Raw genomic sequence first — 144,179 nt, forward strand, 5'->3', positions numbered from 1 at the left:
CTTCAGTGGCCTGGATTTACGGGTTCGGGTCCTAGGCATGGACCTACATCACTTGATGGCCATGCAATGGCAGCGACTCACATATAAAACAGAGGAAGACTGGCACAGATGTTAGCTCAGGGCTAATCTTCCTCAGCAAAAAAAAAAAAAAAAAAAAAAAAAAACCAACACAAAAAGAAATCCTCTTGATGAAGCAGTAAAAATTAATTTATTAAACCTCAATTCTTGAATATATTAATATTAATTCATATTTGAAAAACATACTAATATTAATAAAAAGGCATTAATAAAAATCAATTATATAAACTTATAAATAAATCCTTTTTAAAACAAAATTAATATGTCTACTGTACCTGTAAATAGAAGATACCGTGTGTGTGTTTTCCTGAACATCTCTGCATACTCAGTTATGACACACTGGTAGCTTGAAATCAGTCATGCTAGGTGTGCCCATACCACAGAAATCAGTAAGTGGTACATATCCAAAATTTCACCCCTGGAGAAACATTTCCCCTGGTTGTTAAACATTTACCAGCACATTACTGGATATAATCCACCTAAAAAAAAGTTCTTTGGGATTTATGATGCTTAATTTTACGTGTCAACTTGACTAGGCTAAGGGATGCCCAGATAGCTGGTAAAACACTTTTTCTGGGTGTGTCTGTGAGACTGTTTCTGGAAGAGATTAGCATTGAATCAACAGACTGAATAAGGAATACCCACCCTCACCAATGTGGGCGGGCATCACCCAATCTCTTGAGGGTCCTAATAGAACAAGAAAGTTGAAGGAATGGTGAATTCTTGCTGTCTCTTCTTGAGCTAGAATGTCTGCCCTCAGACATAGGAGCTCCCAGTTCTCAGGCCTTCAAATGGGACTGGATTATACCACTGGCTTTCCTGGTTCTCTAGTTTGCCAAAGGCAGATTGTGGGACTTCTCATCCTTCATAAGTGCGTGAGCCAATTCCTATACTAAATATCTTCTGTCTCTCTATATACATCCTATCAGTTCTGTTTTTCTGGAGAACCTTATATAGAGTCTTCATTAATATTTAAGTATATAAAGTGGTCTTGAAACCCAAAAGTTTAAGAACTACTGATCTAGGATGATTATTTCAGCACTAGTCTTTAACAGTTGGTCCCTTACCTAATCTATCTGAGAATGTAAGGATATGCTATTCATTGACCCTTCATCAAATCATCCCACCTTGACTCCTTCCAGGAACATAATGATATTACTACTATCACCACTAAATAATAACATTTATTGTGTGATATGTGCCCATCTCTGCTAAGTATTTTATGGTCATTATCTAATTTAATCATTACAACAACCCTACAAGATAGGAACATTTATTATTTCAATTTTATAGACGTGAAAACTGAAGCTGAGAGACACTTTCAAACTTGCCCAAGTTTAACTCTAAAATGAACCACTTACTCATTCATTTCAGTTAATCATTCACTGACTCACTCTTTTGGTACTCGGGATTTATGTAGGTATTTAATTAGTTGCATGAAAATGGTCCATCAGCTTCATGGGAGCCCTCTTGAGGGCTGGGATGATGCCCTACATTTGTTTAGTCCCTCCATTACGCATTATGCACTTTGAGGTATGCAATTAACTGTTAAATGACTGAGTTCTCAGTATTTGAACAAGTGTCTATTATGTCAGAGAGGTTAAGCTCTAAGATACAGCTATTCATTCAATGGATACGTATAAGCATTATAACATAAAAGATGCTGTGCCAGATGCAGAAGATAGATGGTGTCTGCAGATGGAGTTTACATTCCAGCGGAAGAAAAAAATATTAAACAAGTAAATGATTTTTTTTTTGAGGAAGATTAGCCCTGAGCTAACATCTGCTGCCAATCCTCCTCTTTTTGCTGAGGAAGACTGACCCTAAGCTAACATCCGTGCCCATCTTCCTCTATTTTATATGTGGGATGCCTGCCACACCATGGCTTGAGAAGCCATACCATGTCCGCACCCGGGATCCAATCTGGCGAACCAAGGGCTGCCAAAGTGGAATGTGTGAACTTAACCGCTGCACCATCAGGCTGGCCCCTAAACAAGTAAATGATTTAAAGTCTGGTGACTGTTATTTTGCAAGGAGTGATACATACATGAGAATCACTAACTTAGTCTGGGAGATGGACAGAAGCCCCTCCAGGAAGTGAAGTGAAGAATGAACTGACCAGGTGAAGGAGCAGAAGTGTTCCAGTCAGAGGGAATGAAAAAAAATACTATGTCTATTCAACCAATTTATTATGAAGAGGCACTGAGTGACTATTTGTTGAGTGTGGATTTGTCTAGCACACATGGAAAAGTGGGCTTGCCCTGACGTTAAGAGATCCAAGCAATTTTTAGCACTCTGGATTTTCACGTAATACACTCACAAGAATAAATAATAAGCAGAATAAAAATATTAATAAAAACAAATAAAATAATAAATATGGAATGAATAAACTGGCTTCATAGGATGCCCATAAGACATAGAGAAGACAAGAGAGTTGAGGCAAGGTCTTGGATGGCTGGCTCTTGAATGTGCAACCCTCAGCACTACACGGGCATAAAGAAGTCACACATTTTCATGGAAAAGAGACTTCCAGAGATCAGAGACTCAACACCTATGTCCTTACAGGAGTCCAATAAGGTGTCTTATTACCAGATCTATAAATTATGCAGCCAAGTCCTTCATTCATTAATCAGTCTGTATTTCTTGTGCCTGTTAGCCTAATTAAAATGTAAAGCAAGTGAATGAGAAGGTTGTTAATCTTGAGGGTGGAGAGGGATTAGGCAGGAGACAGAGGCTAAGGCTGCATTTCCTTCAGGGGTCAGAAGGGAGGCTAACTCCTGGTTATACAAAACCTATTAATAACTTGGTTTTGACTCTAGGTTGAATACACCTTCCTAAACAGCATGCTTAGCACTCTAAAGCAGTAAATGGAGAAAATCTCTTAATTGTTAAAGAAATCTCCTGATAAAGATCACAGGAAGTTTACTGAGTAGGACACACCTAGAACAAATTAGAGACAATTAGGAAGTCCATAGACTTGCCCACATTATGTGCTCTATATGCAAATCTCCAAATTTATTACTTATATCAGCAATGGTGGGGTGACTTGGTTAATTCTGGTGATGCTCTTTGCTAGGAATATCGGTGAGGGTAGGCTCAGTGATGCAGTCCTTGAAAGCACCTATGAAGAATATCAGAGATGTCAGTTTGATACATACTTTGAGTTCTAGTGGCCTCTTTGTGCTAGTATATTAAGTCATTAAATATAGCTGCATCCTGAGGAAATTTTATAGTACTTGGGAGTTCTCCAAAAGAGTGACCTGCCACATCGCCTAAGATTCATGATAAGAATACCCTTCAAACTGATGGGCTGGAGGAGCTCCCATCACAAATCTTGCTTAGAGGCCTAGGATTTATTCTTAGAGCCTAGATCAAAAATAAGCCACTCCAGTGCCTGGCACATGGTCTGTGCTTAGAAAGTATTTGTTAAATGAACGTTGAATAAGAGCTTTATGGTTACACATCCTAGGAATTTTCTTCTCTTTGGTTTCAGATTCCTCATTCCTTTGGCTCTAGGTGCCTCAGGGTGAGAAAGTCACTAATGCACCCACTTGTCTGAGCCATTCCCCACCCTTTGCCTACCATGGCTTCCAAGGTTGTCTGCCTGGCTCTACATGCTCCATGAAGTACCCAGAGCCCGCTGATGCTGTGGGGAAGACTCTTGAAGTTAAAAGAGGCCTCAGTCAATTCTCCTGGAGCCTAGCCTATTCCAGGCCTTCGAGTCAAACAGCTCTAGCATCTCTAGCTCCTGCAGGCACTGTGGGAGTCTTAACAGTGATCTCTTCTTTGGCTGTCAGAGGAGCAGCTCCCAGACAACCCCATCACCCCCAGGCTAGAATGCCTGGTCTGTTTCTTTAGCTCTCCTGCTCGCCCATGTGCCACAGTCCCTACTTTGCCCTGTCCACCTTTGGGAAAACTGCTACTGCTTGAAGACGCTCAGCAAGAGCTGAAAGACAAGCTTGGGGCCTTAACATCAAAGTAGGAGCAGAAACCGGCAAGCTTCTGCATCCCTCAGGCATCTCTGATGCCTCTGAGAAGGCTGGAACCAGGACACCTACCCATTCCACACTTACAGCCCTCCCAAGACCAACCTGCCACCCCTAATCCCCATCTCAAAGCTCATCCAGCAGGAGGCAAGGAGGCATCATAGACAGACTAGGTTCCCAAACCTCAGTCTCTTCCCTCCTCAAAGACAGACTATATACAGGGACCTGTGGAGACCAGGAACCTGGAGTTGGGCAACAAAATACACATCAAGGGCTGCGGTACATTCTAAATTTTAAGGAGTACAAAAGGATGAAACCTTTTACCACACCTAGTCTCAGTTTTCCTAAAGCCAGCCCAGTCTCTCCATGGGTCTGTGCCTACTCAGGAGTATCAACATTCCCAGGAGGAAAGTCAGGAGAACAAAAGTCCCAATCATTGTGGAAAGCCTCCTCTGGCATCTGTTTCTAGCAGTCAATTGGTATGAAGGATGAATACCAACTGTGATATGGAGACAAATGGTCCGAAATCTACCCCATGCCATATTGGCCCCCTTGGAACACCAGAACAGGGTTCAAACAATTCACAGAACAGCAGTCTCTCTGTCCTCAGCATAGGTGGGACCCCAGTTCCCATCTGCTACAGCTGCATCCTGCAGGCAGGCTCTAGTCAAGAAATGGGCACCAAAGTATAGACAGGTATCCACGCTTCCAGAGGAGATATCCATGACTTACTGCCTATGAGGGTTGGGGAGTTCAGAAAAATGATCTTTTCTCAGGCTTTGAGTATGGGGTGTTTGATACTCTGGATTCTTCTGGGACTTTTGCTGATAAAGGGGAATATAACCGATAAGGACCCAGAGCTCTGCGGGGCAAGTATACACAGATAGTTTCATACAAAATCCAAATCTCATAATTTAGACTTTTCTTCACCCCTAGGGAATCCTGACTAATGAGTGTTTTATTTAACGAGAACTATATTTAAAATATAACTCAGACCCGCTATGTGAGAGGTCTGCACATCATCAGGGAGCAATTTCAGCTGTCGATGCAGTGGGCTGGGTGCCTCAGCCCTAAACAGGTGCAGTTGATATTCAGCAACATTCCCTTGCCCCCGACCTCAATTAGAAGCTCATGGGAGAGTCTGCAGACTACGTTCCAAGCCCTGGCTCATGTCTCATGTTGGGCTCTGTAAGGGCTGCCCTGTACATTCCAAGTTTTTAAGTTCAAGAGCATGAAACAAGTCATCAGGCCTGGTCTCAGTTTTTCTAAAATGCTGTCCCCTGAGTGCACTATACCCCTTCTTGGCTTATTTTTCTCCTAAGCATTTCACCATCTGCCAAATTATAATTTTCATTTATCTTTATTTTCTCTCTCCTTACTAAATTATTACCTCCAAAATGGCAGGAGTTTTTGTCTCTTTTGATCTCAGCTCTATCGCCAGATCCAAAAGCAGTGTACACTAACCACAGGGGACTGCAATTTTAGACGGGTAGCCTGCAAAAGCCTTACTGAGTGGATGTTTGAACCTCAAAGGGGTGTGTGAGCATTAGGGAGAGGATGCATATAGTGGGCTAGCTGAATACCTGGCACACAATAAGACTCAATAAATTCAAACTAATACTCTTCTTGTCAAGAGTGCCTGAAATCACGGGAGCTTTTGTCCCTTCCCTTAGGGGCTTCCGGAGATAATGCATGATTTCGGCGACTGTTACTGGAGTTCCTCACTGACTCCCATTTCAGGACTGGAGCCCTCAAATTTCACCGTCTGCTTAAGGCCCAGCTCAAGCACCACTACTTCTTGAGACACATTTTCCTAGTATTTACTATTATCTCTCGCTCGTGTCCTTAGAGACATCTCTGACCCACTTTCATATAGACGCCGGGTTCTAGCCTGAGTTCCATCACTAGGTCGCTATTTGTCTTTGGGGGAGTCACTTTAATCCGGTTCTCATTTTTCATCCCTAAAAGGTCATATGAGACGACCTACTTCCCGGCTCTGATATTTAATAACTCTAAGAGCAAAACCCACATCCCCACGCCCTTCTCACAGCTCATTCAACAATCCTAAGGGTAGCTGGTGCCCGCTGTACCGGGTCTCCCCGAAAACCGAAGCCCTAGCCTAGGGCAGTCACCGCCTACGTGGCGGAGGAACCGGAGGAAGCTAGCCGACCTACCACCCTCTGCAAACACCTGACCTTTGCCAGAATGCCCGCCCTCCCGGCATTTCCGGCTCTCCCCCAGATTTTCTTCCGGAACGCTCGCTCGCGTCTGACCCCGCCCCTCCACCACTCTCTAGAGCCCATTGGCTGTGTCTTTGAGGAAGCGGAGCATTTCCCGACGTTGATTGGTTTCTGTCATTATTGATGGGGTAGTTACAAACAAGGCGTGCCTGGTCTCCCTGGTAACGCTCTGCCGACAGCCCTGATTGGTCCTTGTCCTAATTCCATCTCCGTCCCAACTGCGAGTGGTTGAGTTCCTTGGCCGGGTTCGGCGGCGGTAGGTGTCGCGTTTGGGATTCCCGAGCTGACGTGGCTTAAATTTGGGAGGCGGGGCAGCTAAAGCCCCCGGTGGCAGCCTCTTCCAGGTGAGTGGGGGGACGCTCCCCAACTCCTTCCCTTCTAGAGTCACCCTCACCACAGGGGCCGCGGGGGCACACTGGGGTCCTCTCCCTGCCCCGCCTCTCCCTGATTCAGTCCGGGATCCGGCCCTTCATCCGCTTCACTTTACCTACCAGGGCTAGTTCTAGTCGCCCACACTCTAGCTCGCCCCGCCAAGAGGGCCTCGGGGTCGCCCTGCGCGGCCTTGGGGACATATGTGCTGTCGGCCCCCACCCAGGACGTTTCTTCTCCGGAAGCGACGGAGAAAGGCGCTCGGGTCAGTCCTGTCCGCGGGGCCCTGCTCCCCGAGCGGCCTGCTTGTGCCGGCCTGGGTTCGCAGCAGCTGACGTAGGAGAGAACCTGCTGGGCCCGTGCGCTCAGGCCCGGAACAAACTTCGTGTCCGGAAGGGGAGGCGGGACCCAAACAAATCAAAGGTCGTGAGGGCGGAGATCACAGAAACGCTGGGGCTGTTAACGCCAACGAGGGCCTGTCGAACAATCCTGCTAATGAGTTTCTGGAGCGATTCGGAGACAAGGATGATCCTTGCGATCCTACCAACACAAAAATCCCAGGAATAAGGTGGGCAGGCTGTTAGAGGAAAGGGAGCCCTGAAGAAAGTTCTGGAGGAAAAAGAAGTTGATTTGGTGGTGTGCAGGATGTTTATTCCGCATAACGGGAGTGGTGTGTAGGAGTGTGAAGGGAAGGTTCAGCCCCTTGACGAACGAGGAATATATTTGTCTGACTTATTTAAAGAGCTCCAGCTGGTCTGTGGGGAGAGGACGACTTACGAGTGAGACAGAGATATTTAAGATCGCTGGGTAGATAAATACTACTTTTGAAGATAGTTGGAAACTTTATGAGCTTTTAAAGAATCTTACCCTTCTGTGCAAGATGGCAGTAAATTCTCTGCAAAAAGGCAAGAGGCCTTTCCAGAAGCATGAAGTAATTAAATTTGGATGATCAGAATGATTACGAATGGTCAAAATCAGGAAATGTTCTTCTGGAAAGTGACAGGATTTGGTCATGGAATTAGATGTCCAGTTGAAAGTTGAAGAGAACTAAAAAATTGCAAGACATTGTCAATTGACTGTTTCACAGCTTTTACTTCATCTCTCGGTCATGGACTGACCGTTTAATGCCTTCCTCTTCACTGCGTTAAATTTGACTACATTAGTAGCTTCCAAATATTTTTAATTGCATACCCTATGACTAAAACAGTTTTGAGCAAACATCCTCCAAATATTGTATATTTAATTATGGATAATATATGATAGCCCTGTAAATATATTACTTATATTATAAAATATTCAAAAACATTTAAAAAGATGAAAGAAGAAATTCTTGCCCATTCCCTGGGACCCTCTCAACCCAATTTGGAGATCACATAAAGCTGTTTCCTTATTTTTCAAGAAGTCTGTTTGCATCTCTGAGCACTTCCAGACTGGGGGGAACTTCCATTCTTTTTTTTTTTCTCTGAGGCCTGGGATCCAGCCTCTCCTAAAAGTAATCATCTTTAAGGGAAAATTCCTTTTTCCTTTGCTTGATTCTTAAAAGCCTCCTCTCTTTTTAACCCTTTGTGTTAATGGATTAATTAAAGGGATATAGGTTTTACTCTTGTTTATAAAAAGTAAGTCATAAACTTATGTAGGTTCACTACTATTAGGAATAAATTATTTGAGACATATCTCACCACTGGTCATTACATACTAGTCTATTGTTAGGAACCACTATATAAGAGGATGTTAGGTTCTGTAATACTCTATTTTTAATTAAGCTATTTTAAAATCAGCAATATGTGCTTTTGGCAAAATTCAATACGAAAGGATTTAATATTAAAAAAAAATCTTTTTCTCCTCTGTCTGCTGACCCTTTTCCCCATTCCCCGCTTCCCAAGAATAGGCACTGTGAATAGTTTGTTTATTCTTAAGAAACTTTCTGATCATATTCAAGCACATATATATTTATCCCCCTCATTTTCTCTCTCACACAAGTGGAATCATAATACGCATACTATTTTATACCTTTCTTTTGCCACTCAATACTATATATTAGGTATTTTTCTATACCCATAAGTATAAAACTACCTCATTCTTTTAAAAGTCTATACAGCATTCCCTTGTAGAAATATAAAAATGTATTTAGCCTGTCCTCTATTGATGGAGGTTTTGGTTGTTTTCAGTCATTAACCATCACAAATACTGCTGTAGTGAACGTCCATGTTTGTATATCCTTGTGCCCTTAAGTGAGCCCATCTGTAGTATAAACAATATGGAATTCTTTGGGGTCATACTACTCTGAATCATTTCATTTTGGTCTGTGTATTGGTCAAAAATAGTGCTTATAAAACTGTAAGTAAATATAAAGGATATGTGTGCCTTCATGCCTCCAGCCCTATTTTCAGCCCCAGTGAAGAATGTTGGGTGATGAGGTTACTCAGAAAATAGATTATCTTCTCTATCTCGACCAGCCAGGAAGCTTTGTTGAGCTCTGTGACTGGCAAATTACTTAATCACCCTATGCCTTGGTTTACTCTCCCTAAAACTGGGGATATTGTAGGCACCTCCTCCTTGGGGTTGTTTTAATAATAAAGTGAGTAAAATAATAAGTAAGTTATTATATGTTAAGTAATTGGAGCAGTACTTAGTGCATAGTACTGTGTATATAAATTATAGCTATCATTTACTTCTAAATTTGTTATTGAAAATAGTGGAGTTTTGTGTCATGAAAAGGAGTTTTAATTTTCTAATGGTAAAATTATAATATTGCATTTGCTTTTCCCAGCTATATAGCACTATTTCCTGTCCCCTCCTCAAACTAGTTGAGAATCACTTTGAGAATTAAGGAAAACTGCTGAGGCTTACCTAAATATGAATTAAATAAGTTTGAGGAATGACCTAGAGGTCTAACCATTTTCTGTGTTGTTGTTTCTGTGGGAAAATGTGATTTAAATTCCAAAGCAAATGGTGCACAGGCATGTGCACACAGGCATGCGCTCACTGTCTTCAGTTATTTCATTTTCCCATGCATTTTGTACTAGCTTCTCTGTAGTTGGGGACTAGCCTTATATTTCTTTTTATATTTTGATGGCTCCCAGTGTAATACTCTACATCAAGTAGGTATTTAGAAAATAATTATTGATAATGGTGGAGACTTTGAGAAAGTAAGCCTTATTGAATTCTGTGTGCCACCGCAACATACAAGTGTCGAGATCCTGTGGCAGAGTTTGTGGAGGGTGTGGCCGGCATTGACTTTGAGAGACTGATTTATTTGCCTACGTGTTTTATTGAAGCCTGGCCTTGGCATGAAGCTCCTTATTCTTTTTCCAAGTTGCTACTCATGATTCTCGTGCTACATAAAACAATAGCAAGAGCATTGCTTGTCCAGCAGTCACATATATTCCTTACATGAATTTATTACTATCAACATGAATTTTTCCCCTATACTGATTTTTATACATGCATTTGTCCATTTTTGTCTTACAGTGAACCTGAAGGGGAGATCCATCTTTCTTCATTTAGGTTAAGCATGGCTACTTAGTGGCTCTCTTGCCCTCAAATTCCCAACCTTTGAGCTACCTAAAGCACTTAACTGTGCCTGAGAAGCCTTTCCCATTTACATTTCCTTATTATTCCTGTCATGTCAACAGCTGTAGAAATCACTCTTGAGTCATGGAGTCATAATAACACTGGGCATTAGACTGCTCCTTGTCAGTCTTCTCCATTTTAAGATGAGGAAACTGTAAAGTGACTTACCCAGTATAATATAACCTCTTTGTGTTGGAACTCGGACTGAAAGCTCAGTTGCTGGCTCCCAATGTGGTGCCCTTTCCACTGTGCCATATGCTTTCTCACGTACCTCTCAGAGTGTTGAGTCAGTATATGAGATGCTCCTTTCACTTTGGCCTAGAATGGTACATCCCTGATACTGGTCTTTCCTTTCTTCAAATGTACATATTTTTAAATGGTTATGTGAGAAAAGTAACCCATTTTCCATTCAAAGAGCTTTTTAATCTTATTCAATAATGCTAATTTAGCTGAGGGACTTTGAAATGTCTTAACTTCTCTGACTGTCAGTTTTCCTCATCTATAAAATAGGGATGATGATAATACCTACCTTGCAGTTTTCGTAAGAATTAGAGAGAAATGTATATAAAGTGTCTGATACATATTGCTCAGTAATTGTTACCATTAATATTATCATTATCCTGTGTTCATCTGTATGTGTCCTTCACGTGCAATAATTTTCACTAGGATGCTGATGGAGACACACCCTTGTAGGGAGGGTGAATCAGAATCTCATGTGTGGTAGTGGTAGATTGAGGGGGAGTTTCAGTTTCAAAAAAAACATTCAGGATTTTCATTTTATATTTGGAAAATGAAAAAAATCATATTTTCACAGTAGAAATTACATATCCATCCCAATCTTCTCGGCTAATGGTGATATGCAAAAGATTTGATCTAGGGCATACCACCTTGGGTGTGTATGTGTGTGCCCATATTTGCTCACACACTGTAGTTTTACTTTTCTCTAAAGGGTGTATGGTTTAAAAATGGTTGAGAAACGTTATCACTGTGTCTAAATCTCAGTACTTTTCTGTTTAGCCCTAAAAGTAGTAGCAGTAGGATCCAAGCTACGTAGGGCAGAATGTGTGGGTGCAAAGAGCAGGGCTATGATAGAGGTGGGTTGGGTGTTGCTGGGGGAGTCTGAACTGAAAGTGAGGTATGTATAGATCAGGGTGTGTGACAAAGCTAGGAGTTAAGTGGAGAAACTCCCCTATGGACAGCTCTAGCTGTTAATTGATCTTTTAAAAACCTTTTTATTATAAAATAAAACTCAGGTTCAAAAAGACACACCAAAAAAATGTATACTTTAATGAATTATTATAAGGTAAGCATTCTTGTCAACCACCAGGTATATTGTCAGGACTGGCAGTATAACTTTGCTAGTTGTCAAGAAAACCCTCCCTGTGCCCCATCCCAATTATGGCCCTCTCTTTCCTTCCAAAGTAATCACTTCCTTGTGGTTTCTTTATGGTTTTGTCACTTAAATGTGAATCTTGTCTCCCTCCTTTTTTTAAAGAATAACTTCATATGTCTCTTACGTATTTTTCATAGTTTCTGTTGAAGAAATTAGGCCTTTTGACCTGTGGAGTTTCCCACACTCTGAGAATTGCATTTTCATGGGGCTGTTCAACATACTCCTCTGTCCTCTTCATTTATTGCAAATTAACAGCTGGATCCAGAGGCTTCACAGGACTCAGGTTCGATCCCTTTGGCAAGGCTATAGGTGGTGGTATATTCTTTCATCAGGAGGTTCATTATGTCTGGTTTTTGCTCTTCTTTGTTATCAGCTGTTGATGCTCAATGTCTCGATCCATGAATTCATTGAGACTTGTGAAATATTAGACTAGATATTCCAGTTCTACCATTTTGTTTTCCTTTAATAGCTGGAATAATTTTATAAGGAGATGTGTTCCCTCATCTACTATTTGCTTCCCAAATGGTAAAGTTCAAATAGAAAAGACAAGATAAATCCTTGTACTTACTGGTTTTCAACATAATTAGTTCAGATGGGGACCGGTTTATTATTATTACGAACTTGTGGATTTAAATATTTTTGGTGAGTTTCAGTTTGTCGCAATTCATATTCTTATTAGAAACTCATAATTGTTCCTTTGGCCTGTGGGAACCTCTTTAGTTTGGCTCCTGGGCCCTTTTGACATGACTCTAGTAGTCTTTGAAAGCTTCCTTGCTATTTTGTATGACAAGATGTTTCAGGCTCATTTTGTACATTTCCTACTTCAGGACTGAAATCAGCCATTTCTCTAAGAGGCCTTCCTGTTTAAGAAAAAAATATATATATATTTTTTAAAGATTTTATTCTTTTCCTTTTTCTCCCCAAAGCCCTCCAGTACATAGTTGTATATTCTTCGTTGTGGGTCCTTCTAGTTGTGGCATGTGGGACGCTGCCTCAGCGTGGTTTGATGAGCAGTGCCATGTCCGCACCCAGGATTCGAACCAATGAAACACTGGGCCGCCTGCAGCGGAGTGCGCGAACTTAACCACTCGGCCACGGGGCCAGCCCCAAGAAAAATATTTTTAAGTGGGAAAGGGTATTTAAAGATTCCAGTCTAGGCAATAGAAATGCTCATTGCTTTACAGTTTGTCATTGTTTTTAAGCCTTTTCAGTGGACAGAGATAGGAAAATATATATACTAAGGTAAGATAGTTTGTAGGTGCATGCTGATACTTTCAATTCAAATTCAAGATCAGTTTTTACTTTGGGGGTTCTTAATTTCTTCTGTATTATGTCTGTATTCTTTTTTCCTACTGAAAATATGGTAGAATTACTATGCCCATAATTACTCACTTACTTTAATTCCATGTGGCACATACAGTAGTCAAGGAATAATAATACTGATACAACCACCATCAGTTTTGGTTATTGAAAACAATTTTGAAAGGTTTCTTTTGCATATGGTATTCACATTCTCCCCCATCTTTTTTTCATGGCAGTCCCATGTATTGTCAGAGCATATAAACATTAAATATTATGCTATCTCCATTCCAGGCTTACTTTTACGAGTGACCATATATTGAATGCTCACCACCAGTCCTTGTGATGATGTTTCTTTAGTCATTTTGGTTGTCTCAAGCTTTCCCTCTAATGATTGCCTTAGGAAAGGCTCATAGGAAAATTTTTCATGAATTTTCTTGCATGTTCGTAACATACTGTCTGTGCTCTTTATATCTGAAGGTCATTTTTGCTGAAAATAAAATCCTTGGCTCGCATTTTCTTTCCTTGAATATCACAAATCTATAACTCCATTTTTTTCCTGGCAAAGGCATTGCCGTTGAAAAGTCGGATGATAGTCTTATTTTCTTTATCTTACAAGTTGCATGATCTTTTGGCCTAAATATCAAAAGATTATTTTATTTTTAATTTTTTTAGTTTTGGTTTTTTTTCTCATTGAGGTCATAATAGTTTATAACATTGTGAAATTTCACTTGTACATTATTATTTGTCAGTCACCATATAAATGTGCCCCTTTATCTCTTGTGTCTATCCCTCCAACCTGCATCCCCTCTGGTAACCACTAAACTATTCTGTTTGTCCGTGTGTTAGTTTATCTTCCACATGTGAGTGAAATCATATGGTGTTTGTCTCTCTCTATCTGGCTTATTTTCCTCAACATAATACCCTCAAGGTCCATCCATGTTGTTGCAAATGGGACGATTTTGTGTGTTTTTTTTTTTTAATGGCAGAGTAGTAGTCCATTGTATATATGTATTACATCTTCTTTATCCAGTCGTCAGTCAGTGGACAGTTGGGTTGCTTCCACTTCTTGGCTATAGTGAATAATGCTGCAGTGAACATAGGGGTGCATAAATCTCTTTGAATTCTTGATTTCAAGTTCTTTGGATAAATACCCAGTAGCGGGATAACTGGTTTGTATGGTGTTTCTAGTTTTTATTTTTATTTTTTTGATGGAGATTAGCCCTGAGCTAACATCTGCCACCAATTCTCCACTTTTTTTGCTGAGGAAGACTGGCCCTGAGTTAACATCCGTGCCCATCTTCCTCTACTTTATATTTGGCATGCCTGCCACAGCATGACTTGACAAGCAGTGTGTAGGTCCGCACCTGGGATCCGAACCGGTGAACCCCAGGCCGCCACAGAGGAACCTGTGAACTCAACCACTGTGCCACTGGGCTGGCCCCTCTATAATTTTTTGAGAAGTCTGCATACTGTTTTCCATAGTGGCTGCACCAGTTTGTGTTCCCACTAGCAGTGTATGAGGGTTCCCTTTTCTCCACATCCTCTCTAACACTTGTTAGTTTTTTGTCTTGGAGATTATAGCCATTCTAAAGGGTGTAAGGTGATATCTTAGTGTAGTTTTGATTTGCATGTCTCTGATGATTACTGATGGTGAACATCTTTTCATGTGCCTATTGGCCATCTGTCTGTCTTCTTTGGAAAAATGTTCATATCCTCTGCCCATTTTTTGATCAGGTTGTTTGTTTTTTTGTTGTTGAGTTGTGTGAATTCTTTATATATTTTGGAGATTAACCCCTTATCGGATATATGATTTGCAAATATTTTCTCCCCGTTGGTGGGTTGTCTTTTCATTTTGTTCATGATTTCCTTTGCCTTGTAGAAGCTCTTTAGTCTGAGAAAGTCTCACTTATTTTTTCTTTTGTTTCCCTTGTCCCAGTAGACAGGGTATTTGAAAGGATCCTTCTAAGACCGATGTCAAAGGAGTGTACTGCCTATATTTTCTTCTAGGAGTTTTATGGTTTCAGGTCTTACCTTCAACTCTTTGATCCATTTTGAGTTAATTTTTGTGTATGGCAGAAGATATTGGTCTACTTTCATTCTTTTGCATGTGGCTGTCCAGTTTTCTCAACACCATTTATTTAAGAGACTTTCCTGTCTCCATTGTATATTCTTAGCTCTTTTATGAAGATTAGCTGTCCGTAGATGTGTGGTTTTATTTTGGGCTTTCAGTCCTGTTCCATTGATCTGTGTGTCTGTTTTTGTACCAGTACCATGCTATTTTGATTACTATAGCTTTGTAATATATTTTGAAGTCAGGGATTGTGATGCCTCCAGCTTTGTTCTTTTTTCTCAGGATTGCTTTAGCTATTTGGGGTCTTTTGTTGCCAAATCTGAATTTCAGGTTTCTTTGTTCTATTTCCATGAAGAATGTCATTGGGATTCTGATTGGGATTGCATTGATTCTGTAGATTGCTTTAGGTAGGAGGGACATTTTAACTATGTTTATTCTTCTAATTCATGTGCATGGAATATCGTTCCATTTCTTTATGTCATCATCGATTTCTTTCAGTAATATCATAGAGTTTTCATTGTATAGGTTTTTTTATCTCTTTGGTTAAATTAATTTCTAGATATTCTTTTTGTTGGATTGTAAATGGGATTGTATTCTTGAGTTCTCTTTCTGTTAGTTCGTTATTAAAGTATAGGAATGCAACTGATTTTTGGAAGTTGATTTTGTACTCTGCAGCTTTGCTGTAGTTCTTGATTATTTCTAATAGTTTTCAGATGGATTCTTTAGGGTTTTCTATACATAAAGTTATGTCATTGGCAAACAGCAAGAGTTTCACTTCTTCATTGCCTATTTGAATTCCTTTTATTTCTTTTTCTTGCCTAATTGCTCTGGCCAAAACCTCCGGTACTATGTTCAATAAGAGTTGTAAGAGTGGGCACTTTTGTCTTCTTTCAAAGGATTATTTTTAAGTCTATTAATTTTATCAGAATGTTTTGTTAGTCATTCTGGGTTGATATTCTTAGGTACATGGTGGTCTCTTTCAGTATGTAACTTCAGATCTTTTAAAATTTCAGGTAAGTGTTCTGGATTTTGGTTTTTCGTTCTGTACCTTTGCTTTGGTTTTTTTCTTCAGGGAATCCTATTATCTGCATTGCTTATCTTCATTATTTATAACTTTCTCTTGATTCTTTTTTATTGCTTATTTCTTTAAAATTTTTTTAAATGAACAAATTATTGGGCATAGTTTTAGATTTACTGTAGAAATTTGCAAAGATAGTTCAGAGTTCAGTGTACTGCTCACCCATTATTCCCTAATGTTAACATGTTACATTAGCAAAGTGCATTTGTCAAAACTAAGAAACTTAACATTAATTCATTACTATTAACTAAACTCCATACATTATTCAGATTTCACTAATTTCTCTGTTAATGTCTTTTTTCTGTTGCAGGGTCAAATTGTAGGACATCACATTGCATTTAGTTCATTTCTTTTTCTTTCTTTTTAAAATTGAGATAATTGTAAAGTCACATGCAGTTGTAGTAAATAATACAGAGAGATTCCTTGTATAGTTTGTTCAGTTTCCTTCAATGATAACATTTTACAAAATTATTGTATAATATCACAACCAGGATACTGCTATTAATATATTCCCCAGTTTTATTTGTATACGTGTGTGTGTGTGTATGTGTGTGTGTGTTAAGTTTTATCACCTATGTAGACTCCTGTATCCACCATTACAGTTAAGATATTACACAGATCTGACACCACAAGGATCCTTTGTGTTGCCTTTTTATAACTACAACTACCTCCTCCCCTCTCATTTCCAACCCCTCCCTGAGTGCTGGCAACCACTAATCTGTCCTGAGTCATTTAAAAAATGTTATATAAGTATGGAATTAAATAGTATGTAGCCTTTTGGAATTGGGTTGTTTTTCATTTACAATTTCCTGGAGATTCATCTAAACTGTTGAATGTATCAGTGGTTGGTTTGTTTTCATTGCTGTGTAATATTCCATGGTATGTATGTATCATAGTTTGTTTAACCATTTACTTGTTGACAGACATGCTTGCTGATTCCAGTTTTGGGCTCTTACAACCAAAGCTGCTATGAACATTCATGTACAGGTTTTTGTGTGAATTTAAGTTTTCATTTCTCTGAGAGAAATGCCTAGGAGTAAAATTATTGGGTCATAAAGTAGCTACATGTTTAGTTTATAGTTAATTTCTTTTTGATTCTTAAAATTATGCTTCATTTCAACTTTCTTTTTTTCTTAAGGTGTTATTTGTTGTAATTATTCATTTTCCTGTTCCTTGATTTCCAAAATGGTTTTTAAAATTTTCTATTATTTCTTGTGTTTCTTCTTCATTTCTGGGTTTTTCTGTTTTGAAGGAGGGGGTAATTGATAAATGTATTTGTTTTAAGTCATTTGAAGAAAACATCTTATATATATGTGTTCAGCAAAGTTTGCATCATAGAAAATGGTGAGAATGTCAAAGTTTGATTTTCCTTTTGTGAAGGTAAGTATGATGTATACCGTTTGTGCTCTGCTGTGCTACAGGTGCTGCACACACAGTTAGCAGTTAAGACCTGGCCTTTAATTTTGTCAAGGAGGTGTTAATATTGAAAGTAGACATTAGGGTTTTTTATAGCTTTTTTGAGGTATAATTGACAAATTAAAAAACGTATGTATTAAAGATACACAACACAATGTTTTGATACATATACATTGTTAAATTATTACCACAATCAAGCTAATTAATCTGTCCATCACCTCAAATAGTTACTTTTTTTGTATGATGAGAACATTTAGGATCTACTCTCTTAGCAAATTTCAAGTATGCAATGCAATATTACTAACTGTAGTTACCATGCTGTACGTTAGATTCCAAGAACTTATTCATCCTGTGTAACTGAAACTTTGTACCTTTTGACCAACATCTCCCCATTTCCCCTACCCACTAGGCTCTGTTAACCACTATCCTACTCTCAGCTTCTATGAGTTTAACTTTTTTAGATTTCATATATAGGTGAGATCATGCAGTATTTGTCTTTCTGTACCTGGCTTATTTCACTTAGCAAAATGTCCTCCAGATTCATCCATGTTGTCACAAATGACAGGATTTCCTTATTTTTTAGGGGTGAATAATATTCATTGTGTGTATATACTACATTTTCTTTATCTCTTGGTCTGTTGATGGACACTTAGGTTGATTCTGTATTTTAGCTGTTATGAATAATGCTGCAGTGAACATGGGGGTGCAGATCTCTCTTCAAGATACTGATTTCATTTCTTTTGAATATATACCCAGAAGTGGGATTGGTGATCATATGGTAGTTCTATTTTCAATTTTTTGAGGAACCTCCATACTGTTTTCCATATTGGCTGTGCCAGTTTGCATTCCCACTAACAAGGTACAAGGGTTCCTTTTTCTCTGCATCCTTACCAACACTTGTTATCTTTTATCTTTTTGATAATAGCCATTCTGACAGGTGTGAGGTGATATGTGATTTTGATTTGCATTCCCCTGATGATTAGTGATGTTGAGCATTTTTCATATACCTGCTGGCCATTTGTATGTCTTCTTTTGAGAAATGTCTTTCTAAATCCTTTGTCCATTTTAAAATTAAGTTATTTGTTTTCTTGCTATTGAGTTGTTTGAGTTCCTTGTGTGTTTTGGATATTAATCCTTATCACATGTATGGTTTACAAATATTTTCACCCATTCTGTAGGTTTTCTCTTCATTCTGTTGTTTCCTTTGCTGTACAGAAGCTTTTTAGTTTGATACAATCTCATTTGTCTAATTTTGCTTTTGTTGTCTGTGCCTTTGGGGTCATATCCAAGGAATCATTGCCCAGACCAATGTCAAGAAGCTTTTTCCCGTGTTTTCTTCTAATAGTTTTACAGTTTCAGACTTACATTTGAGTCTTTAATCCAGTTTGAGTTGATTTTTGTGTATGGTGTGAAATAGGGGTCCAATTTAATTCTTCTTCATGTGGATATCCAGTTTTCCCAAAACCATTTATTTAAGAAACTTTTCTCCGTGTGTATTCTTGGCCCCTTTTTGGGGCAGGCCCAGTGGCCTAGTGGTTAAGTTCACTGTGCTCCACCTCAGCAGCCTGGGTTCACAGGTTTGGTCTTGGGCGAGGACCTACACCACTCATCAGCCATGCTGTGGCGGCAACCCACATACAAAATAGAGGAAGATTGGCCACAGATGTTAGTTCAGGGAGAATCTTCCTCAGCAAAAAAAGAAAAAAAGAAGAAGATCAATTGACAGTAAAGGTGTGGATTTATTTCTGAGCTCTTTATTTTGTTCTGTTGGTCTGTGTATCTGTTTTTATGCCAATATCATGTTGTTTTGATTACTATACCTTTGCAGTATATTTTGAAATCAAGTAATGTGATGCTTCCAGCTTTATTCTTACTCAAGACTGCTTTGGCTATTCAGGGTCTTTTGTGGTTCCATACAATTTTAGGATCGTTTTTTCCATTTTTGTGAAAATAGGCGTTGGAATTTTGATAGGGATTGCATTGAGTCTGTAGATTGCTTCGAGTGGTATGCACATTTTAAAAATATTAATTCTTTCTATGAACATGGGGTATTTTATTTGTGTCTTTTTCAGTTTCTTTCCTTGGTGTTTATAGTTTCCAGTGTACAGATCTTTCACCTCCTAAATACTTTATGTTTTCCATGCTATTATAAATGGGATTGTTCTCTTAATTTTTTTGGATTGTTCATTGTTAGTGTGTGTAAGTATATTGATTTTTTTGTCCTGCAACTTTACTGAATTTGTTTATTAGTTCTAACAGTTTTTTGGTGGAATCTTTAGAGTTTTCTATGTGTGAAATCATGTCATCTGCAAACAGACACAATGTTACTACTTCTTTTCTGATTTGGATGTCTTTTATTTCTTTTTCCTACCTAGTTGCCCTGGCTAGGATTTCCAGTACTATGTTGAATAGAAGTAGCCAGAGTGGACATCCATGTCTTGTTTCTGATCTCAGAGGAAAAGCTTTCAGCTTTTCACTATTGAGTATGATGTTAGCTGTGGGCTTATCATGTATGGCCTTTATTATGTTGACGTACATCCCTTCTGTACCTAATTTGTTGAGAGTTTTTATCATGAAAGGATGGTGGGTTTGGTCAAATGCTTTTTATGCATCTATTGAGATGATTTTATAATACTTATCCTTCATTCTTTTAATGTGGTATATCATGTGGGTTGATTTGTGGATGCTGAACCATCCTTGCATCCCAGGAATAAATCCTACTTGCTCATGGTGTTTGACCTTTTAATGTGATGTTGAAATCAGTTTGTTGGTATTTTTTGAGGATTTTTGCATCTGTGTTCGTCAGGGATATTGGCCTGTAATTTTCTTTTCTTGTGGTGTCCTTGGCTGGATTTGGTATCAAGGTAATGCTGGCCTTGTAAAGTGAATCTGAAAGTATTCCTTCCTCAATTTTTTGGAAGAGTTTGAGAAGGATTGGCATTAGTTCCTTAAGTATTTGGTAGAATTCACCCGTGAAGTCTTCAAGTCCTGGGCAGTTTTTTGTTGAGAGGTTTTTAATTATTGATCCAATCTCCTAACTTGTTATTGGTCTGTTCAGATTTTCTGTTTCTTCATGATTGAGTCTTGGTAAGTTGTATCTTTCTAGGAATTTATCCTTTTCTTCCAGGTTACCCAATTTGTTGGCATGTAATTGTTCACAGTGGTATCTTAAGAATCTTTGTATTTCTTTGGTATCAGTTGTAATGTCTCCTTCATTTCTGATTTTATTTGAGTCTTCTCACTTTTGTTCTTTGTTAGTCTAGTTAAAGGTTTGTCAATATTATCTTTTTAAAAAAACCAACTCAGTTTTATTCAGCTTTCTATTGTTTTTCTAGTCTCTTTTATTTCTGCTCTGATCTTTATTGTTTCCTGCCTTCTGCTTTTGGCTTAGTTTGTTGTTCCTAGTCTTTGAGGTGTAAAGTTGGGATATTTGAGATCTTTCTTTTTTATTGTAGGCATTTATTGCTGTAAACTTCTGTCTTAGAACTGCTTTTGCTGTATACTGTAAGTTTTGGTATATTGTGCTTCCATTTTCATTTATTTCAAGATGTTTTTTGATTTCCTTTTTGATTTCTTTTTGACTCATTGGTGTTCAGGAGTATGTCAATTTCTACATATTTGTGAATTTTTCAGTTTTTCTCCTGTTATTGATTTCTAATTTCATACCATTATGGTCAGGAATGATACTTAATATGATTTCTGTCTTCTTAAATATGTTAAGGCCCAACATATGAACTATCCTGGAGAATGTTCCATATGTGCTTGAAAAGAATGTGTGTTCTGCTGCTGTTGGATGGAATGTTCTGTATATATCTGTAAGATCCTTTTCATCTAATGTGTAATTGAAGTCCAATGTTTTCTTATTGCTTTTCTGTCTGGATGATCTATCCATTGTTGAAAGTGGGGTATTGAAGTTCCCTACTATTAGTGTATTGCTATCTTTTCTCCCTTCAGTTATGTTAAAATTTGCTTAATATATTTAGGTGCTCTGATGTTGGGTGCATATATATTTATATGTGTTATATCCTCTTGATGAATTGACTCCTCTATCATTATATAATGACCTTTTCTGTCTTGTGATGGTTTTTGACTTAAATTCTATATTTTATCTAAGTATAGTTACCCCTGCTTTCTTTTGGTTACCATTTTCATGGAATATCTTTTTCCATCCCTTCACTTTCAGCCCATGTGTATCCTTGGAGCAAAAGTGAGTCTCTTTTAGGCAGCATATAGTTGGTTCTTGTTTTTTTGAGCCACTCTGACTGGAGAATTTAATCTATTTAGGTTTAAAGTCATTATTGAAAGGTAAGGACTTACTATTGCCATTTTGTTAACAGTTGCCTGACTATTTCGTAGTTCCTTTGTTCCTTTTTTCTTCTCTTGCTATCTTCTTGGGTTTTTCAATTTCTGATGCATATTTTTTATGGCTTAGATCATTTTTCCATGCCTTTCTCTCCTTTTAGTAGATTTAGTAGGTTATAGTTCTGAATTGTTTTTGATCATGACTCTTTGACATGCTTCCCTTTCTTATGAAACAGTATGGATATTATTCTTTTATTTCTCCTTATAATAACTTTGTATGAAAATTGACTGTGCTACTTTTCAGTTGCTTGTTTTTATGTTTATTGTTGCTAAACTTTTAGAAGGATATTTATTTTGGATAGCTTTTCTAACTTCACAGCACTCCTTATGTTGTTTTCCAATATTGTTCAGATATATGGCAGCTGGATTTCTGAGATTTTTCTGACTCTTTTTCCTGTCACCCTCACTCAGTCTTTATCTGGACTTTCTTTGGTCTCTTCATTCTTTCCTGATGAATTTGAATTCTTTTCTCAGTGAATTTTCCTCTGGGGACGCCATGTTCTGAAAGACAGGCCTGACTCTTCAGTTTTGAGAGTTCATGTGGCTTGAGCCTTTCAGACCTTGTAGGATCCTTGCACTTATGTGCTGTTGGAGTGGGGATACATCCTCCCTTTCAGCTTCTGCTGTCTAATTGCTCAGCACATCTTCCAGTACGTACCCACTGGCCTTTTGCAGTTCTCTTGGTATCACGTCTGTTGCACTCTTACAGCTGCTGTAGGGGAGGCAAAATTTTACCTCTACCCTCTTAGGGTTTTCTGCTGGGCCTAAGAATTAAATCGATATAAGACAGATTAACAGGAGAAAAGCATACAAATTTATTTAATATGAGTTTTATGTGATGTGGTGGCCCTCATAAGGAAATGAAGACCCAAAGAAGCAGTTAGAATCTGACATTTATATATTGAGTTGAACAAAGGGTAGTAAATTGTGAAAATGAGACAAGGCAAAAGGGGCTGGTTAATCATGGAGAAGTGACTAGGAAGATAAGTGTTAGCTTATAAGATTTGTTTATGCAAATTTCTCTTGGCCTCAACTCCTCATCCCTGGTGATAAGAATTTTACTTTTTTCCTGGTATAGGGAAGACGTCTTCCTTATGGGGATTTTATTTTTTGCTTTCAGGAAGAAAAAGGGGAGGTCAGAGCATTCTTCTACCTGCTGTTTTTCAAGTGCCTTTAGCTCAAAATAATCCTTATGCCAAAATGGCATATTATAGGGTGGCACATTCTGCCACCTTTCACTTCCCTCTTCTTCCTCCTGCATGGACAACAATGACACACAGATCTTATGGCTGTTGGTAGTTTGTCTAATCCATGTTTATTTTGGAGTTTGTGGGAAACTTTGTCACATAGTTTTTTTGGTAAGGCTGTCCATGGGTTTTTGATTTTATTACCTAGTTGCTTTGTCTGTTTTTATGTAGGAACTCAAGAAGATCCCAAATCTATGCTGTCTGCTACTACCATCTTCTCAGAGTCCCATTGTTTGATTTTTTTTTTTTTTGGCTTGTTCCCAGCAGGGTCTGAAAAATCTGAAGATAAGTGATTCTGTTTGATAAATTAGGTTCTATTATGACTTTCTTTGATTAGTGCAAGTCTATATGCTTAATAAAGACTCTTTAGTTATAGTGGTCATTTCCTTCATTAATAAGGTTACTATAGAAAATTGAATCTCTAGAGTTGAAAAGAAAGTTTAAGATCTGCTGGTGAGTTGTGGTTTCTTTTTTAGACTCACTGTAGTTATAAGTCTCAGAGCTTGAATGAGTGGTTATATAGGGTCCTATGTACTTATATATGACCCTATGTTGCCCTTCCAGTGGTTATATATATATAGTTATATGTGGTCCTATGCTGCACTCCTAGGAGTGGTTCTCTCTTTCCTTTCCTCTTTCACGTGTTTTCCAAAACCTGTATGCTACTAAGGTTACCAGGACAACCCGTTTAGAAACAAAGGTCTTCACAGTTCTTTCTTAGTTAAAGACCGTGGCTACCCTAAGCACTGTTACTACTCTGACTAGAAGAAAACTAGCAGAGACTAGTTTTATTCACATGCTTATTTTGTACAACAGCTTTTGTATTTCTCCCTCCCCAGGGTTTTAAAAGTCAGATAACATTTTATCACTAAACATAAAATTCAGTGTAATCACTTATATTAGTGCTATGCACAGTCCAGTGTTATTTTGATTTTTCCTATGAAAACATTAATAGTCTTACCTTTAGGGAGTTTATGGACTGCCAATTGACACTGATCTGAATATGTAAATAAATGAGTAAGTGGTGTGTGTGTGTATATCAGCATATTCAGGTTGTCTGTTTCTTCTTGAGTGAGTTTTCTTCTTTTCTGGTACATGCATTTAATGCTATACATTTTGAACAAGGGTTATATTTAAATTTAGTGAACCCACACATGAAAGAATGGGGTTTATGGGGCACAGAAAAAGAAAAATTTTACCGAATCATGGTGTTTGACAAAGTAACAGTCTGGCAGGGGAAGGAATAGTTAAGAAGTTCATGTTTGTAAGTGAAATCATGATGAAAGAAAAGGCATTAAAGATATCCCGTAAGGTGCTTTTTTTTCCTGCTAAACAGTTATGCATTTGTATTTCATTTAGTGATGGCAATTAAAATCTCTGTGCAGTCTCCGCTGAAAAGAATAGTGTATGACTACACTGTGTGTACTCAAATGCCTTTTTAAAGACATCATCATGTACAATCTGTGTGAAATATATATCACCAGCACAGTTTTCTTATTTCACCTATAGTTGTTATAGTTACCAATGTAGGAGAAGCCTATATCCATTTTACTGATTCTTATGTTTTCTTTTCCTGTAGAAATGCTGAGCCGATTGTCAGGATTAGCAAATGTTGTTTTGCATGAATTATCGGGAGATGACACTGATCAGAATATGAGGGCTTCCTTAGACCCTGTGAGTAGCTCTGTTCTGAATTAAATTGGTGAGACATCCGTTCTATGTTCTTCTGAGGAAAGGAATTTAAGATAGAAGGGGCTGAGCAGCCTCCCTTGTGCTAGGTGGAAGAGAGGATTAAGAAAAATATTGTGACTATAAATGGTCTTTCTCCTGCAAGTTTGTAGCCTAAAAGCCACAGTGATGGGAGTCAAGTCCTAGATGAGATTCTAAAGATCTTTCTTATTTATTCCCCTGAGCCTTGTTTAGTACTAGATTGCTTTAACTCCTCCTCGGGTATATATCCCTGTTCCATAGGAAAGGTTTCTTAAATGAGGGTATGAGTTGGGCAAAAGATAGATGACGTGGGAATGAAAGAACTCCTGTTTGGAAGCTAATACCTTTTCCTTGGCGCATTGGCAACCTTTTGTCCAAATATTAGGAACTACCCCAAGCATCTGACATGGAGTTTAATGATAGAACACAAGAGGATGTTCTGGAGCGCCTGGCTTATGCAGAGCAGTTGGTGGTGGAGCTAAAAGAAGTCATTAGACAGAAGGATATTCAGCTGCAGCAGAAGGATGACGTTCTACAGGTACCGTTGTTTTGTTCTTTCTGGCCGAGCGTTTGATAAAAGACAGAATACTGGCTTAGATTATTAGAGACTCTGATTCTTACTTCCCCAGTACTATAAGATGATGCCTACTGAGAATAGCTTTTGTTTGTGCTAGATTAGTGGTGAATAAATATTTATGCATTTACTGTCATTGTTCTCTGACAGGAAGAAAGAAAAGCTGCTGATAACAAAATAAAAAAACTAAAACTTCATGCTAAGGCCAAATTAACTTCTTTGAATAAACACCTAGAAGAAATGAAGGCACAAGGAGGGGCTGCTCTGCCTGCGGAACCTCAGTCAGAGGAGCAGCTCTCTAAGGTATGGCGGCTGAGGATAACGCGTGTTTTCTGAGTGGGAAAAGCCTCCTAAGATAGCACATCTTCACTACTCACAAACCTTTATGATGCCGAAGTAGTGTGGCACTAAAGTAAAGGCTGTTTTTTCTTGATGAGCTTGCAGTCTAGTCTGGCTCCAGGCCACGCACAGACTAAAAGGCTAACAGGAAACACGGGAATGAAATGCCAGTTGTGAGCCTAAACTTCTAGAGAATTAAAAAGGCTAATAGGAAGAAGTAAATAACTGAAGTGAGGCGTTTAGATAGGAGAGGCACATACCTTTTGGGGGGTTTCCATCATTGGTTAGAAGATTAAACTAGATGGTCTGGAAGGTTTCTGCCAGCCCTGAAATACTTTAATTCAGTGACACGATACAGAATATTCTGTGTCCTCATGTGGCCACATAGTAGTGGATTAAAGTTTGCTGCGTTGTGGGCTAACTCAGCTAGATTGCCTTGGGCTCCCTGTAAGGGGTGCATTCCAGGTTTATGACTGCCACCAACAAAACAGTTTAAGGTTGGGGATAGAGAGAGGAGTAAGGAAAGTGGTGCCTTTTGAGGAAGAAAGCATTGTCCCAGTACTCATTTTTATTACCTGTGCTCAACGGTTATACCCAAATATTCACATTCAGCCAGTCATTTAGAGAACAAGCAACTGTAGTTTTGTGGAGGGTTTGGTATGAATAGATGGAGGCTGACATATCACATGTACACACTACAGTTGGGCTAGACTTCACTCTGCATAAGAAACCTTTTTTTCCTTAATTTCACCCTGTTTTACCCTTTGACCCACTAGTATTGTTATTCTCAACATTTTTAGTTCTTGGGAAATGAGGTTTTAATTAATTCTCTAGGCACAACCCTTGGGGTCACTAGTTAGCTCTGTGGTACCTTGGTTAGTCTTTCCTTTCTGGGTCTAATGCTCAGAGACATTACTTTTCCTGCATTGATAGTCTTATTTAACTTCTCAAAGCTTATTTTAGACACTTCTCTTATTTTTCTCAAATAATTTCTTCATCTTGATTCATCTTTTCTTACTTTTTGGCTTTCCCTCTAATAATTCCTTCCTCCCCTGGCTGTTGTCACACCAACCTGTCTCTCCCCATGTTGCTTTGTTTCTTCTAACTTTCCCTCTGCTATGTTGTTAGACTTTTAAATTATCTATTTTATACTCTTTTTTTTCCTCTTTTTTTTTTGGTGAGGAAGATTGGTCCTGAGCTAACATCAGTTGCCAATCTTTCTTTTTTTACTTGAGGAATGTTGTCACTGAGGTAACATCTGTGCCAATCTTCCTCTACTTTGTATGTGGGACACTGCCACAGCATGGCTTAATGAGCAGTGTCTTGGTCTGCGCCTGGGATCTGAACCTGTGAACCCCAGGCCACTGAAGCAGAGCACATGGGCTTAACCTCTATGCCACTGGTCTGGCCCCTCTGCCTTTTTTTAAAGCCTCTGAGACCTTAAACAAATACAATCTTGCTGCTTCATTTCCTTCCTCTGTTAAATAAAAGGGTTGGATTAAATGATTTGGAAGTTCCAGTGATCAGTCACAGCAGCCCTTTAACCGTTGTCTACTTATTACAGAGCTAGGTATTCTGTAGGAAGTATTGTTGAAGAACTGGTGGCAATCCTCAGACACTTGACCGACTATTATGTGGAAAAAAGTATAAAATTATTTTGTGTCATTCCAACAAGCAGACCAGGTTTGTTTGGGGGTGGTGAATTCAGTAGGGAGGCGGAATCTGGTTCAGTCTAAGGAAGAGCTTTTGGGGAAAGAAATACACTGTTGAAAGATTTGGATTTCCCCTCACTGGCTCTTTTATGATGTTTTGCCCCTCGCTGACAGTGGCTGTGGTTTCCTGAATTCCGTCCTCTGGTTCTTCAAGGCAGTGAGACTATGAGTTTTCTATTAAGTTTTAGTCCTGCGTGGTGCTGACTGGTTTTGCCCTGAGACTAAAAACCATAAAAATGGGAAACTCGGTACCATATCTTCTAAGTGAACTCCCCTCTGTTATCCTCCTGCTTTTGGTTGCTCTCTAGCATTTTCAGATAGCTGTTTTTCTGTTTTGTCCAGAGCTTATAGGTATTATCGGAGGAGGGATAGATCTAATAGGAGCTACTAGGCCGTATTGAAACTGGAAAACTCTAAGATTCTTTCCTTGTTGTTAGGTCAGGTGTTATTTCTTGCTCCCATCAGTTTGGTAAAACTATAATCAAATAGTTGAATAGGGCAAATTAGAGCAAAAGGTCAAATATATATTAATTGTAATTCTTTTGAATAAATGACTTTATCTCTTGTATTTTCAGCATGGCAAGAGTTCTACAGAGGAAGAGATGGAAGTAGAAAAGATAAAACATAAACTCCAGGAGAAGGAGGAACTAATTAGCAGTTTGCAAGCCCAGCTTACTCAGGCACAGGCAGAGCAAGCTGCACAGGTAGGGGGGTGTGAGTCACCTCATAATCATTAAGAAAATCGCTAAAGCCCAGTGGATTATTACATGACAAATATATTATTCTAGATGCCCAACGGGTATTTATCTCTGTTATCTATCAGTTTCCTTCCTTCCTTCCTCCCTTTCTTCCTTCCTAAGTCTAGTAATTTTACTAGACTATGTGTTGATATTTGTCATTCTTGGTTGATAGTTTTAGACACCTAGTATGCTCTTACAATATATGGTTTCACGTATTTTTATTTCAGAAGAATTTCCTTGAATTAGATAGCTTGCAGTATTTGGTCTGTTTTCTTTGTTAGGGACTTCTGTTATCTGTATGTTCCATCTTTGATTGTCTCAGTATTTGTCACTTTCTCTCAATTCCTTATCTCTTTCTTCATTTTTTAAAAGGTTCCTCTTTTTTTCTTATTTCACTTAAGGCCTTTTTTGTGTTTATTTACTTTTGTGTTCATTCTTGTTTTATCTTCTTTTCTATTTTTTTTTTTAAAGATTGGCACCTGAGCTAACAACTGTTGCCAATCTTCTTTTTTTTTTTCTGTTTTTTCTCCCCAAATTTCCAAAGTACATAGTTGTATATTTTAGTTGTGGGTCCTTCTAGTTGTGGTATGTGGGACACCGCCTCAATGTGGCCTAATGAGCAGTACCATGTCTGCGCCCAGGATCCAAACCGGCGAAACCCTGGGCCACCGAAGCAGAGCTCGCAAACTTAACCACTTGGCCACGGGGCCAGCCCCTATCTTCTTTTTTAAAATGATATTTTCCTTTCTATCAAATTCTTCCTGAGTTCTGTCACCTAATTTCTAAGTTTTTCTAATTCTGTTTTATGTTGTACTTTCATGTGTTATATAATTTTCTTAATTTTTTTAGCACCTTTTGAAATAGATTGCAATTTTGATTTGATTTTTGAGCATGCCACTGATATGCTTTTGTCACCTGTAAGTATATTATTCTGCTTATTAGGTTTTTTTTAATCATAGCTTATGGGCTTTGACCTTGATTCTTTTCTGTTCCTTATTTTTGTGTTAAATTAACTTTCCTGAACTTTTAGAAGGAGGCTTGGTTCAGGAAAACTTTTTTTTACTTAACATACCTCTGTCTTCTGTTGTTTTTTGTGTTGTGTTCAAGGATGTGGCAGCTAGATTCTGAGGTTTCCTGGTTTTCTTCCCCTTGCCCTTCACTTTGATCTATACCAACATTGTCCAATAGTAATATAAAGGGAGCCATGTGTATAATTTTAAATTTTTTTAGCGGCTACATTATAAAAGACAAAGAAGAAATGAGTGAAATTAATTTTTACAGTGTATTTCATTTAGCTCAGTATATTCAAAATATTATATTTTCAAGATTAATATAAATTTTTTTTCCTCCACCCCACAATTAAATCTTTAGGGAGTAGGTAAAGGGTAGGGAGGGCCAGAGAGATTCAAGGAAACCTGGAGCAGGTGGGCATCCTTGTTCCTTAGGGCATAGCCTAGGGAAACTGCAACCCCTTTATTCAGTATGCAAAGCAGCCAGCTGTGGTTGATTTGAAATGTCTGAAGATATGGTCTAGGCAAATGAGCCTGTGCTAGCACCTCTGGTTCCCATGGCATGTGTGTGTCATCAAGGGAGTCTAGAATTTCCTGTAGCACTGTAGGGCACGCACAATGCTAAGAGGACTGGAAGAAGCATGTGGTCGGGACAAGGAGGCTGCAGGATATGGGGACTATGTGACTGGAGTCTAGAGTAGGGCCTACCCATTTCAGCAGTGGGTACAAGTTGGAAGCAGGTAGGATGAGCCTCACTTCAGCAGCATGCCCAGCCAGTTGGGACAAGCTAGACCAGAGCATGTCAATGCCGAAACATCTCTACCTCAAATCTGCAAGAACTTAGAAAGTCCCTAGGGAGGAGGTCATCAGAAGGAGGGAGAAAAGATGTAGTTTACTGAGAGTAAATCCTGAAACAACTGAGATAATACCTGAAAAGCATTGGCTAAAACCGGAAGAGACTTAAGTTATGTTCATTGATGAGTTGAGGATAGTTGTTTTCTGTTGAGTGGGATCAAAAGCAAGATGAGGTTCCTTGTAGAAAATAATTACCTTTTCTTGCACATTTGAATTGTGGCATGTGTCATCAACCCTACTATATTTTTAATAATTCTTTCAGTCATTCAACAACTAGTTATTGGTCATCTACTATATGCAAGTTATTCTGCTTATAACACTTGCTGTTGTTTTCAAAACCCTATTTGAAACAACTCCCTGTGACTATATACTCTCTTGGAGACTTGTAGGCCTCTTCAAGCCCAGCTTCTGGAAACCCAACCCTGCCTTTCCTTACAGCAGAGGATCCTTACCCTTCATAATCCCCCTTTTAATATTATTTTCCTGTGGATTTCAATGATTTTTCAAGCAACTGACTTAAACAAAAGGTGTGGTAGGCCTATATATGTAGATGCGTACGATGTAAGTTTGAAACTTTTATTAAGTCAAATATACACGGATTCCGCTTACATCAGCTCTGTGGTGACCCCACCTGCTTTCCCAGATGTTAAGGCTAAAGCCTGGCTGGAGAGTTTTTGTAATGTAACTCAAAGCTGGAAAAGGAAAAGAAAAAAAATTTTGTGTGTTATTTTACACTTTTTTCTGCACTAAGTCTAAAATTTGGTATATATTTTACATTGGGTCTCAATTTGGATGCTGCATGTTATTAGGAAATAATTCATCAGCGTTTATATTTCATAAAATTTCCAGTTGAGAAAATATATTCATTTACTCAAGTTGTCCCAAACATACCTAAAAGCTTTCCAGCAACTGAACTGAGTGCCGAAACATCATTTTACTTTAATATTTACATCCACATTAAGAAACTGGTTCATTATTTTTAGAATTAATTTGACTTTGAAAAGCTTATCAACTACAAAGCTACGTCTGTGAGAAATGAAAGCATATGTCCATACAAAGACTCATATATGAATGTTTATAGCAGCTTTACTTGTAATAACCAAAAACTGGAAACAACTCACTTGTCTGTCAAAGGCAAATATTTAAACAAACTGTAGTATATCCACATAATCGAATACTACTTAGAAAGAAAATGGAATGAAGTGTGCATCAGTACTATGCCTTCATTTTCCACTTAAAAATGTGTCTATACTTGTTTTTGAACTAGAAAAATAATTCAGTTATAATTAAAATAATAATAAGCATTTTATGTCAATTTAATTACTAGTTACGATTTACAAAGGTATGAACCGTTACTCATGCCGTCTACATAGAGCATTCAAATAAACACGTTACAATGTTACATAGATATGTAGAAAAAATATCATTCAAACTGAATCAATCCATTGACACCAACTATAGATAGGAGATATGTTTATTATAACACTAGGAACAACATGCACACTTGGTACTTGCAAGACAATTCAACAGTATCTTATGTGAATGCCACAAAGTGAATGTAGTCATACCAAAACATAGTTGTATTTAATGGAAGAACAATATATATCTTCAGTTTTTAAATTTAAATTAATTAAAATTAAATAATAATTAAATTTCTTATTCATATTAGGCACATTTCAAGCCCTCTATAGCCGCATGTGGCTAGTTGATAATGAGTTATATAGCACGTGTATAGACCTTCTTTTTCTTCTGTTTCATTTATCCCTATTCTGCTTAATTTTTGTTTCATTCCTAGATGTTTCTTTTTACTGCAGGTCCATATCTTGGAAGGAACCCCTGATAAGTCAGTTTTGAGAGTCCAGAGGGGCTAGATTGTTCTAGCCTTTTAGTCCTTCTTACTGTGGACCCCTTACATATACCCAGTATTGGAGAATGGGAAAGTCTTGCCAATTTAAGTTACTGTTCTAAGACTGGGCAACTGCATTTTCCAATAAGTACTTATTGGCTATTTGGGAATCTTCCTCTTCACAAGGCCAGCCGCTGTTGCTCTGTTGCTCCTTGTTTCCTCTCCCACAGACTCTGATCCCATGTAGGTCTCATACCTTTTGGTGGCTTGTCCTACCTGCTTGTATTTTGGAGTTTGTGGGACTACTTTTCTAATTTTATTGTAAATATCATCCATGAGTTTTTGGTTTTACTTCTAATTGTACTGTCTCTTTATATGTGAGGATTCAGAGAAATTGAAAAACTGCTGCTATTGCTTCTATCTCTTCTGACAAATAGATTTTCATGATTACTTTTTAATTGCAGTACATGCAATTCCCTTTTGTTTTAAGTGGAAATTAGAAGCATATTGTCAGATATTTAGGGCAAATGAGAAAGGGAGGTCAAAGAATTAAAAGTGCCAATTCTTTTGCTTAAATATTTTTTTTCCTTCTGTGTCTTCAGTTTGATAAGAGTTCGAAAGAAATGGAAGAATTTTTAATGATGAAGCAACAGCTCCAAGAGAAAGAGGAACTCATTAGCACTTTACAAGCCCAGCTCAGCCAGACGCAAGCAGAGCAAGCTGCTCAGGTAGGATGGAAGGTACCTCATAATCAGAATAAAGAATCGTGAAAGTCTAATGGGTTATTACATGATAAGTCAATTCAGTCACTTTTTAAAACCTGAGTAGATGAAAGTATAATAGCTAGAGTATTACATTAGAAATTAGATGGATGTGGTAGTAGAAGAAATTAGAAGAAGTGGTATTTACCTAGATGAATTTGTGGTAGCTTAATTGATGGCTGTTTCTTAGTTCTGCAGGCCCAGAAACTTGGTTTTAATAGCACACAAAGTTTCAGCCTCTTAGCATTGGGCTCATGCTAAGTTCAAAAGAGACTGATAGATAAACCAAAAGAAATACAAATGATTAGATCCATTCTTTCCCTATAGTAAAGTCTTACTGGGAAGTTAAATTATAATCAGAAGATTGCTTACTAAGTATGTAATGAGAAGGTGGTGTAATTATATGATTCGATGTTAAATGGCACCAGTATGTAACATTCTTCTTCATGTTCATTTCTGCTACCAGGACCAGACTTATTTGGACTGGCATCCTCAACTCTTTCTATCTGACTATTTTTCTAAATTTCCAGTTTGACCACCTACTCCCATATTTTTCCTTTGGGAATGCTTTTGACTCATGAAACGTTTTTTGTTTTTTTGTCTGAAGTGCCTTTGCACAATAGCTAATCTTATCCATCGGGTATTTGGTTTTTACTTTATTGATAACTTGTAGTATTAGTGGTGCCTTCTGTCTGTGGATGGCTTACTGCTGTCTATACAGTTAAAATTATGTATCCGGAAATCTTTAATTTTACCTATTAGCTTTTATCGTGTCCTTTTATGTACAAGCATTATTATACAATGTAGGATGGAGAAATACAAAATATGATTTTTACCTGCAAGTGGCTTAAAACATGGAAAGCCAAGATATATAAATGTATTAGATCTATCATAATGCAAGCTATTCAGAATAAGTGCATCGCAAACAGCAACTCAAACTGAGTGTATTTGGAGAGGTGAAAGAGGTTACTATGAGTGTGACAACAAGGAGGATATATGGAAAAGTTAGGATTTAGGCAAAACTGTGATGGATAGATGGTATTCCAGACAAGGTAGGGGAAGATATTCTATCTGTGGGGAATGGTGTGAGCAGACTCAGAGAGGAAAAAGAATATGGTACATATATGAGAAAAGATGTGTAGATGTGCTTGGCCAATGAAGGCCTCTAATGCCTATACATTTGAAACACAGGATTCCAAACTCATAGTGATGTCAGAATTCCAATAATAAAAAAATTATGGAGATTGTTTTGTCCTACATAGGATAGCCAAGGTCAGTTCACAGTGTCAGAAATTGAGAAATCAGCAATAGTTAAGGACCAGTGCAAAATGGGCAAGCTAAGAGCTGACTGGCATGCCCAACCACAGATCTTAAGGAAATGAATAAGCACACACACACACAACCTAAAAACAAAACAAAAATATTGGGACTGAGCAGCTCACAATCAGTCAGTAGATTTCCATTTCATTCTGTTAAGAGCCAGTTATAATGAAGGTGGTCTAGCAGCCCGTAAGTAACGGCAGCTGAAAATAGCTGTCTGGAGAGCTGGTGTGGATTTGGGAATATGCCAAGTTCTTTGGTAGAAGCAATTCTTTGAAAATAAGACTAGAAAGAAAGATTTATGTTTCCTGTTGTAGAAAATCTTGAATAGAAGATCTATTAGTTTGAAGTTTGACTTAGAGGGCATGAGAATTTCCTTAAAAGTTTTTGAGCATGAGTGTGATATTGAAAGAAGTGTCTAGGACTTAGAAATATAACTTCACTTTGTATGTTTAATATTCTCATCTCCTTAGAACTTATAAAATATACCTCTTGTATATTTAAACATTTCTGGTGACCATGCAAATATAATTTTTAATCAAAATTTATATTTAGGCTGACTTCTGAACTTGATAATAGGCTTTCTCTCACATTTGGAAGCTACTGTCAGGCCTGACTGTATCTTTCTTCCAACATTCTCATCCTTGACATTCAAAATCTGATTTAAAAACCTGTCGTCTATCAATTCTCAGTGTATCTTTGGAGAATAGTCTGTGAGTTTTGTTTGTGCAATATTCGGGGAGTGTAACTTGTATAGTTTCTCTGGTGTGTGTCTTTAGTTGAGTTCCATGCAGCAGGTGGTCCGAGAGAAAGATGCCCGCTTTGAAACACAGGTTCGTCTTCATGAAGATGAGCTTCTTCAGTTAGTAACCCAGGCAGATGTGGAAACAGAGATGCAACAGGTGTGTTGCTAAAACTTAGTAGAATGATTGTCATTTTGGTTAATGTTTAATTAAATGATCACAGCCACTTTTCTCCTTTTACCCACTGCTTTCCACTTGGTCCTAGTGTGCTCCTTAATTGGCTTCTTTTTGGTGTTTTTGTCTTCTGTTGCATATTAATTATTTACTTTTTCTTATCCTTACCTTGCCTCTTACCCTTCTAACCAGGTTGTCGGTACTCAAAAGCTGAGTTTAATTGGCAAATGTATGTGGTAGTCAGAAATTGGTTTTTCTTCAGTTTGCTGATCGTAGATGCATTAAAAATGTGATCCAAAGCTTCAAATCAATGAAGCCAGTTTTAAACTTTCAGAAAATTAAAGATGAAGGGAGTGATTTTGAAGCCATAAAGTCTTTTATTAAATCAATAGTTCTTTTTAAAAAAATGCATTGAGTATATTTTGAAAAGTGGCTTCATTGTTTTCGAGTTTGTCATCTACTAACTCAAAGGTATTTGTTTCTATTTAGTGTGTAGTGCAGTGTGGTACCCAAAGGCACTCCAGTGGTATTTCCTGGTTGATCCATTTAATTGTTTTTGAGTGAAAACTTCTTTCAAGTTCTAAGCAATCCTTCAGAATACACCACTAAATAAGGTTTCAGAATACAACACTTTTTTTAAGTAGAATGTTAACCTATACATGTATCATTGATTTATTCATTCAACAAATGTTTATTGAGTGCATGTCTTGTGCATGACACTAGAAGAGAAATGGTTCTTGCCTGCAGAGAATGTTCTCCTTGATGAGTGAGACATACATGTACCTATGTTATTTAGGTACAGGATATTGATTATATAATTTTAAAAGTGGGTATGTGTCATTTTCTTTAATTTGAAAAGGCTCCCTAATTCAGGGACTTGCTTGTTTCTCAGTTTGGTTGTTGTCAGTGCTCTGGAGAAGACATTTTTGGAGACTCTTTGTTGCTGCTGGATGGGGAGCATGGCATGCTTGGTGTTTCCCTCTTTAATCTGTCATCCTCAACATCCAAAAATCTTAAGTACACAAATCTACGTGACATTTTGAAAGGTAAGCAGATAATGGTCCTCATTTGTTAGCACATTGTGTCTCAAACATTTTCTTTTCAGAAATTGAGGGTGCTGCAGAGGAAGCTTGAAGAGCATGAAGAAGCCTTGCTGGGTCGTGCTCAGGTCGTGGACTTGCTGCAACAGGAGCTGACTGCTGCTGAACAGAGAAACCAGGTACTGCCTTATGATCTTTACTGCTTGCCTTGGGAGTATTCATTTCCGCTTAGTTGGCCAGGCAGTGGGTATAAAATCCTATTATAAACCTTCAGAGAATTGCTGCCATTTATTCATCCTTTCAGCAGATTTGCTGTCTTAAGTAGTGGTCGTACAATGATGAGCAAAACAGATACAGTCCTTCCCTCATGAAGCTTACATGTCCCGTCTTTCATTGTTGCTCTCTCCCTTTGTGGTTCTAGGTCTAGGGTCCTAGTTTCTCTAGAATGTCATATTTTCCTCTGGTGAGTTTCTTTTCTGTCAGTTTACCCCTTCTCTGTCTTGAATGGTTCTTGTTCTTTATGTTCTGTCCCTTCTTTGCTTGTTGTTGTTGGTTGACTTTCTGTTGGATTGAAATAATCCTACCATGCTGTATTCCCTTGAGTCTAAAGGTAATCCAGGACACTGATGTTCTAAAATCTTGTACTGAAATATCTCATTCCTGACTGTAACCCATCCTGTCATTGCCTTTCTCAGACTGTCCTGACCGTCAATCTCATTATGATCCCTTGATCTTTTCACTTTGTTCCTCTAGTATGTTAGTTTTTTCTTGGCCTCTCTCCTTTCCCTGTGTGGTGTGGAACTGTGTTTGACCATTTGGGCTACTCTTTTACCACACCTTGGATTCCCTGTGTCTCTGTCCTATCACATCCAAGTAGCCAAATCCTAATGTGGAATTGGTGTCCACATTCTCTGCTCGTTCATCTGGTTGCAGTGTGCTGCTGGAGAAAGTCACATCCTTTCTTTTTAATTTTCAACTCTCCATGAGAAGGACTTTCTTTCTTGCATAGAAACGTGTTCCCATATCTCCCATCCTAACAAAACCCATACCCTGACCCTGAGGGCCATCTCTGGCTGTCATCAGATAGGTTCAAATCCCAGTTGTTCCACTTAATGGATAGTTACTATATAGATAGTCACATTTATGTGTCTTTTGGCAAATTTTCCTTCTTCTCTGTGCCTGTTGATACCTTATAAGCGTCTCTCTCATGGCCTCTGTCATTTTGTATTATAATTATCTGTTTAAGTGTGACTCTCCCACTGAACTCCTGAGTTCCTTGAGGGTAGGGGCTGGATTCATTCATTCATTCATTTGTTCATTTAGTATTTTTTGAGTACCATATCCTCAATATGCTATATATTGTGCTAAGTGCTGGAGGACAATGTAATGAAACAGACACAGTCCCTTCCCTTAGTGAACATATTATGTAATGGGAGAGACAGAAATTAAAAGATGACACAAATAAATATATATATGAATACAAACTGTCAAATGTATCAAGAAGCAAAAACAGAGTGTCTTATGCAATTGTAGGTTTGGTCCTGAGTGTCTAGCCCCATGCTTCACCCAGAAGAGGCACTTCACTATGCTTAGTGAAATGAAGGAATGAATTTATGGCTCATGAGGCTTTTGTCTTTTTTTCTTAGATTCTCTCTCAGCAGTTACAGCAGATAGAAGCTGAGCATAATATTTTAAGGAACACTGTGGAAACAGAAAGACAAGAGTCTAAGATTCTGATGGAAAAGATGGAACTTGAAGTGGCAGAGAGGAAATTATCCTTCCATAACCTGCAGGAAGAAATGCATCATGTACTGGAACAGCTTGAGCAAGCAGGCCAAGCCCAGGCTGAGCTACAGTCCCGGTACAGTGCTTTGGAGCAGAAGCACAAAGCAGAAATGGAAGAGAAGACCTCCCACATTTTGAGTCTTCAAAAGACTGAGCAAGAGCTGCACTCTGTCTGTGATGCCCTAAAGGATGAAAATTCAAAGCTTCTCCAAGATAAGAGTGAACAAGCAATTCGTTCAGCCGAGGCCATTCAACAGCTGGAAGGTCAGTATTGGAATGCATTTGAAGCCCACTTGTATAGCACCTGAGTGGCTCCTACTTCAAAATTTCAGGGATCTGTTAATGACATCATTAGTTCAAATCAATTGAATCAATAGAAAGATTAAGAAAGTCATCTCTTCTGAACTCTGTTGTATTTCTCCTTTCTCTGACTGAAGTTATAATATGGCTTAATATTATAATTGTCATTACAGTGCCAGAAACTATTGATAGTGGTGTGTCAAATATTTAAAAGAATGCTATGTGAAACATGACTCTGGTCTGAAGGGTTCAGTGACTGAAATGAGTAGGACTCGAATTAATTTGTGCAAAACTCAGGCCAGATTTAGGTGCATAGGTAGGGAGACTGCATTGCATGGAGTCATCCTTACTTCTAAAGGTGGATCTGAATGCTTTTCTCATAATTGAAAAAAAGCAAAAACTTCTTTTTAAAGAAAACTTTTATCCTTTAAGAATTCAAGAAAACTTATTTTTTTAAATGTTTTATTATTAAAGTAATATATGCCTCTAATTTAGTTTAGTTCTAATAGATTGGCATTTATCTAAAGGAAAGATTTTAGAATTAAGTTGAAGGTCTGTACTGAAGAACTGAACATTAACCAGAAAGCCTTGAGGGGCATTACAAAGGAACAGTGTGTTACATGAGCACGCTGTCCTCTCAGCTGGACCATGTTCATGTTTAAAACTGTGCTGTAGAATCTGGGTGGGATAACTTTTGAGTGAAGAGTGAAAAAAATAAAAAGTGCTAAAGGCATTTTCAAGGGGGGAAGGAAAAATGACTTTTTAAAAAGTGCCGGGTCCTGTTTTATCTTACCTTTGAAGGAAGTGCCTTACTGAGATCCCATTTGGTCCTTCAGAGCATGTAAACAGTTAAAAAAAAAAAATGTTGTCATTGGCATCATAATTTTGATTCAGATAACTGAACTAGAGTAAACAGCATACGCTGTATTCCTAGAAGATTGTAAGTCACTAAGTTTCAGACTTGAGGCAGAAGTCATTTATGTTTACTTATTTTGTTTTCCTTAGATCAACTCCAGCAAAAATCCAAAGAAATTAGCCAATTTCTAAATAAACCAACCTTGCAAAAACATGAAACAGCATCTCAAACTTCTTTTCCAGATGTTTATAATGAGGGCACTCAGGTAATTAAATGTGCAATTCTTATGAATATGATCTCTTTGTGTTTGCTATATCTATACGTGGATGTTCAAATGAGAGTTTATTCCAGAACGCCGTATAAGCCTTCTGTCCTTTCTGCTTGATAAAAAGCTGTTTTTGAGGTGATTCCATTTGAAAGGAATCATGAAAGACATTAACGTAGTATTTCAACAAATAATGAGAAAAAAGTAGATAATAAGCACCATGGTTTTGGGAGCCTTTCTGATTCCAAGGTTTAGAAATCTGTATTGGAGATGAAATATTATTTTTGCTCTTATAATCAGTTTTCCCAGTTGAGAAGTGAATTTAGTTTTTGGTAGATTGAGTTTTGATCAGGTTTAATGTGTACAATTTGGTCTAACCAAACTTACAAGTGTATTAGAGAAATCATAGTGCTCCTATTAATTAATTAACAGTAAAAAATTTAATTGCTAAGTGGCTGTTGATTGGCCAGTATATTCTCTCTTCCTCCTATAAAAATCTCTGTGGGAAGCTGGATTATAATTACCAGAAGTCTGCTTATTAAGCATGAATATCAGAACAGGGAGAGTTAGATGATCTTAATTGGTTAGTGTCAAGCTGGGATAACTGGATTCTTTCATCTCTGTTATAAGATTATACCCTTCCAAACTGACAGACACATTGGCCAGCAGAGTCCCATGGTTCCTGGACAGGACTGTGCACTGATGAAAATTTTTGCTACCTGGTTTCTAGCATCTAGGCTTTCCAATCTCTTCTGTTCCACCATTCTCAACTTTTTCCTCCAATGTTTTAAGGCATTTTTCAGCAATTCCAAAAAATTAAACAAATTTTATAGTGAGCACCTGTATACCCACCATCTAGATTATATCAACATTTTAATATATTTACTTTATCAAATATCCGTCCATTTGTCCATCCACCAATTCATCTTAATTTTTTATACATTTCATAGTTAGTTGTAGACTTCAGTACATTTTTCTCTAAATATTTCAGCCTTTTTTCTTTTGAAGATTTACAAAACGTGATATATACAAATATTGTGTGCCATTCATTGAGTTTTGTCAATAGTGTACACCTGTGTTACGCAAATCCCTATCAAGATATATTATATATCACCATCACCCCACAAAGTATCCTCATGCCCTTTTGCAGTCAACCCCAGCCTTTCCCTCCAGAGACGACCCATGTTCTATTTTTTCACCATAGATTAATTTTGCCTGTTTTACATCATATAAGTATAATCATATAATATGTGCTCTTTTGTGTAAAATTTCTTTCACTCACCGTGTTTTGAGATTCATCCATATTGGTGTCTGTATCATAATTTATTCTTTTATATTGCTGAGAAGTATTCCATTTTATGAATATACTCCATTTTCCTTTTGCATGATTGTGCTATAATTTCCTTTTGATGGATACCTGGTCTTTTTCATGCTTTGGCTGTTATGGATTAAACTGCTATGAATAATCTCATACAAGTGTTTGTTTGGACATATGTTTTCATTTTATCTTCAGTAAATACTAGTTGAGGAATTTCTGGGCCATGGAATAAGGATATATTTAGTTTTATAAGGAACCGCCAGATTTTTTTTCCAAAGTGATTGTATTATTTTGAAAATAAAATATATGAGAGTTCTAGTTGCTCCACATCTTCAACAAGATTTGATAATGTCAGTTTAAAAAATTTTAGCCATTCTAATGGTGTGTAGTGGTATCTCCTTGTGGTTTCAATTTGCATTTCTCTGATGACAAATGATGTTGAACATTTTTTCTTGAGAATCTTGGCTATTTGTCTATCTTCTTTTGGTAAAGTATCTTTTCATTTATTCTCCTATTTTAAAAATTGAGTTCTTTGTCTTTTTGTCATCAAGTTGTAGGAATTCTTTATATATTCTGAGTGCCAATTTATTATCAGATATATTTGGTGAGTATTTTCACCTATCCTGTGGATTGCCTCCTATTCGTTTTCTTCATGTCTTTTAATTAGCAGACATTTTAAAGTTTGGTAAAGCCTATTATTTATCAATTTTTATGGTTATAATTTTCTGTGCCATGTTTATGAAACCTTTGCTTAACCTCAAGTCATGAAGATGTTCTCTGTTTTCTCCCACAAGCTTTATGGTCTTAGCTTTCACAGTCAAACCTCTGAACATCAACAAATTTTTGTGTGCAGAGTGAGATAAGGATCAAGGTTTATTTTTTCCCCTGTGTATCCAATTGTTTCAGCAGCATTTCTTGAAAAGATTTTACTTTCCTCATTGGATTGCTGTGGTACCTTGTTGAAAATCAAATAATTAATAGATCCATTTCTGAGCTTTCTATTCTATTATATTGATCTATTTGTCATTCCTTATGCCACTATCACATTGTCTTCATTATTGTAGTTTCTGGTTCGTCTTGAAGTCAGGTAATATAAGTCCTCTACTTTGTTCTTCTTTTCATGATTGCTTTGATTATTCCAGGTCCTTTGCATTTCCACAGAAAATATGCAATCAACTTTCTCAAGTTCTATTAAAAAAAGAAAAGCTGGATCGGATTTAGAATTGGCATTGTGTTGAGTCTATAGAGGAGTTTAGAGAGAAATGACTTCTTAACACTACTGAACTTTTCAATCCATGAGTATAGTGTATATCTCCACTTATTTAGATCTTCTTTCAGCAATGTTTTATCGTTTTCTTTGGAGTAGTTGTGCACATTTTAAAATTTATTCCGAAATATTTTTTATCTTTTGATGCTATTGTAGACGGAATTATTCTAATTTCATTTTCCAACTGTTTGCTGCTAATATGTACATATACATTGAATTTTGTTCATTAACCTTATATTATGTGAACTTGATAAATATTCCTTTTGTTCTAGTCTCATTTTGTGGATTTCTTAGGATTTTCTATATAAACAATCATATCTGCAAATAGAGATAAGTTTTACTTACTCCTTTCTAATCTTTACGCCTTTATTTCTTTTTCGTGCAATGGCTAGGATCTCTATTACACTATTTAAAAGAAGTGGGAGGATTGGGCCTTCTTGCATTGTTCCAGATCTTTGAGGAAAATGTCCCATATTTTACCAGTAGCTGTTACTAGCTTTAAGTTTTCTATAAATGTCTTTTATCAGATTGAGGACATTCTCCTCTATTCCTAGTTTGTTGAGAATTGGTATTGAATTTTGTCAAAGGCTTTTTTTTAATTGATTGAAGTGATTATATGGGTTTTCTTCTTTATTCTGTTAATATGGTACAGTACTTTAATTTTTTAATGTTAAACCAACTCTGCATTGTTAAAATAAACCCTACTTGGTCATAAAGTATTATCCTTTTTATATATTAATGAATTTGATTTGCTACTATTTTGTGAAGGAATTTTGTATCCATATTCATGAAGGATATATTGGTCTATAATCTTCTCTTTGTTTTGTAGTGTCTTTGTCATATTTTGGTGTTAGGGTTATGCCGGGCTCATAAAATGACTTGGGAAGTGTTCTTTTCTATTTTCTAAGAGTTTGTGTAAGATTGGTATTATTTCTTTCTTAAGTGTTTAAAAGAATTTACTAGTGAACCATCTGGGTCAGGAATTGATAATGATTTGAATTTCTTTTACAGATATACAGCTAATAAGATTTTCTTTTTCATCTTGTGTCTGTTTGGATTTTTAAATTTTTTTGGAGGTTTTGACTGTTTCACTGAAGATGTCAAATTTTTGTCATATGTTGGTTATAATATTCCCTTTTTATCCTTTTAATGCTTATAGGCTCTGTAGTGGTACCCACCCCCTACCCCAATCTCTATTCTTGTTTTTTTTAAATTGAGATATAATTGACATATAACATTGTGTAAGTTTAAGGTGTACAACTTATTGATTTGATACATATATATATTGAGGTATGATTACCACCATAGCATTAGCTAACACCTCTATCAGGTCACATAATTATCATTTCTTCTTTGTGGTGAGAACATTTAAGATCCAGTCTCTTAGCAACTTTGAAGTATATATACAGTATTGTTAACTATAATCAGAATGCTGGTTAGATTAGATCTCCAGAATTTATTCATCTTCTAACTGCAAGTTTGTACCCTTTGACCAATATCTCCTCAATTTGTGTTCATTTTCTTTTTTTTTAACTAATTAATTTTTTGTTTTATTGAGGTCATGTTGGTTTATAACATTGTGTAATTTCAGGTATACATTTTCTGTATAGACTGCATCGTGCACACCACCGATAGCCTAGTTTTTATCTATCACTGTACATATGTGCCCCTTTACCCCTTTTGCCCTCCCCTCTTCCCCTCTGGCAATCACTTATCTATTCTCTTTATTCCTATGTTTGTTTATCTTCCACATAGGAGTGAAACCATATGGTGTTTGTCTTTCTCTGTCTGGCTTATTTCACTTAACATAATACACTCAAAGTCCCTCCATGTTTTTGCAAATGGGATGAATTTGTCTTTTTTATGGCTGAGTAGTATTCCATTGTATATATATACCACATCTTCTTTATTGATTATGAGTCAATGGGCACTTGGGTTGCTTACATGTCTTGGTTATTGTAAATAATGCTGCAGTGAACCTAGGGGTGCATAAGTCTCTTTGAGTTGTTGATTTCAAGTTCTTTGGATAAATGCCCAGTAGTGGGATAGCTGGGTTGTATGGTATTTCTATTTTTAACTTTTTGAGAAATCTCCATACTGTTTTCCATAGTGGCTGCACTTGTTTGCACTGTCTATTACCCAAATACCACATTTGTTTATCCATTTACTTGTTGATGGACAGAGTTGGGTTGTTGACAGTTTTTGGCTATTACAAATAAAGCCATGAATATTCTTTTACAAGTCTTTATTTGGACCTAGGCTTGCTTTACTCTCAGTGAATACCTAGAAGTGGAATGCCTGAATCATATGGGAGGTATTTGGGAGGATTTAAGACACTGCCAGACTGTTTTCTAAAGTGGTTTTACCCTTTTGCATTCCCACCAGCAGTGTATGAGAGTTCCAGGAATAAAACTCAGTTGGTAATGATATGTTATCCTTCTATTTTGTTGGACTCAATTTGTCAGAATTTTGTTTTGAAGTTTTGCATCTATGTTCATAAAGAATGTTTGTCCGTAATTTTCTTTTTATCTATGTGAGTAATGCTGGCCTTTTAGAATGAATTGGAAATATTCCTTCCTCTTTAGTTTTTTTGAAAGATTTTTTGTAGACTTGATATTATTTCTTCCTTAAATGTTTTGTGAAAACTCACCAGTGAAGCCATCTAGTCCTGGAGTTTTCTTTGTGGGAGCATTTTTCTGTACAAATTCTATTGTTTAGTGGCTATCTGTCTATTCAGGTTACATATTTCGTTTTTTTTTTTCCTGCTTTTTCTCCCTAAATCCCCCCAGTACATAGTTGTATATTTTAGTTGTGGGTCCTTCTAGTTGTGGCATGTGGGATGCCGCCTCAGTGTGGCCTAATGAGTGGTGCCATGTCCGCACCCAGGATCTGAACCTGTGAAACTAAGCCACCAAAGCGGAGCACACAAACTTAACCTCTCGGCCACGGGGCCAGCCCCCTATTTCTTCTTGAATGAGCTTTGATATTTTATATGTTTTAGGGAATTTGTCCATTTCTTCTAAAGTGTCAAATTTATAGGCATAAAGTTATTCATAACAATCCCTAATTATTCCTTTAATATGTATAGAATCTTTAGTGATGTCACCTCCCCCATTCCTGATATTAGTAATTTGTATTTTCTTTCCTGTTCAGGTGAGACTGCCCAGAGGTTTGCCAACCTTACTGATGTCAGAAAAACCAGCTTTGGCTTCATTGATTTTCTGTTGTTCTCTGTTTTCTATTTTATTGATTTCTACTTTGATCTTTATTATTTCCTTTCTTCTGTTTATTTTGGATTTGATTTCCTCTTTTTCTTAGCTTCTTAAGGTGGACGCTAAGGCCATTATTTTGAGACCTTTCTTATTTCTAATATGGAGATTTTTACTATAAATTTCCCCCTAAAATCTGCTTTAGCAGCATCCCGCAAATTCTGTTGTGTTTTCATTTTCACTCAGTTCAAAATACTAATTTTGCTTTTGATTTTTTCTTTGACCCTTAGGTTATTTAGTTTCCAGATGTGTGGGTGTGATATGTCTAGAGGTCTTTCTGTTACTGATTTTTTTTAAAGCTTCAGTGCTTGGTTGTGTATCCTTGTTATTAGTTTAATTCTCTATGTGAGCCGCCTGGTTCCACGACCAGGAAACGAACCCAGGCCCAGGCAGTAAGAGAGCTGTATCTTAACCACTAGACCACTGGGGCTGGCTCTGTTACTGATTTTTAATTTAATTTGATTGTGGTCAGAGCACCTGCTTTTTAAACTTGAATCTTTTCAATTTGATTGAGACCTGTTTTATGGTCCACAATATTGTCCATTTTGGTAAATATTCCATGTGTACTTGAAGATAATGTGTCATCTGCTGTTGTTGGCTGGAGTGTTCTATAAATGTCAATCGTGTAAGGTTGGTTGATAGTGTTGTTGAAGTGTACTATATCCTTGCTGCTTTTCTGCCTACTTGTTCTCTCAAATTATTGAGAGGAGTTTTGAAGCCTCAGATGATAGTTGTGGATTTAGTTGTAGTTCTATCAGTTTTTGCATCATGTATTTTCAAGCTGTATTATTGGGGGCTTAAACATTTAGGATTTTTATGTCTTGATTAAGTGACCCATTTATCATTATGAAATGACTTTCTTTATCCCTGCAGACATGCTCTGCTCTGAGATGTACTTTTGTCTGATATTAATATAGCTACTCCATTTTTCTTTTGACTAGTGTTAGCATGATGTTTCATTTTTTATTTTTAACTTATCTGTATCTTTATATTTAAAGTACATTGCTTATATGCAGCATAGAATTTGATCCTCCTTCTTAGCCAATCTGTCAATCTCTCCCTTTTAGCTGGAGTGTTTAGACCATTTACATTAGTGTCGTTATTGGTATAGTTTTAAGATTCTCACTTTGCTATTTGTTTTCTATTTTCCCAACTGTTGTCTTATTCTTTTCTACTTTTCTTTCCTGTTAAAAAGTTGGCTGAGTATTTTTTATGATTCTATTTTTCCTCCTTTTCAGCTTATTAGCCGTAATTCTTTGTTTTGTTTGTATAGTGGCTGCATTAGGGAGTATAGTCTACATGGGTATCATGGTTTACCTTCACATAATATGCTTCATGTATCAAATAAGAACCTTACAATCATATACTTGCATTTCTTCGCTCTTGGAATTTATGTTATTGTTGTTTTACTTATACATATGTTATAAACAAAAAACATAAAGTGTTATTAAAAATTCTATTTTTGTTTAATCAGTTACTTTTAAGGAGACTCAAATAATAAGAAAATAAATCTTAACTACCATGGCAGTTACCATTTCTGGTACTTTTCATTCTTTAGGGTAAAAAGTTGGCAGTCTTTTTCTGTAAAGGGTCAAATAGTAAATATTTTCAGCTTTTGGACAATATGGTCTTTGTTGTAACTACTCAACTCTGCCATTGTAGAGTAAGAGCAGACGTAGAACAGAGGGAAACAAATGTGCTGTGGCTGTGTTACATTAAAACTTTATTACAAAAGCAGGCGGAAGACCTCCACAGTTTGCCAGTCTCTGGTGAAGTTTCATATTTTCAACTGGTATCACTGTCCTTCTACCCGGAGGACTTCCTTTAACCTGTGTGTGTGTGTGTGTGTGTATGTATATGTGCAACTCTGCTGGTGATGGGTTCTTAAAGCTCTTGTATGTCTGAAGACATCTTTGTCTCTGCATTGTTATTGATAGATATTTTTACAAGCTGACTAACGAATTCTACATTGATAGTTTTTTTTTTCTTCTGGTGCTGTAAGGCTATTACTGTACTGTCTTTTTTTCTTGCATTTTGTTTTTGATAAGAAATCTGCTGTCATCTTTGTCTCCGCCTCCCCATTCCCCTGCCCCCCGCCCTCGGTGCTTTTAGGATTTTTTCTTTTTAAAGATTTAATTTTTTTCCTTTTTCTCCCCAAAGTCCGCTGGTACATAGTTGTATATTCTTAGTTGTGGGTCCTTCTAGTTGTGGCATGTGGGATGCCGCCTCAGCATGGCTCGATGAGCAGTGCCATGTCCACGCCCAGGATTTGAACCAACAAAACACTGGGCTGCCTGCAGTGGAGCGCACAGGCTTAACCACTCGGCCACAGGCCGGCCCCAGGATTTTTTTTTTTTTTGAGGAAGATTAGCCCTGAGCTAACTGCTGCCAATCCTCCTCTTTTTTCTGAGGAGGACTGGCCCTGAGCTAACATCCATACCCATCTTCCTCCACTTTATACGTGGTATGCCTACCACAGCATGGCATGCCGCGTAGTGCCATGTCTGTACCTGGGATCTGAACTGGTGAACCCCGGGCCACCAAAGCGGAACGTGTGCACTTAACCGCTGCGCCACGGGGCCGGCCCCCACTTTTAGGATTTTATCACTGGTTTTAAGCACTTGGATTATGATGTATCTTGGCATAGTTTTCTTCATACTTCTTGCGCTTGGAGTTCATTTGAACCTTTTGAATCTCTGTTTATAGTTTTCATCAACTTGGAAAACTTTCTGCCATTAATTAGTCAAATATTTTTTCTGACCCTCTCCCCTCCTTTGGGGACTCCAGTTACACATATATTGGATCACTTGAAGTTTTCCTAGAACTCACTGATGCTCTTTTAATTGTTTTGGATCCTTTTTTCTCTCTTTCATTTTGTTAAGTTTCTATTTCATTATCTTCAAGTTCACTAATCTTCTGCAAAGTTCAATCTGTTGTTAATTCCATCTAGTGTATTTTTTTATCTCGAACACTGTATTTTGTTCTCTAGAGGTTTAATTTGGGCTTAAAAAATATCTTCCATGTTTTTATTTGGCTTTTTGCATATGTAGAATGCAATTATAACTGTTTTAATGTCCTTATCTTTTCAATCTAACATCAGTATCAGGACTGGGTCATTTTCAATTGATTATTCTCTTCATTATGGATTATATTTTCCTGATTTTTTGCATGCCTAATAATCTTTTATTGGTTGCCAGACATTGTGGTTGCTGGATATTTTTGTACTCATGTAAATATTTTGGAGTTTTTTAATGGGATGCAGTTAAGCTACTTGAAAATAGTTGGTCCTTTTGGATCCTGCTTCTTTGATTTGTTAGGCAGGTCTCAGTAAGTGCTCAGTCATTCCTTGCTACTGAGGCAAGACCTTGCAGAGTGCCCTGCCCAATGCCCTACAAAGTGTAAGTTTTTTCACATTTGGCTATGGGAATAGGCACTCTTCCAAGCCCTGTGTGAGCATCACATATTGTTCTCTAATCTCTTCAGAGAGTTTTGGGGAGTTCAGATAGCCTTGGATAATTTCCTCATATTCATGTGCTGCTCTGTACTATGCTCTGTACTATACTAGGGTTTTCTCTTTATGCAGATCTCTCCTATCTGCTACTCTGTTCTGTGAACTCTAGCCACTTTGATCTCCCTCCTCAACTCAGGGAGTCCACCAGGCTCTGCCTGGGTTCCCCCTTCTTGGGCCACAGCCTGGAAACTCTCTTAAGGCCTTAAGCTTGGTCAGTTGTTGGCTCACCTTATTTCTTTCTGACCTCTCAGAGAGCACTGTAGAGTTTTGATCACATTTTGTCAGCCGATAATCTGCACTCAAACCACAAACTCTGGCCCATGGTAGGTACCCACCCAGTTCAATTATTTTTGTCTTCACTGGACTGCCTCAAGTCAGTCCTGCAAATGCATAGTTCATTGTTCAGCCAGAGATTTGGGCTAAGTTTATACATAGAATTTAGGGCTCCCCCTTGCTGAAATATTTTTCTCTTCTCTCTGATTGCCTCCCTCACATTCAGGCAGCTGTGTTTGTCCCAAAGTCTGTCTTCTCATTCTTCAAGCCAGAAAGACTTGTGGCTTTTCTATTGGTGTTTCACTTGCCCTGTGTAATGCAAACTGGGAACTTCTCTCAAGAAAGAAACCATAAAACCCTTACACTCATCCCTTGCCATTTCTTTAATCATCAAGAGAAGGTTTGGGGTGGGTGAGCTGTAAAGACCCTTAAGGCTCAAAAATTCTATACAGTTTTAAGAAAAACTATAAAGAATAATCCCCTTGGAGAAGGAAAACATATAAAAAGACATAAAACTAAAGATGTAGCATAATTAGATATTTGCATTTCATTAGGAAAACCAAACATCATGGATGCATAAATTAAGTGTGAGAGAAATTTAAGTGTGAGAGAAAAAAAACAATTATGACTCTTCTTCCTTGGTAAGGAATACATATTACTTTTGCCTCTGTTCTTTGGGAGCCTCTCTTCATGTGCAGTCTCCTTCAGGAGAATGATATTGTTACCAGGTGGCATTAATCTAATTTTATAATGTTATTTGTTTGTGGACCTGAAAATGTTCTTTCTTATGCAGTAGACTTGGAATTTCTGTCTTTGTAATCCCGGCTTCAGTCTTAAATTCAAAAGCCAATGAATGAACTAGAAATTTATGTGAAAGATTTTCTATCTTCAGATAAAAAGCATTACTTTAAAGATTGCCAAGGCAGATGAGTAGATGCTAATTTTAAAGTATTTTCATGGCTGGAGAACTTTTAGAAGACAAAAGTACTGGAGGCTATCTGGGCATTAGTATGAGAGTTTTTCGCTGGAGAATCATTAATTTGTTTCTTTCTACGATTTAGGCAGTCACTGAGGAGAATATTGCCTTTTTGCAGAAGAGAGTGGTAGAACTAGAGAATGAAAAGGGAGCCTTGCTCCTTAGTTCTATAGAGCTGGAGGAGCTGAAAGCTGAGAATGGTACGTATCAATGAAAACCATAATTCCCTGTCTTCTTAACCCACGAGTACCTCTACTTTTATCACTATTTGTATATAACGTGTAGATTCTCTGATTCTCTGATAATAAAGATCTTAGCAGAGTTGGTAGTTATCGAAGATAGGGTTAAAACACATTAAACAATTCGAGCACAATATCTATGTTTACATAAGTGTAACCTTTTGCAGTATGGCCTATAAATGCTGCAGAATTTCTGTATTATATTCATTTTGGAGTGGTCAAGGAATCTTCTAGGAAATATGGCTTGAATAGGTTCTTAATAAGATGATGAATTTTTAAATAGGTAAAATGAAGAAAGAAGGGACATTCCCGGTAATACATTTGTGGGATGAGGTATCAGAGATCAGTATCAATAAAGGTTCAAAGGTAGAAACCATGTTGGTTTTTTCTCATGCTGTGTACTGCTTAGAACCCGATCCCTTTCCGTTAACCTGGCTAATTGTTATTCATCTTTCAAGCCTCAAGTAGGGCATTATCTTTTTAGGAAGTTGACCCTGATCCTCCAAGGTTGAGTTAAATGCATTTTTGTATTTCTGTAACATCCTTGCATTCTTTTAACATTGTATTAAAATCGTTTGTTTATATGTTTATATTTTATACCAGAAGCTCTTTAAAGGTAAAGTGTAAGCTCTTCAAGGGCTGGGGCCATTTTTTTTCATCTTTGCTTTATTAACCTTTGCCAAGAGCTGGTATTGCACCTGGCAAATAGCGGCTGCTAAATAAAGTTTTGTTTGTTTAAACTAAACTTAGCATTTTATTGTATTGAGCTGTGTGTAAACACTTAGTAAGAATGAAGACATTCCTTCCATTTGTCACCTGCTTCACAAGGACCTTATGATTTTGGTAGCATGTAGTTAATAATGCTTTACTGATCTGTTTCATCCCGGATTAACTGACTACTATGCTTTATCTTCTAAGAGTGAGAATGAATACCAAGTAAAGTTTGTACCATTTTTTAAACTCTAAACCCAATATTTCCGGCTTAACCCCTTTACAGTTCCACTTGGCTCTCAACTGGGGATTATATACCTTTAGACTCTTCCCACCGTTGCTAATCCATAAAGAACACCACAAATTCAGCTCATTATTCAACCCACTCAAAGCACTTCTTTGAGACCTTATCCATGATGCTTATTTTGCAGACAATGCTTGTCACTGTCTTGTAGCTCATTATGGTTTACAGGTGTTAGGTGAGTTTCATTCTCTTTGTTCTTTTCTGTGGGGATGACTGGACTTAAAGTTTTCAGTTATTAGTTTTTGTGCCTGGTCTCATAGGTTACCTTTGCTTTATGTGTTGCGTTCTATTCAACTTACCTTTTGTACTTTCATTTCTACCACTGTTCCTCTTCTTTGAATAATCTTGTGAAGTGTCTTAACATATTATATACTGTCTTGAATTCATTTGTTTCATGAATGTTCATTTATTCATTCAATAAATTTCTGTGGCGCCTTTCCTATGTGCCAGACACTAATCTAGTTGGTGAGGATGCTGCTCTGAACATATTAGAGGGGAAGACAGGCCATAAATGTGTATTTTAATAAGAAAATGTCAGAGAGTGATAAGTATTAGGATAAAAATAAAACAAATTACTGAAAATGTGCCTGGGGGAAGAGGAAAGCAGCATTAGAGTTCAAGCTGGGCCTCTCTGAGCTCTTGAAACCTGAATGATGAAAGGCAGACAGCCCTGCAAAAAGGCTGAGCAAAGTGCATTCCAGGCAGAGAAAAGAACAGTGGAAATATCCTGAGGTATGAATAAACTTGATGTTTGTGGACAGAAAGAAGGCCAGTGTTTAGGGAGTGGAGTGAACAAAAAAGGGTCAGTGCAAGAAGAGGAGGTTGGAAGATAAGTGGGGTTAAATCACGAGTGCCCATCTAGGTCATGCTAAGACATTTGGCTGTAGTGTAAAAAATACGCTTTTTTATTTTCTGTAGTATATCTGTCTTAGCATCTCAGAAAGAGTATAAACTCCTTGGGGGCATATTATACTCAGTATTTTTATTTTCCAAGGTACTACTACCCTTTTTAGGTATATGCATTGTGATAGAACATGGGGTAGAACTCAGAAGACTGGATTCTGATCCCAGCTCTCTGTGCACTAGCTGTAGGTCATGTCATCTCTTCATTTCCTCATGTGGTCATTGAGGAGATTGGATAGCTCCCTTCTGGTGCTAAAATTTGGGGTCTTTATGAACATGTGTAAAACAACATTGAAGGCATAATAAGTACTGTATTAATGTAAGATGTATATTGTGAACATAGTAGGGGTTATGGATAAATTAAGGCAAATTTATTGCCCTAGAAGTCCCAAATTATGCCACAGAAATAGCTGCTGCTTATTACGTGCTCTGTCATCCTTCTCCTTTAAAGCCTTCCACTATTTATTATACTTCACTCAAGTTAGTTACTATCACCCAGTAACATTCTTTTTTATTATTATTTCTTTTTTTTTACAGTTTTATTAAGAAGTAATTAACATACATCACTGTATACGTTTAAGGTATACATCATGATGGTTCAATTTACATATATTGTGAAATGATTACCACAATCTGTTCAGCTAACATTCATCTTCTCATATACATACAATAAAAAGAAAAGAAAGGAGAAAAGAATAAAGGAAAAAAAATTTCCCTTTGTGATGAGAACTCTTGGGATTTACTCAGTTAACAGCTTTCCTGTGTATCACACAGCAGTGTTAGCTGTAGTCTCATGCGATGCATTCCATCCCTATTACTTATCTTATAAGGCAGTTTGTAGCTTTTGATCACCTTCCTCCTGTTCCCCCTCCCCACCCCTCACCTCTGGTAACCACAAGTCTTTCCATTCTATCTTATATCTCATCTTTTCATCTTCTCTTGCAATTTCTTTATCTTACTAAAATAAGCCTTTTATCTCCCCCAACCTGCTTTGTCTGTTTCTTTCCTCTTAGTTGTTTCAGACATCTCAAATAGCTTCACACACAAGCATGCCTCTGGTTTTTCAAACACTCTACGTATGTCTTCTAAGGATGTTTATTTTGTGACTTTCAGAAAAACTGTCTTCTCAGATTACTCTCCTGGAGGCTCAGAGTAGAACTGGAGGGGCACATGGAGAAGTCAGTGAGGTAAGTGATGTGTTCTTAAAATAACCAGAATATGAACTAGATCAAGAAGAGGTAGCCTCAAACCTAAACATTTCTGCAATTTTCTAATGTTGACAGAATTACATTACCTAGAAAGTGAGATTTATTTAAGAGAGTCATAATGGTTATTATTTTTCGTTTACTCTCATTTGTTTTTGAATATTTGGATTTTTTTTATTTGTCCTGAATCAACACAAGTACCTTAGTCACTTATTTGGGATTTGATAACCCATTTCTCACACTAGGTTGTCATTTATCTTGATTTCTTTGCCCATCTCAGAAGTTTCTCATTGAAGAGATTAGATAAAAATCTCTAGTTCCCTGCCATCAATTGGCATTGTTTCACTTAGGATTATATTAAAAAGGGTATCTTTGCAGAACAATGCTTTTATAGAAAATTACTATAAGAGATGTGTGGTTGCTTAATATTCTGTTGATTTAAGATTATTATAAGTTCTATTGTTAACTGAACTCGGTGGATATTGTAGGGAGCAGCAGAGGGCATGACTAAGGGAAGGAAGAGAGTGAGTGAAGTGGCATGACAGTTAGAAAAGAGGAAATAAGAATACTTAGGTAAGAGAGATCAAAAACGGAGTTGATATATTGAAGTCTCCTGGCAGAAGTGATGCCTTGACTATATCGGGTTGTTAATGTATGTAGGGATGGATAAATAGGAGTGTGACATGAAGAAATTATAAAAGAACTTTTTCCCTCTGTTAATACTGTGTCCTGTTTGGGTCTTTAGAAATTTGCATTCAAGTACTACAGAGAGTAAAGAATTTTAAATGATTAAAAATAATACTCTGGGGCTGGCCCCATGGCGTGGTGGTTAAGTTTGGTGTGCTCTGCTTTTGTGGTCCAGGTTTGCAATTCTGGATTCCAGGCATGGACCTACACCACTTGTCAGCCATGCTATGGCAGTGACCCACATATAAAGTGGAGAAAGATTGGCACAGATGTTAGTTCAGGGCTAATCTTCCTCAGCAAAAAACAAAAAAATAATACTTATGAAATATGATGAGATAACTTTTCTTAAAATAATAAATAATTCTAAAATAGTGTTTTTTTCTTATTCAGTGGCTGAGAATGATACCAAGATAATAGCTAATATTCATTGAGTACTTACTATGTGCCAGCTTCTGCTAGTAATGACAGAGCTAAGATGTGGACACAGGTAGTCGAACTCAGAGCTTGTCCTCATGGCCACTACATTATTTGACAATCCTATGGAATTTTTTTTCTCCTATCAAGTTGAAATTTTTTTCTGGGGGAAAAAAAGGTGCTGACGGCAAAGGTAGAGATTTTATTGTGTACGCTGCCCCCAAACTCATTTAATACGATACTAGTTAAATTTACTATGAGAGTCACTGATTTCATTTCACAGGAAAACAACTAGAGAAAGAATTTTTATGGATTGAACAGTCTAACACAGTAATCTTTGTAATAATTAATAACTTGGTAATTATTTTGTCAAAGTCCATAATTTCATACCCAAGCCCCAGCAGAACTCCTTTTTAATTATTTGATCCTGGTAATTTATCTCAGTCTACTTGTTTGATAATCTACTTGTCTGTTATTGGCTATCTTGTCAAATATTTCTCATTTCAATGGATAGTTTAGGAAAAGGAATCCTGTAACTTCTTCTTTGGTATGGGATAAAACAAAAATTTAATTCATTTCGTGCTTCTCTTTTTATTTTTAAGCAGCTCTTAGGAGAAACAAGTAGAAGTTTTAATCTTAAGAAGAAAGTTTCCCAAATAAGGAATGTCTAGAAAATGAGTTGCATGTTTCCTTAGGTCTTATGAATTTGGCTTGACCTCAGCGCAGGATTGACACGGTACCCTTAAAGGTCCAATTTGAGAAAATGAAAACTGATTTTAAAAGTATTTGGCAGTTTTATGGTAGGAAGTAGGTTTGGACTGAAAAATTTCAGGTTTGGGAAAATGCGCAAAATACCAGATTTCAGTTAGGCTGTTTCTTAAAAAACATTTGATTGAGGCTTTTCTTTCTTTTTTAAAAAATAGATCAGCATGGTTGATATTACCAGGCTCAACAAGAGCAGCTCTTCTGCCGAGGAAAGTGGACAAGATGTTCCAGAGAACACATTTTCTCAGAAACATAAAGAACTATCAGTTTTATTGCTGGAAATGAAAGAAGCTCAAGAGGAGATTGCATTTCTTAAGTTGCAGCTCCAGGGCAAAAGGGCAGAGGGGGACACTGAGGTCCTTGACCGGAAAGAAATGAAGCAGAGAGAGAGTGGAGGAATATCTCCAGTTAGAATGACAGAATTGCCTGAAGATACAGGCCAGCATTTGCCCCCAGTGCCAAAAGAAGAGGGCAGGCTACCAGCAATTGAAAGAGAAGAGCAGATGAGCACTACACATGAACATAGAACATCTGAGGAAATATCTCTAAATGACAGTGGAATGGAATCAAAATCAACAAAGCAGGATGATGTTGATAACCTCACTCCTGCTGTACCAGAGATTTGTCAGTGTCACCAGGATGAATTAGAAAGACTAAAAAGTCAAATTTTGGAGCTTGAGATAAGCTTTCATAAAGCAGAAGAAACCTATGAGAAAAATTTAGATGACAAAGCTAAGGAAATAAACAACCTAACCCAGTTGATTGAAGAGTTTAAGAAAAATGCTGAAAACACCCACAGTGCATTTGCTGCTTTGTCTGAAGAAAGAGACCAGCTTCTTTTGCAGGTGAAGGAGCTTAGTGTAATAACAGAACTGAGGGCTCAGGTACAACAGCTGGAAGTGAACCTTGCAGAAGCAGAAAGGCAAAGGAGACTTGACTATGAAAGTCAGACTGCTCATCACAGCTTGCTCACTGAACAGATCCACAGTCTCAGCATAGAAGCCAAATCTAAAGATGTGAAAATTGAAGTTCTACAGAATGAACTGGATGATGTACATCTTCAGTTTTCTGAGCAGAGTACACTGATAAAAAGCCTGCAAAGCCAGCTGCAGACAAAGGAAAGTGAGGTGCTTGAGGGGACAGAACGTGTGAGGGACATCTCCAATAAGATGGAAGAGCTTTCACAGGCTCTTTCACAGAAGGAACTTGAAATAGCAAAAATGGATCAACTCTTACTAGAGAAAAAGAGAGATATGGAAACTCTTCAACAAACCATTGAGGAGAAGGATCAGCAAGTGACAGAAATCAGCTTTAGTATGACTGAGAAAATGGTTCAGCTTAATGAAGAGAAGTTTTCTCTTGGAGTTGAAATTAAGACTCTTAAAGAACAGCTGAATTTATTATCCAGAGCTGAAGAAGCAAAAAAAGAGCAAGTGGAAGAAGACAAAGAAGTTGTTTCTGACCTTAAAGAGAATTATGATGAGTTGAGCTCAGCAGGGCTAATAAGTAAAGAAGAACTTCAGCATGAATTGGATGTTGTAAAGAAAGAAAGTGAGCAGAGAAAGCGAAAGCTCCAGGCAGCTCTTATTAACAGAAAGGAACTTCTACAGCGAGTTAGTAGATTAGAAGAGGAGTTGGCCAAAGTAAAAGATGAATCTAGGAAAGAGATCTCGCTCAATGAGAGTGAGAGGGGGGAAATGGAGGAAGATAAAGAAAGCAAAGAAGACTCAGAGAAATGTGTGACTTCTAGGTGCCAAGAAATAGAAATGTCTTTAAAACAAACAATATCTGAGAAAGAAGTGGAACTGGAACACGTGAGGAAGGATTTGGAAGAAAAGGCAGCAGCTGAAGAACAGTTACAGGCTGTGGTCAAGCAGATGAATCAGAACCTGCAAGAGAAGACAAACCAAATAGATTTGCTCCAAGCAGAAATCATTGAAAACCAAGCAATTATCCAAAAGTTAACCACAAATAACAAGGATGCTGGTGATGGAGAATCAGCAGCACCTGTAAAAGAAACAGTGGCAATCAGTCCACCTACTGCAGGCGGTGGAGAACACTGGAAACCACAACTGGAAGAAAAGATATTGGACCTTGAAAAAGAAAAGGAGCAACTTCAGAAGAAGCTACAGGAAGTGTTAACCTCTCGCAAGGTGGTTCTAAAAAAGGCACAAGAGAAAGAAAGACATCTTAGGGAGGAGCTAAAGCAACAGAAAGATGACTATAATCGCTTGCAAGAACAGTTTGATGAGCAAAGCAAGGAAAACGAGAACATTGGAGACCAGCTAAGGCAACTCCAGATTCAAATAAGGGAGTCTGTAGACAGAAAACTCCCGGGCACTGACCAGCAGGAACCAGGCTCTCCCACTCAAGGTTTAGAAGAACCTTTATTCAAGGCCACAGAGCAGCAACTTGCTCAACCTGTTTCAAAATCTGACTTGTGCCCAGACTGGTCTTCTCAACCTGAAGATGCAAGTGCTCTGCAGGGCAAGACTTCTATTGCCCAGATTAAGACCCAGCTGCAAGAAACAGAGGCTGAGAAAGAGGAGTTAGAATTGAAGCTTAGTTCTGCAACAAGTGAGCTTACTAAAAAATCAGAAGAGGTGTTTCAGTTACAAGAGCAGAGAAGTAAACAGGATTTAGAAATCCAAAGTCTGAGGGCAGCATCCCATGAAGCTGAAGCCCACGCAGAGAGCCTGAGGCAGAAACTGGAAAGCTGTCAACTAGAAATTGCTGGATTAGAACATTTAAGAAAATTACAGCCTGAACTAGATGAATTGCAAAAACTCATAGGCAAAAAGGAAGAAGAAATTGGATACGTTTCTGGACAGCTTAGCGAGAAGGAAAAAGCCCTTACTAAAGTGCAGACAGAGATAATAGAACAAGAGGATTTAATTAAGGCTCTGCATACACAGCTGGAAATGCAAGCCAAAGAACATGATGAGAAGATAAAGCAGATGCAGGTGGAACTTTGTGAAATGAAGCAAAAACCAGAAGAGACTAGCGAAGAAAGTAAAGCAAAGCAGCAAATACAGAGGAAACTGCAAGCTGCCCTTATTTCCCGAAAAGAGGCACTAAAAGAAAACAAAGGTCTCCAAGAGGAGTTGTCTTTGGCTAGAGATACCATTGAACATCTCACCAAGTCTCTGGCAGATGTGGAAAGCCAAGTTTCTGCTCAAAATAAAGAAAAAGATATACTCTTAGGAAAGTTAACTCTTCTTCAGGAAGAAAGAGACAAACTCATTGCAGAAATGGACAGATCTTTAATGGAGAATCAGAGTCTCAGTGGCTCTTGTGAAAGTCTGAAGTTAGCTCTGGAGGGTCTTACTAAAGACAAGGACAACTTAGTGAAGGAAATTGAATCTTTGAAATGTTCTAAGATTGCAGAAAGCACTGAGTGGCAAGAGAAACACAAAGAGTTGCAGAAAGAATATGAAATTCTCCTGCAGTCCTATGAGAATGTCAGTAATGAGGCAGAGAGGATTCAGCATGTAGTGGAAACTGTGAGGCAAGAGAAGCAAGAACTATATGGCAAGTTAAGAAGCATAGAAGCAAACAAAAAAGAGACAGAAAAGCAGTTGCAGGAAGCTGAACAGGAAATGGAGGAAATGAAAGAAAAGATGAGAAAGTTTGCTAAATCTAAACAGCAGAAAATCCTAGAGTTGGAAGAAGAGAATGACCGGCTTAGAGCAGAAGTACATCCTGCAGGAGGTGCGTCTAAAGACTGTATGGAAGAGCTTCTTTCTTCCAATTCCAGCATGAAGGAGGAACTGGAAAGGGTCAAAACAGAGTATAAAACCCTTTCTAAGGATTTTGAGGCTTTAATGATTGAGAAGGACTCTCTAAGTGAAGAGGTTCAAGGTTTAAAGCATCAGATAGAAGGTAACATATCTAAACAAGCTAGCCTAGAGGCCACTGAGAAACATAATAACCAAATGGATGTCATTGAAGAGGCGACACAAACTGTCCCAGGTGAGGCTAATGAGCAAGACTTTCCAAGTATGAGCACAAGGCCTGAATATTCAGAATCTATTCAATCAGAGAACAGTGCCAAGCCTGACATAAGTGCGAATGTCAGCTCACGTGATGAAATTAATAACTACCTGCTGCAGATTGATCAGCTCAAAGAAAGAATTGCTGAATTAGAGGAGGAGAAGCAGAAAGAAAAGGAATTTGGCCAGACTTTAGAAAATGAGAGAAACACTTTACTGAGTCAAATATCAGCAAAGGATGGCGAACTAAAAATGCTTCAGGAAGAAGTAACCAAAATAAACCTGTTAAATCAGCAAACCCAAGAAGAACTTGCCAGAGTTACCAAACTAAAGGAGACAGCAGAAGAAGAGAAAGATGATTTGGAAGAGAGGCTTATGAATCAATTAGCAGAACTTAATGGAAGCATTGGGAATTATTATCAGGATGTTACAGATGCCCAAATGAAAAATGAGCTGCTAGAATCTGAAATGCAGAACCTTAAAAAGTGTGTGAGTGAGTTGGAAGAAGAAAAGCAGCAGTTAGTCAAGGAGAAAACAAAGGTGGAGTCAGAAATACGAAAGGAATATTTGGAGAAAATACAAGGTGCTCAGAAAGGACCCGGCACTAAGAGCCACGCAAAGGAACTTCAGGAGCTGTTAAAAGAGAAGCAGCAGGAAGTAAAGCAGCTGCAGAAGGACTGCATCAGGTACCAAGAGAAAATTAGTGCCCTGGAGAGAACTGTTAAGGCCCTCGAATTTGTTCAGACTGAGTCCCAAAAAGATTTGGAAATAACCAAAGAAAGTCTGGCTCAAGCCAATGAAAACCGCAAGAGGGCCGAAACCGAATTAGCTAGCTTCAAAGTAGTGCTAGATGACACTCAAAGTGAAGCAGCAAGGGTCCTGGCAGACAATCTCAAGTTGAAGAAGGAACTTCAGTCAAATAAAGAATCGGTTAAAAGCCAGATGAAACAAAAGGATGAAGATCTTGAGCGAAGACTGGAGCAGGTAGAAGAGAAACACCTGAAAGAGAAGAAGAATATGCAAGAGAAACTGGATGCTTTGCGTAGAGAAAAAGTCCACTTAGAAGAGACGTTTGGAGAGGTTCAGATTACTTTGAACAAGAAAGACAAGGAAGTTAAACAACTTCAGGAGAATTTGGATAGTACTGTGGCCCAGCTTGCAGCTTTCACTAAGAGCATGTCTTCCCTCCAAGATGATCGGGACAGGGTGATAGATGAAGCCAAGAAATGGGAGAAGAAGTTCAGTGATGCTATTCAAACCAAAGAAGAAGAAATTAGACTCAAAGACGAGAATTGCAGTGTTCTCAAGGATCAGCTTAGGCAGACGTCCATCCATATGGAGGAATTGAAGATCAACATTTCCAGGTAAATGAATAATAACTTTTTTTTGCTCTTCTGAAGGTAATTGAAGGCAAAGAAAGTCTCTATTTAAACTATTTCTATTCCCTTTAATATTGTGGGACTAATTTTGGCTTAAATTCCCCTAGAAGATTTATTTTCTCTCACTTCTGACTCTCTCTCTCTCTCTTTTTTTTTTTTGCAAATTACTTTCTGCTAAAACTTGTATTAACATGGAAATTTCATGTCTGCTTCTCTTCCCATCTTTCTTTTGACAGATCGCTTAGATTTCTCCCTTTTCATTTTCATTTCCATTACCCTTGTCTGGATTTTTACCACAGGACTCCCAAATTATTGCCTTTGCCTCCTAATTGATCTCCTCTTTTCTATTCCCCATCATTTCATACTGCATATGCCTGTTAGAGTTCCAAACTCCAATTTTATGCCACTTTTCAAGCTCAAGAACTTACAATATCCCCCACAGTTTTTACTCCTCCACTTTTAATGGAATCCTTGTGTTCTGAGACAGGCTTCCTCATTGTCTCTTATACCAAGATTATTCCTTTAAGGGGCCAGACATTAGCTTGTCTAGAGCAGAGTAAACCAAAATAGGGGAAAGTATTACTTTTTAGAGTGTCCAAAGCCACGTCACTAAGATAAGCAACATACTTTGGAGTTTGTGATTTAAATATATGAATCCTTAGGCTCTGTATCTTTAATACAGAGCATTCCATAGAATTAATAGCTTTTTTTTTTCTTTTGAGAAAGGTTAACCCTGAGCTGACATCTGCCGCCAATCCTCCTTTTTGCTGAGGGGAAAATTGGCCCTGAGCTAACACCTGTGCCCATCTTCCTCCACTTCATATGTGGGACACCTGCCAGAGCGTGGCTTGATAAGCGGTGTGCAGGTCCGCACCCGGGATCCGAACCAGTGAACCCCGGGCCGCCAAAGCGCAGCAGGTAGACATAACTGCTACGCCACCAGGCTGGCCCCGTTAACATCTCTTCATTATAAAGATGAATATTTTCAATTATGAATATTGATTATTTTGTAGATCTGAGTACATGTTGTATTATGTGTTCCTTAAGCATCAAGTATTTTTTCCTTGAAATTTGTAATTAATGACCATCTCTCCTTTTCTTCTAGGCTTGAACATGACAAGCATATTTGGGAGTCCAAGGCCCAGACAGAGGTCCAGCTTCAACAGAAGGTGTGTGATACTCTAAAGGGAGAAAACGAAGAACTTTTGTCCCAGCTAGAAGAGACTCGACTTCTGTACCACAATTCTCAAAATGAATTGGCTAAGTTGGAATCAGAACTGAAGATTCTCAGAGACCAGTCGATTGATTTAAATAACTCTTTAGAAAAATGTAAGGAAAATAAAGAAAATTTGGAAGGGATCATAAAGCAGCAAGAGGCTGATATCCAAAATCATAAGTTCAGTTATGAACAGCTAGAGACTGATCTTCAGGCCTCCAGACAACTGACCGGTAGGCTACATGAAGAAATAAACTTGAAAGAGCAGAAGATTATAAGCCTGCTTTCTGCCAAAGAACAGGCAATCCAAGTAGCTGTTGCTGAACTGCATCAGCAACATGATAAACAAATTAAAGAATTGGAAAATCTGCTGTCCCAGGAGGAAGAGGAGAATATTGTCTTGGAAGAGGAGAACAAAAAAGCCGTTGACAAAACTAATCAGCTTATGGAAACACTGAAAACCATCAAAAGGGAAAACATGCAGCAGAAGGCTCAGTTGAACTCCTTTGTTAAATCCATGTCTTCTCTCCAGGATGACCGAGACCGCATAGTAGGTGACTACCAACAGCTGGAAGAGCGACATCTCTCTGTAATCTTGGAAAAAGACCAACTCATCCAAGATGCTGCTACTGAGAATAATAAGCTTAAGGAAGAAATTCGATGCTTGAGAAGTCATATGGATGATCTCAATTCTGAGAATGCCAAGCTAGATGCAGAACTGATCCAGTATAGAGAAGACCTGAACCAAGTGATAGCAAGAAAGGACTATCAGCAAAAGCAACTCCTTGAAGCTCAACTTCAGCAGAACAAGGAGCTGAAAAGTGAATGTGCTAAATTAGAAGAAAAGCTGAAGGAGTCTGAGGAAGCGAAGGAGGATCTGCAGAGGGCCTCTGTTGCCCTACAGGAGGAGAAACAAGGTTTATCTAAAGAGACTGAGAGCTTGAAAGCATCTATATCCCAACTAAAGAAACAGTTGACAGCCTTGCAAGAAGAAGGTACCTTAGGAGTATTTCAAGCCCAATTAAAAGCAAAAGAAGAAGAGGTACAGAGGTTAAATACTACCCTTTCCTCCTCTCAGAAGAGGATTACAGAACTGGAAGAGGACTTGGTTCGTGTTCAGAAGGAAGCTTCCAAGAAGGTGGGTGAAATTGAAGATAAACTGAAGAAAGAATTAAAGCATCTTCATCATGATGCAGGGATAATGCGAAATGAAACCGAAACAGCAGAAGAGAGGGTGGCGGAGCTAGCAAGAGATCTGGTGGAGATGGAGCAGAAGTTACTCATGGTCACCAAAGAAAATAAAGATCTCACGGCACAAATCCAATCTTTTGGAAGGTCTATGAGTTCCCTACAAAATAGTAGAGACCATGCTAACGAGGAGCTTGATGAACTGAAGAGGAAATATGATGCCAGTCTGAGGGAGCTGGCACAGCTGAGAGAACAAAGCCTCTTAAGCAGAGAGAGAGATGCTCTTGTTTCTACTGCTGCATTTCCAGTGAACTCCACTGAGGATAATAGCCTGCCTCACCTTGAGAAACTTAACCAACAGCTTCTATCCAAAGATGAGCAACTGCTTCACTTGTCCTCACAACTAGAAGATTCTTACAACCAAGTGCAGTCCTTTTCCAAGGCTATGGCCAGTCTACAGAATGAGAGAGATCACCTGTTGAATGAACTGGAGAAATTCCGCAAGTCAGAGGAAGGGAAGCAGAGGTCTGCAGCCCAGCCTGCAACCAGCCCAGCTGAAGTACAGAGTTTAAAAAAAGCCATGTCGTCACTCCAAAATGACAGAGACCGACTAGTGAGTGTCTCATTTTCTCTTTCTGATCTTCATGTGAGAGTTTTTGAACCTTTTTTAAAATTGATTTTCATTTCTATGGAAAATAGAAAAGGATAAACAAATTCTTATACGTCTTATCTGCACACTCCAGGACCATATTATTCATCCCACAGGTTCTGTTTGGTCTTAGAGAAACAGAAACATTACTTAAATTTCTTTAAATCTGTCATTACCATTTTTTTAAAAACTACAAATTTCCTTTGCACAAAACTCTCCATTGGTTATAAAAGGACCAAGAGATGGAGAGCTGTTTTATATATTTTATACACACACACGTAAATGTTTCCAGAATTTGTCATAGTTTAATTGAACAAAGATATAGGGATCACTCAGTGCCTTTTTAAAGTGACAGTTCAACAACAGATCATCTGGTAGAATTAAGGGTAGGGAGGACTCAGCTTGTCTCATACTTATGTATAATTCAACCCTGATTTGTCAAAAAAAAGTTAAATGCAAAAGGGGCTAATTTAAGTAAGTCTAAATGACTATTTAGTAAAGTTTTATTTGCAGACTGAATCATTTACCCGCTTCCTACTCAACTTTTTTTTCAATCTGAGAGAAAGATAAGGAGGAATCTCTAATGCTAAACTTTTGCTGCTTTTTGTAAGGTCCAGTAGTTTAATCTAGGTCTTTTGTTCTGAAAACTTTCAGGTCATCAAGATTTAGAGGCAAAAACTGGAACTCTATGAGCCCAGCCTGGTTGTCAGGGGATTCTACTTTGTGACATTCCTATCTTCACTTTCATGACAGTCTCTTAACTCTGTCAAGGCCACGTACTTAGGCCAAATAGGAAATAAATTGAGCTTTAAAAGGCTGGATTTTCCATTTTTAAAAGAGACCCTGTGCCCAGAATATGAAAATTCTAGTTTTTAAGATTAGCCCTAGTAAAAAGATCATTTCCCCTAGCAATAAAGTCTTTGTGCAAATTTTTCTTTTTCTTTGTAGGTGATGTGTGCTTTCGTGTTACTCTTAACATCCAATATTTATACACAGATCTTTTCCCTCTTTTAATCTAACAAAGCCCCCTTTTCAGCTGTGGTTTTGATGTCAATAGAATTTATGCATATTTGTGTTATATTTTTTAAATAGTTTGAGTTCATCTGACTTTGTCCTAGGAACCTACCTTTCGTCATTGCTTTCAGAATGCAAATGTAAAGTTTTCATCAGGATAGTATATACCTCAAAACAGTAATTTATAGCACCCAGGTGTTGATTATCTTCTAAGTGAAGATCTTTTTCATGGAAGCTGTTAGGATAGATTCTGAATTAACTATGTTTCTTTCAGTGAATTGCTTTACTATTCTTATCTATTGTAAACACTAGGGACTAAACTTTGTATATCTCAACACCGATTTCACATTTTTGTTTGCTGGATATTTACAAGTCAAGCCAGCATTTTTTTATTTCCATGTTTGTCTAATTCATGGTAATGTTCGTCTGTTCCATAAGGCTATGATTTTATTTCATTTAATTGCCAAAGTCTACCATTTCTTTATTCACAACGTGCCTCAAATATCTTTTTTTTTCCATCATCAATATCTTAGGTAGGGTAATTTCTGAACACCTTACCCTTAAACGGTTTTAATATTGCTGCTCCAGTTTGTCACCTCTCCAGTACGTTTTATATCTTGTTGCTGAATAAATCTTTCTGAAACTCCTCTTTCTTATTACTGCACGATTCAAAAACCTTTAAAAGTTGTACTATCTCTAGAATAGGCTCCTAAGCCAATTCAAACCTCTTAGTCTGGCAGTTAAGACTATAATTTGTCCTTACCTTCTTTCCAGCCTTCCCTTTTATTGTCCCCTGCTCATCATCTTCATTCCAGCCAAACTGATCTACTCAATATGGGATAGTCATATCTAGTACCTCCTACTTATCTGCAGTACCATCCTCTCAACCAAAATGTCCTCCCAATTTTCATTTTTTGGGCAAATATTTCCCAATCTATAGAGGTCACCCCAGAGCTCAAATCCTCTGGTTACATTTCCAGATCACTTGATTGTCTGTTACCTTCTGTTTGTTGGGGTGTGTGCACGCGCATATGTGTCTGTGTGTTTAATTTCTGTACACTTATTTTTTATTTCCCCAATTAGGTTGCAAGCTCCTGGGAAGTAAGTGTCATGTCTCATACTTGTTTGTATTTCCCATGGTTTTTAGCATTAGGGTTATTAATCATATGGTAGGTAATCAGCAATTGGTGGTCATTCTCTATATTTGTGGTTGTTACTGAGAACACTATTTTCTCCCTTTTATAATACTGTCACATAGGGGAGTTATGGGAACTTTTGAGCCTGAGGCTGTTACCTCTGCCATGAACGAATCGTAAAGCCTAGGCAGGGTTATAAATCACTTGAGGGCCTGACAGTCTGACTCAGTGATACCGCATACGTGGTCTGCTGCAGTCTGCTGAGGCCTTCTGCATACTTTCTGAATGGATTGTTGACTGTCCATCAACTCTTCTTTTCCACATATTTTGTTTTCAGTCTGTCTCATGGGCATTGAAGTTTCTAGTCTCTCAGTCGCTGGCTGTGTGTACAATAAATATATTTTATTTCAACCACTGTCAGTGTAAACATTCAGCATAGACCAACCATTTATCACCTCTGCCTACAGCACGCTCTTTCCCTCAGGACCACCCCAGAGATGATTTAGGTCTAAAAGGGACTTAGGTTACTTTGGTTCTCTTCTTTACTTAATTAGTCAAGGGGAACTTTCCCATATAAAATCTCAGGGTCCAAGTGGCAGGTAATTAGCCCAGGGAATTCTACTAGGGTATAACAAACAACTGTGAAAACATTCTGGAGTTTTCACATCTGTCCAGACTCCCTTAGGACTTTCTCATAATCAAATGAAGCACTTAGACAATTCCTACGTAAGGGTGGAGAGCAGATCTCTAGAGGTGCCCATATTCATCTATACTCACTTCATTCTGAAAATGACTTGAGGTAGCATATAAAGGTATGAACAGTTTTTCAAGATAATCTAATACAAGGAACTGGGAAGGAAGAGAAAATGAGGATAGGAGAGAAGAAGATTAAACCAGGAGTAAGTTTAGTATCCTAAGGAGATGTCACAATATTCTGTTAGAAAGGTGGGCCACTAATTTTGCTCTGAGCTTTCTGGCAGCCATCAGAAATAGGAAACAAAAAAACCAAGTGCATGAATTGCAATGTCCATATTTTAGGAAAAAGGAAGAAAGGAAAACTTGTTCAAGATAGGAATAGTTGTTATTTAAGTATTGAGGCCTGCAAGAAATTTCTTCCGTGTTTCCATAGAGAGGACATTATGAAGTGAAACATCCTTTACTTCTCTACAGTAAATATAATAGTTTCATGGGATTTTTATTTAGCTGTCCCTTGATGTAAGTGCATAGCCAAAGAATTCTGTACAATTCACTAAAGGTACCTCTACAAGTGGCTAAAATGCAGTCCCAGACACACAGCTTTCTGATGATCCGGTCTGTTCCAAGCATTATATTTACAGTATCTAGATTAGAGGAGTGAGTGGATTGCATGAAGAATGTATTTTTGCTTTGAAACAAAACAAAAATATGTTTTTAGTTAAAAAATAAAGTTATACACATATTTAGTGAGTCACTAAATTCTACAATGTTTGATGAGAAAAACAAACAGTAGCACCCCCAACCCTGTTTCTCCTTTTCCTGAGGCAATTTGCTTTCAACCCTTTTAATTTATTATTTTGATGTTTCCTCACTATCTAAATATCATGGTCAGAGTGCATCTCGGCTTTTCATTCTTTGCATTAGCTGCTGACTTTCTTTTGTGCTAACAGGGTTTAGTTCTCTTTGCTTCCATAGTACATATGCACATTCATCAATATACAGCCCCTTCCCCATTCTCCTGGTGTTATTTTTAATTTTAGTTAAATTAATATTCAGTGTTTACATTTTTATGACTATAAATGCTATTGGAGCTGAGATGTGTTTATTTTCTTCAACATCTTTGTTTTTCCTAGAGTTAATAATTATGTTTTTGTTACTTAGTTTTCTTTGTACTTATCAATGTAATTTCACCCCAGATTTATTGCCATTTATCCACATCTCCTCTCAAGATGTTAATTCCTATCAATTTTGTCTTTATGAAGAAAAGTTTCCTGGAGTCTCTTTCTTGCTTTTATGTGAACTAGTTGCCCTATACTCCTGGGACACAGTTTTCATCCTCGAATATCCCCCTTTACTTCTCTCCTGTATTAGATCTCCTGTTTCTCGTATTCCATGTCTTCCTCGTCTTGGTTTTGTGCCATCATTCTGTTAGAATAAATCATTCAGGAGTTCCCTAAGAAGAGATAACAGGGGAGGTAAATTTATTGAAAATGTCTTTTCATCTCTTATACTTGACAGGTAATTTGGGTGGGTATAGAATTCTAGGCTGAAGATAATTTCCCCTCAGAAATGTGAAGACATTGGTCTGTTGCCCCTTAGTTTACATTGCGGTTCAGGAGCCTAAAGTTATTCTGATTCCTGATCCTTTGTATGTGATCTGTTTCTCTCTCTCTCTCTCAAACTTTGTAGAATCTTTTGGTCCTGTGTGTCCTGAAATTTCATGATAATGTACTTTGGTGTGAGTGTATTTTCATTCATCATTCTGTCTAATTCTTTGAATCTAAGAAGTCATACTCATCAATTTTGGGAAATTCTTTTGAATTATATATTACCATTTCCCCTATCCTTTTTCTCTGTTGTCTTTTTTTTCTGAAAATCCTGTTATTTAAATGTAGGACTTTCTGGATTGGTTCTATAATTTTCTTACCCTCTCCGTTATTTTAGCTATACTTTGGGAAGATCTTTGCACCTTCATCTTTTGAACCCTATATTGAGGTTTTGTTTTTGCTGTCATCTTCCTAATTCCTAAGGATTTTTTTTTCCCCTTGTCTCATGGATATAGAATCTTATCTCTTCAAGACTAGTAGTGATAGTTTTGTCCTTTGAAGCTTTCTCATAATGAGTTTTTCTTTTTAGTTTTTTATTTCTGCTATAATGTTTCTAATTTCCAATATTCCCTCTTAAATCTTTGAGTGTATTACATTCTTTCCCTTGCTAGTCTCTTCTGAATTAGTTTTCTTCTAGTTTCTTTTCATCCCTGCCTTAATGTTAGCTGTTTTTCAGGTGAGGGTTAATCCTTGGTTTAGTCTTCATATTTAAGGGTATGATCCAAAAAGCTTGTGAATAGGGCTTACCAACTGTGAGTGTCATTGCAGAGTGATCTCGCTGAGCTTTTTGTGGGTAGCCTCCACGTTGGTATCTTTAGTTCCTCTTGGGCTGGTCAGATTTTCTAGAGAAGACTTCTCATTTTCTGCATGGAAAAGCCTGTAAAGGCTTTCTGTAAAGGCCTGTGTGCCAGCACTCTCCAAGCTGAGTAAGAGAAAGGCTTCAAGCATTCAGAAAACACATGCACTTGATCACCCTTGTTTTAGAGCAGCACCCTTACCTTCAACTGTGCCTGTAGCGTCATAGTCCAGAGACACTTCTTTTACTTTCTCGAGAGAATAAAACTCTAGTTGTCTGTCAGGATAACAAAAAAGTGTGGAGCTGAGGAGGGTATTTAGGGAATGCAATTGTTTCTTAAGCAGCTTTCATCTAATCCTGCTTATTTCAGCTACCACCCCCTTCCTACCCCCATCATCATCTTTTCCAGAGGTACCTGATGCTGTTAATTCCTGAGCCTTTTGAAGATTATGCAGAGTAAGTTCTGTTGGTTCGTGGCTTTCCCTACTGCCAGCTTAAGATTTGGCTGTCCAAGATCTGTTAAGTCTGTTAACCATGTATGTATCTGCTTTTCAGCTTCCAAAATTAATTTTGTTGCTGCTGACTCCTCTCTTGTCTTCCTGTTCTTGTGTTTCATGCTTAAAAAATGATGCTTTTATTGTAGCTTTAGTGATATATCCAGAGGGGGTAACAAGAGATGTGTGTTCAAGGCCCCCTCTTTGCCCAGATGTCCTGACATCATTTCTTACTACCAAGCTTTTAATGAGTATTGGGAATAAAGATATACCTGGAATGTAGATAGGCACTTTTGCTAATTAAAGGCAAGTCCGTCATCATTGTATCATTATCATCATCATCATCACCAGTAACTTTATGTGTGGAGTACATTAATTTTCTCATTTCTCAAAATCTTATGAGAGGTACTGTAATTATCTTCATTTTATAGGCTTAGAGAGTGTGAGGAAGTTGCATAGGGTCACACAACCCATGTGAACAGGACATCTGACTCCAAAGCCTAAGTGCTCTTGACCAATGGGCCTGAGCATCACTGCATCTTTATAATCAACATCAGCTAAGCTAGAGTTAAGGCACATGGCTAAGTAGAAAGCTGGTCCATCTTTGTACTTCTTGTTCTAAGGAGTTACCACCCGCAAAGAAGCTGTAGGTCCCTTAAGTCTATCCCATGTCAGAGTTGTAGATTTAGAGTAAACTTAGGACGTCAGGGACAGGAAAGTGGGGTAAAAGTTACAGGAATGATCAGGCCCTGTAGCCTTGGTGGCAGCTCTGGGATGATTCCCACCAGCCTGGCTGCTTGTATTTCACTGTTTTAGAGATTCATGCTGCAATGATAGGTCAAAGGACTGTTAGGTGCTGGTGGTCTGTTGTGTTGTCTGACTGACTCAGTAGGAAGCTGCTGGTGACTTAGAGCTGGGTGAATGAGATGTGATGAATCACCCTTTCACTTTCCCTTTGGTTAAAGCTGAAGGAATTGAAGAACCTGCAGCAGCAATACTTACAGATTAACCAAGAAATCACTGAGTTACGTCCATTGAAGGCTCAACTTCAGGAGTATCAAGATAAGACAAAAACATTTCAGATTATGCAAGAAGAGCTCAGGCAGGAAAATCTCTCCTGGCAGCATGAGCTACATCAGCTCAGGTATGATAATCCCTGCTTCTCAACTTTTTTCTTTTTTCTTTTATATTATGAAATAATTCCAGATTTATAGGAAGTTGCAAAAATAGTACAGAAAGCTCTTGCGTACCCTTCACCCAGTTTCTTCCGATGGTAACATCTTATGTAACTGTAGTACGATATCAAAACCAGGAAATTGACATTGGTGCAATTCAAAGACCTTATTCAGATTTCAGCAGTTTTACACCCACTCAAGTATGTGTGTGTGTATAGTTCTTTACAACTTTATCATATGTGTAGAGTCATGTAACTGCTACCACAATCAAGATCTGCACCTGTTCCTCCACCACAGATACATCCCTTGTGCTACTAGTTATAGTCACATTCTTCCCCTCCCTCCCACACTTGCATCCCTAACCTCTGGCAACCAGTAATGTGTTCTCCATCTCTATAATTTTGTCATTCTGAGAGTGTTTTTTAAGTGGAATCGTATAGTATGTAACCTTTTGAAATTAGCTTTATCACAAATCATAATGCCCTTGAGATCCATCAGCATCATTGCATGTATCAATAGTTCATTCATTTTATTGACAAATAGTAATCCATGGTATCAATGTACTGCTTTAACCTTCACCTGTTGAAGGGCATGAGTATTGTTTCTAATTTTTAGCTATTATAAATAAAGCTGCTGTAAACATTGTGTGAGGTTTCTTTGTGGACAATAAGTTTTATTTCTCTGAGATAATTGCACAAGAGTGCAGATGCTGGTCATATGGTAAGTGTATATTTAGTTTTTTAAGAAACTGCAAAAGTATGTTCCAGAATGACTGTACCATTTTATATTCCTACCAGTATTATATGAGTGATCAAGTTTCAATTATCAAATGCTGCGTCCACATCAGCATTTGACATTCTAACTATATTTTAGTTGTTTTTAATAGGTATGTAATCTGTCCTCTTATGGTCATAATTTCATAATGGCTAATAATGTTGAACTTTTTTTATGTGCTTATTTGACATCCCTGTATCCTTTTGGATGAAATGTTTGTTTATGTATTTTGTCCATTTTCTAATTGAGTTGTTACATTTTTTACTGTTGAATTTTCAGAATTCTTTATATATTCTAGATACAAGTTCTTTGTCAGATATGTGGCTTGCAAATATTTTTTCCCAGTCTGTAGTTTCTCTTTTCATCCTTCTCAACAAGGTCTTTTTAATTTTGATGAAATCCAATTTATTGTTTTTCTCTTTATTCAGATTCAGTAGTTTCTATTGTTCTATCTTCAGGTTCACTGATTCTTTCCTTCATCACCTCCATTCTGCTATTGAGCTCATTGAGGTAGCTTTTTATTTTGGATATTGTATTTTTCAGTTCTAAAATTTCCATTTAGTTCTTCTTTATGCCTTCTATTTCTTTGCTGAGGCTTTCTCTATTTTCATTTGTTTTCAGTTTGTTAGTAATTGCTTGTTGAAGCATTTCTATGATGACTGCTTTAAAATTCTTAAACAGCTAGGGGCTGGCCCCATGGCCGAATGATTAAGGTTCCTCATGCTCCACTTTGGCTGCCCAGGTTTGCAGGTTCGGATCCCCAGTGCAGACCCACTCCACTCATCAGCCATGCTGTGGAGGTATTCCACATACAAAATAGAGGAAGATTGGCACAGATGTTAGCTCAGGGCTCATTTTCCTCAGAAAAAAAATAAAAATAAATTTTTTTATATATATATAATTCCATATATATAATTCCAACATCTGTGTCATCTTGGTATTGTAATCTGTTGATTTTCTTTTCTCTGAAGTTGTGATTTCCCTGGTTCTTAGTATGATTAGTGATTTTCAGTTGTATCTTGAACATTTTGGAGATTTTAAAACTCTCAATCTTAATTTAAGTCTTCTGTTTTAGTAGGCTTCCACTGATACCACGCTAGCAGGGGAAGAGGAATGCTGCCGCTTTACTGCCGGATGGAGGGTGAAGTCCAGCAGGCTCCTTACTCAGCCTTCATTGATACCCTTGGGGGAAGGAGTGCCCTGATACTGCTAGGAATAGATGAAAGTCCAGGCTCCCCACTTAGACTCCACTGACACCACAGTTAGTGGAGAGTGGTGCCTTGATGCTGTTAGATGACAGTAGAAGTCCAGGCTCCAAATATGGCCTCCACTGATACCACTGGGGGATATGGAGAGGAACACCTCATGATCACTGGGCGATGGTGAAAGTACAGGCTACCCACTCACTCTCCACTGACACTGACACTGCAGGAGGAGTGGTTGAGGAGGGGCACTTCATTACCGCTGGGTAGTGCCCGAAGTCCAAACTTCCCTCTTGGTCTCTTCTGATACTACCTCTGCAGTGACAGGGAGGAACACTTTGTTATGGATGGAGGTGGATGTCCTCCATGTTGTGTCTACTGACAGGACATTGGGGGGGGGGGGGTGTGAGAGAGAGGCACCTCTTTATCACTGGTGGTGATGGTCCAGGGTACACACTTGGCCTCTCCTGTTACCACCCAGCAGGGAGGGTGAGATGTACCTAGTTACCTCCAGCAAGGATGTAAGTCTAGCCTGTCCACTAGGATTTTGTTAAAGAGAGTAGGGAGGGACTGTGATTTTTTCAGTGTTTGCCTGGAGTAGGGTGGTTATTGTCATTAACATTTCTGTCTTGCTAGGCTGCCCCTTCCTGGTCCTTTGGCAAGAGAGAGCAAACTTTTCTTGGCACTCATTAGTGTTTTCAGGTTGGTGGATCCCCCTTCACCCAGTTTGGGATATACAGAATTAAAAAGACAAACCAGCAAGTTCACTGCCATGTCATTCCTTAAGTCCTAGGGTCCCTAGCTGTTCCACCTTCTCTCCGTCTTTCTAAGACTTCTTATATTTGTCTATATACATACATATATATGTATAATTCCCAGGGTTTTTATCTACACTTAGTGGGAGGAATAAGGAGAAATGCGTCTACTCCATCTTGTCTGGATCCAGACATCCAAGCCCTTTTCTTTTAAAGATAAATAACTATATGGTACTATTGGAGCAGAAAAATTTACGATGGGAACTAATTCTGGTTGGTTTTTTAATTCAGTTATTTCTAACAAATTTGATCTAAAGAGAAAAAGTAAAGAATAAACACTTAAAAGTGTATAAAAACAGGTCCTGTTGTTGCAACCTCATTGTTGGGACTTTATTCCTGTTTAGGTGGTGCATGCCACTTTAATAAAATCAAACCCAAAGCTTTCAAGGTTTGGTACTAAAAGGAGAATTTCCATGTTGGCAAGTGCTGCTGATCAAGCAGTACCTGCTTTGTCTCACGTGTTGCTACAGGACAACCACAAGGAATGAATACAGAGAATACGAGGTGGAGTCTAGATTCCTACCCAGCTTGCAGTGGGGCTACCATGATAACAGATATCAATAGAGTAAAATAATTATTGGTACAGCCCTTAGAGAGCTCTACAGGAGATTTGTTCCTTCACAGATCCTAGATAACGTGCACTGTCTTGACATGATATTTCAAATAAACCTTAAGCAAAGTTTATAGAGCAAAACACTTTTTAGAATTTGGTGATTTAAATTTTGTCCAAAACTAAATTTGAAGTAAAGTTACATCCAAAAATTTTTCATATTTAACGTCTTTATGGGTTTTCTTGTAAGTGAAAATATGTCAAACTTATTCCATGGAGTTGGCAGCTTCCCCAGATAATACAGGAACACATTTTTAACAAATGGTGGTGATGGCAGAGAAGGTAAAAAACTGTCAATTTTTGCTCTCTGTGAATACAAATTTCTTCTATTTCTTCTTTCTGGAATTGAACTTCAAGAGAAAAGATGAACTGCTCTGTTTCAACCTCCTCTTTTTGTCGCCTCAGGGAATAGCTGCCCCAGCTTTATTCTGTTAGAGTCTCAATTCATCATCAAGAGATCGGACTCAGTCTGTCTTCCTCCACATGTACATTAATGCTGACCATTGGATTTAGGGCCCTCAAAAGGTGATTGAGACCACATTGGAGCATCATCTTGATGTCTCCCATATTATCTCCAGATCACATGGAACTACAAAAATTTTAAGTATCTAGTTACCGATGAAAACATAAGAAGAGCTGCAAAGCCCTAAAGGCTTATTTTCTGCAGCTGCTTGTTCCTATTTAAATTTCCTCACAGGGCATTCCGAAAGGATACTTTCCTTGTAAAGTTGACCCCTGGGGAAGAGAAAAAGAGAGAGAAAGAAATCATTTCTGGTTTATTGTGTTTTTTTTCCCCTCATTTTCTCCCTTTCCACCTTTCTCTTAGCCTTTCTCTCTTTACCTTTCACATTTGAGCAATTTTGAAGAAAATTTAAAATTATGTATCAAGTAAATTAGGAGAAGGAAAGGAAGACATTTTACTTCGCTTTTAGAAGGAAGAAGAAAATGAGGACACAGATTTGATTCATTGACTTGAGAACAGCTTCTTTAGCTTAATATCTTCAAGACTCCCTTTCTTTTGCTCTTGAAATACTTGGGAGAAATGGGCTTTTCAGACATGAAAAAGCTGCAACATCTTGTTCAAGCTTTTGTTGGTCTTGGGGTTGGCTTATCAGGAAAGCCTCAATTTATACCATAACCCTTCTCTTCCACTTGTGGCTACTGATTTGCACATTCTGCTCTGGTTCCTGTGCCCTCTTAGTTAAGGGATAAGTGAGACATAGGCCCTTTATGGCTGAATTCTATTAAGGAATCAGGTTTGTTCCTTAGCCTCTATTCTCCACTGAGGATCTCTTTGGACCATAACCACTTGTCCATCCTTCCAAAAAATGGCAGAATCCTTTTATGGAAGATTGCGATCTTTCTCATGCATTCTCACTCTTACACTCCATCTTTCTTGTTCTCTCCTTTTCCACAAATATCAAAGAAAGCGTTTCAGAAAATTCCTGTGCCTTTTACATATAGTGACCTCGTAATAAACATTTGTTTTAGTTTCTAAGTTTTAGCTCTACCTTTTCAAAAAAATTTTGACTATAATTCAAGTCACCTCTTAGCAAAGTAGGATTATTCCATAAAAGGTATATGTCATTTAGAAAAGAAAGGACCATCTTATCTTATTTCTAAAGAGAAAGACAAAAAAGTCACATTCAATTCAAACAAAACCTTTTATTATTGGGGAAAAATAGAGACATAGGTATTACTCAAAGTGAAGAGATGCTGCAGAAATTTGATTGCAATTCTAATGTGTTTTTTCAGGCATAGAGAGAAGTAGGACTAAAGAATATGGCAGAGAGGCGGTTTTTGCTCGCACTGCAGAAAATTAGCTGAGGTCAAATAGAAGCCTCCCTCTTGACCAAATTTAGAGAATAAATAAGTAGAAATAGCAGCAGCTAATATTTATCAGTTTATTATGATGTGTCAGACTCTATGTTTGGTGCATGACATATAATATCATTTAATCCTCACAATAATCCTAAGAAATAGTTTTTTTCCCATTTTACCAATTAGCCTCAGAGAGATTAAGCAGCTTTTACTCAGGATCTCATGCCTAGTGTATGATAGAGCCAGGATTCGAACCCAGGTCCTTCAGACTCTGCAGTTGCAGTCTCATAACCGTGATGTTGTACCACATCATGGCACTGCCTCTCTGAAGGGACACAGTGGTTTCCCATTGCTGCGGAGTAAACTCTATTTAGCATTCTGTTCAGTGCCCCACAGGATCTGACCTCATTCTTCTCCATCATCATTTCCTACCGTATCCACTCTATACAGCATCTACTACCACAATTCCAAAATTCACTATCTATATTCTTGTGTTGTGCCTTTTGTTAGTTTGTTCCCTGAACCTGGAATGCTTTTCCATTATGGAAAACTGACTCATTATTCAGGGTTCAGACCAAATGCCTGCTTTTCTGTGAAGTCTTCCCTGGTCCTGCTGTTGAAATTCTTTTTCAGTTCTGCTCCATCATCTTGCTCCACAGTTCTATTTATAATGTAAATTTCACTCTGGTTATGTATTTTCTTTACTACATCTCTACAGCCCCTTATTCTGTTTTGAATATGTAAGTATCCATCTTTGTCTCACAAGTATATTTTTTCCTGTGATTATTTCATGTTTTTTCTAGGATGGAGAAGAGTTCCTGGGAAATTCATGAGAGGAGAATGAAGGAACAGTACCTTATGGCTATCTCAGATAAAGATCAGCAGCTCAGTCATCTGCAGAATCTTCTGAGGGAGTTGAGATCTTCTTCCTCCCAGACTGAGACCCTCCAAGGGCAGTACCAAAGACAGGTGAGTAATTTCAATGCTGATTGCTACTCAGAGGAAACCACTACTCAGCAAGCATCAGTTTCCTGCAAGCTAAGTGCCCATCTGCCACTAATAGGCAGGCCATCTTATGACTTCCTATGAGGTGGACAGGGTTTCTGGAGGGAAGGAATTAAGCTTGAACAATATTAGGAGAGAATTTCATCAGTGCTTGTATTCTGGCAGGCATCCCCAGAGACATCAACTTCCCCGGAAGGATCACAAAACCTAGTTTATGAGACAGAACTTCTTAGGACTCAGCTCAATGACAGCTTAAAGGAAATTCACCAAAAGGAATTAAGAATTCAACAACTGAACAGCAAGGTAAGTGTTTCCTACTGGACTGGAATTCAATTTCTTGTTTCCATGACTGGAAGCATGGATGGATGTTTGTATGTAATATAAACTTAAAACCTGAAACTTAAAACTTAATAACATGAGAATGATAATTGGCATAGTGTAGTCTAGATTATTCCCTCCTATTCTGTTTTTACAAGTATAGATATGATGAAATATGGTAGCTTATGAGCCAGACCAGAGGTCAGCAGACTTTTCCTTAGAGGCCCAGGTAGTAAATATTTTAAGTCTGTAGGCCTTCTCTGTTACAACTACACAGCTCTGCAGTTATAGCACAAAAGCAGCCATAGGCGATACATGAACACATCAAGTGATTATGTTCCAGTGAAACCTTATTTCCAAAAAATGGGGCAGTAGGCCCTGAATCGTAGTTTACCAACCCATCATAAAAGATGCTTTACATGAGGGTAGCTTATAAGCAATTAGACTTCTCCACTTAAGGGAGTTTTTGCTTCCAATGAGTTTTATAAGACTATCCTTTCTCCTCTAGATCTACCAAGGAAAAAGTGTTCAATTTTTTTCAATACTGAGGGATGTTTTTGTTTTTTGTCTTTGTTTTGATTTTTTTCTAATGGTTTGTGCTGTTCACCGTGACCAGGAAAATTAACTTTCTTCTCTGCTAGGAAAGGATCATGTTACTCCCTGTCTCAGAAGCCAGTAGTTGTCATTGTACTGAGCTGCTTCTATCTTCACATTAGTGTTGCTTCTCAAACATTTATATGACTTTACTAACTCCTCCCACCCCGCCGAAAAACCCCTAACCTGCTTCACTTCATTTGGTGAACTCTGAGATGGGACACGATTAGGTAGTAGATAGAGCTCTAGACTTGGAATCAAGGACCGTACCTGAGCACAACCAGACGCAATCACAACTGGAATATACAACTATGTCCTGGGGCCATTTGGGGAGAAGAAGAAGAAAAAAGAAAAGACTGGCAACAGATGTTAGCTCAGGTGCCAATCTTTAACCTAAAAAAGAACCATACTTGAGTCCTGGTCTGTCATCTGCTAGCCACATGACCTTGGGCAAGTCACTGCTCATCTCTTTGCTTGTTGGTCATTTGTCCATGGGAACAGAAATCCTTCGTCTGCCTTTCTCAAATAAGATGATACTTTTGAAAATGCCTTGTAAACTGAAAATTGCTCTTCAGAGGTAAAGTTGTTTGTTGTGTTTTTCATTCTGTCTATTAGGCAAGTTTTTTTGTTATACCACATGGATTTCTTATTATAGTTTTCTGTATGTGTCAAATGTCCTTCCAAGTCAGAGTATCTCTAGAAGACTGTTTATCTTCTCTTCTCTGAACATTGATTCAACTTTTTTACACAAACTTGAACCCAGAATACATACAAAAAAGAATACTCAAGAAAAGATTGGACGTGCAGCCAGGCACACCAGTTTCCTTTCATATAATGTACATAGTCCTACAATAGGTACTTTGGAGAGGCATCTCTGTGGTTGTTAATGTATCTGGATGTTAATCATAACTAAAACTTAAAACTTGACAGCCTGCAAGTGAAGAATTAGAATTACACTTCCAGGCGAACGAGTTCAAATCATTGGGTAGAAGCTACAATGGGTTAATTTTTCATTTAATATAAGAAATAATTTCCTGTTTTGACATGGTGAAAATTGGCTTGGGCTGCTTTGTTGAGTAGTGAGCACCCCTGACACTGGACATGCTCAAGGAAAGACTGAGTAACTACCTGTTACTCATGTAGTAGAGGAGAGCCTTGCCTTGAGTGACTGAAATGTTTCCACTTGTGAGAGTCTGTGTTCCCAGTATAGTTTCTTACATGTACAAAGGCATATTAGGATTGATTCTATTTCTCCCTCTTACAACATACTACAATTTCTTATTCTACTTTCTTGGCAACTTGTAACTCTCTACTGCACTGAAGAATCTGTCTAGTAATGTTAATGTATGAATTTTTAGGTGACAGCTCTATCTCCAGCCATATTGAGCTCTGAGGATTACAATCATTTGTTAGTAATTTCAACTTGAAGCCAAGCCTTTCCCCTCTTACGTCCCCGGGATAGCCTGTCCTATTAGAGCGTTTGTAGGCTTCTGCTTCCTGGTTTTTCAGTCAGGTTTCCTAGTACTCCCCCAGAACTGTTTTCCTTTCTCAGTTGAAAAATTCTGAGTTTTCTCACTTTGAAGGAACACACAGTGGTGGTGTTGTTATTGTTGAAATAATGGTGTCGCATAAAAAAATTAGATCCTTAAAACTCACAACAGTTTCCCTGCAGTGAAACAGTCCTGTGGGGTGGTGCTTATCCTCTCCTGTATTTCAGTTCTCTCAGCTACTCGAAGAGAAAAATACCCTTTCAGTTCAGCTCTGCGATACCAGTCAGAGTCTTCGTGAGAACCAGCAGCACTACAGTGACCTTTTTAACCACTGTGCAGTCTTGGAGAAGCAGGTTCAAGAGCTGCAAGCGGTGAGTAAGAAGGTCAGAGGCTGGGAAATTGAGTGCAAGTGACAAAAGCATAAAGAGCAGCATCGAAGAGGTGGATGTGTTCAGGCTGAAGGTTAAGGTGTGATGGAAGAAAGAGAGAAGAGGAGAGTCTTCACTGAGATACGGGAATAAGGTCTGGGAAAAATTAAAGAGTGAAGGGATTAGAAGAAAAAAGATCAGAGAGAGAGAGGGAGAGAAATCAAAAAGTGAGTGGGAGTCACTGATGACTGAGGCTTTTGGAACTCTGAAACTAAGAATGATTTTTCTTCAGGAAATAAGAAAGCTGTAGGAAGATTTGGACCTGAGAAACCAAGTAGGCAGAGCCATTGCCAGCAGTGGAGAGGAGTGCATCGTTGAAGTTGGAGGAGACCGAGATTAGTATGGAGATGAGTAGGACGTGGAAGGTGGAGAAGGGGTTTGGGAGTAGCTTCTGAAGAATCCATGAGCCACCACTAGAAGAAAGCGCATTTCTGCAGGGTAACCCTTTAAAGTTTTAACAGGAGATATTCAAGAATCAGAATCTGGGAGAAAATCTACTAAAGAGTTTTACGTAGGAGATTATTAGAGCAGAAGATTCTCACTTCTAAATCTGCACTTGAAGAGAATGATGAGCAGAGGTAGTCCTCTCCAAGAGGTCTCATTCTCTCTGCTGTTAAATGAGTTCTTATTTTGCCCAAGTACAGTTTCTTAAGCACTTTCATTGCTGAATTACTAAATTTATTCTTCTAGGGGCCACTGAATATAGATGTTGCTCCAGGAGCTCCCCAGGAGAAGAATGGAGCTCACAGGAAGAGTGATCCTGAAGAACTGAGGGAGCCACAGCTCAGGTAGGGGAGCAGCTCTCAACCCTGGAGTGGGCACTACGTCTATAGAAATGGGGCGGTCATCTAGATTGAACTGGAGTTCACTGTGTGGATTTAATATGTCCTCCTATCTTATTGGCCTCACAGAATTGATGTGAGGATTAAATAGTAACAGTTATAATAACAAATTATGAGCGAAAGGTGTGTAAAGCAAAAACACCACCACCACCACCACCACCACACAACACACACACACACACACACACACACACACACACACACACACACACACTCTCTCTCTCTCTCTCTCTCTCTCTCTCTCTCTCTCTCTCTAATCTTGTGCTATGCAAATGAAAGCTCTTTAGTCAATCCCTGAAAGCTCTTAAGGTGTCTTCTGTGGCTTTATTTAATCTTGCTGCAGCTATGCTTTTAAAATAGTCTTTGTGTTTGTGCAGCTTCTGTAAATTTTCCTGCTTTGTAACCTTTTGAAGACTTTGAATCCCTTGTATCAGCAACTGTATTCTGCCTCTAATGACGTTGTTTGTTTTCCTTTCATCTTGAAGCCTTTCTGAAGCCCAGCTGTGCAACACTAAACAGGAGATGAACGAATTGAGGAAGCTGCTGGAAGAAGAACGAGACCAAAGAGTGGCTGCTGAGAATGCCCTCTCAGTGGCCGAGGAGCAGATCAGGCGGTAAAGGGCTGAGGGCGAGAGCCTCTTCTCAATTCTCGTCCTTCCTGATCATCCGCTTGTGTGTTTCAGTGGCCAGCCTTGGGAATGATTAGCATCTAATTCTCATCTTGAGATGGGTGCTGCAGTGAGTGTAGGGTCAAGAAAAGCTACATTAATCCAAGCTGAGCTCCTCTACGATTCCCTCTCTGAGGCAGCCGATCAAGTGCGGCCTGCCTAGGCCTGGTCCTGCCATTTTAGCATTAGAGCTTCACCGCATCCTGTAGTGCATATGGAACTCAGGGGACTTGCAGTTCAAAAGCAACCTGTACTGCTTTGCTCACCAGTCCTTCCAAACATCTCACCCTTCCTTAGCCTAGCCTACAGAAGTTGACAGACTGCGGCCGGCCCCATGGCCAAGAGGTTAAGTTCGTGCGCTCTGCTTCAGCGGCCTGGGGTTTTGCTGGTTTGGATCCTGGGCGCAGACCTAGCACCGTTCACCAAGCCATGCTGAGGTGGCCCACATAGCACAACTAGAAGGACCTAGAACTAGAATATACAGCTATGTACTGGGGGGCTTTGGGGAGAAAAAAACAAAAAAAGAGGAAGATTGGCAACAAATGTTAGCTCAGGGCCAATCTTGGGAAGAAAAAAAAATACTATTAAAAAAAAAGTTGACAGACTGACCTACATAGTACCAGACCATCCTGTTCCGGATCAAAGCTGCCCTGAAAAGCTTATCGTATAGAGGAACAGACACAGAAGGTGTACTGTGCAGTCAGCCTGGCTCTCAAGAGGAAGACAGTCAGGATAGACCTAGGCTGTGCATGCTCAGTTTCTCTTTCCAGACTCACAAATCAGATTAAAGCATCCCTTCTCTTCTGGAGAAAAGTAAGAGAGGCCACAAGTATTAAGACATCCCTTCCTATGGAGGAAGCATCAGCAGTAGAGTTCCATGCTCCCCACCACAGTTAAAAAGTGCACTCCTCTAGGCAAATGCTTGATCAAACGTGCTGTGTTTCCTGCAGCTCCTTTGATACGCTTCTTGTTTTTGCAAGAAACCATTGAGTGGATAAAGGCAGCTTCTTCATTAAATGGAGAAGTTCCAGTATTAAATAAGCAAATCAGCAAGAAATGAGGCAGAAAGCAGTAGAGGCTGCCAGTGGAGTTTAATTCTAAGAACCCCACAAAAATCTTTCCTGGGGGCCAGCCCAGTGGCGCAGCGGTTAAGTGCACACCTTCCGCTTAAGCGGCCCGCGGTTTACCGGTTCGAATCCCGGGTGCGGACGTGGCACCACGTGGCAAGCCATGCAGTGGTAGGCGTCCCACATTGAAAGTAGAAGAAGATGGGCACGGATGTTAGCTCAGGGCCAGTCTTCCTCAAAAAAAAAAAAAAAATCTTTCCTGGATGCTTTTGCCTATTCGCCTTTAATAAATGAAAAAAAAATTAACGAATTTCTATGAGTCGGGTGTGGTGTAGTAGGGAAAAAGGGCATGAAGTTTAGAAACAAACCTGGGCTTTGAATTCTGGCTCTGCCTCTTAACTGGCTGTGCCACCATGGGCAAGTAATTTTCCCTCTTTAAGCTACTTTGAAGATAATAACCCCAGCCTCAAACCTGGGGATTAAATCTATGTAAAGCACCCAATCCAGCACCTGATACATAGTAGGCAGTCAGCTCCTGGTAGTTATCTTCACCTTTTACCCTCTGCCTGTGCACTCCTTGCCCGGGGGCAGGGACTGTGGGAGCAGCCTTTGCTGTAAGTCCCTTGTGCTATATCATGTGGCAAGATGACTGAGAAGACTTCGCCTCCTCAGTCTCTCGTGCTGTAACCCATGCCGTGCCTCTTTTTTTCTCCACTCAGGTTGGAGCTCGGTGAGTGGGACTCTGCGCGGTCTCCTATCATTGGCTCCTGTGGCACTCAGGAGCAGGCACTGTTAATAGATCTTACAAGCAGCAGTTGTCGAAGGGTAAGCAGGGAAGAAGGATCAAAAGAGGGGACTGTGCTATCAGACAGTGCTGGCTGTGTTGAGGGCAGGTGGTCAAGGAGAGGGAATGTGGAAGTCCAGGCACTAGCCTGGAAGGGTGTGGAACATTGGAGGAACCTCATAGAATTTGCTGAGTTTTTGACCCTGAGGGGACTTTCTCTCGGGATACCTCTTTATTATAGTGGTTGGAGAAGGGAAAGGGACATGTCCCTAGAGGATAAAACTCTCTGACTTTCAAATTTTTCTTTCAGACCCGGAGTGGTGCTGGATGGAAGAGGGTCCTGCGTTCGCTCTGTCATTCCCGGACCCGAGTGCCACTGCTAGCAGCCATCTACTTTCTGATGGTTCATGTCCTGCTCATTCTGTGCTTCACGGGCCGTCTGTAAACTTAGTTCTCACCTTTTGGACCACCCCCCTCAGAACATGGAATTCCCTCACCTCTAACATCAAAACCATCAATTCCAGTGGAACAGTCTTCCCACTTACAGGTCCCCTCTCCAACTCTCCACAGAAAGTGCCTGCAAAAACAGAGGTGGATGTGAGCACAGGTTACAGCTGCAGCGACCAGCGAGTCTGCTCTCTCCTACTGAACACTGCATCATCTGAGGAGGGCCCACACTTGGTTGTTGAGCCAAGTATTTGTTCAGATTTTGCAGGGCCCTGATCTTTCGTGGTCTTGTGAAAGATGCTGAGGAATGTCTTTCAGCCAGGAAGATGATTCCAATAAACCTCATAATCTGAAGTACAGTATCATTTTCATTGATAGTTCTTTGCTTTGTTTTCCTTATATTTCCTCCTTCAGAGGGAAGGTGGACCTGCCATAAACAAAGTTCTGGGCAATGTTATCTCATAGTCTCTGATTAGGTCTCCTGCAGAATAGAGTGGGAGCTGAAGAACTCCCCAGGGGTTTCAGCTGTTGGACCCCAGGGGAAGATAGCATCTCCCGTGGCTATTCACACATAGCTGGAGTGAGGCTTGGTCCTGGACTGTAAGGATAGGATCCCATTGCTCATGCCCTTGATCACACGCATACAAAGGGAGTGAGGTGCCCATGCCTTTCGTTTCATTGAAAGGCAGGAATACCTGGCTGTGGACAGCACAGCGTGATTCAGGCTCTTGTCATTCCTTTGTTACTGGATATGCCTCGAATGCGGGCCCTAAGACAGTACACTAGGAGCCAGTCCTAGGTGAGGCCTTGACTCCCGGCTGGGAATATCTGACTGGTCTAATGACCACTCCTAGCCTCTTGAAGTTTCGTGAAGCTACTTTACTGTTGGTGACAGTTACTCCAGTTTCTCAGTCCCAAAGTCATCTGCCCTCTGTGTTAACAGAGAGCTGAGGAAAATGGAGGGAGAATATAGAGGAGACAAAACGTTTAAATGTAGGCCTGAGAATGACAGTCAGGATTGAATTCCATTTGTGCTTATTCCCTGCCTCCTCTCCCCCTGATCCCTTACGGCTGGTTGTTTTCTCATTATGCACATGATGTGTTCCCTGCCTGCTCTCACCACCCAAAGAAGAGAGAGAACTGATGGACTGACTGATCTGCTCTAATCCTTTTTTCTGTGGTGACCAAATGTTGGTCACAGCAACCCAGGAACTTTCCTGAACAACTGTAAAATAATAAAATTATTTTCAGAATGAAAAGTTGTGGTGGTGTGTGTGTGTGTGTGAATGTATGTATACACGGGTGCTTACATACATGTGTTTACATGCTGAAGGGGAGGAAGGCAGATAGGGATAGGGTAGCCAGGATTGGATATGCGGGTAGAAAGCTCTATGTGTTCAGGCCTCCTCTCACTGGCCAATGTCAGTAATGGCTGCATGCGTCCTTCTGACCTTAGCCACTGGACCCCAGGATGATGAAGTGGAATGAGGAAATTCCGTCCTAATACTGAACCAAACAAGCTGGGCCTTCAGGCATGAGATTCATGCAGGTTTTTGTTTGGGCCTGCGAGAACTCGAAAATATTAGGCCCCTAGGGATCCCTGTGAGTGGGAGTGGGGGGAGGGAATCTAACAGAGTATGGCAGGATGGGCGTTGTTAGGATTTTATGTTAAGTCGCTGCTTGGGAAAAGCTAACTCACTTTCTCAAGGTACAACAAGTGAGTTGGACCAAGTCTATCAGGCTTCAAAGCGGATGCTATTTCTATGTGCTCTGCCTCACTGCCTCTCATCAGGAATGAACTTGGACATTTGCTGAGGAGAGATGGGGTTTCTTGTCATCGCTGATTAAATTCTGTGGTTTCTCTGAAGAACTGTCCCTGGATGGTGTGTCACAATATCAGATCTGATCATTCCTATTTTTGACACTGACTTAGAATTTGAAATGATCTAAAAGATGTTTTTCCCCTTCTACAAATTTACTCTTCCTTAAAATAATTCTGGTGCTGTCATAATAAAGAGGTCATGAAGTAGGAGAGCTCAATAAATAAAACTGCCGCAATGGGTAGAATCCTTAGATTTGGAAGTGACTAAAGTGTTACTATTCTTTTAATGCAGAAATCCCTTATGTATCTTGGACCAATTCATCCAGTCTCAGCTTGAAAGCGTGGAGGGGCTCACGACTGAGCAAATCAAGTTAGAACTCCCTGTCAATCAAGGTAGAGAAATCAGACACAGTAGCAAACACCCCCAAATTCTCAGTAGCTAAAACAAAGGATTACATGTGTTGTAGTCACTGGGGACATTGTGCTGGGGACCTTCTTGGGCTGCCAGAGTAGCCACTCTGGAGAATTGCAGGTTGCCTTGGTGGGCAATGTGCGAGAGAACATGGCAAAGCTCATGCTGGCCTTAAAGTCTCCGCCAGAAGGTGATGTATTTCACTTCTTGCGTTTCACTGGGCAAAACAAAGTCCCCTGAGCAAGTGTGACTTCAAGCGGGAAGGGAGGGGCAGCAAATCGTGATGAACAGTGATACAGAATACCACAAAGACCTCCCATTATCTGGTACCACCTGGTTTTTTCCAACTTCTTCCTTCTGTCTGGGACCAGATCTTTCTACCAGTTAGCTCAGACTCCTCACTGTCCCGTGAATAATCTCTGAACCTTTCTCCTTCCGTGTCTTGCGTTTCCCTTTGTGAGCTATTCCCTTCCGTCATTCAATTGATCAAGGTTTATTTGAACATCTCCTATATACAAACCTCTGTTTTAAGTGTGTGGGTAATGTAGAAATGAGTTTCTTTTTAAATCTTAACTTTCCAAGTCCACATAAAAATCATTTTTCCCTTGGGGTGGCCCGGTGGCGCAGTGGTTAAGTGTGCATGTTCTGCTTTGGCAGCCCAGGGTTCACTAGTTTGGATCCCAGGTGCGGACATGGCACCGCTTGGCAAGCCATGCTGTGGTAGGAGTCCCACATAGAAAGTAGAGGAAGATGGGCACAGATGTTAGCTCAGGGCCAGTCTTCCTCAGCAAAAAGAGGAGGATTGGCAGCAGATGTTAGCTCAGGGCTAATCTTCCTCAAAAAAAAAAAAATCGTTTTTCCCTTTAAGCCTTTTTTGATTACTTCGGACCATACCAAATTCTCTAAATTCTTTGACTATAACAGATGCAACTGCCCACCTATTTAGGACACAAATGCTGTCCTACAGCATTCTTTTGTGTGTTTCCTGGTTGCATATTTTGCTTCCCTGACCAGATTATAAACTCAAGAGTAAGAGTTTTTTGATGACTTACCAGCGACTCTCAAAGCCTTGCAAAAGAAGAGGCACAGAAGCATTTAATCCTTTTTTTATTTAAGTGCCTAAGCAGAAGGAACTGACTCAAACTTCAGGAAGTAGCTGTGAGGACAGGGTGGCAGGAAATGACAGAAAACCTGAATACGGAACCGAAGCAGTAGCTCAGAGTTTCTTGCTCTAAAGAGGCAGCAGCCAGAGAGGGAGCCGAGTATCGACGCGAGGAGCTGGGAGCTTGGAGCAAACACTCGCACTGTTAGAGGTGGGTACTCTAAGGGAGGGGAAAGTCGGGTTGCACAGGACAGGTGTTGAAGTAAGAGGGTCCTACCTGGCTCTTGGTCCCTGCTGCGAGGTAAAGACACTGCTCCTAGGCTTTTAACCTTTCATGGCCAGAAGGCCTGGGTGTGAGTGGTTGTAGATAGTGATCATCTAGGGGTGGAAACGAGTGGGCTTGAGCCCAGGGAACATGATTCAGCTGCCATCTAGGACCCCTGGTTTCTGCTAACAATCTACAACCCTCTCTAAGTCCTGTGGCTTCTAGGCATCGAGTTGAGAGGAGGACCACTGGAGATGAAGACAAAGTCTCTGCCCCTAGAGAACATATGGTCTAGCAAAGAGACAAAACTACGTAGGAGACATTGTAACAGATCAGGAAGTAGTTGCTAATGTACACCAGTGCTGAGAACTGAGTGCTGATGGAGGCCAAAGGAAGGCGTGATGATTCAACCAGGGCTAGTTTCTGTGATTGTAGGATCGCAGAATGCCAGAATGTCAGAAATGGAGGGGACTTGATGGATTAGCTAGGTTAACCTCTTCATTTATTTTCCATTGGGGAAAACTAACTATCAGAGATGTTCAATTATTTAAGTTAATATTTGTGAATTGCCTAGCCTGGTACCTGGCAAATAAGTATACATTCTGTAAGATTCCCTTACTCATGTTCCCACAGGAGCTTAGTAACAGAGCTGGAGTGATCTGACTCCAAGGTCATGTACTTGACTGATGTTATAAGGCAGCCTCGTGATGAGGCCCTTCATTGAGCCTCCAATCCTGAGCACCAGGCCTCACCAGGTTACTCTCCGCTCTCCCAGCTCTGGATAGCATCTCTCAGCTTCCCTATTTCTGGCCAGTAGCTCCCAGATACTAGATTGTCTCCATGTCAGAAACTCTTCCTCTTGTTTCAAAAATACATGAGGATGGGAGGTTTATGAGAGTCATGCTGAGGCCTCAGAGGAACGGAGGGGAAAGACAGGACTATCAGTCCTCCTTGCTTCCTTATTGTCATGAATATTTCAGAAACTTCTCCTTTCCAGTTTTCTGTGTGAAATCCCTTTGTTGCAGAGCAGCCCAGGAGCCAGGACCATAGGTCTCGTCTACCTGACCCCTCATTCGTCACTGTTGTGCCAGTGGGGAAGGCAGGGCATCTCGTGGCACTGACTCATCCCACAGGGCAGCTGACTCAGTCAATGCTTCTCCAGTGTCCTCTTTGCATCTCTTTAATCAATCTACCCCCAAATTTCCCTTGGGCTGATTTCCAAGGGGTTTTTCAAAGAGCATGGAGAATGATGGAATTTTCAAGTGGAAAGGAAAACAGAGAGTCTGAGGGTCTGGGTGGAGAGACTGGAGAGTCCTGCCAATGGTTGTAAGAGGGACTCCTTAAAGAGACCATGAAGAGCCTGGGGAAAGTCACCAGTGCGGTGAGGAGTCTGACGAGGGAAGGATGGGCAGGGGGGTTGCCAGCTACTAAGTGGTACCAGGGTCAAGAAGGCTCAGCGGCCACCAGAGCTGGTGAACGTTGGCCGTTGTTTCCTCTTCGCACCAAGATCCAGGAGTCCACAGATGCAGAGCAACTGCGCAGCTCCTCCTTGTACACGATTGGCAGGGCCAACGGAAACATGGGGGATGCCTCAGTAGAATAATAATTTGGTACCCCCCTCAAACTAGTGTTCTCTAAATATTTATCATTTCCTTAGTTAATAAAAATCTAATAACTTTCAATGTTCAAAATAAGAGATTTGTTATGTGCTATTTTTTAACCAGCTATCTTCTTTAGAAATATAATTGAAATAAAAATTGAAGAATAAATGACTTATTCTCAGCAAATAATGCTTCCGCATGTGTTGTTCAGTATGAGTTTCAGCTGACTGCCCCTACTGACGTCATGCAGCTGTGCAGTGGCCGATGTCAGAGCAAAGGCAGGATAGCACTCGCACTGGGGTTGAAAAAATTCTCAACAGATTTAAGCAGGTTGTAGAGAGGACTGTAGACATTCATTTTATCAGGAGCTGGGCCAATTTATATGTTGACAGTTATATAAGGAGTCATATGTAGCGTGAAACGGCACTATAATTCTAGGGATGTTCTAGCTCCCCTCATTGACTACCGCTTCAAGCCACTGCCTGGCTGGCCACTGGACACAAGCTAATGATCCCAGGAGTTTCAACACCGAGGTTACTTGGTGTTACCTACAACCATGAAGACTTCTCTCCAGACTCAGATGTGTCTGGGCCATGCCAGTTTGTCTTAAATAAACTCCCATCCTCCTCTCCTCTAACTGAGCAGAAGTGCTTTCCTAAAACTTCCATCTGCTTTGCTTCAGCTTCTATTTTCTTCCAAGAAAAAATGGCAAGAAACATTGAGCTGCTATATCATCGACTTCAGCATGGTTGTTTTCTGTCCTCTTGATTTTTTCCCCAAATTACTCCCATCTTTTGTCACCCTCAGATGTGGAAGTCTGTAGTAGGGCATGATGTGTCTGTTTCCGTGGAGACCCAGGGTGATGACTGGGACACAGACCCTGACTTTGTGGTGAGTTTGGAAATAGCTTTGCTTGGACACGAAGGGCAGGAGAGGGGGAGGCATATGGGCCACTCTGTAAGCTTTGAGGGGACTTAGGAAGGACAGACTGAGATAGCCTTCACGGTGGGACTGACTGGTAGGACAGTTATCTATGATGAGTGGAGCTTGCACGACAGCTGATATTGAGGATGGAAGGAGACAAGCATAGAGGAGTTTGACATTGTGATTGACGGGCAATGACAGGCTATGCTGAGGCGAGGAGCACATTAATCTGGGTCTCCTTTGGCCTATAAGCCAGGATTTGGGCTGGATGTATGTAATTTGGGAAGATTGAGAAGTTGTAGGAGACCTGAAGCAGAAATTGTGAGGGATGTGGAGAAGGAAGGGAGGTTTCAGAGCTCACCAGTTCAATTTTAACATGGGGGTCAGAGTGGGATAAACATAGAGAGGAGTCTAAGTGAAAACCCTGAATGAGGAGGCAGCAGAGGCAGGGGACACGGAGGACATATGTGTCAGCTGTATGGCCTCTCAGTGAGGCACATCTCTTGCCATCCTTATTGCTGAATGCTGTCTCTTGCAGAATGACATCTCTGAGAAGGAACAGCGGTGGGGAGCCAAGACCATCGAGGGCTCTGGACGCGCAGAACATATCAAGTAAGTGCCAAAAGGACTGGGGAGCAGGAACGGGGTATGGGAAGAGCCCAAAGAAAACTCGGAGACTCAGGGGAAGGTGATGGAGGAAGGGAAGAAGAAAAGGTAGTTCATGTCTATGTGTCTTTGTGGTTTTTTTCTTGAGTCTGTTGCTGTATGTCCCTATGTGTGTCACTGTGTATTTCTATTTCTTGTCTCTCCACTTATTCCCTCAACCCTATTATCTCTCTTTTATTTCTAACGACCATGGTATTTCCCCAAGTGGGACTATTATAAGGGATTCAGAGAGGAAGTGGATCAGATGCTGAGGTTGTATCACTGTATCTATCTGTCTGTCTGTCTGTCTGTCTGTCTATCTATCTATCCATACAAATGTAGATGTGTGTCTAGAGTATAGGGTGACTTCAGATGGGCCAAGGAGGATTCAGTAAAACGTCAAGGTAAAGAACTCAGAATAAATATTGCAAAAAGAGGACAATATCAGATTCCACACCTGGCCTGAAGGACTTTTAAAATAAAAATTTATATTTGGCTACTTGACAGAACTTAGAAGACATGAATATTAATGAAGAAATGTGACACTTGGAAATCCCGTTGATTAAAACTATTTTGGTAATGGTGTTCAAGGGTCTTAAAGATTATAACCCAATGTTCTACTGGAAAAAAAGCAAAACAAACAAAAAACTGATAGCATAAGAGAAAAGGAACTCACAGACATACCCAGAGTTTCTGTGGGACATAGTGTGTATTCAGATTGAAGGATCCCCTCTTCTTTTCCATGGATTATTCTAACCAGGGCTATCTGCTTTGGAGAGTATCAGAATGTCAAATGTTAGTAGCAAGGTAGACACAACAAACAGTATAACAAGAGCAAAAATTAAAAAGCAAAAAGCAACAACTACACACAAATTGGCAAAATTAATACAATTTTAATCTCCATTTTAACTTTTTCCCCCCACACTCTAACAACAGTGTGTTTACCTCTTTTCCCCCTGGATTTAAAAAGTGTCAGTGGATGACCACATTGCACAAACAACACACTATGAAAACTTGGCGTGTATTTATATAATTTGAAAATAATCAGTACTATGCCTTGTTATTTAATTAGACATAAATAGTTATCTTAAGTAACTGTAATGAATATTATTCTTAAACAAACCAAGCAATTCTGGAAGCACTTGGAGAGATGAAAAAATGGAACATGTCATACAGGAAGCTTCTTGACATTCCTCTGTAGGTTCCAAAAAAATTAAGACCCCCTTTCCTTTTCTGAGTAAAGGCCACTCAGCCCTAGTGTCCTGAGAACTGTTAAGATGAGGATGCAAACTCTCCTTGTACCTTTCCTCTCCCAGTGCCTGTCTCACGCATCCTAAGAGCAGAACATTTTAAGGAAGACTCCTAAATCCCTGCCATGATCTTATGGACAGAGCTTGAGTATGGATATCAGATAGATTTAGATTCAATTCACAGCTCTGCCATTACTAGCAATGTGAATTCAGACATATAACCTTTCTGAATCCCAGCTTATTTATTTATCAAATGGGGATAATGATAGCTACCCTGCAGATGTATGGTTAGAACTCAACGGGCCAGCACATATCAATGTCTAGTGCAGCGCTTAAGCACCTCTTAGCAGCTCAATAATGTGATTTCTCTTTCTTGTTAACATAGATTAATCAGATTTTCTTCCAAAAACCTAACAAACATGTAAACAGATGACAACCTTCCTTCTTCCTACGTGGTGTTACGGGGACTGCTGTGTTGCACAATCCACTACGTACATTACTCTGACTGGTGCCCCTGGAGTCGTAAAATGTGATGACCTGGATGTTTCCTTATTAGCCTAACTGGATCTACATCTGAGAGAATAAATGGTGGGGACATTTACACAAAACCCCACTCCCTCCCATTTACCCAAGCTACCGAGGTGTAAAAGCCTGATCTTTGCTAGTAACTAGGCAGGTGATCTTGGACAAGTCACTTTTCATCTCTGATTCTCAGTTTTCCCATCAGGATCCAAAAGACCTCTGGAGGACTTCCCGGTAGTTAGTCTCTAATATTCTGAGATTCTCTCTGGCTAGTGTGGGCTAAGACAATCTTTAAGGTCAGATGGGAATCGCTGAGGTCCTTAGGAAGGAGGGGGAAGTTAGAGAAGAGAACAGTAGCTGCAGAGCTCACGTGACTCAAAGCAGGAAAAGGAAGTGATTGTGGTTCTCACTAATCTCACTGTCTACCCCCACACTGTGATCTTTCTTTTTTAGGTCTGCCTAAAATAAATTTAGTTTGGGGAGTGGTTTGGTAATTTGGTAAAAAAAAAGATCCTACTTCTCCCTCCTCTATTGTATGGAGGAGTCCTGGCCCAGGCAGCTGCAAGCAGCCTAGTGTTTCCTAGGAACTGCCTGGTTTCCAAGGGCTGCTGTCCTTTCCTGCATCTTCTTCTCACCACTCTTGCCCACTCATGCTCTCATGCCTCTTTACAGGCCATATACCCCATCCCCACCCCTGGCTGGATGTAAACACTGATCTGCTTCTAGTCACTATAGATTAGTTTTGCTTGTCCTTGAATTTCATGTAAATGGAGTAATATAGAATTCTTTTGCATCTATCTGTCTTCTTTTGCTCAGCATAATGTTTTTGCGATCTGCCCGTGGTCTTGTGTGTATCAGTCTTTTGTTCCTTTTTATTGTCAACTAGTATCCCTTTGTATGGATATACCACAGTTTGGTTTATCCATTACTCTGTTGATGGACATTTGGGTTGTTGACAATTTGGGGCTATTACAAATAAAGCTATCATGAACATTTGCGTCCAAATCTTTGTTGACATATATTTTTATTTCTCTTGGGAAATACCTACAAGTAGAATTGCCAAGTCATATAATAATAGTGTGCTTAACTTTCTAAGAAGCTGCCAAACTGTTTCCTTAAAGGAATTTACCATTTTTCATTCCTACCAATAATGTATGGGTTTCAATTTTTCCACATCATTGTCTACATTTGGTACTGTTAGTATTTTTAATTTTAACCACTCTTGTGGATGTGTGTGATTTTTCTCATGACTAACTTTATTGAGCATCTTTTCATGTGTCATTCATGTAGCTTCATATATCTTCACTTTGGAGTGTCCAAATCTTTTTCTCACTTTTAAAGTGGATTGTTTGTATTCTTATTGAGTTTGAAGAGTTCTTTATATACTCTGGATACAAGTCTTTTGTGAGCTATGTGTTTTACAAATATTTTCTTCCAGAGTGTAACTCATCTTTTTACTTTATTAATGGCATTTTTTGAAGATCAGAAGATAATAATTCTGATGAAGTCTAATTTATCGAAATTTTCATATGGTTAGTGCATTATGTGTCTGAGAAATTTTTACCTACCTCAAAATTGTGAAGACTTTCTCCTATGTTTTGTTCTAAAGGATTTATAGTTTTAGCTTTTATATTAAAGTCTATGATCTATTTCAAATTAGCTTTTTTCTTATATGGGTATTTCATTACGCAACACCATTAAAAGAATATTTTTTTCCCCATTGACTTACTTGACATCTTTGACCATATACATTTGGATCTATTTCTAGACTATTTTATTGATCTATATGTCTACCTTGACCCCTACCTACAAAAATGTCTGTTGGCATTTTGATTGGAATTGTATTGAATCTATAGATCATTTTGGAGAGAACTGACACCTTAATGATCTTGAGGTTTCCAATCCATGAACATGGAATCTCTCCCCATTTATTTAGGTCTTCTTTAATTTCTTCAGAAATGTTTTTAAGTGTTCAGGTCTTGCACATATTTTATTAAATTTAGGCTAAGATATTTCATGTGATGGTAAGTAGTATTTATTTTTAACTTTCAGTTTCCAAATGTTCATGGCTAGTGTGTAGAAATAAAATTAATTTTGATAGTGACCTTGTATCCTGTGACCTTGCCAAATTTGAATAGTTCTTAGTAGTTCTAGTAGTGCTTTTTTTGTAGACTCTTTAGGATTTTCTACACCTATGATCATGTTGTTTGTGAATAAAATCTTATGGTCTGAGTCACTCACCTTTGTGCTTTTATTTTTGTAATAAAAATGAAAAGATCTGTTCCTTCTTTTAGCTCATCTTTGAGGTCCTGGATTTCGCTTGGTTCCCATAAACTGCATTGCTTTATCAATTCCAGGATTTTTTAAAATTTAATATAGGTATCCAAGAGTTAATGTGTCAGAAGTTTCTTAGGTATGCCACTTAGCCCATTGAATTGTAATTTTTGTTTTCCTTCCTGTCTCTTCCACCTGACCACTATCTCCATATGTTAATCATCTTTGTGTCCTCAGAACCTAACAGTACCTCACACCCAAAAGTTTAATTAATGTTTATTGAGTGAAGAGATGATATACTAAGATGTATTTAGAATGGCTTCAGCTATATTCTAAATGATTTAATAAGAAGTTGGTCTTCTTGGCCCCAACATTTTCATTCAAAGTATATTATTTATTGGCATGATCCTCTGCCTAGCCTTGCTGTCATCCATTAGGTGGATATTCCTGAATCTCACTTTCTAATCCCTTTTAAAAACTTGTTTCAAGAGAGGAGGGAGGAGGGCAAAAGATGTGACAGGGCACATGTGTACCATGATGGATGGTAATTAGTCTTTGGATAATAACAAGATGTAGTCTACACAGAAATCAAAATATAATGATGTACATCTGAAATTTATATAATGTTATAAACCAGTTACCTCAATAAAAAAATAAATAACAATTGTCAAAGTCCTCCCCACCCCCCCCAAAAAATATATATGTATAAACTTATTTTACCTATAAGATAGTTATGACCCATGAAGCAATCATCAGACTCATTAAAACTTCGCAGATTTTTCCCATTTGAAAGTAATGTTTAGACCCATTTTCTTCATTCTTCATCTGAATACTTTCGTTGGGAAATATCAGTTACTTACTTGTTTTTGGAACCAAAAGCTTTTTTGACACAGACTGTACTAAAGTGTTGGTGGTGTTGAACTAGCAACGTAGGCTCTCTCCTTCGCTGCTGCCAGAGGGTTTAGAGCATGCACAGAACAGAGGGTTCTTCCAGCACTTAGCTTAATTTCATCTGGTTCAAGGCCAGCTTTCTAAAATTAACTGTAACTAAAGCTGAGAAGGCTTTTTAAAAAGACCTTTGGTGGATTTACACAACAAGGCCACGAGGTGGATCTATTCTTCCCTGCAAGAGGACCATTGCCACGTTGAGAGGCTCATTCTACCTATAACCGATGGATCTGGTTTCTCGAGCTACTGGAGTCTCAGGAACATCGCTATCTCAATTCCCTCAACCTTCATTTCTTGCTGCAAGAAGTCAAATATTTTGTTTGGGGTTCTCTTGCCCAAATGTTTATAAGAATCCCCAGGGCTCCTTATCTGTGTCCAAGTATCCGTTCTGATTGTCACTTATTGGTGCTGGTACTAAGCTATCACTTCATATGCTCAGGCCAAAGAGATGTGCAAAGGTGATCTCTACCCTCACGGTAAAGATGAAAGTGAAGGAAGAAAGAGAATGCCTCCTTTTAGTGCTACGTTCTCTTAGGGATAGGGGTGCCCCAAATCAAGTTATTTGAGACTTAAAGTGTTCTAACAAGTAGTAATAAAAGTGAATTTTATTAGTTAGATTTATTAGTTGTTAGTTCTCTCAGGAATTATCATATTTGGGGGTGGGGGTGAAGGGCATTCATTTTTGACAAGAAAATTTGAAATAATGTATAGATAAATTCCCTAATGCTACGTTTTTCATAACCATCATTTTTAATGACTTCCTAAGATGTCATTGAGAGATATTATTGCAATTTACTTAACTATTCTCAAGTTGTTGGCCATATTAATTGTTTCTTGGTTCTCGTTATGATATACAATGTTTCAGTGAGTATCATTAGACCTTAAGCTTTGCCATATTTTGAATTCTTTCCTTGGGGTAGACTCCCAGGACTAGAATGTATGAGTAAAAGGGTATATGAATATTTTTGTGCTTCTTGAGATAGAACATGTAATTTCTAGAAAGCAAATCCATTCAGAGAGGAAAATAACTTCCCAGTTACTAGAACATAGGTGTCACTTTCCTCTAATATTGAGGAATATGAAAAGTGGGACTAAATATTAGAAGGCTATTTAGTGAGCAAAATAATGGACTAGAGGAAATACTATTGGCTTATGGAGAGTTTAAATCAGGCCATGTATAACAGGCCACACATATCTTACTCCCAGACTCAGCATTGTCATCCCTTGGGGACTCAGGTTATTCCTAAAAATAAACAGAACACATCTCAAGATTTCTGTTTTCCTGGGAAGGAGTGTTTGTTGACTTCTCTGTGCTAGATGGGTCTCTGTCATGCGGTTACTTCCAGCATCCACCAGCTGAGGAACAAAGTGTCAGAAGAGCATGATATTCTCAAGAAGAAGGAGATGGAATCAGGGCCCAAAGCATCCCATGGCTACGGAGGTCGATTTGGAGTGGAAAGAGACCGAATGGACAAGGTGAGTTGAAAGGGAGATATTTGCTTAAAAAAAAAAAAGATAGATTGATTCATCTGTTGGTTTTATGGTTTAAAATTTGTTCAAAAGTACAATATTTATTTGGCCTTTAAAATAGAATGTCCACATACTATTTGTATCATTTTTTTTCCTGATCTCAACACATAAAACATAGATGGCAGAAAATGGGAGCCAAGAATTTAGAAGGGCTGGTTTATCGTAGGCCCAGCTAAGTCCTAGACTGTAGAGACAAGAGCAGAAGCTGAGAAAGGAAAAATGTGCTTTAAAATCATTTACTGCTTTAAATGTTTTTGTTTTTTGTTTATGTTGCAACTTCTCTTATTATTTTCTATACTGTGATTTTGGTATTCTTTTTGTATATATATTATACATTACTTACATTATGTGCACACAGGTGTGAGAAATATCGATGTGAATTTATCCATTAGATGTCCTCAAACATGAATATTATTTTTCCTTTATCCATTAGATACTCTAAAAGTATGATAAACGAAGGCTGGTATATTGAATCATATTTTTTGTTGGCTTCCCTAACCTCAAAGATAGAGATATATTTCTATAAGAAGAAAGATTTTATCTCCAAGGAGAAAAAAATAATCCAATGAAAGCCTTTAGTTTGTCCTCAAGAAGTGTTTTGTTTTGTCATTGTGTAAAGTGCCGTGGAGGCTTTGTATTCTCCCACAAAATTCCTAGGAAAAAAGTGAAATAGATAAGCAGTCATTCATTCTTAAATTCAACAAGCAAAGTTGACCCACACAGACCCAAAAATACTACAAAATGAGTTCCCAGGAGCTCACGTAGGGCAGTGCTTCACGCCAGTCTCTGTACTGATGTTGTTTATCCCAGCATGGGATTGGAAATAAAGGAGGAAGGAGAAGCTTTCTGATTTCTTCTCCGCTGAGACTCTGCAAGGTATCGTTATTTGGTTTGATATATTACTCAATTCCAAGATTATTAAAGCATCCAAATCTAAATGTTAGAAGAGACATCCCATTCAAAACCAAATAGAAGATACAACAGTAGATAGAACAGGAAAGATTTAAGCTACGTGCCATCTTGGACTACTCACAGTATTGTCTACCAACTCCTTTGGCATAAAGAGTCAGTCACTTTTAAACATCAGGGCTCAGGTGGCCCTTCTGAACTTTGATGCTCATACAGGAGCAAAGATCCAGAACAAAGCACCTGGCTGTTTTAGTGAAATATGCGATCCTGGCTGGTGCCTCCAGTCAGTCCCCTTTGGTCTCTTCCCAATAAATACTCTCATTTCTCTTCTGGTGCACAAAGCCTTTGTTTTAGCTCTCCTTTTGTTTCTGGTTTAAATACTGCTCTGTCTAGTCTCTATCTTTCTGGTTCCCGGCCATTCAAGGGGAGTTTCCTGAATGAAGGGTTCTTGATAGTGTTGTAGAAGAATCAGGATGTGCAAGGCTCAAAAAAAGTCACCTTGCTCTCCCATCACATATTTCTTGGCACCACTGTCGGAGGCTATGAGTCTGACCCAGAATGGAATTTCTTGTATTCTTATATCCCATCTCATCTCTACGTCATTTTTCTTTTCATGGTCACTTTTATCTTGTCACTCAATCCACCGTTGATTTTTCTCAGAGTGCTGTGGGCCATGAGTATGTTGCAGAGGTGGAGAAGCACTCTTCTCAGACTGATGCTGCCAGAGGCTTTGGGGGCAAATTTGGAGTTGAGAAGGACAGGGCAGACAAGGTAAGTGACAACTCTCTCCCCACACCACCCAACTCAAATCATGTGGGTTTAACAACACTCACCCTTGAATGAAGGTCTATGCTTTTCCTGTGGAAAGACAGGCCAGTGAACTCCAGGAGGGTCGATCACGAGAAGGATAGCTCCCATGACCACCCTCAGCAAGTTCCTTCGTGCCATTGCTGGAGGCCACATGCTGAGCTGAGAGGCGTTGCTTTAAATGAGACAAAGACTCTCAAACTCTATTGGTTTTTATTATACCTGTACACATGGGAAGAGGGAAATTCCAAAGCTCCTCTTTTGATCAAACATCCAAACCTTATAAATATTTATGCCTTTTAAGAATGCATAGATATCGGCTTAAATATTATTACGATGCAGCAAATAATCAAGTAAAACAACTATTTGGGATTGCAATGTTTTTAGAAGGTGAAAGTTACTTTTCACAGGACTTAGCATCAAATCCTTGAAGTCCAGGTGTTTTAAAGACTTCTTTGTACAAAAAAGTAGTTTTAAAGAGGAAAAAAAAGGACAGTATGATTACTAATGAGAGAGTGGTCAGGAGAGGACGATTGATAACTCGTTGATGTTCTCATTTTCACATCTTAGTAGATCAGATTCTTTGATCTCACGTTTTATCACTTCCTCTGCAGCTGCACACAGAGAGGACAGCTCCTGCACAGCTAGCTGAGATTTTTTTTACCTGCAGTTGTTAATTAGGTGGTCCCGAATCCTTAAAGTTAAGTGTTAGAATGTTACTTGCAGTGTAGGGGGAAAAACCGGAAAAGTTCAAAACGTATTGTAAGGGAAAGGAAAGACGCAGAAGGTCATTTTTAAAGACAGTAATGAATACGGAGCATGTCATGTTCTTTTCTAATCAGGATGGACTTTCCTTTTCATCTTGGCCCCCCTCCTGCCTTTGCCTAATCTTTCATTGTTCTTTCTTTCATCTTCTGCCTCAAGAGTCACAAACTAAATCACCTAAACATCATCTTCTGCCTCAAGAGTCACAAACTAAATCACCTAAACAATCAGTGTACCATGAAAATCAAGAAACAATACATGTGAATAGCTCTTAAGAAGCAAAATCTAGACTTGCTTAGAGAGACTCATAGTTACTGAGCCAGATGGGGAAGATAGGAATTGGCCAATATATCCAGTCCCGGGAAAGCTAGGATCCAGACTCCCCTGGTTGCCTCCCCTCCCACCAAAATCAACATCTGGGTTTCCACTTTTGCATAGGGAAAGAGAAGAGACGCAGTATAATCAATTAGGAATAGGGTAATATCTCTTACATGTACATAGTACTTTATAGTTTACGAGGCACTATTCTAGCTATTATCTCATTTTAGCTTCACGAGAGTTAAGAAGAAAAGCACTTGTTTACTGAGTGACCCAATGCAGACACTTTCTATACCTTGCCATGTTTAGTTCTCACAATATCCCAAATAAAGAGGATCGTTTCTCCCATTTTATAGTTGAAGTTAATAAGGCAGGTATACCTATTTTCATTTCATATTTGAAGAGACCGAGGCTCAGTAATATCAAAGGGCATACCTAAAGTTAAACAACTCTAAATAGGGAAGGTGGGGTTAGGTTTGAATCTAGAGCTATCTGTGTCCAGAGCTCGTGTTTGTTGCTGTGTAGCACACTGCGTCTACACCAGCCTGTCAGGCTACGGTCTGTTTCTACATTAAACCCCATACTCAGCCCTGAGCCCCTATAAACTAGCCTCTGGGCTGAGCTAGGAGTAAAGGTAAGTGAGGGAAGGGAAAAACTGTCAGCTCTGACTCTAACCAGTTCTCTCTCCTTTTCTCTGTAGTCAGCGGTTGGCTTTGATTACAAAGGAGAAGTGGAGAAACACACATCTCAGAAAGGCAAGGACCCTGCCCTGCATCCTTAGCAACCTGACTGCCCTGCTGTTCTGCTCAGACTTCACCTCCCAACAGCTGTCATCAACTCCCTTTTGTTCCATGACCCAGTTCCCCACTATTTTATCTTTAAATTCAAGTGTGTACTTGCTTCTCTCTTCCTCTTTCATTGCTTTCTGTGAGACTGATCGTTTTCTTTAGTCCCCTTTTCCCTCTCGTGGATTGAAAAAAAGGTATTCTACTCCTTTATTTTAGGAAGTTATTCCTAAATTTTAACATACATCTTCGAGTTAAATTTAAAGTTAATCACTATCTCTTCCTGAATAATACAGGAAATGTAGAATAGTTTAATTGCATTCCTTCTGCATTCTACATTCTTTGTACCAAATGGACAGTTGTTGTTATCCAGTATATTGGTTCCATGTGTTTTTAAACTCCACAAAAATTAGTCATTATTATTACTTAGTGAATGCTTATTTAAAGTGACCGACATGTTTACCAACTTCTTAGCTCATCATTGTTTATTGTATTTTATTGTTTCCTCTTTGTTTCTCCTATTTCCTTCTTGCTAAAGTATATCCTTTGATAATTCTTTCAGTGAGACTCTGGGAAAGAACTCCCAGGTTTTGTCAGAAAAGTGTCTTTATTTTGCTTCATTCTTCATTGTTATTTTCCCTTCATCACTTTGAAGATCTTACTTCATCATCTCTGGCGTCTCTCTGGTGTCAGTCTAATCATCATTGCTTTGTAGGTGACACGTCTTGTCTTTGTTTTGTTTTATTGTCAAAGGTTTTTTTTTTGTCCCTGATATTCTGAAATATCATCAGGATATGTCTAGGTGCTGGATCTATTTTTATTATCCTACATGAGATTTATCGCTCCTCTTCAACTTGAGAAATGACTTTCATTATGGGAAGTTAGGCATTTTCTCTGGATAGTATTCTCCTCTCTTCTCTTTTATTCTTTCTTCTGGAACTCAGATGTATATTAAAACTTTTCATTCTCTTCTCAATGTTTTTTTTAAGACATTTTTTTAGAGCGATTTTAGGTTTACAACAAAATTGAGAGGGAGGTAGAGAGATTTCCTATTCACTCATACCCGTACACATGCATAGCCTTTCCTATGATCAACATCACTCACCAGAATGGTACATGTTTTACCAAAGATGAACCTACATTGACACATCATAATCACCCAAAGTCCATAGTTTACCTTAGGGTTGACTCCTGGTGTTGTACATTCTATGGGTTTGGACAAATGTATAATGACATATATCCATCATTATAATATCATACAAAGTATTTTCATTGCCCTAAAAATCCTCTGTGTCTGCCTATTCATCCATCCTTCACTCCCCGCCCTCTCTGGGATCCACTGAACTTTTCACTGTCTCCATAGTTTTGCTTTTTCCAGAATGTCATATAGTTGGAATCATATAGTTTTAGGCTTTTCAGATTGGCTTCTTTCACTTAGTAATATGCATTTAATGTTCCTCCACGTCTTTTCATAGCTTGATAGCTCATTTCTTTCTAGTGCTGAATAATGTTGCACTGTCTGGATGTACCAGTCCTTACCTGATCTTAGTGGGAAAGCTTCAAGTTTCTCACCGTTAAGTATGATGTTAGCTATTGGGTTTTTGTAGCTAGTCTTTATCAAGTTGGGAAAATTTCCTTCCATTCCTAGTTTACTGAGAGTTTTTGTCATGAATAGGTGTTAGGTTTTTTCAAATGCTTTTTCTGCATCTATTGATGTGATCATGTGATTTTTCTTTTTTAGGCTTTTGATGTGATGGATTACATTAGTTGATTGTCAAATGTTGAACCAGCTTTGCATACTTTGGCTAAATCCTACTTGGTCATGGTCTTTAATTGTTTTTATACATTGTTGGATTCAATTTTCTAATATTTTGTTGAGGATTTTTAAATCTATGTTTATGAGAGATATTGGTCTGTAGTTTTCTTTTCGGGTAATGTCTTCATCTGGTTTTGGTATTAGAGTAGTGCTGGCCTCACAGAATGAGTTAGGAAATATTCCTTCTGCTTTTATCCTGAAAGAGATTGTAGAGAATTGATATAACTTCTTCTTTAAGTGTTTGGTAGAATTCTCCAGTGAATCCATCTGGGCCTGGTGCTTTCTGTTTTGGAAGATTATGAATTATTGATTCAATTTCTTTAGCAGATATAGGCCTATTCAGATCATCTATTTCTTCTTGTATGAGTTTTGGCAGATTGTTTCCTTTAAGGAATTAATCCATTTCATCTAGGTTATCAAATTTGTGGCCATAGAGTTGTTCATAGTATTCTTTTATTATCCTTTTAACTTCCATGAGATCTGTAGCAATGTCTTATCTTTCATTTATGATATTAGTAATTTGTGTTTTCCCTCTTTTTTCCTTAGTTAGCCTCGCTAGAGGCTTATCAATTTTATTGATCTTTTCAAAGAACCAGCTTTTTCTCATTAATTTTCTCTGTTGATTTCCTGTTTTCAATTTCATTGAGTTTTGCTCTAATTCTTATTTCTTTTCTTCTGCTTACTTTGGATTTAATTTGTTCTTCTTTTTCTGGTTTCCTGAGTTGGAAACTTAGACTATTGATTCTTACTTTTGATTTGATTGATTTCTTTTTTTCTTCTTTTCTAGCATATGCATTCAATGCTATAAATCTCCTCCTAAGCACTGCTTTCACAGTATTCCCCCAAATTTTGAGGAGTTATTTTCTCGATGTCTCTTAATTTCTCTTCTCTATTTCATTCTCTTCATCTCCCGGTGCTGCATTCTGGGTAACTCACTTGGCTCTATATTAAGTTTGCTATTCTCCCTTCAGCTGTATTTAATTATTGTTTAAGTGTTCTGTTAAATCTTTAACTTTCTTTCAGATATTTTCATATCTGGAAGTTGCCTTTGGTTCTCTTGCAAGTCTGCGCATTCTTTTTTCATGATGTCTTGTTGCTTTCATTATGTTTTTTCCCCCTTCTTTATGCTCTTTAATTATTTTGAAAATATTTATTTTATAGTGTCTTTCATATTATTATATTATTTGCAGTTTGGAGATGCTAATTCTTCTGTTTGATTAATCTGCTTTCCCTCATGGTTATTTCTTTCTTTTATGGTTGTAATTTTTGTTTGTGAACTTCTTTCAGTGAGGGAGAGGGACGTTTGTTTTACGGGAGTTTCATGTGCCCTGGGTTGAGTAAGTCTCCCATGCAGAGAAATTTTGCCTTTGTGTCTGGCTGAGTTAGGACTCTTAATAGTAATGAACCATTTTTTCTTTCTTTTTTTTTTCCATTATGAATTCAGTTTCTTAAATAGATATAGGTCTATTCAATCTTTCATTTTTTTTCTTAAGTTGGTTGTGATATGTTGTGTTTTCAAGGAATTTTTTCATTCTATGTTGTCAAATTTATTAGCGTAAATTTATTTATACGTGCCCTTATTTTCTTTTTAACCTTTGTAAGATCTGTACTGATATATTCACTTTCATTTCTGATATGGTTAATTTGTGTTTTTTCTCTTTTTAATTGATTATTCTTGCTAGAAGTTTATCAATTTTATTATTATTTTCAAAGAACTAACTTTTGACTTTGTTCGTTTTCTCTGTTGTTCACTTGTTTTTTAAATTTTGTTGATTTCTGCTCTTTATTATTTTTTCCCTTCATTTTAATGTGAATTTGGTTTGTTCTTTTTTTAGCTACTAAATGTAGAAACTTAAATTTGATTGTAATCCTTTATCACCTGTGTAGGCACTAAAACCTGTATATTTCCCTCTAAACACTGCATTTGCTGCAGTCCACAATGTCATGTGTGTTTTAAGTTTTATTCAGTTTAAAATATTTTCTATTTCCCTTATGATTTCTTCTTTGACCCATGGGTTATTTAGAAGTATGTTATTTATTTTCCAAGTATTGGGGACATTTTCTAGACAATTTTATTTTCATTAACTTCTAATTTAATTCTATTGTGATCACAGACTATTTCAATCTTTCGAAATGTATTGAAACTTATTATATGGATCAGCATATGGTCTATCTTGGTGAAAGTCCTATGTGCATGGAAAAAAATGTGTATTCTGCAGTGTTTAAGTGTAATGTTCTGTAAATGTCAATTAGGTGTCTTAGTTGATACTGTTGTTCAGGCCATCTATAATTTTAGATTCTTTTGTCTAAATTTTCTATCAATTAATGAGAGAAGGATGTTGATATTTTCAACTGTGATCATGAATTTATCTATTTCTGTTTCTGCTTCTGTCAGTTTTTGCTTCATGAATGTTGATTCTGTTAATAGGTTTATACCAGCATACATGTTCCTGGTGAAAGAATTGTTTTCTTATCACTGTGTTATGTCTCTCTTGTCTCTTACAGTGCATTTTGTCTTGAGGTATACTTTGTCTCATATTCTTGCCATCTTTGTGATGTTTACTTCTTCTGCGGTATATATTTTCCTAGATCAGTATTAAATAAATTTCTCAGTTTAGAATTCCTGTATAATATTAGAAGTATAAAATTGGATGTTTGTATTCCCTGCACTTGGGTGTAGGCCTGGAGTTTCCAAATCTTGTAGGTAAATTTTCCCCCTACCAAATGTTGAACAAACTACAAGTGAATTTTTCTAGAGCTCTTTTATAGGACGGGCAGAGCCTCATTTCCTGCTCCCCAGTCCCATGTTCTTGTACAGAAATTAGAGCCCCAGGGGCCGGCCCCGTGGCCAAGTGGTTAAGTTCCCGTGCTCCGCTACGGCGGTCCAGGGTTTCACTGGTTTGGATCCCGGGCGTGGACATGGCACTGCACATCAGGCCACGTTGAGGCAGCGTCCCACGTGCCACAACTAGAAGGACCCACAACTAAAATATACAACTATGTACTGGGGGGATTTGGGGAGAAAAAGCAGAAAGAAAAAAAAAGAAAGAAAAAAGAAGATTGGCAACAGTTGTTAGCTCAGGTGCCAATCTTTAGAAAAAAAAAAAAAAAAAGAAAGAAATTGGAACCCCAGACCCTAGACCCTAATCCCTAGGCACCGACTTTGGGGATTTCACACACCCTTGGTTTCTGTGGCGTCAGCTCGTAATTACCCTCATATCTACTGCTTTGATTCATCTATTTGTTTTGGGAGCCAGGAATTTTTTTCTTCTTTTCTTTTGAGCTTCAGTATTAAAAAGAAAAAAGCAATTGTGATACTTTAGCTGAGATTTCTGTGTTTACATAGGAGTAGGGAAAGGCAAACATTTCATGTATATTTGCCCTTTTTTTCCTGGAATTCTGTCCTTATACTCTCTATACTTTCCTCCTGAAATGATCTTCTCATCTTGGGATGAAAGTAAGAGAGGGAAAGGAAAAGAGGAAAGAATGAGCAAGATTGAATTAAAGCATGTAAAAGATGGCTTAGAACACCCTTTCTCTTTAATTCACCTATATTTGATCCTTGCTCTCTTTCCAGGCCCCTATCACCCTGCACCCATTCCTCCTGACTTCTCTCTCCCACAGCACTTCCCTGTGGGCTGAGAGTGGGCGCTCATGACTGCTCCTTCCACCATAGATTACTCGCATGGTTTTGGTGGCCGTTATGGGATCGAGAAGGATAAACGAGACAAGGCAGCTATGGGATATGACTACAAGGGAGAGACAGAGAAGCACGAGTCTCAGAGAGGTAAGTTGGAGTTGGGGAGGAGGGCGGTCACAGAATAGCATACAGCCCTCCTTCCTTCCTTTCTGGAAGCTGACACAGAGGACCCAGAGGTACAGTGGGGGGGGGGGGGGGTTAAGAGTAAGTGTATGTATGTGGGTGTGCATGGGGGAAACCAAGAAGGGCGGAGAGGAAACAGCAAGATTAGGAGTAAGACAGAGGAAGGAGGCCAAAGAGAAGCAATCATTGAGAAAGGGGTGAAGACAGTCTAGGTGATGGCAAGAGGGTGATTTGGCTATGAGTCTTAGAGTCACCTCTGCTCCACAAAGGACAGAGAGACCTCCTTCTTCCCTGAGACACATAGGAGATGGCTGGAGGGCTCCCCTTATTTTTCCTGTTCTTTCTTTATATTTTCCCCTTTTCTGTCACTTCTCTCTTTTTGTGTTTCCTTCTTCCCATCTCTCTCCCTTCCATTCTCTCCCAACTGTTTTTCTCCCCATCCTTTTCCATCTCTTCCCATCCATGCTTCTCTGTCCTCTGATGGCACACTTCCTCATTAATCTCTGTTTTCCACATTTCAGTCTTCCATCTTTCTCCCTACTGCTCCCTCCTCCCACATATTTCCAGCATTTTAAATCCTCTTATGACTCTCAGACTTTTTCATCCTGCAGATTATGCCAAGGGCTTTGGTGGTCAATATGGAATCCAGAAGGACCGAGTAGATAAGGTAAAGCTCCAGAACACCAGTGTCTTAAGAAGAGTTCCCTAAACTGCATCTGAAGTACAGAGAGAAGAATGAGAGGCCAAGCCGGAAAAACAATGGGAAAAACTAGGTGCCCTGGGCTGCACTCCTCACTGACTGCCCTCAGCATCTAATGGGCATGTCTTCTAAAGCCTGAGCTTTAACTAAGGAGAGTGTAAGGAGGCAGAAAGAGACAGAGAGACAGATAAATTCCAGGGAAAGGTGATGTTTGAAATTTCATTGATTGCTTGGCATTGATTAACCCAATCCATAATCTCTTTCCACTCCATTTACTGTCCTCCCCTACACCAGTTCCTCTTTATGCATTGACCAGGGGCCCTACTGCGTTCCAGGCAACTGGACTTAGAGATGTGAGATTCTAGGTGCACTGAGCTTTCAAAAAGAGGAGCTGAGCTCACCAGTTTAGAACTTCTTTACCCCTCTCTGCTGCAAACTGACAGTATTGGAATACCCTGTTCAGCTATTGAACGTCAGATGAATAAGGATACCTCCTACAGTAGCCCCAACCCCCAATACTGCCTTCTGGGTCATTCCCATTCCCTTTCCCTCCCCCACACTATACATACTGTTCTACCTGCAGAGTGCTGTTGGCTTCAATGAAATGGAGGCCCCAACCACAGCTTATAAGAAGACGACACCCATAGAGGCTGGTGAGTCTTGACCATTCCCTCTCTCTGTGCTCCTCAACCGTCTCTTCTTTCTCATTCTTTCTTCTTCCTAGACTACCTCCTCCATGCCTTCAACTACCTAGGTTAGCTGAGGTAGACTTGATCCCTACCCTCATATTCCCAGATTCTTTCTCCCAGAAAAACTGGGTTAAGCGGCTAGAAAGAAAGAGTGACATTGAGGAAGGAACTGTGAGCAAAGAACACAGGGAGGCAGGGAGGAAAAGCCATTTGGGGAGAATACATATGGATAGGAGCTTGGGATGAGGGGTACATGTGGGTGGTAGTCTAGAGGGCATACAGATTTAAGGAATGTGAACAGGGAGAGATGCAGGTTAGGGGACCAAGGCTTATCATTTAGAAAGGACAAGAGTCTGAGATCGCATGGCCTGGCTATATGGAAGTCTAGGATTGAGGGCTACGCCATCCTCCTATAATCCCCTTATTTCTCTATCAATACCTCTTTACTTTCCCTCCCATGAGTCTCTCTGCATTTGCTTTCCTCCTGGATATTTAACTGATTCTTTTTCTTCCTTCATGCATCACCTCCCCACCCCCCCACCACCCAAGACAACCCTAATTCTTCTTGCCTGTGTCTGTAGCTTCCAGCGGTGCCCGTGGGCTGAAGGCAAAATTTGAGTCCATGGCTGAGGAGAAGAGGAAGCGGGAGGAAGAAGAGAAGGCACAGCAGATGGCCAGGCAGCAACAGGAAAGAAAGGCCCTGGTAAAGATGAGCCATGAGGCTCAGCAGCCGGCCGCCACTGTGGAAGAGCCAGTGGTGCCAGCCCCATTGCCCAAGAAAATCTCCTCAGAGGTGAGTGCTTAGCCCTCTGGGATCCACATCCAGGATATCTTGCCTAGACAGGAACATGGGGTCCAAATCATTGGTTGAAAATGAGACACAGGTCTTCCCTGTGTTAGGCAAAGTCTATAACTGCTGTCCCTGTCTTCAGGAAGATTTCAGCCTGGCTATGTAAATGGGTCTCACATATACCAGAATGTTATAGGGAAAACCCCCAATATTTACATAGTATAACAGAAGAGAGGTCACCAGCCAATGCAGTCAGTCACTAATGCCGGAGCAAGAAGAAGGAACCATCACTTGAGGTTGGAGCCCATCTTGAGGGATGATTGATTTGGGTTGGCAAAGATAGGAGGGAGTGTTCCAGGCCAGAGTAAGAGAGAAGGTGGAGGTTTGCCTGCCTACTGGAAAGATGCTTCATTCTCCACAGGCCTGGCCCCCAGCGGGGAGTTGTCCACCGTCAGAGCCTGAGCCTGTGAGAACCAGTAGGGAACACCCAGTGCCTGCCCTGCCCTCTAGGCAGAATCCCCCAGAGGTAAGCAGAGCCCCAAAGATTTTCTGCCCCTTCTCTATCTCCTCATGTCCTAGGAAGGGGGGCTATACAGGGTAATCAACCATCCTGGTTTGTCTGGGACTGTTCTGGTGTTTGCGCTGAAAGTCTTGTATTTGGGAAACCGCTCAGTCCTGGGCAGACTAGATCAGTTGGTCATCCTAACTGTGGTATATACTTCCAGCAATGTGTTTTTGCTTCAGTGTTTTCCTGGTCTTCCAAGGAGTCTGACTTGCTTTCTACTTCCCTCTCCTCATAACTTTTACATTCTTCTATCATCTCTTGGTAGGTATTTTGAGTGAGTAGGGATGGGAGGAGGCTGAAGAATGAAGATGGATGGAACAACTGTGTTCCCTAGGAGAGGTTGTTAGATGGAGGCAAGGATGGAGGGTAGAAGTGGTAGGATGGTGATGGGCGGGGTCTTAGCAGTCCTCCATTGGGAGAGGCAGCTCCTGGTGAGTGAAAGTCACCCTGCTCCATGCTGTCTCTTCTCAGGACAATGAGGAGCCCCCAGCTCTGCCCCCCAGGACTCTGGAAGGCCTTCAGGTAGAGGAAGAGCCAGTATATGAACTAGAGCCTGAGCCCGACCCCAAGCCCAAGCCCAAGCCTGAGCCCGAGCCTGAACCTGAGCCCGAGACTGAGAATGACTACGAGGATGTTGGAGAGATGGACAGATATGAGCAGGATGAGGGCGACTATGAGGATGTGCTTGAGCCTGAGGATCCCTCTTTTCCCTCCACTCTGGCTGGTGAGTGGTGGGGGGAGAAGCAGCTCCCGAATTTGGTCAGGTCTAGGGGAGGCTAAGAGGAAGAACAATCCCCTCATTACCCAGAAGAACCTGGGTTTTCCTGTTCCATGTTGGTGAGATCATGTTTATATTTCTCATATTGCAGGATCATCAGGCGGCCCAGCAGGGGCTGGGGCTGGGATCTCAGCTGTAGCCCTGTATGATTACCAAGGAGGTAGGTTGGGAGGGGCCTGAGAAGTCTGGTGCCTGGAGGCCCTTGATACATGAGAGGAGGATGAATTCTTGGGGTCAGGGAAGGTCCTGGGCTTGGCATCAAGAAGAAAAGGCCTATTTCCCTCCCTGAGGTTTAGAGTGGGCACAGGGTTGGAGGGATTCCTAGCTGACCATCCTAATACACTGTCCATTTCCTCCCCAGAGGGAAGTGATGAGATCTCCTTTGATCCAGATGACATCATCACTGACATTGAGATGGTGGATGAAGGCTGGTGGCGGGGACGTTGCCACGGACACTTTGGACTCTTCCCTGCAAATTATGTCAAGCTCCTCCAGTAATGCCCGTATCTTCTGCACTGTGACTTCCCATGTCCAAAGTGGCTCTGCCTCCACCCCATCCCCTTTCCTGCTGCAAGTGTCTAATAGGATGTCCCCCATTCCTGCTGCAAGTGTCTAATAGGATGTCATGAATTGCCTGAGATTCTAGACAGACTTCCCTCTCCCTGTCCATTAGAGCTCGGGGCAGAGACAGAATGAGGAAGGGGATCTCCTTCCCCTCCGTGTCCTCCCTACCCTGGATGAGCTTGTGGATGTTTATCTTTTGTTCCTGCATCCTTCCCCATGAATGCACCCCTCAACACCCCAAGCTCTGCCTTCCTCTGTTTTGTGAGCTCTGAGCTTCCCAGTTTGTTTACCTGGAAAGGTACGTCCAGATTGCCTGGTTTTCTTAGTTGTGCTGTTTGCCCATTTCCTTCTCTGCAGAGATATCTCTGAATCTTCTCTCTGCTCAGTGCTAAATTTGAAATAAAGTGAGACTGTGGCTCACCTCTACGTTGAGGTAAACAGTACTTTTTACACAGCCCTCAATGACTCTGACTCTTATGGCTCCAATTCTCCTTCCCTCTTTCAGGCGTATCCAAAAGTCTCCCTCCTACCACTATCCATTGCCCTTCACCCTGGATGTCAAGGGCTGAGCCTTTTCCTTAGACTGTACTTAAACCCAGTCCAAAACAGATTGTCCTGGGGAATGGCAGTAAGGTGGGGCAACAGGGGCCCAGGAAGTGTCTACATTGAAGCAGTTCAACTTCTACTGGCTTCTGCAGTTGTGAGAGGCCAACCACTTTCTGCCTGGGAGTAATGACTACACTCTTTTAGGACATGATGATTTTTGAGGAAGAAGCACAAATTAGGGGATAGGAAGGAAGAAAAGGGAGATTTGGCCAACAAAAAAAAGACTAAAGCTAAGAGGCTCCAATCAGATGTTAAGAGGATTTAGAGTCAGAGAGAGTGGCCTCTACTAGGGAAAGTCCAGGCTTCCTTGTAACTAGATGACTGAAATTGATGGCCAACAAAGAGGGTAGATGGAGGAAGCTCATGAAACTTCTGTGTTATCCAGGGCCAAAGCTGATAGGAAAAGAGGTGAGGATATTTGAACAACCACTGATGGGCAAAAAGAGAATCACCAGGTAAAGCATGGAGATGAAGGAGAATGAGAGGCCAGGGCGTGGTGAGTTTACTCCAGCCCCAGGCCATTGGGCTCAGCAAGGTCTGAGATAGGAGATTCTAGGAAAAATCAAATAAAATCTAAACAAAAGTCAGAGATTTGGTGTAAGGGATCTTTGGTTCATAGGACATAGAAGTCTGTACTGTAACCTGTGTCTGAAGTTGGGTCTAGCTTTCAATGATGGAGAAGACAGTGGGATCAAGTGAGATCCATAGTTGCTCTAGGACTTCATAAAATGGTGAGCTGCCCACCTGCCTAGACCACTGCATTCCTCAGGCTTGTTCCCTGGCTTTTCTTTAAGATATACACTCCTTTGTTTTCACAATGACTTCTATGCCAGTGAATCACAAATCTGTCTTTAGAGCTAACTTACAAGAGTCACCCAGTTAGCCTTCCAGAGTGCAAAGCGGCTTTTATTTCCACTTATAGATACATTGGGATTTCCAGTATACAGAGGTAAGTGACCGTAGATATACACAATCTCATTCTTCACTTCAGTTTGATTTGACATCACACATAGATCAGACTTTTACATGATTTCCCTAGTACATCTCCAAGTCCCACGTTGATTATCACTTTTCCCTTCATTATAAGACAGAAACTTCTTTTCCAGATCCCTATGCTATTAAGGTAGCAAGGTCCTTTCTGCCTCGGTTCCACAGACCTCACCCTCTGTATTCAGCTGATCTCTTCTCTAGACTGACTTTCCTGGTGCTGATACTCATCAAGAGCTCTGCTCAGAGACATCTCCCCATCCAGGCTCCTATTCCTGAGTACACGGTCCTTTTTCATTCCCCTCAGCTGCTTCTTAATCTGAAGCCATTTCTAGCTGTCTTGCCTCTGTCAGATAATGCTTGCTGCTCATACTGCCCAATACAGCCTCATCTCACTAATCAAATCCTCTTCTGTCTAATCCACAGTCTCTCTAAAAGGCTTCCCTTTGCTCCCACTGCCCTCTCACCATGAAATGTGCTTGTGGGAAAACCAGTGGACACCCGTAGTATTCTGGTTTACCGCAACATATATAATTCGATATCTTATCAAACACGTTTGAGGATGTTGATCAATTCAATATTGCTCTGAAGGCAGCCACTGGGAAAGGCAAGTGTGACTGGACGTGTGCAGCCCACTGAGCGTTGCGGCACTCTCCTGACTGCTCTCCCGAGCCTGGGCTGCCCAGACTGTGAAGGAAAACCCTCTGTGCTCTGCCTTTCTCTGTTCTTCTCATCCATCTAACAGTAGCCCTTGATTCTCATCTCCCTTGGTCTACAGCTCCCCTTTCTCTCTTTTTCTAGTAAAATAAGAAACCCAGAGTGGACTTTAGGGGTTTTCTTTCTCCATACAGGAGGGATTAGATTCAAAACACATGAAACTGACACCTGGCGAACTCTTACTCTTCCCCAACTTCAGTGTTTGGTTGTTTCCAGTTACTCATCTTCACTGAATAAAATCTTAGCTCACACTCTAGTTATATTTTTAGAAAATGGTGCCTTATATACAAATGTGAAATATAAACCAAACAGTAAGGATTAGGAAAAATAGAGTCACATTACCAAATAGTACCAAGCGGCACATAATAATGAAAAGATGAGCAAATTTCTACTCTGTGACTTGCTCTAATGCCTTCTTGACTCTTCTCAGAGGTGTCGTCTACTCCATCTACTCCAGCTCTGGACCATGTTCAGAGAGACCCAGGCAATAACAAGCATCCAGATTGACTAGACTTTTTTGTGGGCTAAGGTCTTTGTTCTCTGCTTCCCCACAATGCTGTCTTCCTTTTCTCTTCTTTCTCACCTGCCTGAGGACAGCTAGGACTGCTGGGAAAATGGCACCACTTAAGGCGAGAGAGAGAGAGATAAACACAAGATAAATAGCTCAACTTTCCTGGCTCCAGCTACACTTGGAGAGAGCTGAAAGGATGTACTTTTGCACATGACCCAAGGACATGAAGCCACATCAAACAAATCAGCTCCATCTGGTTCCTAACTTAAAATCACCATGTGTCTAAAATCTATTTAGTAAATAAAGAAGAGCTGCATGAAATCGTAACCATTGTAGATAACCCCGCGAGATAAGATTTTGCTGTACTAAAAAGCTGATCCTAACTTACTGCCACTGGTATGTCATCCTTTAGAGCAGTGCTTCTCAACTGGGAGCGATTTTGCTCCCAGTGGGTAGTTAGCAATGTCTGGAGACATTTTTGGTTGCTACAGCAGTAGGGGTGCTACTGGTATCTATTGGATAGAGGCCAAGGATGCTGCTAAATATCCTATAACACACAGGACAGGCCCTTACGACAAGGAATTATCCAGCTCAAAATGTCATTAGTTCCCAGAAACCCTGCTTTAGGGGATGCTGTTTCCTATTGTGTATTGTTATTTTACTTTTGTTCTCATGAGTATTCACTGTTTGTTACTAAAAAGCAGTATCACCCATTTTCGATAGACTGGAGTAGTGACCAGGAATAAGCAGGAGCAATTACAGGGAGCCACTATGTTCGTATGTCTGTCTTCCCAAGATCCCCCACGGGGTACTCAAGTGGTGTCCAGGACATGGCGACTCGTGCCACAGGAACTACAGTGGGCCTTGTCTGAACTTTGCTAAATGTGTGGCCTCCCTGAGCTACCCTGTGGGTTCTGGCATAACAGTGAGTTGGTGTTAGTGTCTTGTGGTCATTTCAGATAGCCTAGGGTGGTGCTGGGATATGCCTATGCTCTCCCTAACCCAGACCTAGAATATAATTTTCAGAAGAAAAGGACCTGGACTCTTAAGTCATTATTAAATGCTTAAAAGTAGGCTTGTGGATTTTTGTCCTAATTTTCTCCAAAAATATAGGGTCTCCTTCGGACTCTTCTTCATTTTTCAAGGCCGTCCTTCTATGCGTTGCCAAGATTCTACACAACAAACTCTGTGTCCTCATTTCTGCCTCTCATCCTTTGGCCTGTGGTATCCTCAAGGCTGCTGTGCTCAGCCAAGACCTCTATTCTTTCGGGCTGTGTCTGGACTATTTTAGAGGCAGTGGGGCGACTAAAGGAAGCCCTGGACTTGACTGTCAAGAAAACCCCCGCTCCACAACCTTCAAACTGTGTGCCCTTCATGCTGGGTGCCCTGGGAGGCACCTCAGTCCCCATCCCTGCATTTCCTGCCCCATAAATCTGAAACTGCTGTAAACTGAAAAGCTCTCCACAAAAGCACAGGCCTGTGCTGGTTATGGGATTTCACTGCTCTCTCTTCTCCTAAGGACTTGGGCTCATCTTCCAAATAGCCTCAAGTTACTTATCTTCTCCTCAAACTGATTTATTTTAGAAAAACAAAAGTTATCAATAAGGCACTATAGCAATTGTACAAGCCACGGCTTAGGAAATTCTTAGCCCTTGTGCAACTGCTCAGGTTTTGAAGGACATCGCGTGTTGCAATACACCCAGGTAAGCACATATGCGGTTTATAGAGGAAAGTTCCCAAAATCACACTCCGTCCTACTGTTAGAAACTCTGAGGAGGAACCAAGAACGGCGGCATCTGAATCTTTAGTAGGCGTGTCTGCCTCGTGCTCTGGCTCTAAAGGTGGTGACTAAGCTCTCTTGGGCCTGCTCGCGGGGCTGACACATGCTGGTCAAAAGAATCGGGTCAGTCTTGTGCTCTACAATGTTGAAAGGACAGGCCTTCAGGTGCTCAGACATGGAAGCAACTTCATTAAACTCCCAGCTCTTGATTTTGGAGAACAGGCTGCTGAACTGCCAGATCTGTTAGGAAAGATAGAAGCTCAGACGTCAACATTGGGGCAATACCCTCAGGCTAGCTTTATTTGAACAGTATAAGGAAAGGCCTTTCTGTTTTTCTGTTCTTTGCTTCCAGAGAGAATTTTGTGGCTGCTGTGGACATTTCTTAGTTCCTTCTGAAGCATCCATTTCCTAGTTCCCCCTTCCAATTGGTAATCTTCCCAGCCAGCCAGGTAGTTGTGTGGGCATGACTAACACCATCTGCGTATTGACACATACTCATCCCCTATCCCCAGCAATAGTGATTAGTTCTAGAATAGACACATCGTTCAAATCAGGACAATTAGTGGCAATGAGACTCTACTCCCGAAATTTTGTTTGAGATGTCAAGAAGCAGATTCTCTTTTTCCCTCTGTACTTGAACTGGGAAGTTGCTGCCTTAGGAGTTGCAGGCAGCCATCAGGGACCACCAAGGGAGAAAGAATGGAACCACTAGTGAGGAAGTAGAGATAAGAAATAGAAAGAAAAAGGTAATTTGGGGGCATTTTGAGCTTCTAGATCAAGCCTTACCTGTAGCCATTGCTTTGAACTTTCTAGTTATATGGGTCAATAAATTACCTTTTTTGTTTATGCCATTTTAAATTGGTTTTCTATTGCTTGAAACTAGAATCATTCTAACTAATAAGAGTCTTACTAGAACAGAAACCTCAGGAAAAATCTAGGAGTCTGTTACTCAAATTCCCTCTGGCCTTTCCACCTAGGATATGGTGGCAAAGTCACTAGTTTTAAAATTTGGCTACAAGGGTGGGCATAATCTGATACCTTTTCAACTTGACCACTTCACCCTTAGTTTCCTGTCATTGTTCTTATGCAAGAAAAGTATTTCCTGAGATCTTGGAACTATTTCCCTTTTTACTTTAAAAAGCCATTTTAATACTAGCATCCTTCAACTCCAACAAAATTCTCTTTCTTCCTTTCTGCAAGGAAATTAGTTTGTCCCAAATGATAGTTAAGAGTGGTCACCAATCACTGAATTGGGGACCAAAGTGAGCCAAAAAATAATGGAATTTCTAGTATGAAAATTAAATTATTTGCATCTGATTTTACAGTGGAAGATATGAAGCTGTTCCAGACTATGCAGTTTCCCAGGGCACGGTCTTGGTTTCACTCATGTTTATCCGTAACAAGTGGTTAGCCGGCAGTCAGTGTCTATTTAACACGTGGATGCAGGCATGGATACATGAGGGAGAGTCTCATAATTCTTTGTTGAGGAGACTGCTCAGGGAATAAATAATGGAAAATACACAAGATGTTTTAGACATAACCAATAAAAATAGATGCGAACAACTCTAACTTCCCAATGCCAGTTTACATATACCCACATATTGGGAAAAAAGTCAACAGTGAGATTATGGAATTATTGACCTAAATGGCCATCATAAATTTGTGGTTTATATTACCCACAAATTTACCATGAGACCGGATGCTAAGAGCACCTTGGACACCATGAATTAGGAGTCTCACTTCTGTGTGGTACAAGCTGGTAGAAGTTATAATATAGATAAACAACCATAACCTGACTAAGGAAAAGGAACAAGGTTTTTCCAAAGGGAAAGATTCTTTGATTTATACAGCAGAGTCATTTGAAAAATTAAATAGGCTTTGAACTAGGGGAAATCAGTGGATCAAATTATTTTAGAATTTCAAAATGCCTTTAATAAAGACAAAACCCATTTTAAAAAAATTAGTTGACATGGGACTGAGGAGAATTTGTTGGCATACTATGTCAATCAGAGTCCAGGCAGGAAACAGATGGCACACTTAAACTGGGTAATTTGAAGAGAATTTTAAAAAGGAATGATATGTAAATGTGCGGGGAGGGTGTAGGAAAGACACAAGATGTAGTATAGCACCTGGGCTAGCAACAATCTAGAATATTACTGCCCTGGGCCTGAAAGTGAAGAAGAAGGGAGGTCATCGGAATACAGAATGAGTAATTGTGTGAATACTGATAGAGCCACCTTCAGCAGAGAGAAAAGCCAGTGCAAAGTGTCATGGAGGGAGAATGATGCAGGGAGGAAGCCAGAAGAATAGATATGTCAACCTCACCCTTCTCCCTCCCTCCCATCTCCCACTGACACTCCCATTAGATTAGCCCAACTGGAAGCTGGAGGGCAAGGGAGCTGGTTAAGGCCATCTGTAGAACTCAGCCTCCTGGGGGACAGATCACAGTAGAGAAGGTTGGAGAATGGATCATGTGAGCAAACAGAAGATATCCAGCACACATACTTATGGATAAACAGGCACTGCTATCTGTATTGTCATGTATAGTTTATGGGTCTATCTCCCCTACTAGACTAATCTCCTTGAGTTCAGGGACTATGTCTTATTCCCAGTAGCCTAGTACAATCTTAGTGCCTAGTACAGTGCTTGGCACATACGAGGCTCTTAATAAATATTTGTTGAATGAATGAGTGTCTACTTGCCTCTCTGTGGACTTTCCAGGAGGTGCCTCCATGGGAATATCTTTTCTTCTTCCACTGCAGGAGGACCATCCCCCTCTCTTGTAACAAAGTGGCACAGATATTCCTCATCAGCACAGACACCTGGGAGAGCTGGGACAGGCTGATGCTGTCCAAGAACCCAGCAATGTACTGCAAAACCTCCAGGGGCAGGCTGGTTAGAGAATTCTGGTTTTTTCCTCCATGGCTTGAGAGGTGGTTGTTCTTCCTTCCCTCACTGAGCTCTGAAGCAACCTCCGGCTTGATGGCAAAGGTCTTAAGCTCCTGACTATAGATGACTTTTGCCTTTTGCCCTGGGGGACGGAAATGGTTTTGAATAAATGTACATCCCAAGTAGGCGAGGGGGCATCGATGCTGGAACCAGCCGTTGAGACATGACTGAATGTCTGTGTGGACGTTCTTGAAGTGTAGGGGGAATTCATCCCTCCTGAAGAATTTGTTGCAAGTGAAAGTGAAGGCAGAGCTGCTCTTGTTGTGCCTCCTGGTCACAGACTCACTGTGGAGCTCCACATGGAGCCCACCCGGTTCGGCAGTGGTTAGGAGGTCAGCCAGCACCGTCCCAGAGGAAAACTGTTCCGGCTCAAAATTGTATGTCTGTGTAGCAAAATCCATAAACAGCCCGTCAATGCTCCTGGATTCGGAGATGACATGACCTTTGAGTTCTCTTTCCAAAGCACACAGGAGGGTGGTCTTGATGAGATCTGATTTGGGTAGGTCCTCCACAGTGATCCCCAAATCTGAAGTATCTACTGCCTTGTGTTCACCTGGCCTACAACTCAACATGGCGTCTCCAAGGCGAGCCCGCTTCCCACAGTAGCTCACAGGAACTTTGAAGGTGTAAACAGTCTTCACTTCCTGAGCTTCCAGGTTGCCATAAACAAAGTCTCTCTCCTTAGGTGTACAAGCAGCCATCTGACCAAAGTGAATAAGCATCCTCCCATTGTGCACCAGATACATATTATAGTCCTTTGCATCCACAGCCGTTTTCAGTCTTTCCAGAACACCATCCTGCCAAGGGGCAAGCCCTGTCGTTTCCATGGCTCCATGAGAGTCCTGCTGCTTCTGGTTTTCCTGCGGTTCTTTCTCATTGGCAGTATCTTCTTTTACCATGTTATTGCCACTGGAAATCTGTTCTTTCCCTGGGCCTTTCCTGCTCTTGCTCTCACAGCTCGTTGATGAGTCCGTTAAAGCAGAAGCTGCATGCTCTTTGCTGAACATATTTTCCCACTTGTCAAACTTGGCCAGGTCCATCCCTTCTTTGGTTTTGGCTAACACCTCTCGTTCTTCTTGACTCAGCTCTACCATCTCTCCGTTAGTCGCTGACAGAGAGTCGTTTGATACCAACCTGGCATCTGCTCCACCCACTGCTCCTCCCATTTCCTCCCAACTGGCTTCACCATTCATAATAGGTTCCTCCTCAGTGGGTTCTCTGGTTTCTGGGAAAAGTTCTACCATTTTCAGAGATCTGAAAAGGACCTTCTGGTCCTGGAGGGCCAGGGCTGTGTCCAAACACTCCTCACTGGGGGTCTCTTTCATGATGTTCTCATGAAGGGTTGTTTCAGAGTCCACGTTTGGCCAGCGGTTCCACTCCATGGAGCAGCAGACCACACTGGCGGGGCACACTTGCAGGTGCTTGGCCAGCTTGTGGCGGGACATGGAAAGGGGGCAGCCATATTCAGAGTTGAGACACGGAACCTGCTCTAAGGGGCAGAGAAGCTCATGTTCTGCCTCTTTGCACATGTGGAAGGTAGCGCCACAGGACAGGTGGCAGTTTATCACCAGGCAGGAGACATTGGGCTCCACAGGAACATGGCAGTGACGGTTGAAGCATCTCTCACAATGCCTGTGCTGCCCTGGTGGAGGCCTGCGTGCCCTGCCCTGGAGACACCAGAGGAGGGGGAAAGAGAAAACAAATGACTGCTGGAAGAGAAGCTTTATGTATGTCTGTGACCATGTTTTAACTGACTTATTTCCTGTCCATACATGCTTATTATAGGAACCTTGGAAAATACAGAAAATCATAGTGAAGAAAGCAAAAATCACGCATAGTCCCACAATCCAGAAATAACATCAACTCTTTTCTTTATTTTTCAATAGTTTTATTCTATGTATGTAGTAGACATGGTTAGAATAGAAAAAAAAGTTGAATGTAATGGACTACAGTGTTGATAATTGTTGTTTTTGAGTTGTGGATTATGGGTGATTTATATTACATAGGTAATCCTATGCATACAATTTTGCAGCCTGCTTTTTAACTTGCTATTATTACGTGAGACTGGACTGTATCATTAGTTATTCTTTGCAAACTTGCTTCATAATGGCAGTGTAACATTCCAGAATGAGTGTGCTGTCGTTCATTTAACCAACTACCACCAAGGGGTGTGCTAGGAGGACGGGGGCCATGTCTGGTTGTGTTCACATCTGCAGCCCCAGCACCTGTCACAGGTCCTGGACCACTGTGGGTACTCAATAATATTTGCTGATTGAAGGAATTGTTAGCCATTTAGATTACTGCTGCATTTTTTGCTTTTTCATTTTTGAAGTTTTACTAAAAACCTTTCCTTACAAATCTTTCTCAGCTCTCTGCTTTCTCCCTTCTCCATGTCAATTTCTTCTAGGTTCTTCTCTAGCATCTCTGGTTTGGCAAAAAGCCAATAAATACCATCAAACCATAAGGACAAGTCTGCCAGCTGCTTGGGCTATGGCTAAATGAAGCCAGAACCGGAACTCTGAAAGGTGAATATCCAGTAAGCCTCTGGTACTTACCATAGCTTCCCAGTTTCTTCGTGCTTTGTAATTCTAGGGAAAAATAGGAAAGTATGTACATCAATGATTAGTAAGAAAAGAATTTTGGTTATCTCAATTAGCAGGGACCGAAGAGACTTCACATGCTCTCTCACTTAATTCCTTCCACCACCCTGGAGGTAAATGCCATTGCCTCCGTTTTATAGCCAAGGGGATGGAAGCTGAAGTTAAATGACTTGTCCAAGGTTATACAGCTGCTAAGTGATGGAATCAGATTCCAAGCCAGGCCACGCTAGCCCATGTTCTTTTCACTGACCACACTGGCCTCAGATGGGGCATCTTACCAGCCATGGGATGTGTAATTTATGCTTCCTGTAGCTTTTCTCCATTGTCCACCAACAATTATCCTGACATTCCAAACCTCCCTCCAATCTGGCCCAAATTACCCTTCTGGCCTTCTCTCCCACTGGGGTTTCATCTCTACTTAGAGGTCAGCCTTATATCTAGCTTGATCTGGGGCAGTGGACAGGTGTCTGGGAAATATCTATCACGTGTCATTCACCCTGGTGTATTCAGCTGTGCTGTGGCTAAAGCAGGGCTCAACCCCAGAGGCCCCAGAAGCAGGCTGAGTGGGGACTCGGGCAAGCAGAAGAGGAGATGCCCTGCCTTCAGGGGAATACAGCTCCTCAGCTCTGATCTATTGGTCCCATGTGGGAAGGTGTTGCCAGATCTTCTGGTTTTTCAGAGAAACTGGGGATGCATATTTTTGTGAGTGGTAGTATAGTGCAGTGGTTAGAAGGCAGACTGCATGGGATTCAACCCTGGCACTACAAGTCAGTAGCTGTGAGACTTGGGGAAAGTTCCTTAACCTCTTTGTCCATGAGTTTCCCCATCTGTACAGGGAGGCTGATAGCAGTCCTTGTCTCCTCGTGCTGTTGTGAGGAGGAAATGAGTTAAACATACCTGAAACTCTAAGAACAGTACTTGTCTTGTAGGAAGTGATCTATACATGGTTGTTCTTATCAAACAGGTGTTTTATATTTCATTGTAATGCAAAATATTTTATTACATAATATATCAAGATAAAAATCCTTGGAATTTTAAATGTTGGGAACTAATTTAATTTTTTTGAAAAACCTCTGTTTGGGCCAAGGAAAATGTGTGTGCAGGCTACATAGGCTCTGTAGTTCCCTGTTTGCAATGCCTGGTCTAGAGAACTTGTAGTATAATTTCAGCACTGTTATTCTGGAATGGGGTGGGGTGGCGTGCAGGTGGGGTTAGCATCTGAAAGTCAGAAGATGCAGTCTTTTTAAATTTTATTTTATTTTTCTTTAGGATTTGCCAATTCATTGTGGGTGAATTTTCCTCCAACTTTTAAAAAAATTTCAAATATACAGGAAAGGTGAAGGTGTTCCTATATGTAATGGAACACCCAAACATACTCTACCAAGATTTGACAATTAACATTTTGCCTCTTTTGCTTTCTCTCTCTCTCTTTCTTTCTCAATACACACACACGCACAAATTTTTGGGCAAGCTACTTGAAAATAAGTTGCTGATATCATGACACTTCATCCGTAAGTAATTTAGCATCTATTTCCTAAGAATAAGGACATTTTCCTTTGTAACTGCAGTAACATTATCTCACCTCAGAAAACTAAAAATAATTTTCTAATATTATGTAACATGCTGTCTATATTCAAATTTCCCCAATTGTCCCCAAAATGTCTTCTATACTTTTATTTTATTTTATTTTTAGTTTTTGAATGAGGATCCCTTTAAGGTCAGTTTATTACATTTGGTTGGTAAGTCTTTTTAGCCTCTTTTAATATGGAAAAGCCCCCTCAACTTTTCTTTTTCAGAAGAGAGAGCCTTAAATCTCAAAGAAATTGTTGTTCATTTATGTATTCATTTGTTCATCCATTCATTCAACAAATATTTGTTGATTACCTGCTATGTGCCAAGAAGTGAGCATAAGGGTCACCTGGCTGCTTGTTAAAGTGGTTCTTAAACACTACAGTTCATTAGAAGCAGTTGTGATGCTTGTTAAATCTATAGCTGTGCACTGTTCTGTAGGGTAGCCACTGGCCACATGTGGCTCAATTAATCAAAATGAAATAAAGTTAATAATTCAGTTCCTCAGTCATACTAGCTACATTTCAAGTGCTCAGTAGCCACATATGGTTGTTAGCTACTCTATTAGACAACAGAATAGAACATTTCCAACTTCATGGAAAGTTCTATTGAACGACACTGCTATGGATGGACACTGGCTGCACCCCAAACCTGAGTGAGGGGTGTGTCCTGGAATTTACACTGTTAACACATTCCCCATCAGATTCTTATGCACTGAGACTACTGAGTTGAAAGAGGGATCATACCAGAGTGCCCTATACCCCTAATAGTCTGCCTGAATCAGGAGATAGATGAGAAGCTGCAAGCCAGAGCATCAACAGGTTCAGGACCCAGTAGAAGATAAGTCAAGGTGTTAAAGCCAGAGAGGGCACTGAGCAGAATGGAAAGGCTCTGAGGGTTGGACTGAAAGGGAGCAGAATAGGATTGGTCAAGGAGCGCATCTTTTGGATGCAAGAGTCCACCTACTGGATCTTTGAACATACAATTCAACATTCAGGTAGGCTCCTGCCATATTCCAGATCACTCCTGGGGGAAAAACATCCATTGTGGATTTATTTTGGAAATTCTTAAGTATTAGGCTCAAGCATCTGGAATTATTTAGTACTCAATAAGGAAAGATTTAACATTGTAATTGGGGTGTTAACTAGTAGTGGTGGAGGGATGGAATGGGAGGACCTAGACTTAGAAACTGCTATGTAGAGAACGTGATGGAGGCTTGAATAGTTAAGACTGATGACAGTAAAAATAGGCAAGATGAGAAAGATAGAAGACATTACAAGGGCAATAAGCTAACATTTTTGATTCTTGCTGGAGATGGGGGAAAAAGCAGAGTCAAAGGAGATGCCAAGAATTTGAACCAAGAAGAAAGAATATTGGGTATAATTCTGAGAAAAATAGAGGTCTGATGAGGGAACTGTTTTGGGAGGAAAGATGGGTCCAACAAGTGTAACACAAGTTGCTTGAGGTGGTGACAGATCATGTGGATGGGAAGACGAGGGGTTAGAATACAGAGATGCAGACTTGGGAATTAGCCACTTAAAAGTGACAGAGGAGCCATAACTGGGGAGATGAGAACACAGAATAGAAATTTGAGCCGTGAAGTACATAGCTGAGAATTATCACTTTGGGGACATTAGGAAGAAGTAGAGCCAGAGAAGGAGAGACCAGAAAGCTAAGAGAGTCAGGACTATGTTGCCCAGATGTAAAGGAAAGGGTGAGCGATAGCCTCAAATGCTGCTGTGAGGTTAAGAACAATGAAGACGAGGCCACTGCTCATGGCAGTTCCCCAAAGAGCTCTTGCCAGAGCAAATGTGGCATTCTAGCTGTGCAGTGGGACCCTTGGCCATTCAAAATGTGGTGTTTGCTTGGAGGGCAGGGGAAAGCTATTAAGCAAGCACTCCAACATTGGAAGGGCCTGTGCCCTGGCTGGGAGAATGTGACCATCTGCTTTCTATTCATAAAAGACGTGTGTAGTGAGACCTCTGCCCCAGTAGCAGGCATGTGTATTGCTGGAGGGAGAGTGGTGACGAACTTTAAGCCCAATCATTTCTTACCCTTCAGCGTTAGAAAGTGTGGTTCTTAGCAACAGTGTTATTGAAGCTGGAAACATTTGTGGTGGAGCCTTATTGCTCAACATCTCTTTGAAGTTATTTGAAAATATCCCTTTAGGAGAAAAGGAAAACAATTCATGCAGGCAAAAAAGATGCTGTTGTTGTTTTTTTCATACTGCTATTTAAAGATCTTCTGCCAGGCTCTGGAGCTACACCAGGTGAGTGACTTTGAGAAAGGACATGTGCTGAGCAGAAAGACACAGTGAGTGAGGACCACACTTTGGAGAAGTTTGACTGTAGAGGGAAGGAGAAAGACAAATACAGCCTAAGGGCATAAAAAAATCACATCTGAACCTTTTGTTGTGTATCTGGGGGAAATTGTTCCCAATGAGATAAAGGACAATCCAAAATTCTTGATAGTCTAATTATTGCTGGGTAAGCAGGGTGACTGATCATCCTGGTCTGTCTGAGACTCTCCTGGTTTTCGCACTGCAAGTCCAAGGTCACAGGAAACCTCTTAGTCACAGGCAAACTTGAACAGGTGATTGATCACCTTAGGTTGGAGCCAAGTGGTGTTTCCAAGTTAATCAAATTAGATATATCATTGGTTGTCTTGGGACATAAGATGCCCTGTTCTCCTAATTTCTGTTCCAGTGCAATGAGTGACTGGATCCTTATTCTCCATGGGGTTTGTCTGACTTTCCTGGGTTGAATGGTTTCTCTGTATTTTGGATGTCACAGAGGAAGGAAAATAAGATATTAGAGCCTAACGTGTTTTACATTATATGTCCTTTAATTTTCCCAATAACCATGTGAGGTGGATATTACTGTTTCCAGTTTGCAGGTAAGGATATTGAGGCACAAAGAGACCTAAGTTTGTCTGGCTTCAAATTCTGTACTCTTTGCTCTATCACACTGGTTCCTCAGAGACCCACAGAGACATATGTGGTCTATCCCCAAGATTTGGGGAGAATGCAGGCCCGTGGCTTGAGTCTATCAGGGGAGAGCCTCTCTTCCCCCAGTTGGGGCACAGAAAGGTGTCTATATGTATAATCTTTCCGGGTTGTAGAGGAGACAGATGCTCTTCGTTAGGAAGCACTTCCATCTCTATGATGATTTTTTTTTTTTTGTCCTCCTCTTGACCACATTCCATACTATGCCCCATCTGAAGAGTAGAAACAAGAAGAATACCCAGGTCCCATGGCTTTGCATTTCAGGGAATACAAATGTAAAAAGGGAAGCTTTTTAGGGTTAAAAATCTGCACTGCAATATGAATTTTGAGATTTAAAGTGAAACAGACTAAATCAAAGCATGTAGATTATATAAACTCTTCACTGTGAAAAAACTGTCAATTCTATGCCCGAAACAGAATATGGTTATCTAACTGTCATTTCCTCCTCCAGTTTCTATGCCCCTGTGTTCACCTCTAAATTCTTGTTTCCTGTCTGAAAAGGCAATACATTCCATCCTCTTAAAAGTGAACCTCAGAGCCAGCCCTGATGGCCTAGTGGTTAAAGTTTAGCACGCTCCATTTTGGTGCCCTGGGTTTGGTTCCCAAGCACAGAATCACACCACTCATCTGTCAGTAGTCACACTGTTGCAGTGGCTCACATAGAAGAACTAGAAGGACCTACAACTAGAATTTACAGCTACGTACTGGGGTTTTGGGGAGGAAAAAAAGAAAAGAACCTCATCCAAGTCTATGGCCAAAATAATTTCCTCGAAATATGAATTTTAAAGTTTCCCTGTCTAGAGGAGACAGCAGTCAAAATCATATAATTTAGAATTAAACAGTTCAAAGACCTTACTGATTTTTTTTTTAGTGGATGTACTGGAGGCAGTTTAAATGGAATATGAGTAGATGGAAAGACTAGGTGCATGCGTTTGAGGAATGGATATTTCTTTAAAGAAAGAGGGGAGAGTTCAGAACCTGGCAAGAGAGCAGAAACTTTATCTGATGCAGGTTTGTGGCGCTGTGTGGCCCGCTCAGATAGCAGTAAGTTAATAAGCAAAGGCAAGTCAGCTAGAACAGTAGTCGTTACCGTGTGGTACCCAGACCAACAACATTGGCATTCCATGGGAACTGGTTAGAAATGTAAATTATTGGGCCCTACCTAATCAGACTTGCTGAATCAGACCTCCTGAAGCCCGCCGATTCTGTTGTAAGCTCAAGTTTGAGAACCACTGAGCTAGAAGAAGCTTGATATTGGGTACTCTCAATCACAAAGGAACTACTGCCCAGTTAGGTAGGAAGCCTTGGAGAAGGTCTGAAAGGGCGGCAGGCAATGCTATCCACCTCTTTCCATCTCTGCCACCACCGCCAGGTCCAGGCACCATCATCTCTCGTCTGGTCTGGTGCCGTAGCTTTGTAGCAGCCTCACTTCTCCCATCCTGTGCCCCATAACCCATATTCACAAGCAGAAAGAGCGATTTTAACAGCTTTTAACATTAGGTCGTTACTCCCCTGCTTAAAATCTCCAGTGGACTCCCATCACAGGAATAAACTCTGATGTCCTTATCTTGGCCCAGAAGCCCCTGCATGAGTGTCCCCTCCTTGCCCCTTTTGTCTCGTCTCACTCCCTTGAGCACTTAGCTCCAGGCTTGCTGCTTATTCCTGTGTAGGGCCTTTGTACTTGCTCTTCTCACCAAAATTCTCCCCTTGCTCCTCATCTGCATCATGGACTCCTTCTTGCCATTAAAATTTCAGCTTACGTGTTAACTTCCACAAAGAGGCCTTACCTGACACCCTCAATATTAAGTAAATTAATGAACACTCTCATGTATTAGCTAAGCAATTCTTGGCAAATTATTTAATCTCCCTAAAGCTAATTTATTCATCCATAAAATGGAGCTCCTAATAACCCACAGGATTGTGTGAGAATCAAATGAGATAAAGTAGAGAAAGTGTCTAATACATGAGTCACTCAATTGTTAGCCTTCCTTTATCAGGAAGGTCATTCTCATGGTCACCTCCCTTGTCCAGGCTTTTATTTCTTCCTATTGCATCATTCCCACAGCCCTTGGCTGGCCTTTCAATTTTCAGTTCTTCCTCATTCCAATGTATCTTTTTTTTTTTTTTGAGGAAGATTAGCTCTGAACTAACATCTACTGCCAATCCTCTTCTTCTTCTTCTTCTTTTTTTTTGCTGAGGAAGACTGGCCCTGAGCTAACATCCGTGCCCTTCTTCCGCTACTTTATATATGGGACGCCTACCACAGCATGGCTTGCCAAGCAGTGCCATGTCCACACCCGGGATCTGAACCAGTGAACCCCAGGCCGCCAAAGCGGAACTTGCGAACTTAACTGCTGCGCCACTGGGCCAGCCCCTCCAATGTATCTTATATACCACTACCAGCTTAATCATCTTCAAAGCCCATTAAAAAAAAAAACCTTACCTCACTCCTTTAAGAATGTGAATTTCCCTAATTTCTCCCCTTTTTGGCCCCTTGTAATCACCACAAATTATTTATTCCTTAACTCTTAGGAATTCAAATAGTACTTCACCAAGCCTGGAGGACCTCTTAGACACCACAAAGGCAACCTAAGGGCATCTTTGTTTCCTAGGCCCACGTATTGTTTACATATATTATTCTTTTCATTAAGAAAAAAGGAAGGTGTCCACTGAGGCTCAGCTTCGCTTTGGCAGCTGGCTGCGGGAGTCTGTACCACCTGAGGGAAGTTGCTGTGATGTGTGAGTGGTGAGAGAGAGTCTGATGAAGAGTGTGGATGGAGTAGAGGTGCTGTGACCAGTGGAGTGTGTTCAGGAAGGGAAAGGAGCTCTGACTTGAATACCAAGGAAGAGCGGGGATGCCCCTCTAAGGGACTGAAAGAGTGGGTACAGCCAACACCGCTCACAGCACTCATTCAACATTTATTGAATAGGATTGAATTGAATGAAACGGAATAGAACCCTAAAGAAGGCAGCATTTTGAAAGAGCTGTGAGAGCAACTTGAAACAGATTTAGGAGAAAAGTGTAATGATGTCAGATGTACGATAATTAGGTTTTTTTTTTAAGGAAGAAAAATAAATCTTTTCCATTTTTTTAGGTTAATGTAGCCTTAGCTGAATGGAAAAAGAGTCTCTGGCTCTCATCATATGCTTTTCTTTTTTTCTACTTGACCTTGATGTTTTGTGGAGAGACTCCGCAGAAACCACAGGGCCACACAGAGCTACCTGTGTGGTGGTGGCCAAGGGCATTCGGGCAGCTTAAATGGTACCGAGGGCAAAAGAGAAGAGAGGTGATGACTAAGTGTTGCTGGCCAGCAAGGTCATGAGAAGGCAGATAGCAGGTATATTTAAATCACTGACTCAAGCGAAAGAGAATGGGATTAACAGACAATAGCTTTAACATTCTTTACTATCATTTTAAAGGTAGCAGGCAAACAGGGGTGAGGTCAGGGCGATATTTTTAGGCAAGGGGCCTTCCCAGTACCCCTCACATGATGTCAGCCACTAACTATTTTACCTCCTCCTGCGGCTAGCCCCGGCAATAATTATTTATTCCTGAGCTTTAACCTCAGGGGAAGTGACAAGGTCAAAAGTTAAAGATCAGAGACAGTCTTTAATTCTTAACTTATTAACCAACCAATTAATTAGTTACCTTAATTATACATTGCTAACCTGTTTCCCTGCTATGGAGATGTTTAATTCCAGGGAAAGAAAATGTATAAAGTTAAATATTAAAGTAGTTCCTTTGCCTCTTGAGATTTTAAAACCAACTGTTGGCTGAGGATAGTTCCCACATCTGCTTCCATAATCCTGGGCTTCCGGGCTATGATTTCGGCACTTTCACTATACCCTAAAAACATAACCATCCTTCGCCAAAGCTCTTCAACTTCGCCATGTGCGATTCTCCACTTATGCTAGAAATCTCTCTACTTTTAAACTTTCTAGTCATTTAATTAGCTAGTTAATGCTCATATCGTAATTATATTATTAGTATCAGTGTTTTAAATTACTGTTTTGTATTGGGCAAGAAAGTGCCAACTGGCCGAATTATCTAGGGGTAGCTGTGAGTCAGCCTGCCTGCTTGGTCACTCCTAGGCCAACACACCCCAGTCTTGCTAGGACCGCACCCCAGCGCACACCGTGAAGACCTTGGTGCCATGGAAACCCTGACAAAACTAAATGAAGTTAGGCAATTATACACAGTGCATTTGACTGTGCCCAGCAAACAGGCATGATTATAACCCAGACACCTATAGTAGAGTTATGGGATGTGTCTGGAGGTTACAGAGGCAGGCAGGAAGGAACCAGGACTTAGGGTGTCTGGGTAGATCTCCTTTTACTTGGCATTGGAGCCATTAGTCTGTACACTGCAAAGTTCAGAGTGTACAGAATCTCTTTTGCTGCATAGGCCACTTCCCAGGATGTCCTTAGCTGAACTTTGAACTATATAACGCTAAAGCGAGGCCCAGAGGAAAACAAGAAAATAAACACTGTTCCCTTATCTCTGCCAATTTGTTTGTGCATGCAACACTATGCATTTATTCCAAAATCTAGAAATGATCTACCTATATTTTAAAGCTTTTGATACCTCAAGTATCTTTAATCATCTTACTTTGTCCCTCTGGATGTACAAGTTTCAAGTTTGTAATAATTTTTGATTTGCATGCAAAAGCCTGTATAAGTTTTTCAACTTGTAAAATACTTTCACTTCTATTCCATAGATGTATTTTGGATTGAAGAGAACCGAGGAAGAGAGAACCATATTTAGGGGATATTTTTAGAGAAAAAAGGTTTTAAACTCTGCAGCAGAGTTTAAATAGTGTATGTGGTAAGTATGGTTGTGCCACATTTACCGGTAGTGTGACACAGGGGATGGAATTTAAGGTACCTGAGAATGACTTGCAATTAACATTGCAAATGCTGACTGGTGAAAAGATCACAGCATTCAGACTTTAGAAAATAGAAATCCTGGGTTCTGGGTCTTCTGCCTATTTCCTCACCATCTCCTCCCCTTGCACCCTGATCTGCCATCACCACCGTGCAACTTTAGAGATGTCATACAACCAGTCTGGTTGATTGTTGAAGAAAGAACCTAAGTTAGAAAGCAGGTAGTCTCTTCTTGCTCTAAGATTTTTGGTTCAAAACAGGAGATTACATATGGCTATAAAAGCGCCAATCTTTTCCCTCCACGTATAACTTAATTTGCTTAATAACCCTCTTGTCTTGCTCAGAGCAAAAAGGTGAAGTGCAGCTCAGTCTGTCTCCGTGTTCACCACTCCAAATGTTCCCCTGGTGCACCTGCTCGTGTTTGAAAAGCTTACCTTAATGGCACGGCTGAGTCAGCATCTGCTGCACCTGTGTCCCTTGATTGTGAGCAAGCAGATCGCAGAAGGTGGCTGGGGGTTCATTCAGCTGCAGCAGAAGACAGAGTTCTGTTGAGGAGGCAGGGAAAGGAGAGAAAACTTCAACAGAAATAGTTCAAGTGTTTCGAAGTTAAAAATAAAACTATATCACAAGAGGCAATGTGACCGGGCTCAGCTTACCATCTTTTCTTTCTCCTGCATTTATCAACACTTGGTCTCTGCTGGAGTGGCATCTAGCAGGGGAAGCCAGAAGGGAAGTAGGGTTTTATATCAATGGGTTTTCTTTCCCTTGAGGAAGGAGGAAAATCCCTTTCAGAAGGACCATTTTCAAGGCCAGAGCAGCCTCTCAGACTTCTGTGCGTGCAGTCGGCAGATCCAGCTGTGCTCACGGTGGCCGGTGGAGCATTCAGGACAGGCTGCTGCTCTAATTATAACCATGCTTTTCACCTAAACTCATCACTGGCTGAAGCAGCAGCTTGTGCAAGTGACGTGAGGTCCTGTTTCTGAATCTCCTATTTCTTGTCCTGTCACGTAAGTGGCTGTCCTCTCCTGGCCCTCTTCTTTCCCTGGTGGTTGGGAAAGGGGGAGTTTGGAATTCAGAAATCAGGCATAGAATTAGGGGTGTGAGAGAATTAGGTGTGGTGGGAGGCTTAGCTATCCCTTAGTGCAGTTTCCTCTTTTTACAGATGAGGGGACAGCGGTTTCGAGAAGTTAAATCCTTTGTCCAAGGTCACACAGCTTGCTAGTGGAAGAGCCAGAGGAAAGACTCAGTTATTCTAACTCTCAGTTTGGTGCTCTTTTTTATCTTCTTCAAAGAAATCCATTCAGCTAGCTTCTGAGGAGAGAAAATACATAATCCTGGCTTTGCTAATTTCTAGGTATATGGCTCTGACCAGGTTCCTTAACCACTGTCTATCTCAATTTTCCCAATCGTGAAATGGAGATGATAATTTTGGGTGTGACCATGTGTTAATATGTTAACACATTAATGTAGTAATCTAGATAAAGCACCTGTATGATGTCTAGCACATAACAACTACTCAAGAATGCAGTTATCTGAATGTACGGGCTAACAACAGATGTGCTAAATTCTGCTGTAATTAACAGACACCGAATTCCTTTTTCCCCTGGATTTTTCCATGCATATATGTCCATGTAGGTAAATGTATTTGGGGTGAGGAATTAGCAGTTGAAAATTGTAAAAATTTTGTATAGTGATCTTGTATCCTGGAACTTTGCTGAACTTGTTTATTAGTTCTAATAATTTTCTTATGAATTCCTTAGGATTTTCTATATATAAGATCATGCCTGTGTCCAGTATTTTCGCCTTAAGCATCTTCGCCATAGATATCTTTGCCACAGGCATTTTTGCCACATAACTACAGTCATGCACTGCGTGACGTTTCAGTCAATAACGGACTGCATATACGACGGTGGTCACGTAAAATTAGTTCCATATAGCCTAGGTGTGTAGTAGGCTATACCATCTAGGTTTGTGTAAGTACACTGTACGATGTTCGCACAACAACGAAATCACCTAATGACACATTTCTCAGAATGTATCCCCATCATTAAGTGACTCATAGCTGTAATAGGATGTAAGGCAATTTTGCCATAAAAGATAAAATAACTGGTTGACAGTTTGGTTTCAGGTAGGAAGTATGGTGACAAAACTTACTGGAAGTGTGAAATGAGAGGCTGCGTACTGTACTGGAAAATGGTAACCTATCAGTTTGCAAATTCTTCTGTGTGCACAGTCATCCCTCCCACCCCTCAAAACCAAAAGTTTACCAAGCTATGGCAAATATAAAAGAGGTGGCTAGTCCTTCACAACTGTCTTTGAGAGCATTAATTATGGATTCTTTAGTTAATTTAGATACAACAGCTTGTTCTCCAATGTCATCTTTCCCAAATTTATCATGCAATATTAGAAGTTGGAGGCAAAAGAAGAATCAAGCTTCTCCTCCTATTCCCCCAGCTCCCCAAAAGAGAAATGGTTACGTGATTTCTGATGAGTATGTTTCTTGACAATGGTGAACATTTTTTCTATTTGATAGTGGACAACACGATGTGGACAGAATTTTGGTATTTGGCACAGAATCTGGCTTAGATGATTTGGTGAAATATAAGGACTGGGCACGCGATAGAACATTTAAGTGTAGTCCAGATATGTACTACATGTTTCTTTATGTCCTTTTTAATGTTCCTCTTTTATTTTGTTTCTCATTATTTTATCTTTCATAAGGTGAAAAGTTATTGATTTGAAGGAAGAACTATGGAGACAGTAAAAGGGTCAGTGGTTGCTGGGAGGTAGGGGAGAGGGAGGAGTGAATAGGTGGAGCTCAAAGGGGTTTTAGGGCTGTGAAACTGTTCTGTATGATACTATAATAGTGGATACATGTCATTATACATTTGTCAAAATCCATATAATGTACAACACCGATAGTGAACCCTAATGTAAACTACTGACTTTAGGTAACAATGATGTATCAATGTAGGTTCATCAGTTGTAACAAATGTACCACTCTGGTGTGAGTTGTTAACAGTGGGGGAAGCTGTGTGTATGTGAAAGCAAAGGGTATACAGGAAATCTCTTGTACTTTCTAATTTTGCTGTGAACCTGAAACTTCTCTAAAAAAGAAAGGCTATTAAAAAATCAAAAGTGAAAAAAAACCCCAGTAAACAAAAAATCCTCACAGCCTGAGGCCCAATGTCACTTTCTAGGTCTGCAGTCTTGCCCTACAAGATCCCTCTGTGATGACCCAGCATGTGATGAGTAACAGGGACCTGCAAACCTGCTACTGCTACTGTCTCTGTTAGTGTCCCCCAGTAAATCCTGACCCAGTTGTTATTATGTAAGATACAATACCAGATTATTCACATTATCATTTCTTCCATGATTGGTTAATGACTTAGAAATGTACTTTTTAATTTCTAAATGGAGAGGTTGGAGTTTCTTCTAATTAAATTGCCGTATGCTCAAAGAATGCTGTTTGTGTGTTGTTGATTCAGAGTTTGTTAAGATTTGCTACGTGGTCATTATGTGCTTGAAAAGAATGTGTATTCTCTACCAGCTGGATGCAGAAATCTATATACTTCCACTGGATCAAACTCATTGACTGTGTAGTTAAGATCTTCTCTACCTGTAACAAATTTTTATCCATTTGACCTATCAGTTATTGAGTATTGTATTAAAATCTTCCATTATGATTATGTATTTGTTAAGTTTCCCCAAGAATTTTGTCAATTTTTACTTTGTACCTTTTGGGAATATGTTGTTAAATGTATACAAACTCAGAATTACATCTTTCAGGTTTAATTGTTCCTTTTGTCCTTATCTAGTATACTTTTACTTCCAACAAAGTGTTTTGCCTTAAAGTTTAATTTGACAGATATTAATATAACTATGCCAGCTTCCTTCCTGTTTAAATAAAGGTTTTTGAGCAGCTGTCCCCATGGCCTAGTGGTTAAGTTCAGCACTCTCTTCTTTCATGGCCCAGGTTTGGTTCCCAGGTGCGGACATACACCACTCATTGGCGGCCATGCAGTGGTGGCAACCCACATACAAAATAGAGAAAGATTGGCACAGATGTTAGCTTAGGGTGAATCTTCCTTAGTGAAAAAAAAAAAGTGATGGATTTGAGGTCTTATTTTTTAAACACAGACTTTTGCAGCTATAAATTTTCCTCTAAGCACTGATTTAACTTCATCCAATGTTTTCGCATGTTGTGTTTTTGTTGTCATTCACCTTTATTTCCTAATTTTCCTTGAGATTTCTTTTTCTTATTTGTATTTCCATTTGTTATTGTTATTTAGGCGTGTCTGTATATTTGTAAATTTCACAAATTTCCTGAATTTTCTTCTGCTATTGATTTCTAATTTTGTTCCATTGTGTTTGGAGAACAAACTTTATATAATTTCAATCCTTTTAAATTCATTATTTTGTGGCCTCAAATGCCTTTTATTCAAAGTATTTCCTATGTCCTTTATTCAAGTTTTGAAGTTTCCCCTACAGAGGTCTTAATTTTCTTAGTTAATTCCAAAAACTTTATATTTTTCATTGGGAGGTACTTATTTTATGTGTTTAATATCGGTTTTGAGAAATGCTGTTAATTTTGTGGGTTAACATATAGCTGGAAAATTTGCTAAACTGTCATTCTAATGTTTGACTAATGATTTTGTCAGTTTTCCTAGGTGATCATCTCATCTTTAAAAATCTGTTTCATCTCTTCCTATGCCAGTTTTTGTATTTCTTACTACATATGGACTCATACTGTATTAAAACTAATGGTGATAGAGATTTCCCCTTGCATTTTGACTGAAAATACCCTTTAGAAAGCCACGGACCTAAAGATTGGAAATAAAATGTAAGTTTATAGCCTTCTCACATTAAAACTGAATGACCCTTAAAGGCTTTTGACACTTTAAAAAAATCTAAGATATTTTTGGGAAGATGGGATTTTGGAGTCTCATTGGCCACTAAAGGACTAAGAAGCCTTCTCCCCAGGGATAGTTGTGGGCCTGATTGTGTAGTACTGAGTTATACTTGGAAAAAACTTTAGTTTTTACATTTCCATGGAAATCAAAGTGACACCAACCCAGATATTCAGGTTAAGAAGCAGATAAAGGAAAGAAAAGAGGCATATACAAGAGGCAAGAAGATCCTTTTTCTATACAATCTGGTATTTATTAGTACTTTAATCAAAGAACTCCAAAGTCCACCATACTGGAAGGGTTCTGGAATTCTAGAACCCCTCTTAGACTGTTGATTGCAAAATGCTGGCTTGTCATACTGGACCAGGTTTGCCCAGGGGATAGACCTACTCCTAGACCAGCAAAGATGCTAAGAGAGGAACTCTGTTCTTCCAGCTGGGGCCTTGTGGGCGAGAGATACCAATACAGATACTGAAAAGAAGAGCTGGATATCTCATCTTCATCAGGAAAACTATACAGTTTCATGATTTGGGCTATGTCATAGGCATCAGAGTACAAGGCAGGAACTGAGGCCACTAGTCTCTCCAACTGAAGATCCTGCATTTGGACATCTCTTGTGGGACTCTCAGTGATGATCGAGTCCCAGGCCCATGGGAAGGGCCTAAGGGCTGAGGTGGAAGGAGCTACAGAAATCGGAAACTGCAGGAAACAAAAGAACAAGGACTGCTTGATGCTGTGGGTGAGTTGGGCACCGTCTTGGCTGGAAGGATCTGGTTTTGTTGCTTTAGTGATTGCTGTTGTTGCTGCTGCTGCTTCCTCAGTTTGAATTGCCCGTTCCTGAACCAAGTCTGGGAGTAGAGGAAGAGGGGAGATTATGGTTTGTTAATGGATAAGGAGTTTGAGGCTTCTGCCGGGTGAAAAAAGCCAGATTATAACCCTCATGCCCTCTTTAAGTCACCATGACACTGAGTTTTGAGAGCGCAGAGATAGGCACGAATGGAGTTAGTAGGAGGGACAGTGAGGGATTGGCACTGGGACCACAGAGAAGGAACAAGGAAAGAAAGGGGGATGTTTCAGAGGTTGTGCTGGGGATTCAGAGAAAGGGTCCTGAATTCTAAAGAGAAGCTAGTTCCAGGATCTAGGGAAAGGTCGGGAATTTGAAGTGAAGGCTTTTCAAGATTATTTTAGAAGCCCACTACAGGGGAGAATACTCCAACAAAACATTTGGGGCCTTAGCAGACTCAGAGGTTGGGGGGAGTTATTTGTCTGTTGGTAGTGCTGTGAATAACAGACTGCAGGGTTTTCCTTGAGAGGACCCTAAACAAGGAGTCTGTCTGGATGACAGTCCTTCCTCTATTTGGGCTCTATAGTACAAGACCTCTAGAATTCTAATTCCAGTTATACTAGTTGTTATCTCTGTGACCCAGTCACTTTGCCCCTGAACCTCACTTTTCCTCATCTTTTAAACTAGATGATAGTGAGGCCAATATATGCCCAGTTCAGTACTAGCACACAGTGAGTACTCAATAAATGAAATGTTATTATTGTGTTATGGAGGGAATTTCCAGGCTGAATAGTAGAATGTGGTTTGGATGGCATACCAAGCACTTCTCTCAGGGGATTAGACAGACCTTTACTGTAGACCCCGGTAGGTTGAGTTTCAAAGCCAATTCCTTCTGGAGATTTTTATCTGGAAACATGGTGGCTAAACAGAGCCTCCAACTCTTCATGCTGTCTGTGAGTGAATGAGGTGCATTCTTGGTGCTACTTCTATGTTGCTGTAGAGAAGAGATAGTGGGGAGGTGGTTACACTAACACTACCCTCTACCCAAACACCCCAGAACACCACAGCTGTGAATCTTCTATGACTTTCCTCCAGCCAGGTTTGGAATCCAGGAACAACAAGATCCTAGGTCTTGACTCTGGGAAGCTAAGCCCTATGTAACAGTGCTCTGTCCTCTGTTTTCTGAGATTTAGTTTGTCCCTGCTCAGAAATGTTACCTCTTCACTTTTCTCCGTACTCAATCTCTTCACTCTGGAAACTAGCTCCCCTGAGTTTCAGTTTGCCCTGCACTGACCCTCAGTGCAAACCCTTTTCTCTGGTGCTCAGCCTACCTACCCTACCTCTCCTCAGGACAGTGGACAGTAGCTTTGCTCTTCTTTTTCACACTTTGTTTCTTTTAGAAAATGGGAAGAAACCCCATATTCCTGAACCTGAATAGAGCACACTCTTCAAAATGGGTTTCCTCTCTTCACTTATTTATTCAGGAACCTGGTCTATCTTGTCTGGCAAATGGGTTTTTCCTTTTCCAGACTTTCTGAAGCTCTGTTCACTCCTCTGGGAAAACGTTCATAAGAAATGAGACATAACTAAATATGTGGAGATGACTTGAAAATTTATAGAACATTTAAAAAAATGGCAATGTAGAGAAATACGAAAATTTCCAAGAAAATACAATTACCAAAATTTGCTAAAGAAGAACTGCAGACCCGGAAAGACTAATAACAACACAAAAATATAGGTAAGTTATAGAATTCAAGGCAATGCTGTGTCAATTTTCCTGTTATATGCTCATTTCAATAAAAGGGGGAAGGGTCGTTTCCCCATTTACCCACATATTGGACCACAATATTTCCGCGTGGTATTGTGATTTATAATAAATGTATATTTTGGTCTTCATCCATGGCTCTGGGCTCACAGCTCCCCATGCCCTTGGAATTTCTTAAGTGATAAGAGCAATGGGAGCATCTTTTGTTATAATATTTGGTTTCTTGTCCTTAGTTCCTGAAATCGCTTCAGAGCCATAAAGGTGAAATAGGTGTCTTGTTATTCCTAACGAGCCCCTTTCCACCACAGCTGGGTTTATGTTAACCAAGTGACTTTTGGAAATCCCCTAAAGATGGGGGACTGGTTGCCAGAGGAACCAACCCTGATTAGAAGGTTGGAACTTTCAGTCCCATCGTCGGATTTCCTGGGAGGGAAGTGGGGCTGGAGCAGTTGAGTCAATCATCAATGGGCAATGATTTAATCAATCGTGCCTGTGTAATGATGTCTCCATAAAAACCCAGAATGAGGGGGTTCAGGGAGCTTCCAGGTTGGTGAACCAGAACACACCCCCGTGGCACCATGCTTGGCACCACACTTCTCACAGACAGAAGCTCCTTTGTTCGGTACCTCACCCTTCGTATCTCTTCATCTGGCTGTTGATTCATATCTTTTAATATCCTTGGTAATAAACTGGTAATCTAGTGAGCAAACTGGTTTCCTGAGTTCTGTGAGCCACTCTAGCAAATTAATTAAACCCGAAGAGGGGGTCATGGGAACCTCTGATTTATAGCCAGTCAATCAGAAGCACAGGTGACAACCTGGACTTGCCATTGACATCTGAAGCGGGGGCAGTCTTGTGGGATTGAGCCCTTAAGCTGTGGAATCTGATGCTATCTCCAGGTAGGTAGTGTCAGAATTGAGCTGAATTGTAGGACACCCAGCTGGTGTTGGAGAACTGCTTGGTGTGGGGAAAAAACCCGAACATCGAAATTGGCGTCAGAATCGTATCCTACCTTGGAAAAGGGTTTTTCTATATTTCTATCTCCCTATGCTTCAGTCCTTTTCTCCTAGAAAAATGTTCTCACTTGCCCCATATCTTCTGTCCTCAGCTTATCTATAATAATTTTGTCAAGCATGGGCCAAAGTCACTTGACCTTGATATGAAATTTATAACTTCCCCTTTTATAATGGGAACATGTTTTGAATAGATTTTTGAAAAGAAGATAGAACAATCAATCGCTGATTTAAAACAAATGCAAAATATAATTATAGGGCCCATGAGAAGAGGGCAACAGTGGAGTAGGGAGGGCAAAGGAGAGTTATACTTACTGGGATCAGCTGGATCCTGTGGTATCAAGTTCATGCTGGAATCATCCAAGTTGATAAAAAGGTCTGGCTGGGGATTATCTGGGGCCATTCCATTCATCAGGGATTCTGAAATCTGAGATGGAAAGCCTATGAGAAAGGGGGAAACTGATGGAGTCATTCATTCACTGGAAAGCAATCTTTTCAAGGGGCATGGTCTTGCTCTAAGGACCTCAGGCAAATGAAGTTAACCTCTGGAGCCTCTACCTCAGCTGAAAAACGCTTCACACTTTGTACCATAGGAAAACATTCCAGATGTCTTAGCCAAAAATGAAATTTTGGGAATATTAAAAGAGATCGTATGTAAATATCTTTGTGACTCAGAGTAGGAGGTATTTCTTTATGAGATTGTTGAAACAGTCTATACATGAAAAGATGGATAAATTAGACAATTAGACTAGATCAAGTGACCCTAGATTTCTCATCAGAAACTAAGGAAGGCAGTGGAACAAAATCTTTAAAGTGTTGGAAAAAAACTGTTAATTCAGAATTCTGTATCCTGAGAAAATATCCTTCAAAAGTGAAGGTGAAATGATGACATTCTCAGATGAAGGGAAACTATGAGAATCCATGGCCAGTAATCATGTTCTATAGAAATGTTAAAGGAAATTTTTCAGACTGAAGGGAAATGATATAAGATGGAAAACTGGAACTTTGGAAATGAAAGAAGAGCCACAGGAATAGTAAATGTCTGGTTAAATATAATAGACTAATTTTCTCTTAAGTTATTTGAAATATATATGAATATTAAAAATAAAAATTATCACATCATCTAGTGGGGGTTTTTTTCTTTTTCTTTTGCCATAATTACAGATTCACAGGAAGTTACAAAGAAACAATGTATAGGGAGGTCCTGTTCACCCTTCACCCCACCTCCCCGAGTGGCAACATCTTGCATAACTGTAGTACCCTATCAAAGCCAGGAAAATGACATTGGTACAATCCATAAAGCTTATTCAGATTTCGCCAACAGCATTGCCCAACTTAGACTGGATGGTGGGTGGTCTAGGATACTTCTGCTCGACCTTCTCTTCTTCACTAGGGGTCAGATTTGTGTCATGGTCTGATAGCTCTCCCAGCCTCCTCTGACTCCCTCTGCATTTTCTCTCTCTGGCATTTCCCTTAATAAAATCCTTGCAGGTTTAATCCTATCTTGACATTTTCTTCTTAGAGGACCCAGACTAGCGTACCCTATTTTTTGTGTTGCCAGTTAATTCATCCTGGAAAATGGGATTCAGTCTGAGCCAAAGGCACTTGGGATTCATTTGAATGTTGTAACTGTCCCTCCTTTGAGGATGGCTGTGGGTCCCCCAGAATTGGGGGTCAGACTAGAGGGCAGGCAGACGGTCGTTGTACTCACTGTGATCAACTTGGTCTTGTTGTATCGTGTCAATGCTATAATCACTCATGTGGATATGAGAGTGGGTCTGGCGAGTCCCAGGGGCTCCTCTGTTCATCTGGGCACCAGAGAGCTGCATTGGTAGGTCTGTGGAATAGATTGGTGGGGGCGTTGTGTGTAAGGAGTGATGAGCTCATTCATTTCTGTGAATGCAAAGTATTCAAGGCCACTGGGTTTGAATCCCAGGTCACTCAAATAGTACCTCTGTGAATTTAAAGAAAAAGTGACTTGACCTCTATAAGCTGTTGTTCCTGCTGAAAAATAATTATAATTTCTACTTCACAAGGCCATAGTGAGGATTCACTAAGAGCCTATTGGTAACTATCAGTAAATCACAAAGCCTGTTGCAATGTAACGCTCAAGGGATGGAGACTCTTGTTATTTAGAAAAGCGATTCAGACCGTGTAACTGTACTGCTGAGAACCCTTCCATGACTCTCCAGTGCAGGTGGGATAAATCCCACATTCTCACGGACCCTGGCCTAGGGAGCCTTATAGGAACAGGCAGTGCTGCCCTTAGACCTGGGCAAAAGCAGCCCTTGTCTTAAGTCCCTTCATTGAGTTCCACACCTCTTAAACTTTAATAGGTATACAAATCACCTAGGGATCTCGTTAAAATGCATATTCTGATTCAGTAGGTCTGGGGTAAGGCTTGAGATCCTGCAGTTCCAACAAGCTCCCAGGTGATGCTGATATTACTGATCTGCAAATAAGACTTTGAGTAACAAGACCTTAAAAGGGCCTCTCTCAGCTCTCTCTGTATGTGCCACTCCCCTCTGGGCATGGAGTCTGCAGGACAAAAGTGTCATGACCACCTGAACTATCTGTCCACCTCTAAATCATACTCCCTGTACCAGAGAACACAGGCTTTTTTGCCAAATGGCCCCAGGCCTGCGTAGCCTCTTCCCTGAATTCATCCTCCTGAGGGGAGAACATACTGTCAGTGTGCACCCACCCTGGCCCGAGGGGTGACTGTTGGTCAAGGGATGTCAACAGAGCCTTGACCTTATGGAGGCAGACAGGAGTGAGAATGAGGGTGGAAGGGCTGGGGCTAGCTCTCCCTCCATTGCTGCATTCTGCTGTGGAACTTCAAAAACCTAAGAATTTGAAATTTGAATTTCAACTTCTAGGAAGATATATTTGTCAAGATGGGCAGGTAGAACATATTTTACTTAAGAGTTTGATAGCTTGATTTACAACTTTTAAATACTTAAGATATATGGCAGTCTGCCTCTATTTGTATTCTTGTCACGGAAATGTTAGGCACCTGTTGAGCTCTCCCCTCTTCTTCTTGGCTCTCTGTGTTCTGGCCACACTAGACTTCCTTCAATTCTTTGAACAAATCATGAGCCTCCTGTTTCTAGGTATTTGCATGTGCTCATCCCCCCTATTTATCTCCCACTTAACACCTAGTCGACACCTGCTCGCCTGTCTTTTCTCAGTTTAAACAGCACTAACTTGCAGAAGTTATCCTCTTCCCCACTTCACCATGTTCCATGTTCTCTTATCTCTTTCTTAGCACCATGTTCTTTTCCTTCTAAAAGCAATTTTATTTACCCACTCATTTATTTGCTCCAGTTACTGTTCCTTTATTTCACCTTTGGAAACAATTGGCTATGAGGAGTTGATGTGTCAGTGGGAGGAGAATATAGATTAGAAAAGAGTTTATGAGCGAGAGGAGAGAGGAAGGGAGAATGGGGGAGAAATAGTGGGGCAAAAGAGAGAGAGAGACAAAGAGCGGCAATTACTCTGAAAGTTTGGATGACATAGCGTAAGTTCTCAAAGAGTGCTCTGGAGGTCCTTGGATATCCCTGAAATCTTTTCAGGAGTTTCCTGAGGTCAAGTTGTTTTCATAATACTATTAAGATGTTATTATAGTTTTTAACTCTCATTCTATCATGAACATACAGTGGAATACAGTTACAAGAGCTTCATAACTCAGTAAACCAATATTTTGCAAATGACCAGTGTATGATGTTACAAAACCACGCATGGGTAAAAGATCCACTCAGAATGGGTTTTAATGTGACACATTATGAAAAGTTCACTGATATAATTTCAAATTTCACATAGCAATTAATCTTTAAGAAATTACTGCTTGTTGAGATTGTTTTGTAGTTTCAGAGAATATCCACAATCATCACAAAGGCTATTAGAATCCTTTTTTCTTTTCTAACACCATATCTGCATAAGGCCAGATTTCAACATAATCTGCATGAGGCCACTTTCAACAAAAACAATATATCACAAAAGATACATGTAAAAGCAGAAGAGAATTCCGCTGACTATTAAGCCAGACAAAGTTACTATAATGTAAAACAATGACATTCTTCTCACTCATTTTTTTCTTTTTGGTGGAAAATATAGTTAACATGTAATGCATTTATCATTTGATTTTGAAATGAATAAATACTTTTTAATTTCTCAATTTTAAATCTAATGTGGTAAAGGTCTATAGATATAAACTACAGAAACCAAAGGTCTTTGGAGTCCTCAATAAATTTTAAGAACTTAAAGAGGTTGAGAGCAAAAGTTTGAAAAGCAGTAATAGAAGCAGGCCAGGGCCTGGCGTTTAACTGAAGAGAAATTAGACTCAGCTAAGCATTTGCTCTTCAATATAATCCTCAGAATAAATGCAGTAATACAATGATGCAGTAACATACAATAAAAACATTTTATGTTATACAATATAATAATAAAATTACATTTGGACATTTTTCCATGTGTCAGACATCAAAGTGCTTCATACATGTGATTCATTTAATCCTCATCAAACACAGGGGGTAAAGGACAGTTGTTATCATCCTCTTACAGATGAAGAGAAGTAGGCTCGTAAAGTTTGGGCAGCTAGAGTAGTGTAACAGGGAATGAATCAGGTCTTACTGACTCCTGCATGTACATCTAACCCCCCATCCCCTTTCCCAGGAAGGGCTTTGAGAGTCTATAGCTTAAACTAGCATTTTTTTTTTAACACATTAAACTCTGTATATATATATATATTTTTTTTTTAAAGATTGGCACCTGAGATAACATCTATTGCCAATCTTCTTTTTTTCTTTTTCTTCTTCTCCTCAAAGCCCCTCAGTACATAGTTGCATATTCTAGTTGTGAGTGCCTCTGGTTGTGTTATATGGGACACCACCTGAGCATGGCCTGATGAGCGGTGTCATGTCCTTGTCCGGGATCCCAACCGGCAAAACCCTGGGCCGCCCAAGTGGAGCGCCGAACTTAACAACTCTGCCATGGGGCCGGCCTCTAAAGTAGCATATTAAACAAACAAGTATATGTTTCAACTGGACTCAGGAGTTTTCCCTGATCAGGGCTGTGGAGAGCACAAGATGGAATTGCCAGCAAGGGCATTGCATTTACTCAGCAGATATTCATTGTGTGCCTCTCACAAATGGGCACTTATGTAAGTCTGGTGATTCTGCAATGAACAAAACAAGCAAAAACTGCTGCCATGATGGAGTTTCTAACGGTGGATATTCTAATGAGGATTTGCAAAGGCCAGGCCAGCACAGACTGGGGAAGTTTGGGAGCCCTGCAAAGCAGACACTACCCCTCAGGAGGCAATCAGACCTTCTGATCTTCCTTCCATTCTCAGTTTGCAACCCTCTCTCTATCATCTCCCTCTGGTGGGAATGGAGCTGAGTGATTTGCATCCTTTAATCTTGCTCCTTTGATCTTTTGAACCCTTTTTGACCACTTAAACCTCACATTCTAGATCCCATTGTTCCTCCCTCCCCTCTCCGTGCTTACCTGTCCTGAATCCACTTGCAGTGGCCATTTTCAAGCCTGCTTGATGTGTCTCTCTGGAAAGGCAGTTTCTTTAGTGTGTTCTTATGTGAAACATGGTGTATTTAAATGTAATTTTTGATACAATCAGACCCTTGCACCACCCAGACACACCTATAATGGCCTACCCTTCATTCTTCATTCAATCATTTATTCATCCAATAAAGGTATGCTAAAAGACTAATATAACTATTGGTGGAAATAGAGTCATTATTCTTTTTGTACTCAAAGTCTCTACCTTTGGCCAACCATTTAAGCTGGTTCCTGTGTCCTTTCGATACCACCACATAGTTACTTTTACACTTGGTTATTTAAAGTTATAGGTGAGTCTCTTTAAAACAGCAATGCCATCTGAGAATTTTAACGCGGATTAAATCCACTTATGTTCGATAGGATAATGATTAGTAATATATTTGAACAGATTTCTACTTCCTTATCTTTGTGGGGCCTTCCCCCCAACTTTTCCTGCCTTCTGTTGGAATGGTTGCACTTTATTCTCTCCCCTCTCCCACAACAGTATGTCAGTTATATGCAAGATTTAAAGTTACCATTAATTTTTTCATATACATACTTGATTTAAAAAAATAAAAAATCCATCAGTTTCTCTAAGCTTCTCCCAAACCATAAAATGCTCTTTGGAGTTTTAACAGTGAATTCTCCACCTTCAATCTTTCATGTTATATTTGTCTACTATTTTAGATCAAACTTGCTTTCATCCCCCTAAAAGTAGTCATCATTATTTTTTGTCATAAATATTT

General features: G+C 39.7%; 5 protein-coding genes and 1 long non-coding RNA gene across 13 annotated transcripts in view; 3 read left to right on the plus strand and 3 right to left on the minus strand.

Annotated features, from left to right (window-relative positions):
* Positions 1–3,064: 3,064 nt before the first annotated feature.
* Positions 3,065–6,934, minus strand: LOC138919230 (uncharacterized). The gene is made up of 2 exons (XR_011429234.1): positions 6,796–6,934; positions 3,065–3,199 (listed from the first exon to the last, which is right to left on the minus strand). It is a non-coding gene; the product is annotated as an uncharacterized lncRNA (long non-coding RNA).
* On the plus strand, positions 6,304–84,453 carry GOLGB1 (golgin B1). Of its 7 annotated transcripts, XR_011428686.1 has the most exons (23): positions 6,304–6,648; positions 24,695–24,789; positions 25,211–25,363; positions 25,550–25,702; positions 28,026–28,154; positions 32,504–32,629; positions 34,762–34,884; positions 36,005–36,118; positions 37,586–37,988; positions 39,030–39,145; positions 49,845–49,959; positions 53,030–53,103; positions 55,146–60,343; positions 61,464–63,375; positions 69,070–69,116; positions 70,120–70,298; positions 76,355–76,520; positions 76,722–76,859; positions 79,186–79,329; positions 80,077–80,174; positions 80,714–80,842; positions 82,683–82,788; positions 83,058–84,453. XR_011428686.1 is itself a non-coding variant. In XM_023623153.2 (22 exons), exons 2-22 carry the CDS (start codon positions 24,697–24,699, stop codon positions 83,190–83,192), a joined length of 9,804 nt encoding a protein of 3,267 aa, XP_023478921.1. In that variant the 5' UTR covers positions 6,304–6,648; positions 24,695–24,696; the 3' UTR covers positions 83,193–84,453.
* A 1,959-nt stretch (positions 84,454–86,412) lies between these two features.
* Positions 86,413–110,255, plus strand: HCLS1 (hematopoietic cell-specific Lyn substrate 1). The gene is made up of 14 exons (XM_001502283.7): positions 86,413–86,741; positions 89,204–89,287; positions 89,859–89,932; positions 96,306–96,435; positions 98,059–98,169; positions 99,989–100,043; positions 105,566–105,676; positions 106,324–106,379; positions 106,996–107,065; positions 107,683–107,894; positions 108,313–108,417; positions 108,928–109,180; positions 109,326–109,394; positions 109,596–110,255. Exons 2-14 carry the CDS (start codon positions 89,204–89,206, stop codon positions 109,730–109,732), a joined length of 1,467 nt encoding a protein of 488 aa, XP_001502333.1. The 5' UTR covers positions 86,413–86,741; the 3' UTR covers positions 109,733–110,255.
* Positions 110,256–111,289: 1,034 nt separating this feature from the next.
* FBXO40 (F-box protein 40) lies at positions 111,290–130,392 on the minus strand. 2 transcript variants are annotated; one of them, XM_014732865.3, is made up of 5 exons: positions 130,062–130,392; positions 129,840–129,950; positions 119,904–119,936; positions 117,102–119,015; positions 111,290–114,639 (listed from the first exon to the last, which is right to left on the minus strand). In XM_014732865.3, the coding sequence occupies exons 3-5, from the start codon at positions 119,904–119,906 to the stop codon at positions 114,424–114,426; spliced, it is 2,133 nt and encodes a 710-aa protein (XP_014588351.2). In that variant the 5' UTR covers positions 119,907–119,936; positions 129,840–129,950; positions 130,062–130,392; the 3' UTR covers positions 111,290–114,423. The 2 variants fall into 2 exon arrangements, with proteins under 2 accessions (XP_014588351.2, XP_005602003.2); XM_005601946.4 differs by having other exon boundaries at positions 129,840–129,930; positions 130,062–130,307.
* Positions 130,393–134,158: 3,766 nt separating this feature from the next.
* POLQ (DNA polymerase theta) overlaps positions 134,159–144,179 on the plus strand; it is a 115,731-nt gene continuing 105,710 nt past the window's right edge. Inside the window, exon 1 of the mRNA XM_014732866.3 lies at positions 134,159–135,054. The gene's annotated coding sequence lies outside the window, so the exon portion shown is untranslated. The remainder of the gene's footprint in view (positions 135,055–144,179) is intronic.
* ARGFX (arginine-fifty homeobox) lies at positions 134,552–139,706 on the minus strand. Its single transcript, XM_070242512.1, is given in 7 exon segments — positions 134,552–134,968; positions 134,971–135,163; positions 135,947–136,019; positions 136,021–136,079; positions 137,355–137,530; positions 138,193–138,318; positions 139,589–139,706. Coding segments are annotated over 7 exon segments (1,131 nt in total). The 3' UTR covers positions 134,552–134,582.

The sequence above is a fragment of the Equus caballus genome, chromosome 19 (assembly GCF_041296265.1).
Source record: "Equus caballus isolate H_3958 breed thoroughbred chromosome 19, TB-T2T, whole genome shotgun sequence".
Classification (NCBI taxonomy): domain Eukaryota; kingdom Metazoa; phylum Chordata; class Mammalia; order Perissodactyla; family Equidae; genus Equus; species Equus caballus.

Bases quoted from the DNA above. Each gene is read 5' to 3' on its own strand.
- GOLGB1 (XM_023623153.2), top strand. From the start codon at position 24,697: ATGCTGAGCCGATTGTCAGGATTAGCAAATGTTGTTTTGCATGAATTA. The intron at 63,376-70,119 runs GTGAGTGTCTCA...CTTTGGTTAAAG, and splicing joins AAAATGACAGAGACCGACTA to CTGAAGGAATTGAAGAACCT. The intron at 76,860-79,185 runs GTAAGTGTTTCC...CCTGTATTTCAG, and splicing joins TTCAACAACTGAACAGCAAG to TTCTCTCAGCTACTCGAAGA.
- HCLS1 (XM_001502283.7), top strand. From the start codon at position 89,204: ATGTGGAAGTCTGTAGTAGGGCATGATGTGTCTGTTTCCGTGGAGACC. The intron at 100,044-105,565 runs GCAAGGACCCTG...CTTCCACCATAG, and splicing joins GAAACACACATCTCAGAAAG to ATTACTCGCATGGTTTTGGT. The intron at 109,395-109,595 runs GTAGGTTGGGAG...TTTCCTCCCCAG, and splicing joins CCTGTATGATTACCAAGGAG to AGGGAAGTGATGAGATCTCC.
- FBXO40 (XM_014732865.3), bottom strand. The intron at 114,640-117,101 runs GCAAGTAGACAC...CTTTCCTAACAG, and splicing joins CCTGGAAAGTCCACAGAGAG to ATCTGGCAGTTCAGCAGCCT.